The sequence below is a fragment of the Henckelia pumila genome, chromosome 2 (assembly GCF_033568475.1).
Source record: "Henckelia pumila isolate YLH828 chromosome 2, ASM3356847v2, whole genome shotgun sequence".
Classification (NCBI taxonomy): Eukaryota; Viridiplantae; Streptophyta; class Magnoliopsida; order Lamiales; family Gesneriaceae; genus Henckelia; species Henckelia pumila.
Genome location: NC_133121.1, coordinates 148702394 through 148828410, shown reverse-complemented (window position 1 = coordinate 148828410; position 126017 = coordinate 148702394). Strand labels below are relative to the sequence as shown.

The following is a 126017-nucleotide window of genomic DNA, read 5'->3' as shown; positions in this document are numbered from 1 at the left end:
CCAGATCATTCGGGCTAATTGCATCCACACCTCCTGTGAAAAGTCTAAAAAGCATAAAACTCCTTAAGAAATATTAATAGGCTAATGCATCCCTCGATTTTTTAAAATGTAGCACGTTTCACCCCTATATTATACAAATTCGGGCACATTTATACCCTCTCATAGGGGTTTTTATGCTAATTTTTTTAAAACATAAGGTCTAACATGCTATTAATTTTACACAGGGGGTTTTATGTTTTTTAGACTTTTCACAGGGGGTGTGGATGCAATTAGCCCCAGATCATTCAATACTCAGAGAATATTCAGAATGACACTCAGTTTACCTCAGCGGATAGAATTATATGTACACTGACATTCTTGCAACGATCATCGCCATATTAGAGTGTACTTTTTGCATAGAACAAATTGTCTGTGGCAACACAGAAGTTTGATAACATCAGGATGAAGCCTGGTGAATCAATTTCCGAGTTTGATGAACGAGTCAGTAGCATTTTCATTGAACTTAATGCTCTTGAAAAAACCTACCCCAACAGAGAAGTTATATGAAGGTGATCTGAGGTCTTCCCAAGGAATGGGATGTAAAGACTATGGCTATGTGAGAGTCGAAAGACTTGAACAAACTTGAACTTCACGACTTATTTGCTGATCTTAGGGAATATGAGTTTAATTTTAAAGCCAGGGAAAAATATCAGTCGACCTAGGATCTGGCAGTAGTGAAGATAGAACCTCCAGTTCCTATGGAATGAATAGCAGAACAGTTGACCAGTGATGCTATGTCACTGTTTGTAAGGAAGTTTGGGAAATTTTTGAGAAATTATCAAAGTGGGTCCTATCGAAGAAATTATCAAAAAGAAAGACTCAGATGATGAGCCCAGAACATGCTTCAACTGTGAAAAAACAAGACACTTTATAGCTGACTGTCTTAAACCAAAGAAAGATGAACGGAGATCAACTGAGAAAGGGAAGAAGCCCTACCAAAAGATAAAAAGCTCCAGAGATGACAATCGATCATCCAATAAGAAGCACGAAGCCCTAGTTGCTGAAGAAAGCAAATCCAAATGGGCAGACACTGATAGTGACTCATGCGAGTCCGAGTGATCCTCAAGCTCAAGTGATGATGAAGAGAAAGTCACTTGTCTCATGGCAGATGATCACAAGTTAGTATCTACTAGTGAAGAGGTATTTGACTTTAGCTCTGAAGATCTTACACGAGATGATTTAATTATTGTACTTCACGAAATGGCAGATGAGTACCAGAAACTGTCCATATCTTTCAAGTAAGTCAAAGCAAGGAAAAATGATCTGAAAGACACCTTGACTAAGCCCAACTGGGAATAGTCAGTCAAAGAAAATAAGTCTTGACACAGAAATTGCTAAAATTAAGACTGAGAAAGAGAAAATGAAGACAGACTACTTGAAACTTACCGCTGAAAATAAGAGACTAACTGATTTAGTAAGATCATGGAGTAAGTCCTCAAGCATGCTGACAGAAATGCAAGATTTACAAAAACCCTCTGGAGACAAGAGTGGTCTAGGGTTTGGTAAAATTGATTGCATTGGTGAGTCTAGTACTCTCCTAAAACTGAACATGTGCAAAGGTAAATACATACACTTTGTAAGGACCAGTATGGGAAATGAACATGGAGAAATCAATGATAAACCAATCCTTAAAATTGGAAGACCGGTTGAGAAAATGAACAGGAATAAGTTTGGAATTGGGTTCATTCCTGAGGATATTAAAGTTGAGCCAAAAAAAATCACTAATCGGTTCAGTAGAGCTCAAATAAATCCTATGAGAGGAAATCAAAACCAATACTATTACAGATGACTTGTTTAGAAGCGATACATGCAGTTCAATGATGTGTAAAACCGTAAACAACATTTTGTATCAACTATTTGTCACACACCACACCCTCGAGAACATAATTATGCACAAACTTTTAGGAATACTGAGACTGGTAAGTTAGTCAAACTGATCCTGATTTGGGTTCCTAAAGAATTAATCTCTCGTGTACCCAAATAGATATGGGTACCAAAATCATTAAACTTCTTGTATGGAGGTAACAGGAGTTGAAGAATCACATGATGCAGTTTGGACCTGGATAGCGGATGTTCTAGACATGACTGGGAATGCTTAACTACTATCTGAAATGATTATATACTCTGGACCCAAGATCACTTTTGGTGAAAACTCACAGGGAAGAACCATGGGTAAGGGTAAGATTATCCACGATAACATCTTTGTTAAGGATGTATTTATAGTTGAGAATTTGAAATATAATTTGATAAGTATCAGTCAACTGTGTGACTATGAGCATTTAGTTGAATTTAAAAAACACTCATGTCTTTTCAAAGATATTTCTGGTAATTTCATTTTGACAGGAAATAGGTGTGGGAATACTTACAAAGTCTACTGGAATGCTCAGTCTACCAAACCAATTTGTCTCGTAGCTTCCAAACTCAATCGCAACTGGTTGTGGCACAGCGACTGAACCACCTCAATTTTAAGGCTATTGCCTCAGACTGTAAGCTTGAGTTAGTAACATGCCTGCCTAAAATCGATTTTTCTAAAGACAAAGTATGCTCAACTTGTCAGTATGGGAAGCAAGTTATGTCATCTTTTTAAAAACAAAGGGTGTAATTCATCAAACCGACTCTTGAAACTGTTTCATATGAAATTGTTTGGTCCTATACCAGTAACAAGTTTAGGGGGAATGAAGTATACTCTTGTGATTGTTGATGACTACTCTCGATTCACCTGAGTCATTTTTATAAAATCTAAAGTCTAAACTGCTTCACAACTGATAAGATTTTCAAAAGCCTTTTTAATGAAAAATCAAGCAAGATTGAAAAAATCAGGAGTGACGGGGAAACTGAATTTGTCAATCAAACTTTGTCTTCATTTTTAGAGCACTGTGGAATCAGACACGAGTTCTCAGCAGCTAGAACATCACAACAAAATGGTGTTGCAGAAAGGAGAAATCGAACTCTAAACGAAGCTGCTAGAACAATGTTAGCAGATTCTGGGGTTTCTCAAAGGTTTTGGGTAGAAGAAGTGAGCACAACTTGCTATACTCATAAGTCATTAAAAACCAATGATATGTAAGAAGCATTTGAAAACTCCATATGAGATCTGGAATGGCAAGCAACCTATTATTTCTTATTTCAAGGTGTTTGGTTGCAAATTCTATATCCACAACAATGGTAAAAATCGTTTGGCTACATTTGATGCAAATTCAGATGAAGGTATATTTCTTGGATATTCTTCCATTAGCAAATCTTATCGAGTATTTAATAAAAAAATGTTAAATGTTGAAGAAATTATGCATGTTGCCTTTGATGAAACATTTTCCTCATAAAGCCCGCTGATGTTACTCAACAGACCAAACGCTAATAAGAAACCAATCTGGAGGATGATTGATGAGTGTGTTTTATATGCATATTTTCATGGTGTTTCATTATTGGTTTGCACGCATTTATGTGTTAATGTTGATGTTTTTAATGAGTTTAAGTGTTTTTCATGTATTTGTCTGCATAATGTCTCTCCTGGTTTATTTTGTAGGAAAATTCATTAAAAGTGGAAAAATAAAGACAAAAGAAGTCTCGCTCGAGCGCATGTTTGTGCGCCCGAGCGAGCGATGCTCATGAAGAAAATGGCCAGAAGATTTCTCTCTTGCGCGCATGTTTGCGCGCTCGAGCGAGAGAGGGGGGAGAGTTTTTATTTTTTGAAAGTCTTGCTCGAGTTGGACACTATCTTTTGAAGATTCTAGGCCTATAAATAGCTTTATTTTTATCAGATTAAGGGTTACAACCGTGTTCAAGAAGCAAGGAGGCGGCTCGTTCATCACTATCATTCTATTCTTCTTATTTCCTTTTATTTTTGAGTTTTATTTGATGTTGTGGATTGAAAACTTTGATTTCGAGTTATGTTCAATCTAGATTAGTCTTTTTTTTTCGATCAAGGCCACATGATTGGGCCGAACAAGTTCATATAGAAAACTTTATTGATGTTTAGGATTTTTCAGATTTGGTTTTAATATTATTGACTAATAGATTTATATTTGTCTTGTGAATAATCTAATCAATTGTTTGCTTGCATTAATCGATTCCAAGTCGACAGAGGGGAAATTGATTTTGATCACTCTAATAATCAACACGAGGTTAAATTGACTAGAAATATTATTCGATTTCATTGTGCGGTTTTAGGTGCAAACTGAGTTCTCACAATTCTAAATGCATTCGAAGTTTATTTGAATTATGAAAGATTGATCCGTCAACATTTAAATAGATTTAATTATTCTAGAAATAAACCTTTAAACAAATTAGGAGAATTCATCGTAATTTAAGATTTAAATCTGAGTTCCAAATTGGCGTCTTGTTACATGACTTGTTCGGTACTACGTGTGTCCTTGATCGAATTTTTCGCATATTTGAATTCAACCTTAAAATTCTTGCTGTGTTTTATTTCAATTGATTTTATATGCAATTTTATTTATTAGACAAAATCCTAAAATCATTTTTATTGGTTAGTCTAGATTAAGTTAAAATAATTATATTTTGGTAATTACATATATCGGTCTCTGTGGATTTGACACTTGGACTCTTTGTCCATTTTACTATTACTTGAACTAGTACGCTTGTCAATAGATTTATATCACACCGATTTTAGCGGTCAATGATAGTGAGGATGACATGTCAATGTTAAGAATAACACTTTAATCTCCAGAACTAGATTTAGTAGATCCACCAATTGAGGATCATGATCCAGTTGACCATTCAGTTGAAGATCACCCACTGAACCAGCTGAGTTCGAGGAACTTAATCAACCAGAAACACAAGAAGAAAATCTGCATGATACTAATATTGCACGTGATCAAGGGCTAACAGACAATCAAAATCAGTCAGTGCAACCAATCTAGCAGATCCATTTGGACCAAGCTACAAGTGGTCCAAGAGTCATATACCAAATTTGGTGATTGGTAATCCATCTGCACCATTGAGAACCAGGGGTCAGATGATTAATGAATTTTTACATGTTGATTTTATATCTCAATTAAAACCAAAGAAAGTTGATGATGCTCTAACCAATAGTAGCTGGATTGAAGCTATGCAAGATGAGCTCAATCAGTTTACTAGAAACTCAGTCTGGAACTTAGTTCCAAGACCTTATCATCAAACTGTCATTGGTACTCGATTGTTGTACATGAATAAGCTTATTGAAGATGGAACCGTGATTAGAAACAAAGCAAAATTAGTTGATCAATGTAGTGACCCTTATCTGGATCACCTACTAAACAGAACTTAAGCATGCAATTAACTTAATTACCCTCATGATTAGACCATGTCCCTGAGATTTGATGATATCAGTATAAAACTGCGGAAACCATAAACAATATACAATCCTAAGGCAAGGAATCTGTAAATACCCAAATATTATACAACCAAATCGAATAGTTGTATCAATCCAATAACAACAGAATAAAACCTAGGCGAAGCTCCAGCTGGCCAACCACTGCCTAGCTCCTCTTGGATCCACCCGCCTCATCCAATCACAAACCTGTCCCATGGAATAGGGTGTCCAGAAACACAGAGTACGAGACGTGAGCATAAAATGCTCAGTACGGGAGTATGAGTATACATGCATACAAAGTGAACTCCCTATAAACTCGAGGTCAAGGATCAGATACAAAGACAGACCGGTCCCTGGTATGTAGCACGCTGTGCCATCGCTTCAGGAGGTGGCTCCCATACCATAATACCAGTGGATTTACCGGACCCAAAGCCATGGAAGTCCATCCACTAATAGGATATGGTACAACCCTACTAATAGACATCTCGAAGGAGATAGCTCAGTATGCAATGAATGCAGCATAAATCAATGACATATAAACCATGCAGTCACATAATACATGCATACTCAGTCAGGATATCTCGAACAGTACTATCGTACCTCAAATCAGTGCAAGCTCTACTAACTCTAGGTCCACGCCTATAGTCTGCTCTACACTGCCAAATGATACTACTAACATTAAAGTGCTCTAAAAGCCTTAACTAAGCTATTGCATACTTCTAAATATTTATAAGAAGCAAAAGCTATACCTTCGTCCGTCGTTAGCCCTTTGATGTCGATGCCTCCAGAACTTGGGCACAACTCCGCTACGACTATCGAACGCCTCGCCAACCCCCGGGTCAAGCCTATGAAGACTAGAACTACTCAAATATGCCTGAAATAGAGAGGGATTCTCGGAATTGACAATTGAAAGTGAAGCCTCTTTCTTCTATTTATAGACCACGATCAAGACCTCCGATCCTCGATCGGAACGTCCGATCCTGCCATCGGAGCTTCCGAAGATCCTCATCTGCCACGTGTCAAAATATCACTGGTTAACTTCGGATAGGGGCGATCGGAGCTTCCGATCCTGCCACACGTCATGCCTGACGTAATACCATCGGAGCTTCCGATCCTGCATCGAAGCTTCCGATCTCGATCGGAACGTTCGATCCGTCCGGTACCCAATCTTTTAATTAGCATTGATTAATCCCTTAATCACTGATTTTGGGTATGGGCTACTACATTCTCCCCCACTTAAGATGTTTTGTCCTCGAAATCAGATCTTAAGTACTGAATGTAATGCAAAAATTAGAAACATTCTTTATTCAGATCAAACATTTACAGAGTTTGCAACTAAATAAAACTTAAGAATGAAATCAAAATAACTCAGGATGGTCTTCACGCATCCTGTCCTCAAGCTCCCAAGTAGCTTCTTCAGTGCCTCGGCGCTGCCACTGAACTAAAACCAGAGGAATGACTTTGTTTCGCAAAACCTTATCCTTATGATCCAGGATACGAATAGGTTTCTCAACATAGGTCAAATCCTTGCTCACCTGAACCTCAGACCGCTGCAGAATATGGGACTCATCCGCCACATACCGTCGCAACAGAGATACGTGGAAAACGTCGTGAATACTGGAAAGATGCGGTGGAAAAGCTAGTCGATAAGCCAAATCGCCAATGCTTTCCAAGATCTCAAACGGACCGATAAATCTGGGAGACAACTTACCCTTAAGGCCAAATCTGAGAATCCTGCGGAAAGGTGACACTCTAAAAAACACTTTCTCCCCGACATCGAACTGCAAAGGCCTAAGCTTTGTGTTAGCATAGCTGGCCTGACGATCCTGTGCAGTCTTAATCCATTTCTTGATCTGATCAACAATGTCTACCTCCTGCTGGATAAACTCCGGTCCCTCAGCCTGTCTCTCCCCCACTTCTTCCCAAAAGAGTGGAGTATGACAACGTCGCCCGTATAACGCCTCAAAATGTGTCATCCCAATACTAGTATGATAGTTGTTGTTGTACGCGAACTCGGTCAATGGCAAATGATCCTGCCAGGCTGAACCAAAATCCATGACGCACGCTCTAAGCATATCCTCCAAAGTACGGATAGTGCGCTCTGACTGACCATCAGTCTCCGGATGATAGGCAGTACTCAAAGTGAGAGTAGTACCCATCGCACGCTGAACACTCCCCCAGAATCTAGAAGTGAACCTGGGGTCCCGATCGCTGACAATGCTCACAGGCACTCCATGAAGTCGAACGATCTCCTGAATGTACAACCGAGCCATATGATCCACATTGTACTCCCGGCTATAGGCAATAAAATGCGCTGATTTGGTGAGTCGGTCCACCACAACCCAGATAGCATAACAGTTTCTCGGGGATACCGGCAAATGGGTCACAAAGTCCATTGTGATAAACTCCCATTTCCACTCAAGAATAGGCAGACTGTGAAGCAATCCTCCAGGTCGTCGGTGCTCTGCCTTGACCTGTTGACACACCCGAAACAAACTGATAAACACTGCGTTTCATTCCTTTCCACCAGAAACGAGTACGTAGATCCTTGTACATCTTGTTGCTCCCAGGATGAATACTCAACTTAGTGTGATGTGCCTGAGACAAAATCTCCTCTCGCAACTCTATATCCTGCGGAATCACAAGCCTACCAAACAAACACAGAAAGCCATCTGACTGATAATAAAATCCAGACGAGCTACCCTCGTTAGCTAGACGAGCTAAACGCTGGGTCTTCGAATCAGACATCTGAGCATCTCGAATCCGCGAATACAAAGCTGGCTCAGATAATATCGCAAACATCTGGATACTCTGCATACCTTTATTATGCTTGAAAGTATATCCTGAAGTACAACAGTCACTGATCGCACTAGACATCGAACAAGTTTGAAGTGCGGATAGTCGCACCTTGCGACTCAATGCATCAGCAGTGAGATTAGCAGCTCCCGGATGGTACTTAATCTCGCAATCATAGTCCTTAAGCAAGTCCATCCAACGTCTTTGCCTCATGTTCAACTCCGCCTGAGTAAACAAATACTTGAGACTCTTATGGTCGGTGAAGATCTCAAATTTCTCGCCATACAGATAATGACGCCAGATCTTCAAAGCGAACACAATGGCGGCCAATTCCAAATCATGGACTGGGTAGTTGTCCTCGTGAAGCTTCAGTTGTCTAGAAGCGTATGCGATCACATGCCCATTCTGAGTCAGGACACAACCTAACCCCTGAAGAGAAGCATCAGTGTACACCACATACCCTCCAGATCCTGACGGTAATGCCAACACCGGCGCAGAAGTCAACCGTCGTCGAAGCTCACAGAAGTTCTCCTCACACTCGGAGGACTACTCGAAATCCACACCCTTGCGGGTAAGCTGCGTCAAAGGTCAAGCTAGCTGAGAGAAATTCAAAATGAAGCGACGATAATATCCTGCTAGACCCAGAAAGCTACGGATCTCAGCAACCGTCATCGGTCGTGACCAATTAAGTACCGCCTCAATCTTGCTTGGATCAACAGAAATCACCTTCCTGGATATGATATGGCCAAGAAAGACCACTCGATCCATCCAGAACTCACACTTGCTTAGCTTGGCGTATAACTCATCTCGAAGAGTCTGCAGTACCAACCGCAAGTGAGAAACATGCTCTTCCATATTACGCGAATACACCAAAATGTCGTCAATGAAGACCACGACAAACTTGTCCAAATACTCCCTGAAGACACGGTTCATCAGATCCATGAATATAGCCGGCGCATTAGTCAAACCAAATGGCATCACTAGAAACTCGTAATGCCCATAGCGAGTACGAAATGCAGTCTTGGCTACGTCTTGATCTCGGACTCTCAACTGATGATACCCAGATCTCAAGTCAATCTTGGAGTAAACTGAAGTGCCCTGCAGCTGATCAAAAAAGTCATCAATACGAGGCAAAGGATACTTGTTCTTCACAGTAACTCGATTCAGCTGCCGATAGTCAATGCACAGCCGCATCGACCCATCCTTCTTCTTTACAAAAAGAACAGGAGCTCCCCAAGGAGATACACTAGGACGAATGTACCCCTTGTCCAAAAGATCCTGTAGCTGATTCTTCAACTCACGCATCTCTGACGGAGCTAGACGATATGGTGCTCGCGAAATAGGCAAAGTACCCGACATCAACTCTATGCCAAACTCGACTTCCCTAACAGGAGGAAAACCCGAAATCTCATCTGGAAATACATCTTGGAATTCATCCACAACAGGAATACTCTCTATCCCAATACTCTCAGCGGACAAATCAACTGCATAGATAAGGTAGCCTTCCCCGCCAGACTCTAGATCTCGACAGGCTCACAAAGCTAATACCAAAGGCATCGGGGGTCGCGCTCCCTCTCCATAGAAAAACCAGCTATCACTCCCCTCCGGATGAAAGCGTACTAATCTCTGATAGCAGTCCACTGAAGCTCGATAGGTAGTCAACATATCTATTCCCAGAATGCAATTAAAGTCGTCCATCGCAAGAACCATGAGATTTGCTAACAGAATGTTCCCCTCGAACTCTAAAGGGCAACCCATCACTAGATGCTTAGCCAAAGCAGATTGGCCCGTCGGAGTAGAAACAGACATCACTACGTCTAGTGCAATGCATGGTAACTTATGCCTCTTAACAAAACATGCAGAAATGAAGGAATGAGATGCACCAGTGCCAATAAGTACAAGAGCAGGTTTACCATAAAGCAGAAATGTACCTGCGATGACTTTCTCATTCTCCTCTACTGCCTGATCATGTCTCAGGGCAAACACCTGGCCAGAAGCTCGTGGCCTCAAATGAGAACTCCCAGCAGGCTGTCCCTGCGACCTCTGCTGAACGGTGGCCTGAGAACCAGATCCTGAACCAGAACCAGAACCGCCTCCCCCAGATAGTGGACAATCCCTCCGGATATGACCAGTCTCTCCACAATGGAAACAAGCTCCAGAAGCTCTACGACACTTGTCGGATGGATGGTTCTTCCCACAGTGATCACACTTGTCCTTCTTTCCGAAATGGACAACACCAGCAGAGCCAGAGGAAGAAGAAGTAGATCCAGACTTCTTGAAAGATTGGGCACGGGGACCCAAAGAACTAGCAGGTCTCGACTGAGAGAAAGACCTGTTCCGCCGAATGCTGTCCTCCGCCTGGTGACAACGGCTCACCAAACCCTCGTAGGACATGTTGTCACCAACCGCCACACGGTCATGGATCTCAGGGTTAAGGCCCTGAAGGAACATATTATACTTCATCCCAGAGCTATCAACAATCTCGGGGCAATAGGATAGCAGATCAAAGAACTTATGCTGATACTCATCAATAGACATGGCTCCCTGTCGCAGACTCAGTAGCTCGCCCGCCTTCGACTGACGGAGTGCAGGAGGAAAATGCAGCTTCTGAAAAGCTGTGCGGAACTCGGCCCAGGTGGCCATTCCTCTCGCCGCAACAAAAAGTGCAGAAGTAAACCTCCACCACCTACGCGCACATCCATCCAGAAGATAACCAAGGGTCTCCATCTTCTACTCCTCGGTGCATTGGAAAGTCTGAAAAGTCATCTACATGCGGTCTAACCAGTTCTCCGCATCCTCCGGAGACTCACCTCCAACCAAGGGCTTAGGCCTCATCTGCAAGAATCAACGTACACTGAAACGGTCCTCATCTTGATGACGATGGCGGCGTTCCCGACGAGGCTCCCGGTCGGCATCACCCCAACGCCCACCAATGCTGCCATGAGAACTCTGGTCATCACGATCTGCCATCTACAAAATTAACCTAACAATTATCTTATGTAGAATCTAAATCCCAAGAATACTTTGCATGCTCTGATACCATAAATGTAGTGATCCTTACCTGGATCACCTACTAAACAGAACTTAGGCATGCAATTAACTTAATTAATCGGATATCAGAATAAAACTGCGGAAACCATAAACAATATACAATCCCAAGGCAAGGAATCTGCAAATATCCAAATATTATACAACCAAATCGAATAGTTGTATCAATCCAATAACAATATAATAAAACCTAGGCGAAGCTCCAGCTGGCCAACCACTGCCTAGCCCCTCTTGGATCCACACGCATCATCCAATCGCAAACCTGCCCCATGGAATAGGGTGTCCAGAAACACAGAGTATGAGACGTGAGCATAAAACGCTCAGTACGAGAGTATGAGTATACATGCATACAAAGTGAACTCCCTATAAACTCGAGGTCAAGGATCAGATACAAAGACAGACCGGGCCCTGGTATGTAGCACGTTGTGCCGTCACTTCAGGAGGTGGCTCCCATACCATAATACCAGTGGATTTATCGGACCCAAAGCCATGGAAGTCCATCCACTAACAGGATAGGGTACAACCCTACTAATAGACATCTCGAAGGAGATAGCTCAGTATGCAATGAATGCAGCATAAATCAATGACATATAAACCATGCAGTCACATAATACATGCATACTCAGTCAGGATATCTCGAATAGTATTTTCGTACCTGAAATCAGTGCAAGCTCTACCAACTCTAGGTCAACGCCTATAGTCTGCTCTACATTGCCAAATGATACTACTATCATTAAAGTGCTCTAAAAGCCTTAACTAAGCTATTGCATACTCCTAAATATTTATAGGAAGCAAAAGTTATACCTTCGTCCGTCGTTAGCCCTTTGATGTCGATGCCTCCAGAACTTGGGCACAACTCCGCTACGACTATCGAACGCCTCGCCAACCCCCGGGTCAAGCCTATGAAGACTAGAACTACTCAAATATGCCTGAAATAGAGAGGGATTCTCGGAATTGGCAATTGAAAGTGAAGCCTCGGCCTTCTATTTATAGACCACGATCGGAACCTCCTTTCCTCGATCGAAACCTCCAATCCTCGATCGGAACGTCCGATCCTGCCATCGGAGCTTTCAAAGATCCTCATCTACCACGTGTCAAAATATCACTGGTTGACTTTGGATAGGGGCGATCGGAGCTTCCGATCCTGCCACACGTCATGCCTGACGTAATACCATCGGAGCTTCCGATCCGTCCGGTATCCAATATTTTAATTAGCGTTGATTAATCCCTTAATCACTGATTTTGGGTACGGGCTACTACAATCAAAGTTATAAGCAAGAGGAAGAAATTGATTATGACGAAACTTATACTCCAGTAGCTAGACTGGAAGCCATTAGGATGTTCCTTGTCTATGCATCTTTCAAAAACTTCAAGATGTATCAAATGGATGTTAAGAGTGCCTTTATTAATGGAAATCTTGAAGAATAAATCTTCGTTGAGCAACCTTCTGGCTTTGTAAATCATTAGTTTCCTGACCATGTCTATCACCTAAACAAAGCTCTATACGGAATGAAACAAGCTCCGAGAGCTTGGTATAATCCTCTAACCAAATTTTTACTTGAACACGATTTTACCATAGGCACAGTAGATAAAACTTTGTTTAAATTCACAAAGGATGATCATAACCTTCTTGTTCAAATTTATGTTGACGATATTATATTTGGGTCAACTAACCCCAAATTATGCAAGAAGTTTTCTAAGTTAATGCATGACAAATTCGAGATGAGCATGATGAGTGAACTGATGTTCTTTCTCGGTCTGCAAGTCAAACAGTTGGAGAATGAGACATTCATCAATTAAACCAAATACACCAAAGATCTTCTCAAGAAGTTTAATATGGAAAATTTTTAGCTGCTACTACCCCTATGAGTTCATCAGTTAACCTTGACAAAGATGAAGGGGAAATTTCAGTTGAGGTAACCATGTATCGAGGTCTAATAGGATCATTCCTCTATCTCATTGCTAGTAGACCCGATATTGTATTTTCAGTTTGCCTTTGTGCTAGGTTTCAGTTTAACCCAAAGCAATATCATTACTTATCTGCCAAGCGTTTCTTGAAATTCCTTAAAGGAACTCAAAATGTTGGCTTATGGTATGCTAAGGATAATTCTTTCAACTAAATTAGCTATTCAGATGCAAACTATGCAGGGTGTAAATTGGACAGGAAGAGTACAAGTGGATCATGTCAATTTTTGGGAGATCGACTGATCTTTTGGTTTAGCAAAAACAAACGTCCATTGCCACCTCCACCACTAAAGAAAAGTATCTTACCGTAGACAGTTGTTGTGCTAAACTGTTTTGGATGCAGCAACAGTTGAGAGATTATGAGATTGAGGCTAAAGGGTCATCAATCTTCTGTGACAACACCAGCAAAATTACAATTACATATAATCCTATGCTTCACTCAAGAATGAAGCATATCGATGTCAGACATCACTTCATTCGCGATCATGCATTAAAGAAGGACATCCGCTTGGAATACATCTCGACAGAGCAATAGGCAGCGGACATATTCACGAAACCACTTCCAGAGACTAAGTTTTATTACTTTAAAAATATTCTAGGACTTATTGATTTATCCTGAGCATTAAATCAGGGGAAATCCTTGGTTATTAAAGATCAACTGATAAGCAATCCATCAGTTTTTCTCAAACTAGAAGACTCAACTGATGTTTCGACACTGGACGGATCAACTAACTCATTCTAGTTACTAAACTGAAGTTGGTCAACTGAAATTTTTGGGCAAACTAATCTTATCATTTACGTTTGTAATTTAACAACTCAATTAGTCTATACATCAAATCAAATGAACCCTTTATTCTCTATTCTTTATTCACTTAGTTTATCCCACTTAAAATTACTGTACTTTTTTTTTTGAAAATTTTCATCTCCTATGAATGAACTCCACCGACTAATTTTCATAAAATAAAATGCGTGTACAATCTTGGGTCCATATATCTAACTAATATTATCTAAAATAAATATTTTTCTTTATTTCGGAGCAAACACATATTTTTTTCTAGCTAAATTAACATTAACATGACCCAACTAAAAAAATCATAGATTTGCGTCTAATAAAATACTAAATAGTAAATTAATTTAATTAATAATACTACAATAAAATTAAATAATTATAATTCGAAAAGGTAAAATCTTCCATGTTATTATAATAAAATTAATATTTGATATTTAATTTGGGCTTTAGTAAATACCTAAACTTAGATAGCATTTTCATGAATAAAAATTAAACCCAAAACTAATATAATGGACATAAAAAACTAATAAAAACATGACCACAAGTTATTTGCTTATTATTAATTGGGCCCAAAATATATACATTATCGTAGACAAGTGACATACAATTCATATGGCCCTAAATCAAAAGACAAAGTGATGGTCCATACTACTAACCCTAAATTCATGTATACCAACAAAAAAACATACATGTTGTGTGTGAAAACTACATAAAATATAATGATTACGAAAAAATTTGAGTGAAAAAATATAAAAGAACACAAGAGATTTTATGTTTTTTTGATCACATAAATAAATTATTTTTGGGTGAGGAGCACAACCAAATATTATAATAGTGGAGATAAATGTGAGAGAGGTGTTGAGAAAGTGGGATAGTAGGAATAAAATATTATTTTGTTGTTGGAAAACGGTGATCAGATCAATCAGAATTGATACCCGGTGCAGCAGAAGTTTAAATTTTTTATATGGAACGATTCCATAATGGGTATCAAAACTTTATGATTAAATTGTGCGTGTAAAAATTAAATAACAATTATAAATTTTTACCTCCAATCTCGAAACGAGATTATGGACACCAACAAATTACTCTGCTCTTGTTGTATATCCCAGGAACTGATGGACGAACTGTTCTTCAATCAGGTCCACGAACAGAGATTTAATCCCTCTGATAGATTGCACTAGAAAATCTATCAGAAGTTTCTACGAAGAGAATTAACGAATTTGATCCGTTAAACCAGACTGCAAATTCAAAATTCACAGGCTGGATTTTCCCGAGCAGAGAGGGAAGGGGGGCGGCCACTTTTAATAAAAACAACTAGGGTTTTTCGAAAATTGTGAGCCTATGTTCATTAAATTTAACTCTTTAAATGAAAAATTTTTCTGAATCCGAATTCAGTAATTTCCAAAAATGCCCATCCCTATGTCATTTTAGGAAATCTTACTCCTCTACTATTAAATAAGAAGTCCCACTTCTTTGTTCATTAAATTTAACTCTTTAAATTAAACTATCTCAATGGGGATTAAAAATCCATTACTCTGTGTGACCCTCAATGGTTCAGGGATACAGCTAGCCGTGGGCTCACAACTCCTTGTGACTCGGAACAACAATTTCCGACTTGCCCATCGAATCATGGTAAGAGCGCCTAGCAACATCGCCCCATGATTCCCTAGGTATCACTGATAGTGCCTGCAAGAACCAATAGATTTTGGTTAGCGTACAGTACGGTCCCTTCATCCAAATATCCCGATCGAATCAACAACCATTGGTAAATCGAGAGTCGTTCGAGATTCGATAACTATGCAATACATCTTGAAGATCAAATAGTGACATCGCATGTTCTACTAAGAAACCATTTCTTAAAACACATCATGTACTCTGGCCAGAGATTCGTCACACTAATATCTCCTCAGATTGCATAGGATATCCACACTAGCAAGTATGTGGTGAATCCTTGACAACAAAGCATCGACTCCTATATGTGTCGTTACTGTACCCAATCCCGACACCTGATGACCCTAATAGAGTCGGTAAATGAGTCAAAGCACAGTACTAGCATATAGAGTCTCAATGATGTTTCAAGTAGTAAGGACTAATGGTGTACAACCAAAACCACGAACTTTATCCACTCGATAAATGATAATCACTTGGAAAGTCCGGATAGGGTAGTTCGATCATTCATCGTATGAATATCCATTTGCATGCTTTGAACATCTCTATGTTCCATACCAATGAAACGTGGTACTCGGCATCGCAAATGCTAGTCTCAATCTCGAGCGATCCTTATCCTTATTAACGGACGGCTCAATCGACTAGGAACTGTTTAGAATATACAGTGACTATAAGATGTGTTTCATGATAGCCATCCCCATGTGCCACCACATTTTACATACACTATAGTATATTCAAGGTCTTCATCTAAACATCTTATAGTATGTCACAACATAATAATATGATAAAAGATAAAGTAAATGCCATTATTAAAAGTGTAAATTATATTAAACAAAATATTGTTTATACAAAGAGTCATCAAAACCCTTAGCCACAAGTTGGCTCACCGGACACCCACTCTTTCAATCTCCCACTTGCCCTATAGCCAACTAGTCATACTACGTAGTCCCATTGCTTCGCGATGTTTGTCAAATAATGGTCCTGGCAAGGGTTTAGTAAGTGGATCAGCGATATTGTCTGCAGAGGCCACTCTCTCGACAGTAATGTCTCCTCTTTCCACGATCTCCCGGATGATATGGTATTTCCTCAGTACGTGTTTGGATCTTTGATGAGACCTTGGTTCCTTTGCCTGAGCAACGGCACCCGTGTTGTCACAGTACACCGGGACTGGACCAACAACTTCAGGAATAACGCCCAACTCTTGGACGAAATTCCTCATCCAAACGGCCTCTTTAGCAGCAGCTGATGCTGCAATGTATTCTGCCTCAGTGGTGGAATCCGCTGTGGTGTTCTGCTTGGAACTCTTCCAAGAGACAGCACCGCCATTGAGCATGAACACAAATCCAGAGGTTGACTTCGAGTCATCCATGTCACTTTGGAAGCTAGAGTCGGTATAGCCTTCCAATTTTAGTTCTCTTCCTCCATATACCATGAACATATTCTTAGTCCTTCGTAAGTACTTAAGAATGTCCTTCACGGCTTTCCAATGCATTTGACCGGGATTAGCTTGATATCTGCTCGTGACACTCAGAGCAAATGCTACATCCGGTCTGGTAGATATCATCCCATACATGATACCACCTATGACTGACGCATATGGTACATATGTCATTTTCTCTATCTCTTCATCCCAATAGAGAAACTCCATGACACATAGGTAGATGTCCTCTCTTGGACCCATCCATTGAAAACCTTTTCAATATGGTTTCGATGTAAGTAGCTTGAGTAAGTCCTATCATTCTCTTAGATCTATCTCTATAGATCTGTATCCCTAGAATATAGGATGCCTCACCCAAATCCTTCATCGAGAATCTACCTGATAACCATATCTTTGTTGACTGCAACATCCCTACGTCATTCCCAATGAGTAGGATGTCATCAACATAAAGTACTAAGAATGTCACAGCATCCTTAACTACTTTCTTGTACACGCATGGTTCCTCCGAGTTCTTGATGAAACCAAAATCCTTTATTGTTTCATCAAATTTCTGGTTCCAACTTCTTGATGCTTGTTTGAGACCATAGATCGATCTCTGAAGCTTGCATACCTTATGCTCGCTTCCCATGGATGTGTATCCCTCAGGCTGCATCATATAGATCTCTTCCTTAATGTTTCCATTAAGAAATGCAGTCTTTACATCCATTTATCATATCTCATAGTCATACCAAGCAGCTATGGCAATAAGGATTCTTATGGACTTGAACATTGCAACTGGTGAAAAAGTTTCATCATAGTCAACTCCTTGTCTTTGAGTATAACCTTTTGCCACCAATCGTGCCTTGTAGGTCAATACCTTACCATCAGGCCCAAGCTTTCTCTTGTAGATCCATTTACACCCTATTGGAACAATTCCATCGGGAGGATCTACTAAAGACCAAACTTGGTTTGTATGCATCGAATCTATTTCCGACTGCATAACTTCAAGCCATAAATTTGAATCCGCATCAGAAATTGCTTCCTTGAAGTTTCTTGGATCACATCCAACGTCGGGTTCATCTTGATCCCCTTCAAGAAGAAGACCATATCGAATAGGAGGTCTAGAAGTCCTCTCGGATCTTCTAGGTATAGGCGTGTCCATCATTGGTTCCTGAGGTGTAGGATCATTATTTTGTATTTCGGGTTCTTCTCGAATTTTTTCGAGTTCCATCATCTTGCCTTTCTTATCCAATAAGAACTCCTTCTCCAAGAAGGTGGCATTCCTTGAAACAAACACTTTTGTTTCAGTAGGATGATAGAAATAATATCCGATTGAATTCTTCGGATACCCTACAAAATAACATAAGGTGGATCGACTATCCAACTTATCTCCCACTGTCTGCTTCACGTAAGCAGGACATCCCCAAATCCTCAAGTATGAATACTTAGGAGTTTTGCCATTCCATAACTCGTATGGTGTTTTGTCCACTGCTTTGGTGTGGACGTTGTTCAACAACAACACCGCCGTTTCAAGCGTGTAGCCCCAAAACGAAGGTGGAAGCTCAGTGAAACTCATCATGGATCGAACCATGTCCAACAAAGTTTGATTACGACGCTCCGATACACCATTTAGCTGAGGTGTCATAGGAGGAGTCCACTGAGAGAGAATCCCATTCTCTTTCAGATAGTCCAAAAACTCGGTACTTAAGTATTCTCCACCTCGATCCGATCGAAGTGCTTTAATACTTTTACCTAGCTTGTTTTCTACTTCAGCCTTGAATTCTTTGAACTTTTCAAATGCTTCAGACTTATATTTCATTAAATATAAATACCCATACCTAGAATAATCATCAGTAAAATTAATGAAGTAGGTGTGGCCATATTGAGTACCAATTCTAAATGGACCACAAACATCTGTATGGATCAAATCCAACAGATTTTGACTACGCTCAGGTTTTCCCTTAAAAGGAGATTTAGTCATTTTTTCTTTCAGGCAGGACTCACAAGTAGGTAGAGAGTTAATATCAGACATATCAAACATGCCCTCTCCCACTAGCTTGTTCATCCTCCTTGAGGAAATATGACCTAGCCTAGCATGCCAAAGGTTTGCCGGGTTTTGACTATCGATTTTCCTTTTGTTTGTTGTTACCGGTTTATCAACATAATTTATTGGAACGTCTTTTAATTTTAAGTTATATAGATCGTTTTCAAGTTGTCCATTTCCAATTAAACATTCATTCTTGTAAATATTGCAATTCTCATTCACAAAATTGCAAGAATAACCATCTCTATCAAGCATAGAAACAGAAATAATGTTTTTAATCAAATCTGGAACAAATAAAACATCTCTCAAAAGTAACTTAAAATCGTTCTGCAAAATTAAATAAACATCTCCCACAGCTTTAGCTTCAACTCTAGAACCATTTCCGAGCCTCAGCTGGGTCTCACCCATTCTAAGCTTGCGACTTCTTGTCATCACCTGCAAATCATTGCAAATGTGAGATCCACATCCGGTATCCAATACCCAAGAAGTAGTATTAAGTGAAACATTTATTTCAATATAGAACATACCCTTTGCAGTTCGCAACTGCTCTAGATATTCCTTGCAGTTACGTTTCCAATGACCGGGTTTCTTGCAGTGATGGCAAACATCCTTGGACTTTTCCATGTTTGAAGCCTTTGTCTTGTTCTTCTTCTCGGGTCCGGTTTTCTTGGGTGGGGCAGAACGTTTCTTACCCTTTGTACTTGGCCCCTTCTTAGCAGAAGAAGAGGAGCCCACCAAGAAAGCCGGTTTATCCTTCTTTAAAGTGGATTCATATGTTACAAGCATATTGACCATCTCTTCAAGGGAGGCCTCTATCTTGTTCATATTGAAATTCACCACAAATCCGTCAAACGAAGAAGGAAGAGAGAGAAGTAATAAGTCCACGTTGAGTTCATGCTCCAACACCAAATCAAGCATTACCAACTTCTGTATGAGCCAAATCACTCGTACCCCATGATCACGGACCGAAGTCCCTTCACGCATGCGACACGTCATTAGCTCTTTTACAGTAGCGAACCTTTCAGCTCTCGATTGAGCCCCAAAAAGTTCCTTGAGTTGTACGTGAATGTCAGCAGCATTCACGGTATCCTCAAATCGCCTCTGGATTTTATCAGACATCGAGGCTTGCATATAGCATTTGGCCTTGATATCATGGTCCCACCATGTATCAAGTTTGGCCAACTCTTCCGGACTTATATCAGCTGGTGCTTCCTTCGGAGGAGATTTTTCTAACACGTAGAGCATCTTCTCCGAGGTCAAGACAATCTTCAACTTACGGAACCATTCCGTATAGTTTGCGCCAGTCAGTTTATTTTGTTCGAGGATAGAGAATAGTGGATTATGCGAATTCATCTTTATGAAATACTGAAAAGAAACAGACAATTATCAGTGATTGTTTAATTAATTTACTAAGACATAAAATAGGCGAAATTTATTTTATGAATCTCACTCCCACTATTTTAACGATTTCACTACCCTCTAGTGAAAACGGGAAACTGTTTTCCTTAGTGGGAACATGGAGTCCAATTGACAAACTATGGTCTCGAATAATATCAGCCAACCATAATTTTCAAAAGGTAGAGCACAATTGCTTCCAAAGCAACCTTTACGTTTTTACCTCATGTCCAATAAGGGCCCAATAATATGACGCCGTTTATTGTGACATGTCAAGATGACCCATCAATATTAAGTTGTGATGGACGGTCGCCATGTGGATCCCCCAATAATATGAGCCGATCCCATGGGAGTTCCACCCAACTTACAACATTTGTCGATCCAATGTACAGCTTTCCGACGAACGGGCCCCCCCAATAATATGAGCCGGACCGTATCCGCGGGTAGCATCTCATACATTGATCGTTGATGGAAGGTAGGAACATTTAAACAATTTTAAATTTCCTTTATTTATCTTGATATCAATTTTAAATCATATTTAAAATGAGGGATTTTAATTTTGAAAATTTGTCTCATCATTTAAAATTTGTATGCTTGCGGGATTCATACAATTTTGTCTAAAACATGCATACAACGATAATATCATATATTATATAGGATGATCGATTCCATTTCTAATCGACCCGTGGTTGCCAATCACGAGTCTAAGTCCAATCCTAGGTAATATGCAGGTATGCAATGCAATCCTATTACATTGAGCTTCCAATTTATATTTCTTCAGTCTTTATTGTCTGCTGGGCCCACCTCCGTCTTCAAATCTTCATCTCCCACTAAGTCTAATGTATTTACAATAAATAACCATGACAAGTAGGTGATACATTTTAAGGGGTGGGAACGGGCCATAAACCAGGCCCACTTTTATTACATATGACAATTCATATTGGGCCATAAACCAGGCCCATTAATAAATCAACAACAATAAAAACAAATGTAAATTCCTAACATACACCTACAAAATTGGTCATGGCAATCGATCATCCTTATCCAATAATATTTAATTCAAAATTAATTTATTGGATAACATGCAATGACAATTTAAATTAAAAGGATAAAATCATATTCCATATATAAAATCTTATTTTACATACAAAATCATATTTTATCTTTTTATCAAATAAAATCATATTTTACATATAAAATCCAATTTTATACATAAAATCATATTTTACTCAATATTTCCATAAGATCATATCTTATCATCAATTGTACCAAAAATAATTAATTTCATAAAATCTGATTTAACGGATAAAATCTATAAATTTTCCAAAAATTCAAATTTATCCAAAAATCAATTTTAAAATTTTCGGACTCGAACAATTCGATTCGACGCCTCGTGGACCAATCAAAAATAATTTTCGATCGGACCAAAAATATAATTTTAACATATTAAAATTTTAATTAAAAATAAAAAAATTAATTTTTCCCGGGCCGCCCGGGACGTTCCCGGGCTGCCCGCGCCCCAAAGGGGCTCGGGCCGGGCAGCCCGTCGCTGCCCCTAGGGCAGCGCCGAGCGCTGCCCTGTGCAGCGCCCAGCGCTGCGCTGGGCAGCGATCCAATCGCTGCCCGTGTTTTGCCCGAAAAAAAAAAATTTATTTTAAAAAATTTATTTTGTTTCAAAAAACCGAGGCTTAAAAATTTTTGTACAATCGATTAATTTAATCGCTTGATCTGAGCAACCTGGCTCTGATACCACTGTTGGAAAACGGTGATCAGATCAATCAGAATTGATACTCAGTGCAGCGGAAGTTTAAATTTTTTATATGGAACGATTCCATAATGGGTATCAAAACTTTACGATTAAATTGTGCGTGTAAAAATTAAATAACAATTATAAATTTTTACCTCCAATCTCGAAACGAGATTATGGACACCAACAGATTACTCTGCTCTTGTTGTATATCCCAAGAACTGATGGACGAACTGTTCTTCAATCAGGTCCACGAACAGAGATTTAATCCCTCTGATAGATTGCACTAGAAAATCTATCAGAAGTTTCTACGAATAGAATTAACGAATTTGATCCGTTAAACCAGACTGCAAATTCAAAATTCACATGCTGGATTTTCCCGAGCAGAGAGGGAAGGGGGGCGGCCACTTTTAATAAAAACAACTAGGGTTTTTCGAAAATTGTGAGCCTCTGTTGTCTAATTTCTGTACTGCAATAACTTATTTATAATGTGGGCTGCTAACAGCTTAGGGCCCATTAGTCATAAGTTCAAGCCTGACAAGCAAAGCCCGCATGTTCAGAAATTAATATAAAATTCATCGCGACTCAGATTGATAAACCAATTTCACCAATGTTCACAGAAACCATTTCTGCATCTTTTAAAGTCAAGATAAATTTTTCTGAATCCGAATTCAGTGATTTCCAAAAATGCCCATCCCTATGTCATTTTAGGAAATCTTACTCCTCTACTCTTAAATAAGAAGTCTCACTTCTTTGTTCATTAAATTTAACTCTTTAAATTTAAATATCTCAACGGGGATTAAAAATCCATTACTCTGTGTGACCCTCAATGGTTCAGGGATACAGCTAGCCATGGGCTCACAACTCCTTGTGACTCGGAACAACAATTTCCGACTTGCCCATCGAATCATGGTAAGAGCGCCTAGCAACATCGCCCCATGATTCCCTAGGTATCACTGATAGTGCCTGCAAGAACCAATAGATTTTGGTTAGCGTACAGTACGGTCCCTTCATCCAAATATCCCGATCGAATCAACAACCATTGGTAAATTGAGAGTCGTTCGAGATTCGATAACTATGCAATACATCTTGAAGATCAAATAGTGACATCGCATATGCTACTAAGAAACCATTTCTTAAAACACATCATGTACTCTGGCCAGAGATTCGTCACACTAATATCTCCTCAGATTGCATAGGATATCCACACTAGCAAGTATGTGGTGAATCCTTGACAACAAAGCATCGACTCCTATATGTGTCGTTACTGTACCCAATCCCGACACCTGATGACCCTAATAGAGTCGGTAAACGAGTCAAAGCACAGTACTAGCATATAGAGTCTCAATGATGTTTCAAGTAGTAAAGACTAATGGTGTACAACCAAAACCACGGACTTTATCCACTTGATAAATGATAACCACTTGGAAAGTCCGGATAGGGTAGTTCGATCATTCATCGTATAAATATCCATTTGCATGCTTTGAACATCTCTATGTTCCATACCAATGAAACGTGGTACTCGGCATCGCAAATGCTAGTCTCAATCTCGAGCGATCCTTATCCTTATTAACGGACGGCTCAATCGACTAGGAACTGTTTAGAATATACAGTGACTATAAGATGTGTTTCATGATAGCCATCCCCATGTGCCACCACATCTTACATACACTATAGTATATTCAAGGTCTTCATCTAAACATCTTATAGTATGTCACAACATAATAATATGATAAAATATAAAGTAAATGCCATTATTAAAAGTGTAAATTATATTAAACAAAAGAATATTTATACAAAGAGTCATCAAAGCCCTTAGCCACAAGTTGGCTCACCGGGCACCCACTCTTTCATTTATTACCCTTCTTGTATTGGTTTTCTTAAAATTTCAATTAGTAAAATTAGGGCATTTTAGGATGTTCACTTAAAATATCAAAAATAGTTTTTATTAGACTCTCTTCTATAATAATAATAATAATAAATGTTTCACCGCGCAAAAGTTCAACATGAAGACCTTTGTACATTTCACATCTCAATTGTTTTTTTATGCATCCGAACATATGACAACCTTCTAGTTTCGACCATTGTGTATGCATCAACAATAAACTGTTGAAAAAGTCTTCTCGAAGAAAAAATACTTGAAAATTCGATGTTCCTATCATGCAGTCGATAACCAAAAAATTCTCTTATACTCATATTTTTTCTACCTCCAACACTTGACTTGGATTATGAGAATGAAGTATCTTCTCGATAACCATCCTCACCATAGGGGAAAAGTATAGGATACTGCAGAAAGAGATATGCATGATTCAACTCATTGATATGTTTAAGTCGACATGTTTGTGTTTCTACTAAAATATCTATGTCGCCTGAAAACTCATTGAAATCTCCCACAATTAATGCAGCAACCTCGGAAGTAGAAGGAAGATTATATCGTCTTCCGTCCTTATCTCTTCAACCAATCAGCCTTAATTTAATATCGGATCGTACTTCTACCATCATTCTTTCTTTGGTCATCCTAAAAAACTTGACCAAAATATTGTTTTTATCTAATACGACCTTCAAATCAGAAACTATCTCCAGATGCAGATTATTTGTGTTGCTATTTTTTTTTTTTTTTTGAAAAAAATAGGTTGATTCGATATAAATGAATTTTTCTACTAAAATCACAAATATGATAAACTAAAAATAAGACATATATTTTAAGATATACCTGATAGGCGACATCAAAATCCGATTTGTAATTTCATTTTCTGTGTCGTAAATATATAACTGAGCAAACTTCGGGGATGCACCTTCACATGGAAGTAGGCTTCCAATTAAACGATAATTCTGACCATTAAATTTAAAAATTGGAGGGGAGCCACCTTGATCTAAACTCGAATCTATCTTCCCTCTCATCGACGTGAAACAAAACATATTATTGTATGAACTCATATTCTCCAGAAAATGTTTGCTTTCATCATCCACTCCATTTAATATATTTATATCTCAAATATAATATTTTAAAATTAAAAAAAACACGATGTGTAGTTACTAAAAAATTACATTAATGAACAAACATCAGTTTGTCGTCATTATTAACAGTAGAGAGAGGAAAATCATCATCAATCGTTAGATCAATTATTTCTGATGGATTTGTAGTTGAGCTTCTAGGTATTTGGGAAGAATAATCTATGTGACGCCTAAAATTTCTCAATTTAAGTTTCATGCCTAAATCAGTCTTTAATATTTATGATTAACTATTTTAATTTTTTGTGTTAATTGGCTAAATATTATATTTTCCCGTGCATTAGAATTTATTATTTTTAACTTTTGCGAAAATTATCATTTTTATTTTCCGGACTAGTAAAATCAATTTAATATTTTAAATTAGGATTTTTAAGCTTATATTTTTTTTTATTTAGTGCGATTTAATTTGTAGACCTAATTGCTTTATTGGTTTGGCACTTTTTAAAAGTGTGTAGCACTTTTTCCTAAATTTCATAACACTCCCATTTTTTTTTTCTAGGGTTTACCTACATATACACTTGGACTTAGATTTAACCCTAGCCTCCAACACATTACACTCTCAACACACACTCAACTCATGCCTCAAACAAACACACACACACACACACACACACCTCACGACTCAAACTCATTTCTCCTTCCCCAAGCTCAAGGATCGGTTGTTCCCTCTTCTCCTTGGATCGCCGCCGCAGCTCTTCTTCTTCCTTTTTTTTTTCGGCGAGGCGTCTTCGTGGCCAGCTGAACGAGCTGCTTCTTTCCCTTCTAAGCTCGGATTCCAGCTCGAGTAGCCCTTTTCCCCTTCATTTCGGGTTTATCTCATTTGAGCTCTTGCATTTCGGTTTCTAACTAGGCAAGACTATGGCTTCTTTTTCCCGTCACTGTGTGGAATTGTATGTTGTGTGTGAATTGCATCTCACGAACCTTTGAAATGTATATGTGTATATGCCCTGTTCGGCCTTCACTATGTAGCCGAGATTTCCCCCATTTTAAGTTTGATAATTATGTTATTTGTTGAGATTGAAATAAATATTGAATTTGAAATGTTGTATGCTTGAATGACATGTTGTTTTCGAAATTCCAGAAATTTTATGGCATGTGGTTCGAAAACTTGGAGTTTTATTGTGTTGATTTGGATGGTGGATTGGGGGCTACCATGAGTGAAATGTAGTCACATGGTAGTGTTTAGGATGGGTTGGAGATAGATTGTAAATTGGTTTGAGGAAACTTTGAACTAGTCTAGAATAGAGGGGCTCGGTTTTGATGGTGGCTGGGGGGCTGCTTTTGGGCTGAGTATAGGTATATTTGAGGTGAATTGTAGATGCTTGAAATGAGGTTAAATGTTGGTCATGGTCCTAGGTTAGTGTCCTGGAAGTTGGGAGAATTATAGCTAAGTTTTGGGTTGAGTTTGATCATGAGTTTTGAGCAGAATTTTAGGAGCGTTTGGGGCTGTCTGGAAACTTATGGTTAAGGCTGAGTATATCTCATGATTTGGTTAAGGGCTCGAGTCTGAAATTGTTTGAGAATATTAGGAATATGTCGGTGAAAGCGGGAATTAATTCGGTTAAGATTCGGTCGAGTTCTAGACATATTAAGGAAGGTGTGCAGAATTTTGAAGTTATAGGAGGGGGCTGTCCGGAAATGGAATTTTTATAAAATGGTTGTTTAGGAAATAAATTCCAAGGATGATTTCTATACTAGTTCTAAGTGTCATGGATGTTGTATTACTGGCGGTCAGATCAATCACGATTGATACCCGGTGCAGCGGAAGTTTAAAAATTTTATCATGGAACAATTCCATGGTGTGGGTATCAACCATTCAACGATTAAATTATTGTGTGTGTAAAATTCAAATAACAATTAATTAAATTTTACCTTCAATCTCGAATCGAGATTAATGGACACCACACAGATTTCTCTGCGCTTCTTGTATCTCCCAGGAACTGATGAACTCCTTCAATCAGGTCCACGAATGGGGTTTAAATCCCTCTGATAGATTGCACTAGAAAATCTATCAGAAGTTTTTCTGCGAAGAGATTAAACGAATCTGATTCGTTATTCCTGACTGCAATTCAAAATCACAGACCGAAATTTTCTCGGGCAGAGAACAGGGAGGGGACGGCCGAAAACTTTTGAGAGAGAGGAGGGTTTCGATTTTCTGTCTCAAAAATTATGAGCTGTTGTATCTAATTTCTGTACTGCAATAACTTATTTATAATGCAGGCCACTAACACCTTAGGGCCCATTAGTCATAAGTTGAGGCCCGACAAGCAAAGCCCGCTCGTTCAGAAATTAATAAAATTCATCGTGACTCCGATTGATAAACCGATTTTACCAATGTGCACAGAAACCATTTCTGCACATTTTAAAGTCAAAATAAATTTTCCTGAATCCGAATTCAGTGGTTTCCTAAAATGTCCATCCCTATGTCATTTTAGGAAATCCTACTCCCTTACTCTTATTTAAGAAGTCCAACTCCTTAGTTCATTAAATTTAACTCTTTAAATTTAACTATCTCAACGGGGATTAAAACTCCATTACACTGTGTGACCCTCAATGGTTCAGGGATACAGCTAGCCGTGGGCTCACAACTCCTTGTGACTCGGAACAACACTTTCCGACTTGCCCAACGAATCATGGTAAAGCGCCTAGCAACATCGCCCCATGATTCCCTAGGTATCACTGATAGTGCCTACAAGAACCAGTAGATTTTGGTTAGCGTACAGTACGGTCCCTTCATCCAAATATCCCGATCGAATCAACAACCATTGGTATATCGAGAGTCGCTCAAGATTCGATAACTATGCAATACATCTTGAAGATCAAATTAGTGACATCGCATGTGCTACTAAGAAACCATTTCTTAAATCACATCAAGTACTCTGGCCAGAGATTTGTCACACTAATATCTCCTCAGATCGCATAGGATATCCACACTCGCAAGTATGTGGTGAATCCTTGACAACAATGCATTGACTCCTATATGTGTCGTAACTGTACCCAATCTCGACACCTGATGACCCCCATAGAGTCGGTAAACGAGTCAAAGCACAGCACTAGCATATAGAGTCTCCATGATGTTTCAAGTCGTAAGGACTAATGGTGTACAACCAAAACCGCGGACTTTATCCACTCGATAAGTGATAACCACTTGGAAAGTCCGGATAGGGTAGTTCGATTATTCATCCTATGAATATCCATTTGCATGCTTCGAACATCTCCATGTTCCCTACCAATGAAACGTGGTACTCCGCATCGCAAATGCTAGTCTCAAACTCGAGCGATCCTTATCCTTATTATCGGACGGCTCAATCGACTAGGAACGGTTTTTAGAATATACAGTGACTATAAGATGTATTTCATGATAGACATCTCCATGTTCTACCACATCTTACATACACTATAGTATATTCAAGGTCTTTATCAAAACAACAATAGTATATCACAATATAACAATATGAAGTAATATAAAGTCATTGCCATAAAAGTGTAAATAATATTAAACAAAAGATTGTTTATACAAAGAGTCATCAAAGCCCATAGCCACACAGTTGGCTCACTGGGCACCCACTCTTACAATCTCCCACTTGCCCTATAGCCAACTAGTCATACTACGTAGACCCATTGCTTCGCGATGTTTGTCAAACAATGGTCCTGGCAAGGGCTTAGTAAGCGGATCAGCGATATTGTCTGCAGAGGCCACTCGTTCGACAATGATGTCTCCTCTTTCCACAATCTCCCGGATTATGTGGTATTTCCTCAGTACGTGTTTGGATCTTTGATGAGACCTTGGTTCCTTTGCTTGAGCAACGGCACCCGTGTTGTCACAGTACACCGGGACTGGACCAACAAATTCAGGAATAACGCCCAACTCTTGGACGAACTTCCTCATCCAAACGGCCTCTTTAGCAGCAGCTGATGCTGCAATGTATTCAGCCTCAGTGGTGGAATCCGCTGTGGTGTCCTGCTTGGAACTCTTCCAAGAGACAGCACCGCCATTGAGCATGAACACAAATCCAGAGGTTGACTTCGAGTCATCCACATCACTTTGGAAGCTAGAGTCGGTATAGCCTTCCAATTTGAGATCTCGTCCTCCATACACCATGAACATATTCTTAGTCCTTCGCAAGTACTTAAGAATGTCCTTCACGGCTTTCCAATGCATTTGACCAGGATTAGACTGATATCTGCTCGTGACACTCAGAGCAAATGCTACATCCGGTCTGGTAGATATCATCCCATACATGATACTACCTATAGCTGACGCATATGGTACATGTGTCATATTCTCTATCTCTGCATCAGTCTTGGGACACATAGACTTGGATAGAGAAACTCCATGACACATGGGTAGATGTCCTCTTTTGGACCCATCCATTGAAAACCGTTTCAATATGGTATCGATGTAGGTTGATTGAGTGAGTCCTATCATTCTCTTAGACCTATCTCTATAGATCTGTATCCCAAGAATGTAGGATGCCTCTCCCAAATCCTTCATCGAAAATCTACCTGATAACCATATCTTTGTTGACTGCAACATCCCTACATCATTCCCAATGAGTAGGATGTCATCAACATAAAGTACTAAGAATGTCACCGCATCCTTAAGTACTTTCTTGTACACGCATGGTTCCTCCGGGTTCTTGATGAAACCAAAATCTTTTATTGTTTCATCAAATTTCTGGTTCCAACTTCTTGATGCTTGTTTTAGACCATAAATTGATCTCTGAAGCTTGCATACCTTATGCTCGCTTCCCATGGATGTGTACCCCTCAGGCTGCTTCATATAGATTTCTTCCTTAATGTCTCCATTAAGAAAAGCAGTCTTCACATCCATTTGCCATATCTCATAGTCATACCATGCAGCTATGGCAATCAGGATTCTTATGGACTTGAACATTGCAACTGGTGAAAAGGTTTCATCATAGTCAACTCCTTGCCTTTGAGTATAACCTTTCGCCACCAATCGCGCCTTGTAGGTCAATACCTTACCATCAGGCCCAAGCTTTCTCTTGTAGATCCATTTACACCCTATTGGAACAATTCCATCGGGAGGATCTACTAAAGACCAAACTTGGTTTGTATGCATCGAATCCAATTCTGACTGCATAGCTTCAAGCCATAAATTCGAATCCGCATCAGAAATTGCTTCCTTGAAGTTTCTTGGATCACATCCAATGTCGGGTTCATCTTGATCCCCTTCAAGAAGAAGACCATATCGAACTGGAGGTCTAGAAGTCCTTTCGGATCTTCTAGGTGCATGTGTGTCCAGCAATGGTTCCTGAGGTGTAGGATCGTTATTTTGTATTTCGGGTTCTTCTCGAACTTCTTCGAGTTCCATCATCTCGCCTTTCTTATCCAATAAGAACTCCTTCTCCAAGAAGGTGGCATTCCTAGAAACAAACACCTTTGTTTCAGCAGGATAATAGAAATAATATCCGATTGAATTCTTCGGATACCCTACAAAATAACATAAGCTGGATCGACTATCCAACTTATCTCCCACTGTCCGCTTCACGTAAGCAGGACATCCCCAAATCCTCAAGTACGAATACTTAGGAGCTTTGCCATTCCATAACTCGTATGGTGTTTTGTCCACTGCTTTAGTGTGGACGTTGTTCAACAACAATACCGCCGTTTCAAGCGCATAGCCCCAAAACGAAGGTGGAAGCTCAGTGAAGCTCATCATAGATCGAACCATGTCCAACAAAGTTCGATTACGACGCTCCGATACACCATTAAGCTGTGGTGTCATAGGAGGAGTCCACTGAGAGAGAATCCCATTCTCTTTCAGATAGTCCAAAAACTCGGTACTCAAGTATTCTCCACCTCGATCCGATCGAAGTGCTTTAATACTTTTACCTAGCTTGTTTTCTACTTCAGCCCTGAATTCTTTGAACTTTTCAAATGCTTCAGACTTATATTTCATTAAATATAAATACCCATACCTTGAATAATCATCAGTAAAGGTAATGAAGTAGGTGTGGCCATGTTGAGTCCCTACTCTAAATGGACCACAAACATCTGTATGGATCAAATCCAACAGATTCTGACTACGCTCAGGTTTCCCCTTAAAAGGAGATTTAGTCATTTTTCCTTTTAGGCAGGATTCACAAGTAGGTAGAGAGTTAATATCAGACATATCAAACATGCCCTCTCCCACTAGCTTGTTCATTCTCCTTGAGGAAATATGGCCTAGCCTAGCGTGCCAAAGGTTTGCCGGGTTTTGACTATCGATTTTCCTTTTGTTTGTTGTCGCCGGTTTATCAACATAATTCACTGGAACGTCTTTTAGTTTTAAGTTGTATAGATCGTTTTCAAGTTGTCCATTTCCAATTAAACATTCATTCTTGTAAATATTGCAAATCCCATTCACAAAATTGGAAGAATAACCATCTCTATCAAGTATAGAAATAGAAATAATGTTTTTAATTAAATCTGGCACAAATAAAACATCTCTTAACAATAATTTAAAACCGTTCTGCAAAGTCAAACAAACATCTCCAATGGCCGTAGCTTCAACTCTGGAACCATTCCCGAGCCTCAGCTGGGTCTCACCCATTCTAAGCCTGCGACTTCTTGTCATCACCTGCAAATCATTGCAAATGTGAGATCCACATCCGGTATCCAATACCCAAGAAGTTGTATTAAGTGACATGTTTATTTCAATATAGAACATACCCTTTGCAGTTCCCAACTGCTCAAGATATTCCTTGCAGTTGCGTTTCCAATGACCCGGCTTCTTGCAGTAATGGCAAACATCCTTGGATTTTCCATTGTTTGAAGCCTTTGTCTTTTGCTTCTTCTCGGGCTCGACTTTCTTGGGTGGGGTAGAACGTTTCTTGCCCTTCATACTTGGCCCCTTCTTAGCAGAAGATGAGGAGCCCACCAAGAAAGCTGGTTTATCCTTCTTAAGTGTGGATTCATATGTAACGAGCATATTGACCATCTCTTCTAGGGTGGCCTCTATCTTGTTCATATTAAAATTTATCACAAATCCATCAAATGAAGAAGGAAGAGACAGAAGCAATAAATCCACATTGAGTTCATGCTCCAACACCAAATCTAGGGTCGCCAACTTCTGTATGAGCCAAATCACTCGTACCCCATGATCACGGACCGAAGTCCCTTCACGCATGCGGCACGTCATCAACTCCTTAACAGTAGCGAACCTTTCAGCCCTCGACTGAGCCCCAAAAAGTTCCTTGAGTTGCGCATGAATGTCAGCAGCATTCACCGTGTCCTCAAATCGCCTCTGGAGTTCATCAGACATCGAGGCTTGCATATAGCATTTGGTCTTGATGTCATGGTCACACCATGCATCAAGTTTGGCCAATTCCTCCGGACTTATGTCAGCTGGTGCTTCCTTCGGAGGTGCTTTCTCTAACACGTAGAGCATTTTCTCCGAAGTTAAGACAATCTTCAACTTCCGGAACCATTCCGTATAGTTTGCGCCAGTCAACTTGTTTTGTTCGAGGATCGAGAATAATGGATTTCGCGAATTCATTGTATGAAATACTGAAAAGAAAAACAGACATATATCAATGATTGTTTAACAATTTACTAAGACATAAAATAGGCGAATTTAATTTTATGAATCTCACTCCCACTATTTTAACGATTTCACCACCCTCTAGTGAAAACGGGAAACTTTTTCCTTAGTGAGAACATGGAGTCCAATTGACAAACTTATGGTCCCGAATAATATCAGCCAACCATAATTCTCAAAAGGTAGAGCCCAATTGCTTCCAAAGCAACCCCCATGTGTTTACCTCATGTCCAATAAGGGCCCAATAATATGACGCCGTTTAAAGTGACATGTCAAGATGACCCATCAATATTAAGTTGTGATGGACGGTCGCCATGTGGATCCCCCAATAATATGAGCCGATCCCATGGGAGTTCCACCCAACTTACAACATTTGTCGATCCAATGTACAGCTTTCCGACGGACGGGCCCCCCCAATAATATGAGCCGGACCGTATCCGCGGGTAGCATCACATACATTGACCGTTGATGGAAGGTGGGAATATTTAAACAAATTTAAATTTCCTTTATTTATCTTGATATAAATTTTAAATCATATTTAAAATGAGGGATTTTTAATTATAAAAATATTTGTCTCATCATATTCATTTTATTGCATGCTTGCCGGATTCACGCAATTTATGTCTAAACATGCATACAATCATACTATCAAATATTATATAGGATGATCGATTCCATTTCTAATTGACCCGTGGTTGCCAATCACGGGTCTTAGTCCAATCCTAGGTAATATGCAGTATGCAATGCAATCCTATTACATGTGCTTCCAATTTACATTTCTTCAGTCTTTATTGTCTGCTGGGCCCACCGTCTTCAAATCTTGATCTCCCACTAAATCTAATGCATTTACAATAAATAACAATGACAAGTAGGGGATACATTTTTAGGGTGGGAACGGGCTATAAACCAAGTCCACTTTTATTACATATGACATTCATATCGGGCCATAAACCAGGCCCATTAATAAAACCAACAACAATAAAAACAAAATGTAAATTCCTAACATACACCTACAAAATTGGTCATGGCAATCGATCATCCTTATCCAATAACATTTAATTCAAAATTAATTTATTGGATAACATGCAGTGGCAATTCAAATTTAAACAAGATAAAATCATATTTTATATATAAAATCTCATTTCACATATAAAATCATATTTTATCTCTATATCAAATAAAATCATATTTTATCTATAAAATCCAATTTTACAAATAAAATCATATTTTACTCAATATATCATAAGATCATATCTTATCATCAATTGTACCAAAATAATTGATTTCAAAATTCAATTTACGGATAAAATATTAAAATTTTCCAAAAATTCAAATTTATCCAAAATCAATTTTAAAATTTACGGACTCGAACAATTCGATCCGAAATCTCGTGAACCAATCAAAAACAATTTTTGATCGGACCAAAAATAAAATTTTAACATATTAAAACTAATTTTTAATAAAAATAATAATTTTTCCCGCGGGCCGCCCGGGACACTCCCGGGCCGGCCCGCACCCGGGGCGCGGGCCGGGGGCAGCCCGGCTGCCCCCTTAGGGCAGCAACAATTGCTGCCCTGGCGTCGCCTGGCGCCGCCGCTGGGCAGCGCCGAGCGTCGCCCTGGGCGGCGCCGTGCGCCGCCCTGGGCGGCGACGGTCGCCGTCCTGGGCGGCGCCATGCGCCCCCTTTGGGCAGCGCCGTGCGCCGCCCGGGGCAGCAACAATTGCTGCCCCACCGGGCAGCGATCCAATCGCTGCCCGGGTTTTGCCCCGAAAAATTTTTTTTTTTTTTTTTATTTAAAAATATTTATTTTGTTTTCCAAAAACCGAGATTCAAAAATTTTGTACAATCGATTAATTTAATCGTTTGATCTGAGCAACCTGGCTCTGATACCACTGTTGTATTACTGGCGGTCAGATCAATCACGATTTATACCCGGTGCAGTGGAAGTTTAAAAATTTTATCATGGAACAATTCCATGGTGTGGGTATCAACCATTCAACGATTAAATTATTGTGTGTGTAAAATTCAAATAACAATTAATTAAATTTTACCTTCAATCTCGAATCGAGATTAATGGACACCACACAGATTTCTCTGCGCTTCTTGTATCTCCCAGGAACTGATGAACTCCTTCAATCAGGTCCACGAATGGGGTTTAAATCCCTCTGATAGATTGCACTAGAAAATCTATCAGAAGTTTTTCTGCGAAGAGATTAAACGAATCTGATTCGTTATTCCTGACTGCAATTCAAAATCACAGACCGAAATTTTCTCGGGCAGAGAACAGGGAGGGGACGGCCGAAAACTTTTGAGAGAGAGGAGGGTTTCGATTTTCTGTCTCAAAAATTATGAGCTGTTGTATCTAATTTCTGTACTGCAATAACTTATTTATAATGCAGGCCACTAACACCTTAGGGCCCATTAGTCATAAGTTGAGGCCCGACAAGCAAAGCCCGCTCGTTCAGAAATTAATATAAAATTCATCGTGACTCCGATTGATAAACCGATTTTACCAATGTGCACAGAAACCATTTCTGCACATTTTAAAGTCAAAATAAATTTTCCTGAATCCGAATTCAGTGGTTTCCTAAAATGTCCATCCCTATGTCATTTTAGGAAATCCTACTCCCTTACTCTTATTTAAGAAGTCCAACTCCTTAGTTCATTAAATTTAACTCTTTAAATTTAACTATCTCAACGGGGATTAAAACTCCATTACACTGTGTGACCCTCAATGGTTCAGGGATACAGCTAGCCGTGGGCTCACAACTCCTTGTGACTCGGAACAACACTTTCCGACTTGCTCAACGAATCATGGTAAAGCGCCTAGCAACATCGCCCCATGATTCCCTAGGTATCACTGATAGTGCCTACAAGAACCAGTAGATTTTGGTTAGCGTACAGTACGGTCCCTTCATCCAAATATCCCGATCGAATCAACAACCATTGGTATATCGAGAGTCGCTCAAGATTCGATAACTATGCAATACATCTTGAAGATCAAATTAGTGACATCGCATGTGCTACTAAGAAACCATTTCTTAAATCACATCAAGTACTCTGGCCAGAGATTTGTCACACTAATATCTCCTCAGATCGCATAGGATATCCACACTCGCAAGTATGTGGTGAATCCTTGACAACAATGCATTGACTCCTATATGTGTCGTAACTGTACCCAATCTCGACACCTGATGACCCCCATAGAGTCGGTAAACGAGTCAAAGCACAGCACTAGCATATAGAGTCTCCATGATGTTTCAAGTCGTAAGGACTAATGGTGTACAACCAAAACCGCGGACTTTATCCACTCGATAAGTGATAACCACTTGGAAAGTCCGGATAGGGTAGTTCGATTATTCATCCTATGAATATCCATTTGCATGCTTCGAACATCTCCATGTTCCCTACCAATGAAACGTGGTACTCCGCATCGCAAATGCTAGTCTCAAACTCGAGCGATCCTTATCCTTATTATCGGACGGCTCAATCGACTAGGAACGGTTTTTAGAATATACAGTGACTATAAGATGTATTTCATGATAGACATCTCCATGTTCTACCACATCTTACATACACTATAGTATATTCAAGGTCTTTATCAAAACAACAATAGTATATCACAATATAACAATATGAAGTAATATAAAGTCATTGCCATAAAAGTGTAAATAATATTAAACAAAAGATTGTTTATACAAAGAGTCATCAAAGCCCATAGCCACACAGTTGGCTCACTGGGCACCCACTCTTACAATGGAGTCGTGGTTTCAAGCGGAATCCTTTTTAAATAAGAATCGAACAAGTTACAAATTTTATGTGCGAACCGCTCGAATTTGTCTTAAGTACAATTATGGGTTAAATTTTCATCCTTTGGTTTGTCTGCTAAATCACCATACGATCATCCATGTGTGAGTCATTTGCATGATTACCGTTCAAATATTTACATGTACGTCATATTTGAATATGCATGCTAAGTGTCATATTCATCAAGGAAAGAAAGTATTTTGTGAACGAAGTGAGATGATTGTGATTACATTTATCCATGTGTATGCGTGGGGCTGGGAGACATTTTGGCCTCCCTTACCAAATCAGTATTGGTTTCCTTACCTTAGCATGTGTTTGTGTGGGGTTGAGAGATATCTTGGCCTCCCTTACCAAATACAGGGCAAGATTGGGTTGGGTGTTATCCTGACCTCCTTGCGGCATAGTGCACTGCAACCATGATCATGATCAAAATCACAGAGTCACAATCCAAGAATCTCAGTTCAATATTTATGACTATGTTCAGATCAGTTTATTCAGTTATTTATGTTCGACTTAGCCATGCATATATTTCATTCATGTTTACTCCTTTCATTCAGAAATCATTTATTTAAGTTAGGGGCGCAAAAAAATTATTTTATTACAAGTTATTTTTAATCTGCATGTGCTTGTATTTATTTAGTACTCGTTATCCCTCCCCCCATTTTCTTGCTGAGTCTTTTAGGCTCATTACACTTATTTTTTTTCAGGTGATGACTATTACATTGAGGCTGAGGGGCAAGATCCCTAGGGCGAGGTCACTGGTGGGGCAGACCCTTGACCGACGTGCTTTTAGCTTTTCACAAAACTCTGATGTTGCCCTTTTTATTTATGAGTTGAAATATTTTCATACACTGTCAGTCATTTGCAGGATGTGTTTTCCCTGCTTTAGAATTTTTGGCATGTAAACTTAACAGTTTATTATTTCGCAACTGCGTGGGATTAACTCCACTTTCTAGATTCTATGATTATCGTATTTGGATTTTTATCAGGTGTTTATTTCATTTGTTTGAACTGTTGTTTGTGACAGGTTGACTTTTAATAGTTTTAAACGAGCCATGGCAAATTTTTTTGAAAAAATCCGTAATTATTTATTTATTATTTATAGTTAGAGAGTTAGGGTCGTTTTAGTTGGTATCAGAGCACGGTCTTGGTTTGGGCTGTGCCTACTGTCGGTTGCCGAAACTCAAGGGATCTCGCCTCAAAGTCTGTAAGATTTAAGTTTCCTTTATTGCTATTTGTTCATATTAGTAGCATTAGTTTCCTAAATTATTTGAGCATGTTTGAGTTTAGATAAAATCTTTTTCTTGAGGCATGAAATTTGAAAGTGGGAATTTGAACTTGTGTACAGATGGCACCTCGTCGTGACCTTCGCGCACCTCCACCTCCATCGCCTCCTCCACCGCCGCCACCTCCACCTCCACCTGTAGCACCTAAGATTTCACAATTTAAATTTCATGCCTAAAAATTTTCTTATTTATATATATTTATGATTTTAATTACTTAGAATTAATTGCTTAATTTTTTTTTAAAGTTTAAGTGCTCAAATATTTTAAGTTCTTTATTAATGAAATTTCTGAGACAGTGACTTCCGGTACCGCCGCTTGGCAATGGCGGATTTTTGGCAGTAAATTCGAAGATTTGCTATTTTAAAAGTTTAGTAGGGAGGTAGGAGGAAAATTAGATGGGAATTCAAAAGTTAGGAATTTCCGGGTATCAGAAATCTTTTTTTAGTATTGCAATATTGGGTTTATTCTTTAACTTTTTCAAAAGTTAGAATTTTTATAAACTCGCATTAGTAAAACCCAATTTAATATTTTTTTGATTAGGGGTTTTTTTAAACTTAGGAATTTTATTACTGTAAGTTAGTAGGTGAGAGTTGTAATATAGAGTTGTACTATAGAGTTGTACTTTTAAAAGCACACACACAACTATTTTTTCATGTTTACACCTATACTTATACACACTTGTACACCTCACACACACCTTTTAAACACAAATAAAACATTTATCCAAACCCTAGCCCTCTCATTCCAAGATAGCCGACCCCTCTCCCCATTTCCTCTCATCTTCCCCTTTCGGCCGCCCCTCCTTGTTGCAGCTCCAGCCGCCGCCGCCGCCGCCACCTTCCACCACTGCTGCCGCTGCCGGAGCACCTCCCAAGGAAGTGTATCTTGTGTTTGGTCCAAGGCTCCATCCCTCTTTCCCCTTTATTTTTTGTTTTTGAGCAATTGCAAAGGATAGGCAAGTATATGCAATTTTTGGGCTTTCATTCAAGCTATTTATGTTTTTGCTCTTATTCTCTTGTGATTTTTCAAAATGCTTGTTATTATATGCTTGTAGGGTCGAATTTTTAACAAAATTTCAGTAGGGTTCTTGGGGAAATTTCGAAATTTAGTTGCCATAGCTTTTAAAGAAGTTGCATGATGATTTATGATTGAGGGCATGAAGTGTTTTGAATGCAAATGATTAATTTCGAAAATTCAGTAGTTGCATGCTTAAAATTTCGAATTTTACATGATGATTGGGCTGTATTTGAGGGTTGATTAGTGCATTGTGTTGTTTGGCAATTGGTTTCAATGATTGGTCAAGAATCAAGACACATTTGGTGCATGATTTTGACATTTTTGAATTGTGGAGTGGGAGTGGGGTTGAGGTCTGCCTAAGTGCTTGGGATAGGTCCTAAGTGATGTTAATAAAGGTGTTTTGTGGTTTGGAAGAAAGTGGGGCTAAGGAAATAGGTCTTGGTGGTGCTTTCTCAAGGTAGAGGTGTTGTAGAGTGAGTTTGGCTTGGACAGGGCAGTTTGGTTTTGGGGCAAGGGAGGATCTGGACGAGGTCTGGGCATGGCTAGGGCTGGTCCTAGGTCAATTTTATGATGTTTTGGTCGCATCGATATAAAATGGGCTCGTTTCGGGTAAGATTTCATCAAGTTATGGATTTTTGAAGTTAAGGTGTCGGTGCCGAATTTTGAGGGCAAAAGTGGGCTGTCCGGATTGGGTTTTTGTTCAGGTTGTATAGGCTGTCAAATGAGGTTTCAAACAGGTCATATGGTTAGTTTGTAGTCTTTGGAGAGTGTCGGTTCGAGCGGTGTCAAATTTGGCTAAGAGATGATAGAGTTAAGGGTTTTACGGTTTGGTTGCTTGGTTTAAGGCAAGGTTGAGGAAAGTAAAGAATAGTTGGGATTTTAGCTTAGGGGCAGCCACTCACCCACCTTGCACCCATATTTTTTAGTTGAGTTCCATTTCTTAAGTTGCATATTCATGTGCGTGAGTTTCGTCTTTGAGCCAAACAATATTTTCAAAGAAAGTCGTTACAAGTTCTTGCATGCTAAGTATTTTGAGTCGAGTCAAGGAAGGAAAGAAAATATTTTTAAACAAAGTGAGTTGATTGTGACTGGACAGGGCAATGTGGGTTGAGGGATGCCTCACCCACTTGCCATAGACGTGTAGTAAGCGGCCGGGTTCATCTCGACTCCCCTACCAAAAAGGAAAGTAAAGGGGCAAATCGCGTCGGGAGAAATCTTGGCGTCTTGCCGGCATAGTGCACTGCAGCCATGATCATGATCGAAACTTGAGTCATAATTTGAGGATCTAAGTTCTAAAGCAAAAACAAAAGTTAAAGTTTCAAGTACTAGTCGACTCGTCTCAATTTATTCAGTTTTATGTTCTGCATGCGTTTCAGTTAAGTTAAGAAAGTTCAAAAGTTTCATAGCGTGAGTTCATACTTGCATGTTGTCTCATTTCCCTTATTTCACGCATGTTTACAGTTTAAGTTTCAAAGTATATTATGTATAGTAGTTTGAGTATTGCTTGGAGTATTTTAAAACCCTTTTATATCACTGTTTATACTTGCTGGGTCATTAGACTCACTATGCTTGTGTGTTTGCCAGGTGAGGAGGAGTTCGTAGGGACCGAGGGGCAGGGTCCTTGAGGGGAGGTCACCGGCGGAGCGAGGCCCTACGACCGTTGCTATTTCATGTTTCTGCACTAGTTTATGATTGTAATAAAGAGTTTAAACTTATGTACTTTTGGTAATAGTCAGGATGTGTTTTCCCTGTGCTTAAATTTTTAAGCCTTGAAATTGTTATCGCTATCTTTTCCGCAGCCGTGTGGGGTTGCTTTTACTTTCGAAGTTATGTTTACCGCAGTGGTTATCTTTTTGCCGCATTTATTGCTTTTGGTTAGAATTGCTGGCTGTGACAGGGAGGTTTTACATACTTTCAAACAAGTCATGGCAAAATATTTTTTTTAAAATCCGTATTTCTTTTATTATTTATTTAAGCATAGAGTGTAGGGTCGTTTCACCACTTCCTCCTCCGCCACCTCCACCAGCTGCGGATGTTGGGACCCAGGTGCTAGCTGGTTTAGCCCGTATCTTAGAGCGACATGTGGACGCTCCAAGGGCTGGACTTGGGACTGTTTATGAGCAGTTCAGGAAGATGAACCCAAAGGACTTTGCTGGCACCACTGATCCATTGGTAGCGGAAGGATGGATCCGTTCACTCGAGGTGATCTTTCGTTATATGCAGTTGGAAGATCCAGATCGGGTTCGTTGTGCTATCTTTCTTCTCCAAGATGATGTTTCTCTCTGGTGGGAGGGAGTTGAGAAGACAGTGGATCCAACTACCCTGCCTTGGACTGAGTTTAAGAGACTCTTCTTTGAGAAGTATTTTACTGTGGATGTGAGGGCCCATTTGAAGACGAAGTTTATGAGCCTGCATCAGGGAGATCTATCTGTGGCTGAGTTTGTGGAAATTTGAGCGAGGTTGCCACTTTGTGCCTTTGATTGGGGACGACGAGGCGAAGAAGCTCCAGCACTTCATTGTTGGGCTACGACCCACTATCCGACGAGATGTACTCATGGCGGAGCCAGCTGACTATGCTTCGGCGCTCAGATGAGCTTTGAGGTATGAGCAGACTTTGAGAGACATCAGCACTGAGTCACAGAGTAAGAAGCCACTTCCATCTCATGGTCCGCAGCAGCATCACGGGAAGAGGCCGTTCATTGGGCCGCAGTGTCAGCAGGGACCCTTCAGACCTCAGGGACATCTGGCCCATAGACCCTAGGGGCATCATGCCCAGAGATCTCAGGGTCAACAGGCTCAAAGACCCGCTGCTCCCCAGACTAGGGAGAGACCCATATGCCCAAATTGTCATCGTGCTCATCATGGACAGTGTCTGGTAGGTGCCGGTGTCTATTATCGGTGCAAGAAGCCAAGACAGGTGGTTTCAGATTGTCCATTGCGCAAGACGCCGACTTAGGGGAGAGTCTATGTAATGCAGGCCGAGGAGGCCGATCCTGATACCACGCTCATCACAGGTAATATTTAAGGCTTTTAATTAAGGGTGATTTAATTGATTCATAGATGCAAATTTTTTATTATGAGCTTTTCTTTTGGGGAATGTGAACTTATTAGGTTGCATGCTTCGTGTTAATTGGTTGTGTTGACATTAATAATTCTGAATTTGGGAATTTGATGACTTAGAATGAACCTAAGTAGGACTTGTCTTAATTGCTTTCAATCTTTCCGTGGTTGTAATCACCTTTAATGCAAGTAGAATTCTAGTAGCCGGTGTAGCGACTAGAGCCTTATTAGACTCGGGGGCTACACATTCTTTTATTTCGGAGGCTTTTACATGCAAGCGGGGTATTGAGTGTGAAGAGCTATTTGGCGGATTCACAGTGACCATCCCATCAGGAGAAGAACTGTCCACGAGGAATTTAGTGAAGAATCTTGAGCTTCTATTGCAAGGGCAATCAGCGAGTGCAGATCTGATAGTGTTGCCCATGCCTGAGTTCGATTTGATACTTGGGATGGATTGGATGACGAAGAATGTTGTGGTGATTGACTTCCAGCAGCGATCAGTGATGGTCAGACCGGAGGAAGAAGAACCATTTTGGTTTGAGTCTACTAGGAGTTCGAGGAGGACTCAAATTATATCTTTAATGAAAGCTAAGCAGTTGGTGCATGATGGATATGAGACATTCTTAGCCAGCATATCTTTGACTGAGATGCCAGCACGTCCGGGAATTCTTGATGTGGACGTCGTCAGAGATTTTGGGGACGTGTTCCCAGGCGATGTTGCAGGTATCCCACCTGATAGAAAATTCGAGTTCTCTATTGACTTGGTACCGGATACTGTGCCGATCTAAGGAACCGTATAGACTGGCTCCTACGGAAATGAAAAAATTGAAAGAACAGATTCAAGAGTTGGTTGATAAGGGATTCATACGCCCTAGTTTCTCTCCGTGGGGCGCACCAGTCCTCTTTGTGAAAAAGAAGAACGGAAGCCTAAGGTTGTGCATTGATTATCGAGGGCTGAATAGAGTGACGATAAAGAACAAGTACCCACTTTCTAGAATTGAGGATCTCTTTGATCAGTTGCAAGGAGCCTCTGTATTTTCAAAGATCGATCTTCGCTTCGGTTATCACCAGTTGAAGGTGAAGGAGTCAGATGTGTTCAAGACAGCATTTAGGACTCGTTATGGCCACTACGAGTTACTTGTGATGTCGTTCGGAATGACGAACATGCCCGCGGTTTTCATTGATCTTATGAATCGCGTGTTCCAGCCGTACTTGGATCAGTTTGTCATTGTCTTTGTTGATGATATCCTCATTTACTCGAAGGATAGAGAAGAACATTCACATCATTTGAAGACAGTTCTAGAATTACTCCGAGAGCATAAGTTGTATGCTAAGTTTGACAAGTGCGAATTTTGGTTAGAGAGAGGACCATTCTTGGGTCATATTATTTCCAAGAGTGGAGTGAAAGTAGATCCTTCTAAGGTTCAAGCAGTGAATGAGTGGTCTGTGCCAAGAAACGCATCGGATATTTGCAGTTTTCTCGGATTGGCCGGATACCATAGGAAGTTTATCAAGGGTTTTTCATCAATTGTTGTGCCCTTGACAGCATTGACCAAAAAGAATTCCAAGTTTATTTGGAAGCCAGAGTGTCAAGAGACCTTTGATGTGTTGAAGGAAGCTCTTACGACAATACCAGTGTTAGCTATGTCATCTGGAGAGGGAGATTTTGTGGTTTATACAGATGCTTCCAAGTTGGGACTTGGTGCAGTGCTTATGCAGCAAGATAGGGTTATTGCTTATGCTTCTAGAAAGTTGAAGGAGCATGATAAGAACTAACCTACTCATGATTTGGTGTAGTAACCCGTATCCAAAATTAATGATTAATAGGTAATTAATCAAGTGATCATGTTTAAATTTAATAAAACATGATTAAAGAAATTCCAAATGGATTAACGGAGTCCGAAAATATATCCAGGACACTCGAAAATGGTGGGCATGACTCGGGAAGTTCGGACGCTCCGAACTGGTGTTCGGAGGACCCGAACGTGATCGGAGTCAGGATCAGAGGGCCGAGGAGTTCGGACGATCCGAAGAGGGGTTTGGGGGATCCGAAGAGGATCGGAGGCTCCGTCGGTGGAATCGGAGGACCCGAACAGGGTTAGAGCTTACGTCATCAATTACGTCAGCAAGGTTACATCATGGCTGACATCACTGTTGGGACTTCGGAGGACCCGAAGTTAGGATCGGACTATCCGATCGTGTTTGGACGATCCAAAGTCATGATCGGAGGATCCAAACTAGTTCGGAGGGCCCAAAGCCGAGTTCGGATGGCCCGAACTTCATCTATAAATAGAGGATCCGAGGTTCATTTATGACTCGCTCATTTCCTCTCTTCTCTCTCTATTCCTAAGCCTTCTGACTCATATCTAGGGAGATCTAAGCGTCCTACGGGAAATCCGGAAGTGGCTTAGTGATCTAGACGTCGTTGCGGAGCTATGACCTAGTTTTGAGGCTATCGACAGCAAAGGGCTAACGATGGATGCAGGTATAGCTTTGGCATCCTAAAAATATTTAGGAGTATGCATTAGCTTAGTTAAGGCTTTTAGAGCTTTATTGTTGATGCATGGATATTGCATTGTAGTAGCAGTAGACTGGACTAATAGGCTTGGAGTATAGGCCAGTGGAGCTAGGTTTTGACCAGCAGTGTTAGAGGTACGTAAGTACTGACCAAGATAGCTGGCATGATATATTTGCATGTCTGTTGCATGAGTATGTGCTATATGTCTTATCATGTTTTAGCATGTTTTACCGTCTTAGCACATACATGATTTTACGTGTGACTGCATCCGGAGAGATGTGAGTCATTGACAGTCTCCATAGGGAACAGTGATCTCATATTGGACTCGAGTCAGGTATGACAGTTTCCATATGGGACTTGTATCCTATTTTGGATTCGGGTCAGGATGGGGTTGGCTCAGCCCTGATATGGAATATACGAGTACCCCGCGGAGTAGCTCTCTAGCCGGTACTGTATATTTCCGGTGCCATGAGCAAGTGTTTTCACTTGAGTTTTAAATCATATTGTGTGCGCATATTTGTATTTATATCATTGCTTTTGTATTAAGCGTTGTCGCTCACGCCCCTGTGTTTGGGTATCGTGGTGTACCTTGTGGCGGGGCAAGTTTGAGGCTGGACGGTCCAGATGGCTTTCAGCAGGATTGAGCTTTGGAGAGTGCAAGGTTGTAGAGGGTAGGGATTTTTCTACCCTGAACCTTCGATTTGGTTGTATAATATTTATACACGATTGTTATCGTCGGTTGTATTCTGCCGATTGAATTTGTTGTATTTTAATTATCTGCTCTTTACGCTTTAAGTTTTAATTGCATGCACTTTTATCGTAACTCTGATGTAGATAGTGGATCCGGGTTAAGTCACTACATTTGGAGTTAGCAGCAGTGGTGTTCGCTCTCAAGATTTGGAGACACTATCTCTATGGAGATAAGTGTAAAATATTCACCGACCATAAAAGCCTCTTCATCACCGAGAAGGAATTGAATATGAGGCAACGGAGATGGTTAGAGTTGGTGAAAGACAACGACTGCGACATTAGTTACCATCCGGGTAAGGCTAATGTCGTCGCAGATGCATTGAGCAGAAATACAGCAGTGATTGCCTCTTTTACAGTGTCTAGACCGTTGCAGGATGAGATTCAGAGATTCGGACTAGAGTTCTATGTCAAGGGTAGAGCTCCTAGATTGTCAGCCTTGACAGTGCAGACTACGATGTTTGACCATTTCAGAGTTGCTCAAGCAGTTGATGAGCAGTTGAGTAGGTGGAAACAGAGAGCTGACGAGAGAGGCAGTGATTTGTATTCAGTAGTAGATGGGATCGTAAGGTTCAGAGGTCGACTTTGGGTGCCCGCAGGTGATTCTCTGCGAGTTACTATCATTTCAGAGGCGCATACATCATCGTACTCTATCCACCCAGGTAGTACAAAGATGTATCGGGAACTTCAGCAGTTGTATTGGTGGCCGGGCATGAAGCATGATATTGCCCGATTTGTGTCAGAGTGTCTGATATGCTAGCAGGTCAAAGCAGAACATCAGAAACCTGCAGGATTACTTAAGCCACTCCCTATTCCCGAATGGAAATGGGAGAATATTACCATGGATTTTGTGGTTGGATTGCCGAGGACAGTGAGGGGCTCGAATGCTATTTGGGTTATTGTCGACCGTTTCAGTAAGTCGGCGCACTTTTTGCCAGTAAGGACGAATTTCTCTATGACTCAGTATACGGAGTTGTATGTCCGGGAGATAGTCAGACTACATGGTATCCTTGTTTTCATAGTGTCTGATAGAGATCCGCGATTTACGTCGACTTTTTGGAAGAGTCTTCATGCAGCCTTGGGTACGAAGCTTTTGTTTAGTACCGCTTGGTATGGGAGACCGTGTAGATCACCGGTATTATGGACCGAGATTGGTGAAAAGTCAGATTTGGGACCCAAGATTGTTCAGCAGACTGCCGAGGTTGTAGCCAAGATCCGCGATAGGATGAGGACTGCACAGAGTAGGTAGAAGAGTTATGCCGATCATAGAAGAAGAGACTTGGAGTTCTCGGTGGGAGACCATGTGTTTGTCCGAGTAGCTCCTATGAAGGGTGTAATGAGATTCGGGAAAAAAGGAAAATTGGCACCAAGGTTTGTAGGACCCTTTGAGGTAATGGACAAGGTAGGTGCATAGGCTTATAGAGTGCCCTTGCCGCCTAACCTTGATGGAGTCCATAATGTCTTCCATGTATCAATTTGAGGATGTATATCTCAAATCAGTCTCATGTGCTTAACTTGGAACCTCTTCAGTTATCTCCTCACATGACGTATGAGGAGAGGACTATCCGGATTCTGGATAGACAGAAGAGGAGACTCCGTAACAAGTCGATTCAAATGGTCAAAGTGAGATGCCAGAATCATTCGGATGAAGAGGCCACTTGGGAAGCAAATGCAGATATCAGAACTCGTTACCCAGAGCTTTTTAGTAAGTCTTAATTTTGATGACAAAATTCCATATTAGGGAGAGATGAATTGTTACGTCTAGAATTTCTTAATTTAAGTTTCATGTCTAAATCAGTCTTTAATATTTATGATTTTAACTATTTTAATTTTCTGTGTTAATTGGCTAAATATTATATTTTCCCGCGCATTAGAATTTATTATTTTTAACTTTTGCAAAAATTAGCATTTTTATTTTTCGGACTAATAAAATCAATTTAATATTTTAAATTAGGATTTTTAAGCTTGTATTTTTTATTTATTTAGTGCGATTTAATTTGTAGACCTAATTGCTTTATTGGTTTGGCACTTTTTAAAAGTGTGTAGCACTTTTTCCTAAATTTCATAACACTCTCATTTTTTTTTCTAGGGTTTACCTACACATACACTTGGACTTAGATTTAACCCTAGCCTCCAAACACATTACACTCTCAACACACACTCAACTCATGCCTCAAACACACACACACACCTCACGACTCAAACTCATTTCTCCTTCCCCAAGCTCAAGGATCGGTTGTTCCCTCTTCTCCTTGGATCGCCGCTGCAGCTCTTCTCCTTCCTTCTTTTCCGGCGAGGCGTCTTCGTGGCCAGCTGAACGAGCTGCTTATTTCCCTTATAAGCTCGGATTCCAGCTTGAGCAGCCCTTTTCCCCTTTGTTTCGGGTTTAGCACATTTGAGCTCTTTCATTTCGGTTTCTAACTAGGCAAGACTATGGCTTATTTTTCCCGTCACCGTGTGGAATTGTATGTTGTGTGTGAATTGCATCTCACGAACCATTGAAATGTATATATGTATATGCCCTGTTCGGCCTTCACTATGTAGCCGAGATTTCCCCCATTTTAAGTTTGATAATTATGTTATTTGTTGAGATTGAAATAAATATTGAATTTGAAATGTTGTATGCTTGAATGTCATGTTGTTTTCAAAATTCCAGAAATTTTATGGCATGTGGTTCGAAAACTTGGAGTTTTATTGTGTTGATTTGGATGGTGGATTGGGGGCTACCATGAGTGAAATGTAGTCACATGGCAGTGTTTAGGATGGGTTGGAGTTAGATTGTAAATTGGTTAGAGGAAACTTTGAACTAGTCTAGAATAGAGGGGCTCGGTTTTGATGGTGGCTGGGGGGCTGCTTTCGGGCTGAGTATAGGTATATTTGAGGTGAATTGTAGGTGCTTGAAATGTGGTTAAATGTTGGTCATGGTCCTATATTAGTGGCCTGGAATTTGGGAGAATTATAGCTAAGTTTTGGGTTGAGTTTGATCATGAGTCTTGAGCAGAATTTTAGGAGCGTTTGGGGCTGTCCGGAAACTTATGGTTAAGGTTGAGTATATCTCATGATTTGGTTAAAGTCTTGGGTCTGGAATAGGTTTGGAATGTTAGGAATATGTCGGTGAAAGCGGGAATTAATTCAATTAAGATTCGGTCGAGTTCTAGACATATAAAGGAAGGTGTGCAGAATTTTGAAGTTATAGGAGGGGGCTGTCCGGAAATGGAATTTTTATAAAATGGTTGTTTAGGAAATAAATTCCGAGGATGATTTTTCTACTTAGTTCTAAGTGTCATGGAATCGTGGTTTTAAGCGGAATCCTTTTTGAATAAGAATCAAACAAGATACAAATTTTATGGGCGAACCGCTCGAATTTGTCTTAAGTACAAATTATGGGTTAAATTTTCATCCTTTGGTTTGTCTCCTAAATCACCATCTCGATCATCCATGTATGAGTCATTTACATGATTACCGTTCAAATATTTACATGTACGTCATATTTGCATATGCATGCTAAGTCTCATATTCATGAAGGAAAGAAAGTATTTTACGAACGAAGTGAGATGATTGTGACTACATTTATTCATGTGTATGCATGGGGCTGGGAGACGTTTTGGCCTCCCTTACCAAATCATTATGGGTTTTCTTACCTTAGCATGTGTTCGTGTGGGGTTGAGAGATATTTTGGCCTCCCTTACCAAATACAGGGCAAGATTGGGTTGGGTGTTATCCTGACCTCCTTGCGGCATAGTGCACTGCAACCATGATCATGATCGAAATCACAGAGACACAATCCAAGGATCTAAGTTCAATATTTATGACTATGTTCAGATCAGTTTATTCAGTTATTTATGTTCGACTTAGCCATGCATATCTTTCATTCATGTTTACTCCTTTCATTCAGAAATCATTTATTTAAGTTAGGGGCGCAAAAAAATTATTTTATTACAAGTTATTTTTATCTGTCTGTGCTTGTATTTATGTAGTACTCGTTATCCCCCTCCATTTTCTTGCTGAGTCTTTTAGGCTCATTACACTTATTTGTTTTCAGGTGATGACTATTACATTGAGGCTGAGGGGCAGGATCCCCAGGGCGAGGTCACCGGTGGTGCAGGCCCTTGACCGACGTGCTTTTAGCTTTTCACAAAACTCTGATGTTGCCATTTTTATTTATGAGTTGAAATATTTTCATACACTGTCAGTCATTTGCAGGATGTGTTTTCCCTGCTTTAGAATTTTTGGCATGTAAACTTAACAGTTTATTATTCCGCAACTGTGTGGGGTTAACTCTCCTTTCTAGATTCTATGATTATCGTATTTGGATTTTTATCAGGTGTTTATTTCATTTGTTTGAACTATTGTTTGTGACAGGTTGGCTTTTTAATAGTTCTAAACGAGTCATGGCAATTTTTTTTGAAAAATTCCTTAATTCTTTATTTATTATTTATATTTAGAGAGTTAGGGTCGTTTCAATCTATGTCCATTAAGCTTGATGAAGTAGCTGCACGTACCAATGTTAAAAGAAAATAAATATAATCAGTTAGATTAAACAAATACGAAAAAATATTTCATGGAATTAAAAAAAATAATCATGCCATATGTGATATCACTTAACGGAGATTTTGACGTTGGAAACACCATCTTAAATGAACCACGTAAATTACACTTTTCGGATACTATGTCTCCTGAATCCAGATTTTTTGCAATATTTACAATATAAAATTTAAAATATAAATTTAACCAAATATAAATGAAAAAATTATAATAAAAATTCAAAAGATAAATGTTTCCATGTTTGGTAAAATAAAACAATAAATTATCTTCCGCATGAATTTACTTAAATAAATTGGCTAAGGAATTTTTATTATAACTTCCTTAAAAATAAAATGCGTGTACAATCTTGGGTCCATATATTTAACTAATAATATCTAAAATAAATATTTTTCATTATTTCGAAGCGAACATATATTTTTTTTCTAGCTAAATTAACATTAACATGACCCAACTAAAAAAATCATAGATCTGTGTCTAATAAAATACTAAACATTAAATTAATTAAATTAATAATACTACATTAAAATTAAATAATTAGAATTCAAAAAAGTAAAATTTTCCATGTTATTATAATACAATTAATATTTGATATTTAATTTGAGCTTTAATAAATACCTAAACTGAGATAGCATTTTCATGAATAAAAATAAACCCAAAACTAAGATAATGTACACAAAAAACTAATAAAAACATGACCACAAGTTATTTTTCTTACTATTGATCAGGCCTAAAGTATATACATTATAATAGACCAATGACATACAGTTCAATATTCATATGGCCCTAAATCAAAATACAAAGTGATGGCCCATAATACTAATCCTAAACTCATGTATACTAATAAATAAGCACACATGTTGTGTATAAAAACTACATAAAATACAATAATTGAAGGAAAAATTTGTGTAAAAAAAGATAAAAGAACGTGAGAGGTTTTATGTTTTTTTGATTACATAAATAAATTATTTTTGGGTGAGGAGCACAATCAAATATTACAATAGTGGAGATAAACGTGAGAGAGGTGTTGAGAAAGTGAGATAGTGAGAATAAAATATTACTTTATTACCTTTTTGTATTGGTTTTCTTAAAATTTCAATTATTAAAATTAGGGGTATTTTAGGATGTTCCCTATCATGCAGTCGATAAGCGAAAAATTCTCTTATACTTATTTTTTTTTCTACCTCCAACACTTGATTTGGATTCTGAAAATGGAGTATCTTCTCGATAACCATCCTCACCATAGTGGAAAATATAGGATATTGGAGAGAGAGATATGCAGGATTCAACTCATTGATACGTTTAAGTCGACCCGTTTGTAGGCATGATTAACGGGCCGGTTCGGCCCGGAACCGAACCGAACCCGACACAATAAGCCCGGAACCGGACCCGGTATGGAAGAACCGGGCCCGGAACCGAGCCCAATCCATTTACTAATGGATTGAACCGGTTCAGGGTTTTCAGAACCGGTTCATCCGGTTCCGGTTCCTGGACCGAATCTAGATAAATCCGGATCCGACCCGGAACCGAATCCGGAACCGGTAAAAATAATAAAAAAATAATAAAAAAAAAAAAATTGGATTGTATCTGTTGGCAATTGTGTACCATGCAGTAGCCGTTGCCAACGGCTACTGCATGGTTTAATTGCAAATTGGCCCCCAAATTAGGGGGCCAATTTTTAAAAAAAAATTTATAATTTATACCCAAAAAATTTCTATAAATACTAGATAGTTTTCATTATTTTGACACAACCATTTTCTCATAATTATCTACTTTACTTTCTCTATAATTATATCTCAAATATATATTTATTTAAATTCTACTTTCTCTACATTCAATGGCATCATCTTCAAACCGTGGTGGTGGTCGTGGTGGTGAATGTGTGTTCGATCTTGCTCAAGATTTTCCCTATATACCCGACTTTGATGAAGTCGAACCTGGGAACGAGGAGGAAGAAGCAATGCAAATCCCCAATTTAGATGCCGGGACACCATCTTCCGCTCGGAAAAGCAACACGATTTCAACGAGTACGACGACAAGACGAGCAAAACGAAGTAAAGTTTGGGATCACTTTGATATCGAACAACAAGGTACGAACAACTCTTTTGCCGTATGTAAAATTTGTAAAACCAAATATTCTTACAAAACTGGTGGTGGTTCCGGTGGTACTGGTACTTTGAAAAAACATTTAGTCAAGGTACATAAACTTGATCCGGATACTCTACAACCATTTAGTAGAGAACCAACTCAACAACAAATTAATCCTTCAAGTGGTAGAGCTTTTACGATTACTAAAGATATTTCTCGAAAAGCCATTGTTAAATTTGTTACGAAATGTTGTCAACCTTTCCTACTAGCCGAACAAGAAGGTTTTGTTGAATTTACTAGTACTATTCAACCGGGTTTTCATAATATTTCTAGGCATACACTTAAAAAATATTGTTTCGATATGTATAAGGAATATAAGGAAACACTAAAATCGCATCTTTCAAATATTTCGTGTAGAGTTAGTTTGACGATTGATATTTGGACTAATATTAAATTTGAATCTTATCTTGTTGTTACATGTCATTGGATTGATGAAACTTGGTGTATGCAAAAAATAATTTTATCACTCGATTATTTAGAATCGTCACACAATGCATACACTATAGCTAGATATGTTTGTAATGTTGCTAAGACTTATGGAATACAAAATAAAATAATGTCTATTACATTAGATAATGCGAGTGCCAATACTCTTGCAATTAGATACATAAAGAATTCATTAAAACTGATTTTAGATGGAAAGTTGCTTCATGTTAGATGTGCTTGTCATGTTATCAACTTATGTGTTAAATGTGCATTGGATGATCGCTTGTGTACTGTAATAGAAAAATTCAAAACATGTGGAAAATTATTACGTGAAAGAAGATATGGATGTGATTGGAAAAAACTAGTAGAATCAAATGGGATTAGATTTAAAAAATTTCCTGCACCAGTTGACACTCGATGGAATTCTTTATATCATTTGCTTCAAACTTTATTACGTTTTAAAGATTTAGTTACTCCATACTATAATAATATTGCTGCAAATGCTTTAGTCTTGACTGACGATGATTGGAATATTTTGAGTCATGTTGTTTCTTTGTTAGAAATTCTTAAAGAAGCAACCGAAAAATTTTCTGGCATTCACTACCCCACTTCTCCCATGTTTTTGCCTTTGATTTTCAATATGATATTTAAATTTATGGAACATCGTGGTGATTCATTTATGCATGATTTTATTTCTAACATGGAAGATAAATTTTTGAAATATTGGGAGAATATCCCAATTTCGCATGGTTTAGCAACACTACTTGATCCTAGTCAAAGCCAAGGTGGATTAGACATATTTTTTGAATATTACGCTAAATTTCTTGGGAAGAATGTTGACGATCAAAAGAAGTCAATAACACATTCTCTCCAAGAATTGTTTGATTTGTATGCAAGAGAACAGGGTGAACCGAGTGCACAGTCGGATGAGAGACCGATGGAGATAGGCAAAACTGGAGCAATCAACTTCTTTCAAAGTTTGAAAAGACAAAAGTTGAAGGGAAAAGCTACAACAACTAATTACAATGAGATCCAAATTTATCTGAGCCAATATATTGAGACTACTGAAAGTTTTGATGTTCTAAATTGGTGGAAAGTAAATTCTCAACTTTATCCAGTGTTAGCGGCAATTGCACGAGACATCCTAGCCGTTCAAAGTTCTAGTGTTGCTTTCGAATCGGCATTTTCAATATGTGGAAGAATCATTGGTGATCAAAGAACTAATTTAAAGCTAGAAACACTTAGTATGTTGACATGCCTCCAAGACTGATTTGCAGCCGAAAAAAAGAATAGGACCGCTGGAGCATTCGACGAATTTCAAAGTTCAAGCTCCGACGAAGAACCGGAGTATTCGAAGTATATTTTAGTTAATCGTGATGAATTTTAGATTTCAATTGTAAAATTAAACGTTTCAAGTTATGTAAGGACCTCGGTTATAATTATCTAATAAAAAATAAATCATTCAAACATTGATACAACCAAGAACCAAGAATATAATCAACCAAAGTTTCAATTTTTTTTTTGTTATAATGGGCACGGACCCCGTGCATAGGGTCCGTGCCCTTCAAATTTTTTTTTTTTAGAAATCTGCTCAAACCTGATGGCACACGGACCTAGGCACGGAGGTTAGTCCAGGGTCCGTTCTCTGCTTTACTCCAACTTTGAAATCGGTTGGAACCGGACTGGAACCGGTCCGGTTGATGTCGAACCGGACATAGGTTCGAATTGGTTCCAAGGTAAGTAACCTTGGAACCGGAACTGGTCCGGAATCGGTTAGAACCGGTTCCCACCGGTTCCGACCATTATGGACCCGGAACCGGCCGGAACCGGACCGAAACCGGTCCGGTGGAACCCTTAAGCATGCCTACCCGTTTGTATTTCTACTAAAATATCTCTGTCGTCCAAAGACTCATTGAAATCTTCCACAATTAATGCACCAACCTCAGAAGTAGAAGGAAGATTATATCGTCTTCCGTCCTTATCTTTTCTACCAATCAGCCTTAATTTAATATTGGATCGTACTTCTACCATCATTCTTTCTTTGATCATCCTAAAAAACTTGACCAAAACATTGTTTTCATTTAATACGACCTTCAAATCAGAAACTATCTCCAGATGCAGATTATTTTTGTCTCTATTTTTTCTGAAAAATATGTTGATTCGATATAAATGAATTTTTTCTACTAAAATCACAAATACGATAAATTAAAAATAAGACATATTTTAAGATATACATGACAACAGAAATCCGATTAGTAATTTCATTTTCTGTTTTGTAAATATATAGCTGAGCAAACTTCGAGGTTGTACCTTCACATGGAGGTAGGCTTCCAATTAAATTATAATTCTGACCATGAAGTTTAAAGGGTAAATTATAAAAAAATACCTAAACACAACTTTCATTTATGGATCAGTCCTCATGTAAGAGAGTTTTAGACTGCACACCTTAAATAACTATGATTTTAGTTTCCACTCCCTAGTAGCATAAAAAGACACCAGTACCCTTATTTTTTGCGCATGTTGTGCACATGATCTCTCTCTTCATGCAAACCTTTATTTTCCAAATTTCTTAAATAAAAAACTCAATAACAAAAAATTTATTTTTTTGAAATATCAATTAAATCTGAACATCGGTTTTTTCTTATATTTTTTTCTAGTAATCCAAATTCAATTATCCTCTTCTTATTTCATTATTTTCAAATAAATTCACTAAATATTGAGTTATAAGATTTTATTTTTTGACAAAAAAATCGCATAGAGTATTTCGGGAGCCAAATTGTAGTGACCCGCTCCGTGATCACCTACTAATCAGAAACTTTGGCATGCAATTAATCTGTAAAATAAACATAATCAGAGTAACTGCGAAATTAATTCAAAATGATGAATCAGCATAATACAACCGATAAATATACCCAAATAAATACAACACAATCGAATTAACTTAATACAAATAAATTAAAACCTAGCGGCTAACCCTGCAATCCTGCCTTGGTCATTGCCTAATCTCCAAATCCCTAGGAGAACTACCTGCAACTGCCCCATCGAATGGGGTGTCCAAGAAGCACAGAAATATGAACGTGAGCGAATAACGCTCAGTACGAGAGTATGAGTATACAAATATTATATGAGCATGAAATCCTTGGGAAAACTACCTGCAACTGCTCCGTCGAATGAGTTGTCCAAGAAACAAAAAAAAATGGACATGAGCGAACTACACTCAGTACGAGAGTATGAGTATATAAATATTATATGAGCATGAATGCAAGTGTACGAGTACCAAGACACTAGGTCAAGAATCCTGCTCACTGACTCGACCCCAGGTATATAGCACTTTGCACCGTTGCACCAAGAGGTGGCTCATATATCCTATGTGTATATCAGGACCTGAAACAAGTCCACGTCTCCAATCATCCACTACACGTAGGGTGAGCGCCCTACTATCGACTATCTCAAGGGTATAAGCTCAATATGCTAATGCATAAATCATAATATTGTGACAATATGCAGATAAAATCATGTCATATAAACAATGCAACGCATAATACATGCATACTCAGTCTGAATATCTCGAATAGTACTTTCACACCTTAATAATTGTCCTAGATGTCCAAGAATCTACATTCCATCACTACAAATCATGATAATCATAATGCTCTAAAAGTCTTAACTAAGCTATTAAATACTCCCAAACTATTTATAAGATCTCGAGAATATCTCTGTCCGTCGTCATCCCGTTGATGTCGATTGCCCCAGAACTGGGGCACAACTCCGCTACGACTCCGAAAATGTCTCGCCAAGACCCACCCCTTGCAAAAAAAGGCTGGAAGACCCTAAAAACTACTACGAATCGAGAGGGAAAGAAGGTGAATTTGGTGCACAATTCTGAATCTCGGACCCCCTATTTATAGGCGGAGATCGGACGATCCGATCTCGCATGCAACCACGCGTCCGATTGCTTTGATCGGACGGTCCGAACTGGACTTCGGATCGTCCGATCTCACATGCAATCTAGGTGTCAAGATGTAACGCCCCGATTTTATCTTAATTGAGTTTATTTGAGTTAATCAGAAATTACAGAGTTCAAGAGCCGACTTGATTTTGATCAGGGTCTATTTTGCAAATTTTGGAAATTTCAGTGACTAAAATGCAAATTGGGAGTTTAATATATTATCTACACTTGGGAGAAGGTTGACTAGTCTCCATTCCTTCTTCTCTTTCCCTTCCATCACCTCCTCCACCATTGTTACGCCCCAACACCCATTTCAAGCTTTGTGATTTCAGTTCAAGCTTGATCCGTCCGTTAGAATTTATTTCTGAAGGCATATTAGCGATCACTGCAGCGAGAGATTCGTTCTATCGTAAGTTTTTCTTCGATCAGCTAGACTTCTATTTTCGGATGTTGTTAGAATCGATTGAGTTTCGGTTATGTTATTCTTGGCAGAGTTCTGATCGTATATTCTCAGTCAGTTTTGAATTAAAGCGTCGTTCGGAATTGTTATGATTTTTGGAAGTTTATTCAAAAATTTGGAGTTTGAGATTTGATGGGTTTGTAGTATTTTGTTGTATTAGCATTGTTATGAGTTAGTATTGTTGTTATACTGCTGTCTGTGTTTTCGGTTCGATCAGTTATAACCGTTATGCCGCCGGTTTGAGTTTTGGGATTTCGAACCGTTTCGAGTTGTTGAACTTTGGCTAATGAGTTTGATCATTGTTGTTGATCATCTTTTGTCTCCGTACAGATTTGTTTGGAGTTTGTCGAGCCCGGTGTTAGCAGCATTGGATCGTCGAAGAGTTGGACAAAGAACGGTAAAGAGATTACCTTGAGCAGTTGTTGTTGTTAGGTTGTATAGTTTCTGATATAACCTTTTATTGTAACTTATCCATAGTTGGAGCTACTTGCATTGAAAGGTAAAATCAGTCATTGTATAGCGGGATAGCATACTCGAGACAGATTGGTTCCTGAGTTTTCCCTTAAATTACATACTTGCATCAATACTTGTTCTATCATGTGGAACTTGTATTTTGTGTTGTTTTAGCTTTTGTTATATGGATTAATGTTTATGTTTTCTTATGCATTCATCTTGAGTCAATCCTTTGATTTCAGTGGGCAGAACGTCCCTTTTTAATTAGACGTTTTGGGGGCTATGTTGTGAGTGACCTGGGTTGTAGAAGTTCACCTAGTGTCAGCATATTCCTCATAGTCGCACCAAAGTCTAGGGGATTAGGATACGTGGCACCACCTCGATTGGGAGAGTCGATGAGTCGTTACGTGATCTCATCATCGGGATACCAAAAGCATAGCAGCAATCCCTTGTTTATCAGAATTGATATCCCGATTTAAAGACATGCATTTCATTATGTTTATATTGAATATGTTGTTGTCTTGAAAGCATGTTTGTTGTTGTATTACTTGTTATGTTGCTTTTACTAGGAATATCTTTCTCACCGGAGTTATCCGGCTGTTGCTTTGTTTTGTAAATGTACTTGGCAACAGGTGGGGCATGATCGAGTCAGCGAAGACCCGGTTAGCATCAAGAGTGAGAGATAGAAGTGAGACTTGGTTTAGAAGTCGAATTCAGCATGTCAACCTAGTTTATGTTTTGAAGCGAGTTTAGAACTCTAGCTGGGATTGAAGCTGGTTGTTGCATGTGATTCGAACTTGATATGTTTTGTATTCGAACTCGTTTGTATTTCGGAGTTGTATAACTTGGAGCGAAGTATGTTTAGAACTTCTATCGATCGAGACTTTATGTTGATCTTAAATATATTATGAAAGCATGCTTTGGTATTGATATTTGATATTGCGTGTATTCTCTACACCCCCATTTTGTGTATGTATTTGAATTCATGTCAAAAAGCGAGCTCGGGAACTTTTTAAATGCTTGAGCATTTATGCCCAGGCTTCCCCCACGCGCGCGTGATTGTACCTCGCGCGAGTACGAGAAGCAATTCCAGGAGCCCTGGATTGTTAGCCCGCGCGCGAGCGAGATTTGTATCTCGCGCGGGCGCGAGCCTTCAGCAAGGTTGCTGGAGGCGAAGCCTGCGCGCGCGCGAGGCATTTTTTTTAAAAAAATTTAAATTTAAAGCATGTTTTTCTTATGGCTTATTTATTGTTTAATCTGAGATTAGATGTTTAGAACCGAGGCCTCACACAAGATCTAATCCATCTATCTCGCCAGCACTTCGGACGCTCCGATCGTGGAATTCGGATGGTCCGATCTCTGTCACGTGTTGATCTCAAGTTGAAAACACATCGAACACCTAACTGGTTGAGTTAGGACGCGTCGATCTTGGGATTGGATTGTCCGATCTCACCTCCTTCCGAACCCCAACTTAGCTTCCGAACTGTTGAAGTTCAAACCATCCGAACTCATCCGATCCACCCGAATACTTGGACAACTCCACTAACCCATTTGGAATTTTCTTAATCATATTTTATCCATTTTAAACATGTTTAAATCACTTAATCTTGTAAAATGAAACTGGGCTACTACACAAATCAAGTACTGTTATTTGTACTGATTCAAGTCATATTCTTATTTCATGAATGTCAAATAAATTAATTCAATATTGAGTCTCGAATTTATTTATTTTTTTTGACGTAAAATAATCGAATATGAGTATTTCAGGAGCCAAATCAAATACTATTTGAATAATATTTTGTACTTTTTTTTACTAATTCAAGTATCATCTTCTTATTTCATGAGTACTGAGTCTCAAATTTAATTTTTGACAAAAAAAAAAAAAATTGAATGTGAGTATTTTGGGGGCCAAATAAAGTACTATTTGAATAATATTATAGGTACTCTTTGTACCAATTCAGGTATCAACTTCTTATGTCATGAACACAAAATAAATTATTCAATATTGAGTCACGAATTTATTATTTGACAAAAAAATAATCAAATATGAGTATTTCGAAAGTCAAAGCAAGTATTATTTGAATAATATTAGGTACTCTTTGTACCAATTCAAGTATCCTCTTTTTAATTCATGAATGCCAAATAAATTCATTCAATAGAGTCTCGAATTTATTTTTTAACAAAAAATACTCGAATATGAGTATTTTAGATGTCAAATCAAGTACTATTTAAAAGTATTAGGTACTCTTTGTATCAATTCAGATATTTTCTTATTATTTCATAAATTCCAAATAAAGTCATTAAAGATTAAGTCTCAAGTTTATTTTTTGAAAAAAACAAATTGAATATGAATATTTCGGATGCCAAATCAAGTACTATTTCAAAAATATAAATACTATTGTGCCAAATAAAGATACTTAAGTAGTGATTGACAAAAAATAATCAAATGTGAGTATTTGCGGGAACCAATCAAGTAATATTTGAGAAATATCAGATATTATTTGAACCAATTAAGGTGTTTTTCATGAATGTCAAATAAAGTTATTCAAGATTAATTTTCAAGTTTATTTTTTCGACAAAAAGTAATAGAATATGAGTGCTTACAGGGCCAACATATGTACTATTTTAAAAATATTAGGTACTATTTGTGCCAAATAAATTCATTAAAGAATATTAAGTCTTAAGTAATGTGAATATTTACGGGGCCCAACAAATACTATTTGATAAATATTATGCACTATTTGTACCAATTAAGATATTCTTCATGAATGTCAAATAAAATCATTCAAGATTAAGTTCCAAATTTATTTTTCGACATAAAGCAATCGAATATGAGTACTTACAGGGCCGGCACGTACATGTGTACCATTTAAAAAATATTAGGTACTTTTTGTACCAATTCAAGTATGCTCTTCTTAAATCTTGGATGCCAAATAAATCGTTGAAGATTAAGTCACAATAAGTATTATAAATAAATATTATTAAATATAATGAATTATTACCAATAAGTATTATTAATGAATATTAATAATTATAATATCAAATTAACTATCTCTTGTTTTTTTCATTAATACCAAGTGTTATGAATAAATACTATTAACTATAACGGATTACCCATAAGTATTAAGAATGAATAGTATTAAGTACATTACCAAATTAAGTATCCTTTTGTTGTTTCATTGACACCAATAAGTATTATGAATGTATATTATTAACTATAATGGATGATTGCCAATTATAAGTATTATGAATGAATACTATAAGTGTACCATCAAATTAAGTATCGTCTCGTTGTTTTATTAATAACAACAAGTATTATAGTGAATATTATTAACTATAATGGATGATTACAAATAAGTATTCTGAATGAATAATAATAAGTGTACTATCAAAATAAGTATCATCTTGTTTTTCATTAATAACAATAAATATTATGAATGGATACTATTAACTATAATAGATTATTGCCAATAAGTATTGTGAATGAATACTAGTAGATGTAATATCAAATTAAGTATCGTCTTGTTGTTTTATTAATAACAATATGTATTATGAATGAATACTATTAATTATAATGGATGATTATCAATGAGTAATAAGTGTAATATCAAATTAAGTATCGTCTTGTTGTTTAATTTATAACAATAAGTATTATGAATAAATACTATTAACTATAATGGATGATTACCAATACGTATTCTGAATGAATACTAATAAGTGTCATATCAAATTAAGTATTGTTTCATTGTTTCATTTATAACAATAAGTATTATGAATGAATACTGTTAATTATAATGAATGATTACCAATAAGTATTTTGAATGGATACTAATAAATATAATATTAAATTAAGCAACATCTTGTTGTTTCATTTATAACAAAAAGTATTATGAATGAATACTATTAACTATAATAGATTACTACTAATAAGTATTATAAATGAATACAATTAAGTATGATATATCACGTATCCTCTTATTGTTTCATTTATACAACTCAAAAATCTAGTATTTTATTACGTATTCTGAAAATCTAAAAGACCAAATCAAGTATTTAAAAACTCAAATTAGGTAATTTGGAGGTTTCATGATTAGTTGGGAACTTGTTTTTTTAAAACCAAAAAAAGAAAATGACATGAATAAGTCTTCCAAATGCATCTTCTATTAAAAAAACTCCAACACTTGGTGAATTTAAGGTGTCCACTAAAAGATCCAGTATTTTGTTATATATGTTGAGTATCTAAGAGACTAAATCAAGTATTTAGAACCTCAAATCAAGTAGTTTGAAGCTAACACTAATTACTTAAAAAATATTACAAGATTCATTTTGTTTATTTGTTTGTTTGTTTGTTTTTTTTAACTATAAAGATGATTATCAGTAAGTATTTGACCTCTAAAATACTCACATTCAATTTTTTTTAAATCAGGACTCAATATTGAATGAATTTATTTGGCATTCATGAAATAAAAATATGACACTTGAACTGATACAAAGATTACCCAACATTATGCAAATAGTACTTGATTGGGCTCCCAAAATACTCACATTCAATTTGTTTTTTTTGTCAAAAAATATATTCAGAACTCAATAATGAATGAATTTATTTGGAATTTTTGAAATAAGAAGATGATACTTGAATTGATACAAAAAGTACCTAATATTATTCAAACAATACTTTATTTGGCTCCCAAAATACTCACATGATTCGATTATTTTTTGTCATAATGAATGAATTTATTTGGAATTATTGAAATAAGAAGAGGATATTTGAATTGATACAAAAAGTACCTAATATTATTCAAACATTACTTTATTTGGCTCCCAAAATACTCACACGATTCGATTACTTTTTGTAAAAAAAAAATTCGAGATTCAATACAGAATAAATTTATTTTGCATTCATGAAAAAAGAAGAGGATACTTGAATTGGTACAAAGAGAACCTAATATTATTCAAATAGTACTTGATTTGGCTCCCGAAATACTCATATTCGATTATTTTTTGTCAAAAAATAAATTCGAGATTCAATATTGAATGCATTTATTTGATATTAATGAAATAAGAAGATGATTCTTGAATTGGTACAAAGATTATGTAATATTATTCAATTAGTACTCGATTGAACTCTCGAAATACTTATATTCGATTATTTTTCGTCAAACAAAAAATTCGAGACTCAATATTGAAAAAATTTATTTGACATTCATGAAATAAGAAGATGATACTTGAATTGGTACAAAAAGTACCAAATATTATTCAAATAGTACTTGATTTGGCTCCCGAAATACACATATTCGATTATTTTTTTGTCAAACAATAAATTCGATACTCAATATTGAATGTATTTATTTAGAAATAATTAAATAAGAAGAGGATAATTGAATTTGGATTATTTGAAAAAAATATAAGAAAAAATCGATGCTGAGATTTAATTGATATTCAAATTTTTTTTGTTCTTGAGTTTTTTTATTTAAGAAGTTTTGAAAAAAATAAGGTTTATACATGAATAGAAAGAAGATCATGTGCACAACATGTGCAAAAAGTAAGGGTACCAATGCCATTTTATGTGCAAAAAGTAAGAGTATTATGTCATTTAATTTATATCATTAGAGAGTAAAAACTAAAATAAAACTATTTAGGGTGTGCAGTTTACATAGGGACTGATTTCTAAGTTGAAGTAGTCTTTAAGGTAATTTTTTTTTTATAATTTACCCAAATTTGAAAACACAAAAAATTCTTAAAAGAAGAAACTAAGGTGTGCCTTATAAACGGTTTTGTTCATGCCGCCCGCGGGGTAGTACCCCGCGGGCGACGTGTAACCCATGATTGGTTAAAATTAGTGGGTTTCATGTGGGGTCCACTAATTTTAACCAATCAAAATTCGCCACGCTGCCTACAGGGCACTATCCTGTGGATGACATTGACTTAACCCTCGTAAACACACACAATTTTTAAAAGAAAATAAGGTTTGCCTAAGATTTTAGCTTTTTTTGTATCGGGCTTTTTGTTTTTAATTGGGCTTACACTTTACGAAGAAAAGCCTCTCACTCTCATTCCTTTTATGGTTTCATCTGTCTGCATCCATAGACAGACCATCCGCCATTGTTCTTACTTCTCAGTTATCTCTCCTGTGGCCCTAACCCTAACTTTCGAAACTTAACGAGAAGTCTGCATAACGGCGAAAAATCGATACTCGTGAGAGGCAATTCTCTGTTTTTCGCTTCTTTAAGTTATGGTTTTTCGGTGGATTTAAACTTTCTAAGCTCAGTCTATGTTAACTTTCTTTAAGTTATGATTATTCTATGGATTTAAACTACTAAGCTTAGTCTATGTTAACAGTTTCTTTAAAAAATCTTAATTAGTTCGACCATTCTACTTTTCCAAAATATGTATTATTGTGATTCCCCCTCTGTAGCATGTAGCTCTATTGGTGCAATCGAGGCAGCATTAATGGTTAATTTAATCAAGTTTTGTTTATTGTGTGATTACTGAATTGTGAGACAAAACTTTTTCCTTCAAAAGACTATTTTTTTAGTTGGTTATTTCGGTTACTGATTTTTAATCCGGTCGGTTTGTTCGGTTTTAACATGGGAGGGAAAATAGGTTGGTTTATAACCGATTGCGTCTTACTCACTGCTAAATATATCTAAAACTGAATGATTTTTGCTCAAAAAAGTTATTAATAGAATTCTGTTATTATTTTGGCTCCAAAACTAGTGGAATAAATTTGTTAAACAAAACAAGATAACAAAGAGATTTTTAAAACGTGAAAGAAGAAGTCTCTTGCTTGTCATATGATAAGTAAGGGTATTTAAGTGTTTTTAGGCTGACAGAGAGTTAAAACAAAGAAACATTGTCCGTCAGGGAGTGAATCATAATTTTATTTATGTAGGGACTGAATCGTAACTTTTCTTTCGATGGAGAGACTTTAGAGTAACCATCCCTTAAAAAAATGTTAGGGCCTTACCTTAAATGATTTAAGTTTGATCAAAGGAATTTGTTTGTTTTTTTCTGTTCTAGTTAATCGACGAGACTATTAATCATGGGTAGAAAAGGAGGGAAGTACAAGAGGAAGGAAAGCAGCGGTCCAGCGAAGAAAAAAGCGATTCCCTTCCATCAGGACGGCGAAGACATGATGAATGATGAAATTGATGCCTGTACATGTCTATATTTACCTTTTCCATAGAATTTATTGAAACTGTTCCGATAGATTATTGATAACAGTGTTTCTGTTCGCTTAATCCCGTGTTTGGTTGTTATTTGTTTTTGTTTTTATTTTTATCTAGTTCATAAGCAGAGAGATGTCGTGCCAATGCGGTTAGAAGAGGATATGGAAGAATCCGAAGAAGATGAGGAGCAATCTGTGTTAAATATTGAGGTTTGCTTTTATTTGCTTTAGTTTCTATATGCTTGGTGCAAAGATTTGGTCTTTTTGAACATTTTGGAAATTATTTGGTTATTGATAAGGTGTTCAGTAATGATTTTACTTGTGTATGTTTGCACTTGCTCTCTTGGTGTTTTGTCGTGGTTTTCAACTATACTGAGTAAAAAGATATATAATGAGGGTTTCATTAATTTTTTATTTGATCTAGCTTTTCATTGCCTAGTTAAGCAGCAATGGTGTTGGAAATTGTTATTTAGTAGAAATATGAGAGGAGATTTATTTTCATGTATGTGCTTTTTCTGAGATTGTATTCCACATTTATGTCTCTATACTCTTTTTTTTTTCCTGGTTGACTTTTGTTTTGTTTTGTTTTGTTTTGTTTCTTTTCTTATTCTTTTAATACATTGAACTGTTGGCTTTTGTTTTTCTTATTCTTTTAATATACTTTCAATTTAATTTAGATAAGGATGAAAGATTTGAAATTTTTTCCTAATTCTTTTAAATATTTGCTCTTTTTTTTACCATTTTGAGTAGGATGAAGAAGATGAGGATGATGTAGATGAAGATGAAGATGGTGAGATGGATGACCCCCCATCTAAGGGTTTTACAGCAACTTGTAAGAGTGTTAGCTCTTCTTGCTGTAAATACAAATGCTGGATATGGTTTTGATGTTATATCATTTATGTAGTGAAAAGTGTGGTTTGTGTCTCATTCACCTGAACTGTCAGAATCACCAGAGCATAGTTTTTTTGTGTTTGGACCTTATTTGAGAGGCCATAGATATGAAATTTTTTAAAAAAACTGATTCAAATTTTGTAACCCTTTTCGAATTTCTCAAGTGATGGTGTTTATTCTTCTTGGATGGTTTTGAGTTTTGCTCGACATACATTTTGAAATTAGCCTAAACTTGTTACCCCTTTCAAAAATTATTACTAAACGAAAATTTTGGTTAGAGAAGCTTTAATATTTATGAAAACACTGGTTAGAGAAGTTTTAGACTTACTTTTAAAAGCAATAGTGAAGTCAACTGAGTTTATGAGTCATGAGTTGATTTCTGGAGTTGGTTTCATTTTTTGTGCTTTAATTCTATAGTTGACATGTATAGTGCAGAGGACTCGAAAGAATTTGAGGGCTATGTATGGCGAAGGTGAAGATGAAATTTTTAATGATGCCCACGAGGAGCAAGAACGGATTCCTTGGGCTGGAAAAGAGTTCGGATATGGTGCTGATGTGCGCAATGAGGTAGTTTCCAAACAGTTCCGTGTTCTTTAATTTACATTGTACATAACCTACATTCTGACAGATTGTGGGCCATTTCATTATAGGGCCTCGGGTTAATTTTTTTTTAAAAATTTGACCAAACCCTTTTTTCTAAATCATCTTGACATATTGCCATCTATTTCTATATTGAACGTTTAATTATGCTGTTACCTCTGAGGATTAGCAGTGTTCTAAATGGTGGTCGAGGTGGCCGCCCTTTGCCTTAGGCGGTTTTGTAGGCGGTCAAAGGTGATCCAGGGCGGGCGAGGGGGTGAGGCGGTCAAAAGTCAACAAAATTTTTAAAACTGTAATTATTAATACATTAGACATTTTCTATTCAATACATAATAGTCAAGTCAATCACCCACATTTAATTTATGCACATATTACATGATTGTATATAATTATGTATAAAAAATAGTAAAACAATTCAACCGCCTAGGCGGCTGAGGCGGTAGGCAGTCACTGACTGCCCTGCCACCGCCTACCGCCGTTTGCAACACCGAGGATTAGTAATTTAATTAAATTGTTTTAGTTGATGTTTGAGTTATTTGTTATTTTTGAGACACAATGACATTGATGGTTGTGTAAAAGATTTGTTATCAATTTCCTAGTTGCTACTCGAAGTAAGAATAACTATTTATTTTGATACTGTTCGTATAAGCATAATCATGTCAAGGATGCCCTATTATTGTCCTTACATTACAATAAACATTTCTTTTTAGTTTATCTTTTTGTTTCTCATAATCTCGTAAAAAATTTCTGATCTATTGTACATTTTAACAAGTTAAATGCTAAATTAAAAGGTGCATCTATCCCTTAAGACTTTGGACACTCTTTCTTTCTCAAGTAGAGTGCTTATGGTTCATAGATTTGGTGCACATTGTCCATGTTTATGATAGCTAGTTTAAATTCCTTTATAATGGTGCTCCCCAATCATAAATTCTCTTTTCCTTCTTGGCGCTGACACGATGGTAAGTGGCTAGTATGTTGAGAAGCTATATCGGGTGTGCTTGCTTGACAGCAATGCAAAAGTTTTACCTGTCAACTTCCTGAACCTTTACTAATCATTGGAAATTTTGTAGAGATAGATTTGTTTGTATTGTAATTTTGGTGCATGTTGTTTGACATACGTCACATATCTAATACTTTTATGTGATAATCTTAAGCCACTATCAACCGATGATGAGGACGCAGCTGAGGAGGAGGCAGAGGTGTTGAAATTACAGAGTGAGAAAGCAAAAGCTCTGTCGATGGAGGATTATGGTCTTGGAGATACTGGCCAAGATTTGTCTGATGCGGAGCCCACATTGGAGGTGAAATATATGCATTAGATTGCCTCAGTGTATCCATTACTGGTTGTGATCCTTAGGCGATGCCTGGAATGAAAATATCACATTTTTGATTGCATAATCTCCCCCTATTTCAGGAAATTTCGAACCTAGGGAAACCTGCCTTGAGACCTTTTGACCAAGTAACCAAGGATGAAACTGGCTTGGTGTATGAGATTGTGAAGAAAGACATAAATGCTTTGACGAAGGAAGAACAAATGGATGTTGTCTACAGGTTCAATACTTATGTAAATTTAACTAAATTGAATTTAAGTAAAACCAAATAAGTTTATTCACATCAACTCAAGTGTACAAATACAAGTATAGTAAATTCCAAATTATTGCTACTTGTATTTTATAATTTTTATTTCATATTATTTATATTTTATTTGTGCTGAAAAAACTCAATTATTCTCCTTCCAAGTTTGAATAAGAGTACAATTGATTAATTTTAAAATTTAATTATAATAAATTGAATTATTCTGCTTAGAAAGATTAGTTAATTTTTTAAATTTTTTTTAAAAATTATTTAGATTAACTTCTCACCTCCTATCAAACATTAAATAGTAAATTGATTGCCTCTACAACTACAAATTTGCCCTTAAATCTTATGAGATTCATATGCAAATATTATAATGATTGTTAATTTTATGATCTCTGTCAATTATGATAACTAAAAAATTTCATTTTGGCCTCTCCTATGTGCTTTTTCTGGTGTCGTTCCTGATTTATCAGTAGCTAATTGTGTGATGCATTCGATTTTATATTCCAAGAATATTGATAATCTTTTGTGGCAGTCTATGAAAATCTAATAATTTTATTTGCAGCCCGCCTTTGTTTAACTCTGATGCCTTTGTTTAACTCTGATGCGTTGCTTGCCTGGTTACTTGTTTTTCAGCTCTGCTCCTGAATTAGTTGGACTTTTGTCAGAACTTAAAGATGCCCTTGAACAACTTGAAAACAAAATTAATCCACTGGTGAACAAGGTATGCTTGTTTATACCTGGTCAGATTCATTTTTGTTTGGATTAAACTTAACAATCCGATCATACTGATTCTGTTTATCAATTATAGTTGGGACGAACATGACATCGACCATCTAAAGTTGCATTAGCTTACTTTCTGTAGTTGAAAAATCTTTCCAGTTACAGCAAGAAACTTTTTTAATTTGGAGGATATTCTAATCTTGAAATTATCTTTTCTTTGAAACTATTTATGCATCATGAAGTTTCAACTTGCCGTGGATGATGGCAAAGTTACCTCATACAAAGCCTCTGTACTTTATTATTCGAAAAAGAAAATGTTGCATTAAAAACTAGCCGGTTTCAACCAGTAAGTGATCAGAGAAAGTGAAAAGGATAAGATGAGTCGGATTGTAGGGTGAGTGTTAGGATCCTCAATCCTCATATCTCATATAAGAAACCAAAACAACGGAGTGCATACAAATATGAATAGAAAACCCAGAGCTAAGCCTCTGTTGCCCTCTAGCTAAGCTAGTAACTTCTCAAATGACAATATGCTGAATGAATTCTACGTTATCTCGCCCCTTAGAATATATTGGCTTCCAAGTATCTATCCGGGCCAGCTATCTTAAGCCCATAATAATATAGGCCCAATATTGGGCTTCAAGCCCAATTCTCAGGTACGTAACAGCGAGTCACTTAAAATGAATAGAAATATGCTTGGTTACTACAAGAATTTGGAATGATCAGCTCTGTTTACTGTTACATTCTGCCAAACAAATATGTGACTATCAATGGACTCTCACTTAAAATGGTCTTAGAGTTTGTGGGCCAAATTTTCTTAGCTTTTCTCTCCGTTCATCATGATCATTTTGTTTTTTTCCTTTTGTAACATATGCTGGATATTGAATGACACTTTTTTTTTCAAATTTTTTTTTCTCACCCCAAGAAAACCAATATGCATAAAATATTATTGGCTGGTTGATTATTAAAGCTAAAGGTAAATGTTTGTAATAAGTTGTATCCACCATGTTGATTAATTATTTAGATTAGAGAACAAGAGAGTGTAAAGAAGGGCGTGATGCATTATATTGAGGTGAAGCAGCTTCTGTTGCAAGCCTTCTGTCAGGCTATTACCTTTTATCTCCTTCTCAAGACCGAAGGGCAACCAGTCCGTGATCATCCAGTTGTTTCTCGTCTTGTGGAGATAAAGAGTTTATTGGATAAGGTTATTATATCTTCTCAGCTTGGCTATGATTTTGGAGTCTAGGTTATTTATGCAAGTCAGTATGAAGAAGAATTCAACTTTATTGGTTTTAAAATCTTCTTTAAGTCATTTTTGGTGTTAAGTTCTTTCTTTGCTTGTATTTTGCCTTTCTCCTAGGAATGTACCATCATATCACACATGTATGTGGTGATGGTTTTGCTGGCTTTCTAACTACATGTTTCCCTGGTCTAAAAATATATTTAGTTCATTTGGCAAGGATTGCTCATATTTCTATTCAAGTTTTGTTGGCTATTCATTTAAATACTGAAAAAATGCACATTTTGCCATATTGCAATCTCGTTTTAACAAAATAAAAGTTTGGAACAGCTAGCCGAGCTGGGCTTTTGATTTTTCTCTCTGAGGGCATATTGTATTATTGTTTAGCATTAGTGTGAAACTACTTGTACTTTTTTGAAAGATTTTCATTTCATCACCATCATTTTTGAAATGCTTGCATTGTTCCTGGTTGTCTCCTGATAGTACGATTCGAGGGTGTCGGAATTTCGGTTGCATTGGTCATTCTAGTTAGTCAAGTCGTTGATATTTGAAAAAGTATCGTGTTTTTAAACAATTTTTTTATTGGAAAATGTTTACTAAATCATTCCAATTTGTCCAGTCAAAACACATTTTAATTACACTTTATGGTTCTGTTGGCATGTGTGGTATTATACACTTTGCCACTTCTAGAAAAATTTTCTCCATGATAACATCTCTACTATTATATTCGATGTAAGATTGCTCTGAGTGTTATCTAGTTAGATTATATTATATATTTATTTATTTAGCTGGCATTGCATGTGCATACTACGCTCCCGCTCCCTTGGTTTGCACTTACCATTATTATATTTGAAAAAGAAAATCTGAACGGCAATAAGATTTCTTGTATCTGGTTTTGGCTTACAAGACCTCTTTTTAAGTTGTTCACACCCATTTTACTGAATCATGGATGTGTACTAACGAGCCCCTTTTTTTTTTACCTACTGGAGATTTTTATCGTTACTTTTCTTCTTTGGCGGTAGATGAAAGAATTGGATGAGAATCTTCCGTCTGACCTGGAGGACATTGTTGACAAACATGTGAACCATGCAGCTGTAATGAATTTAGCTGAAGAGGCAGGGGCTAAAGAAGTTGATTCTTTCAACAAAGCAGTGATCACCTCCACAATGTCTTCTGTAAAACATGCAATGGCTGACGTAGGTCCTCTGTTACTTAGTTGTCACATATATTGAAATTTATCCCTTGGGCTTGAGGAGTTTGTCAAAATCATCCCTAAAGTTTATTTTGTTGTAGTCTATAGGCCAACTTTTCAGCTTTTTAAAAAATTATTTGGCTAAAGAACCAAATACCCTCTGGCTTGATGAGCATAGGTTGCTTGATAGCTAATATTCTTTCAACATTTTTTTTAGCTTCAATTTTGTCAAAAAAATTAAAATCTCGATGTTATCCCTATTTTAAATATCAGTGTTCGAAAACTCGGGCTAGGCGGCCGCCTAGGCGCTAGGCGCCGGGTGGCCGCACCGAAAACATGCTAATCGGTCGGCCTAGGCGGCCTTGGCGCCTAGGCGGGGCTAGGCGGCCCTAGGCGGGGCTAGGCGGAAATAGGGTAGGATTTTCAGATTTTTTTTTTAAATTTGGGCTTTTAAATTCAAAACCCAAATTACAAAAAAAAAACTGAAATGTAATTTTTTTGTTGGGCTTAAGTTTTATAAGCCCTAAACTGATGTACGACAAGAAAATTGATTCGTTGGCCTGCCCTAGATCAAAATTCATCTTTCAGAGCATCTCGCAAATTATAAGGCTGAAGAATCAAAGCGAATGAAGAAGCCCACATTTTGAGTGCCATATTTGAAGAAAAAATTGGTGTTTGCTCTTTCTTCAAATGCTGAACTCATTTTAAATTTGATATTATTGTCTTGGAGTTATAATATTTCTTTTGTTAAGTTGAAACCGTGGAATCCGCCTAGTGCCGCCTAGTCCCCCCCTAGGCGGCCTAGGCGCTAGGCGCTGGTCTGGCGCCCGACTAGCGCCTAGCGAATTTTAGAACCATGTTAAATATTAAGGAGATGGGAAGGAAAGAGAATTCAGGAAACCCTTATTTTTATTGTTATTATAGTTTCAATACTGTAGATAAGATTAAATAAAGACCCGTGTTATGGTTATAGGAAAGAATTAGACATTAAATAACACATCATCATTTTACTAAAGGCAATGCATTAATTTGTCCTGCAATGTTATTTTAATGCTGGAAAGCTGCTGGTTGAATAAAACTAAAAGCTTCAAAGATTAGCTGAAATGTTGCCGTATAAAGTGTGATTATATTTTGGTTTTCTTTAATCCTTCTGTGAGTTATAGTTGTTCGAAAAATTAAAGCCTACAAGGCATGCACTTTGATCTAAGGCTCAATGTCACTAACCCTTTGAGGCTTGACAAAGAGCCAGGAGTAAGAACTTCGATGGGGCCTGTGCCTCAACCATGAAGCCCATGCGATTTGAAAAGCCCAAGCTTGCTTTTTGATGTGGCTCAAATGCACATATAATGAATCTACGTTGAAATGCAAAATAATATTAGTTTATTTTGCTAATAAACTAATGAGTACTTGTTTTACTGTCATTCAATAATTTCTAAGGTAGACATTGGTTATATTTGTAAATTTGTTACAAATTTAGATTCTACAAAATTCTCTCTTGAGCATCTCATTTTAATAAAATGCCCTGCCTTGCCTTTCATTTTGCGCCTAGGGCCCTAGACTCTACATTACCCATGCACTTTAATACTCCTTGATCTCATAATAACTATGGTGCGAGTGCACAATGTTTGGGGAACTCCTCTCTGAAATCCGTATTCTCATTTTTTCCTTTTATTTGGTTGGTATTAACCTGTAGCCTGATGAAAAACCTGAGCTAACTGAGTTGAATATCACGGGAAGTGCAAAAAATATTGATTCACGACAGAAGCGCCAAGTGAGTTTGTGAATATCTGCTCTATTATCTTCGCTATTCATTCGCCATTGATCACAAAGTTGTTGCACCAGCTTGTTATGATTTTGTTATCGCTTGTATCATATCTGAATTCATTTGCTCGACATTTTTTAAAATTAAGTTGTTGCAGGATGCACATGTTGGAGTGGAGAGCCTGGAAATGTTAAGAGTAAGGGCGGCCCTTGAGGAAAAATTGAAGCAGAAAGGTGTTTTGAGTTCTTCAAAGAATGTTAGGAAAATAGAGCATCTGGAACCGGTGAATGGGTATCTTTCATTATTATCATCAAACAATATATTTCCGCATTTGTTCTATATACTAGCTTATGCCATCTTCAGATACTCTTTTAAAGTGAATATGAACAATATTTTTGTGTATTTAGGAAACTTGAGACAATGAACGATTTTGATGATGAGGCCACTGAGCTAGACCGGCGTGCTTATGGTAAGAGTAACATGGACAAAAATATATCAAGTTCAAGTAAACTTTCCCAGCAGGTGTATCTTCGGCCGACGAAACGCCAGGTATGAAGTTGAACTGATTAATTTCTACTTATAGTGGGAAATATAGTTTTTCGTTTTGAAATATACAGTTGTAACTTGTTTTGGTCCTTACACCATCAGGCATGGCATTTTCTGTCCTTAAGTTTTTGATTTTAAACACATTTAGTCCTTCCGTCAATGCTAGAGTTACAAGAAATGAGAAATGGAGTGAAAATTAGCCCATTCTTTTCGCGTACGACCAACTTTGACTAAACCTTCATTTTTGTATACCTTGCTCTGGTTGAGCACTTTGCCCTAGAAAACAAATTAAAGTTTTAATTAAATGAATCCAACTTCTTTATAAACAATTTATTTTCGTAGTTGTGTTCAATTCATTAGTAATGTTTTAAACAAGTAAATTTAAGTACTTTGGATAAATCCAATTAATATACTAGTATATACTGTGTACATGTATATAGATAATGACCTCTCAAATTTATTCTTTTGTAGCAAAAAAAAAAATATTGAATGACTATTATATGCAATCTATTGATTGCTTTAATTCTTAAGCGAGAGTAATTTCGTAAGAACATATTAGATTTTGATCAAGTGAGTTGTTTGGTATTGTGTGCTTTTGATATTGAAATTTTATGTCATGGTATTAAGTTTTAGGTAGATTCTCTTTTTGGTGTTTTACAAAAACTATCATTCTGCAATGTTGCGTGTATTGGAGCTATAGCTGATAAGCTTCTATTTGCTCCTTTTTTCCCTGCAAAACCTGCAAAATATTTTGTGAACTGATAAGCTTCTATTTGTCCCTTTTTCCCTACAAAATATTTTGTGATCAATTCGAGGATGTATATACGAGAATGGGGAAAAATATGCTGTATAATGATGTCGGTCATGGGATTATTCTGGATTGCACATTTTTGTTAGCCTTAATAGCAAAGTTGACGAAATGACTAAATGTGTATAAATTTTAAAGGATCAGGGACTGAAATTATCAAGTTAAATGGCTCAGGTAAAAATAAGAAATTTTGAGGTATGACGATGAAAAATATCACCCTTAAAAGTGCATACTAAAATCACTCCTATGCTATTTTATTATTGCAAAAAAAGGTTAATTTAACAACATGGAAAGCTTGTTGAAGTAGTAATATTTTGGTAACACCGATGGCAAATTAAAATGTTTTCACCATATGAGTGATGCAATCTATGGAATGAGTAAATGGGAAAAATGCATCTAATAACAACAAACTCAGTTAACTTGTATTCTCTGCCGTAAAAGTGGTGTAAATATTCTCTTCAAAAATTTCTAGAACAATGGACAGACCATGAATGGCTGCAGAATGAACCATGAAGAGTCCAAAAATTATTCCTGCATTTGCTCTATTAAGTTTACTTGTTAAATTTCCATGATCCAAATTTAGGTGGGATTTACTTGGTGCTGGTAATAAGCATTTCAAAATAGTTTTTGCTCGGGTTTTATTTACTGGCTTTCATGAGCAAGTACTCCCCACATAAAATTGGTGCGCATATTCTGTTTAGTTCCCTATTTCTGTGCTGATAGAATTTATGTTTTGATTATTTATTAAATAAAATATTCTGCTTGTTATTTGAAATCAGCATCAAATTTTGTAATTCAACTTTCTCCGAAGAAATTCTCACTCAAAATTTGTTTGAGACATGGTTGTTTTTTTCCCTCTGTCGGGTGTTACTATTAGAGACCATTAGTGTCTCATTTCTTTTTGCTGATCATGCTACTGATATTGTTGTGTTCTTCAGAAAATGAAAGATTAACACGAAGAACACAAGTGTATTACAATGAATAAAACCCAGAGTAAAATCTCTGCCTAGCTAAGTGCTAGTCACTCTTCACGTGTAAAATCTCTCACTCACTTTCCCCCATACACTTCATTTCTGTTATATAACCCCACCCCCTTCACGTGTATTTCCCTTGGATCTCCTAACATATACATTAACAATCTTGGGCTTCCAATTGTCCTTTCCACTTGGTCTTTCTGGGCCTGAAATCTCTGGGCCTGCTGTCTCTCTATTTTCCATCATTGTATTTGGGTTCATAACATCTCTGGCCTCCTCAAAATTCGCCTTGTCCTCCTCAAGGTGAAAATCTGGAAATTGGATGGCAAAATCATTGAAGCTTTCCCATGTAGCGTCCTCCTCCGATCTTCCTTTCCACTTCACCAGTAATTGCTTGGTGGGATCGCCTTTGATCAATTAATTCTCCGTGCTACCACATAATCGGGTTCAAACGTCATAGACAAGTCAGAGTCTAAGTCATGCGGCAAGCTGGCCTCCCGAAAGTCTGTTCCCACTGCCTTCTTCAAGCTAGAAACATGAAAGACAGGGTGAACCTTAGACCCTGCAGGTAACTGCAAGCGATATGCGACCATGCCCACCTTCTTGAGAATCCGAAACGGACCATAAAACCTTGCAGCCAGCTTCTGAAAGACTCTTGTGCAAACTGATGATTGACGATGCGGCCGCAATTTCAAATAAACCATATCACCCACCTGAAAATGAACCTCCTTTCGATGCCGATTTGCATATTTTGACATGTGTTGTTGAGCTCTCTCAAGATTAAATTGAAGTTGCCTTAGGAGTTCATCTCTGTCCCATAACGCCTGTGATACAGCATCTACCACCGTCTCCCCAGGGAGGTAGCGAATTACAGCAGGTGGTTTGCGCCCGTAAACCACTTCGAAAGGACTCAACCCCGCAGAAGTCTGGTAGGATGTATTATACCAGAATTCTGCCCAATGCAGCCACTGTGCCCAGTTCTTTGGTTGCTCCGAACAAAAACAACGCAGATAGGTCTCAACACACTTATTGAACGCTTCACTTTGACCATCTGTTTCAGGGTGGTATGCTGAACTCATTTTCAGTTGAGTTCCTTGTAAGCGAAAAAGTTCTGACCAAAAGAAACTCATGAATACTGGATCTCTGTCACTTACAATCGTTTTTGGCACTCCGTGGAGCTTCACCACATTTTTAGTGAAGATGTCAGCCACCGTACTAGCTGTGTAGGGATGTTTTAGCAACAAAAAATGTCCGTATTTAGACAATCTGTCGATCACTACGAAAATGACATCGTACCCTCTTGACTTTGGAAGACCCATAATAAAATCCATGGACAAATCCTCCCAAATCACTTCTGGGATACCCAGAGGTTGCAACAACCCAGCAGGTGAGGTAGCGTCGTATTTATTTTTCTGGCAAACGTCACATGCTGCGACGAACTTGTTCACATCATGCCTCATGCCCTTCCAGAAAAAATTGTTTGCCACACGCTTGTAAGTTCGGAGAGCCCCCGAATGACCACCTACTGGAGTGGCATGGAATTCTTGCAACAGTTTGGGAACCCACAGTGAGCTCCGAGGAACCACTAATCGGCCTCGATGCAGGAGACAATCATTGATCATGGAATAATGTCTGCTGCCATTGTCGCCCAACTGTACTTTGTCGATAATGTCCCTCAATTCTTGATCCATCCTGACTGCTTTTTTAAGCTCTTCTATTTCCACCCATTCCACTTTTGTGAGTGCAGCAAGTATGCCAAATTCGTCTCGCCGAGACAGCGCATCTGCTGCCCCATTCTCAGTTCCAGCCTTGTGTTTAATCTCAAACTCATACCCAAGTAGTTTGGCCAACCAATATTGTTGATCCGGAGTTGTAATCCTCTGCTGTAATAGGCTCCGTAATGGCTTATGATCAGTAACCACCACAAATTTGCGGCCCAACAGATAGTGACGCCAGTGCTGAATCGCCAATACCAAAGCCATGAGTTCCCTCTCATACGCAGATTTAGTTAAAGCCTTATCTGCCAACGCTTTGCTGTAATAAGCAATAGGCTTGCCTTCCTGAATCAGAACAGCCCCAACTCCCCGACCCGACGCATCGCATTCCACCACAAACTCTTGGCAAAAATCTGGCATGCGTAGAACTGGAGTTGTGCTAAGGGCTAACTTCAATTCCTCAAACGCCCTCTTTGCTTGAGTATTCCAAACAAAACTATTCTTCTTTAATAAATCAGTGAGTGGTCGTGCTATCTTCCCATAATCCCGAATAAATTTTCGGTAATACCCTGTCAATCCAAGGAACCCGCGCAAGGCCTTTAAATTCAGAGGCGTTGGCCAGTTACGTACACTCACTATTTTCTCCGGATCCACCTGAACCCCCTGACCCGAGATGATGTGCCCTAAATATCCCACCTGATCCAGTCCGAAGTGACATTTTTTTTGATTCAAAACCAGTGCATGTGCCTTCAACACTCCCAGTACCACTTCCACATGCACCAAATGCTCATTCCCATCTCTACTATATATTAAAATATCATCAAAAAATACCAGAACAAACTTCTGCAAATAGGGTCGGAATACCTCATTAATCGTCGCTTGGAATGTGGCAGGGGCATTTTTTAGCCCAAAAGGCATGACCAAAAACTCGTAGTGGCTCTCATGTGCTCGAAACGCTGTTTTTGGTACATCTTTCGCTTGAACCCTGATTTGATGATAGCCCGATTTAAGGTCCAGCTTGGAAAAATGCCGCGCCCCATGTTACTCATCAAACAGCTCTTCAATCACAGGAATCGGGTATTTATCGGCAACAGTAATTTCATTCAATGCTCTGTAATCGACACAGAAACGCCAGCTACCATCCTTCTTCTTGACTAGGATAACAGGGCTTGAATACGGACTATTACTTGGCTGAATCACCTCGGACGTCAGCATATTTCCTACCATACGCTCAATTTCATCTTTCTGCCGGTGAGCATATTTATAAGGTCGAACCGACACCGGTCCACAACCTTCCTTGATTACAATTGCATGGTCATGGCTACGCTTGGGAGGTAAGTCCTGGGGTTCATGAAAGACCCCTGCATGTGCCGCAAGAATGCGTTGAAGATCCTTGTTAGCCGTTGGTGTGATGTTCGAGTGTGTTCCATCCGTATCCCCTTGCCATTTCATTACTACTGCCCCACAAAATTCTAGTGCGACGGACTTGACAATAGATTTGAGAGATACCACTGATCGGTTGAGTGTTGGGTCGCCGTGTAGCACCACCGTACGTCCTTCCCAACTAAATTGCATCTGCATTTTTTGCCAATTCAACATGATATCTCCCAAAGTGCATAACCAATCAACCCCTAAAATCAAGTCAATTCCACCCAAATCAAACAAATAACCCTCAATCGTTACATTGCACTGGTCCAACTCCACACACAGTTTCTTGCACATGCCCTGGCAAGTGATTCGACCCCCATCTCCTAGGCAAACAGCGAAACGCACCCCCGTATCCACCTCTAATCCCAACTCCGCAATCAGCTCCCGTGAGACAAAATTATGGCTCGCTCCACTATCCACCATCGCGACCACTTCACGCCCCGATATTCTCGCTCTCATCTTCAGTGTCTGAGGTTGGTCAATGCCAGTGACGGAATACAAAGGCAATTCCAACGTGTTATATTCCACCTTCGGCGTTCCAGCCCACAGCCCATCTTCCCCCAACGGCGGTGACTCCTCCTCTCCCGTTCCAACGCCCGACTCACCATCAGTACCTTCTTCTTCCTCCTCGGCCAGAATAGTGACTCTCAAACTCTTGTTGGCGCAGATATGCATCGGGTGATAAGGCGCGCCACATTTAAAACAAAGGCCCTTTTCACGCCGATGAAGAAACTCCTGGTGAGAAACGATCCTGCCATCACGAGCTTTAAGTGGCGGGCCCCTAGCCACGTTACCGCTCCGATCAGTGCCCCCACTTCCGCCATATGTAGCTCGCGATCCTCCTCCCATCGGTGTTTGGACGAAGGGTTTACGCGTGGCTACGTCTCCTGGACTCGGGGCTTTAGCACTCCCAGAAAATGAACTATAGGGCTTACTGCGTTCTCTGTCATGGGATTGGGCCTGAGAAGCCCAACCCAATCCTGAAAAAGACCTATGCTCCGGGCCCACTCCGAACCCACTTCCGTGTTTTCCCCGATCCAACACCGCCCCATACAGTTCCATCTCCAATCCTCTTGCTAACATCATGGCGCGATCCACCGTCCGAGGATTATGGACAATCATGCGACGCCGTATCTCCTCCCTTAATCCACTCATGAAGTAACCAAGACACTGATCTTCGTGGATATCTCCCACCTGTGCCACCAGCCTTTCGAATTTCTCGATGTAAGTCTCGATCGGCAATTCCCCTTGTTGGAAGGAAGCGATCAACTCATATGGATTCGCCTCAATTCCTCCATATCGTTTGAGGAGCTCTTCCGCCAGCCTATCCCAGGTCATAGTTGGAATCCTTGCTTTCATCCAGCGGTACCAGTGCACCGTGGGTCCTTGCATACATATATAAGCCAACTTGAGCTTACACTCCCGAGGCGTATCATGAACCTCAAAGTATTGCTCCATCTTCCCCAACCAGCCCATGGGATCTTCGCCCTCAAACATCAGTAATTCAATCTTCTTCAGCGCCGCCTTCATCTCTTCCACCATATCATCCTTGCTATTACCACCAACTCCTGTGGCACTCTCCCCTTTCTCCTGCTCGTATGGTGTTGATACGCTCCCCACCCTGCGCTTTAATCATCTGCTCTATCAAAACTCTCAAGTCCCCAAAACCTTCGAGAGTTCGATCAATCTTCTCCAATCTACCCTGTACCTGCAACATATTCTCCTGCAACCCACTCACCGACTTCTCCATAGCTTCGAATTTAGCTTCAGCGCGAGTACTCGTCATCTTTTATCCGGCAGGTCGGACCAATGTTGTGTTCTTCAGAAAATGAAAGATTAACACGAAGAACACAAGTGTATTACAATGAATAAAACCCAGAGTAAAATCTCTGTTACAATACTATCTCCCTAGCTAAGTGCTAGTCACTCTTCACGTGTAAAATCTCTAACTGACTTTCCCCCATACACTTCATTTCTGTTATATAACCCCACCCCCTTCACGTGTATTTCCCTTGGATCTCCTAACATATACATTAACAATCTTGGGCTTCCAATTGTCCTTTCCACTTGGTCTTTCTGGGCTTGAAATCTCTGGGCCTGCTGTCTCTCTATTTTCCATCATTGTATTTGGGTTCATAACAGATATCCCCCTCTGATATATTTTTTACGATGATCATATGAAAATTTCCCTCCATCTAGAAATACTTATTTTCTCATCAATTTAATCTTCGAAGCTGTCAAGAAACTAATAAATTCACTCTCCAATCTCGACTTTTTATAATATATTTTATTTTTCATTTTGCGCACCTTGGTATTTGATCATGGCCTGATTGAGGGTGAGGTATTCGAATATTTAGAAAGTTTGTTAAGCAACACAAGTTAATTAAACTTGATTTTAGTGGTGATTGAAATTTGACTTAAAATAATAGATATCGGAGTTTCAAGTGGAAAAGAATCCACCCAGAAAGCTAGGCAAACACATCTTTGTTCCCTTATAAACTTGATATAGAACTAGATTAATTTTTCTTTTGGCAGGTTATTTCTGGTGATGACGATATACCAAAAAGAGATGATATTGGAGAAAGGAGAAGAAAGCATGAGCTGCGAGTTCTGGCAGGAGCTGGAATTACATCTGTTGATAATCTTGAAGATGCGACCGGTAATTTTTCCAGTGATGGAGTTGCTGAGGTCAATGGGGAAAGTGCTCCAGATTCAGATTTGGAATATTACAAACAAGTAGAACAACAGCATGCTGCAAAGCTCGCTGCTAAATCTAACAAGTATTTCAGGTAATTTATGATGTGGCAAAGTATTCTTCATTCGTCTTGAAAATAAACAGGTAAAAAAGGGATTTTAGCCTGTTTTATTTTCTGATACAGTGCATAGTGAGTGTCATTATATGGAAGAATGTCTTCCGATATTATACTGTCTTCCTAAATTATATATTTTGACCAACCATAACTTCAGCAGAACCCCTGAAGTTTCATCTTTGCCTGATGATGCTGTTGATGGCAAACGGCTTATCACACGTCAGGTGCGGAAAATTTTGTTCCTGCTGAATGAAACTCTTTTCAATGTTTTCCTGGTTTTGAAATTTATTTCCGGCTCCATTTTTGGCCAGATGGAGAAAAATAGGGGATTAACACGTGCTCGTAAGAAGCTGATTAAAAACCCCAGAAAGAAATACAAGGTATCATTTGCTTGAAATCATTGAATCTTGGAGTGTTGGATTAAATATGGTGTATCGCAAGGGTTCCAAGACTAAACCTCTCTTTTCTTATCTTTCAGTTGAAGCACCAGAAGGCAGAAGTACGCAGAAAAGGACAGGTTCGCGAGGTCAGAAAGCCCACAGGTCCTTATGGTGGCGAAGCAACAGGTATCAATGCTGGGATCAGCCGCAGTATCAGATTCAAAAGCTAATTCTGCACTAAGGTTACATGAAACTTGCAAATCGAACTGTGACAGAAGGCTGCTTCCCTTTATATGCAGCTTTTTTGCACAATTTTTCGTCATCGTGTCTTCCGATATTTATATTTTAGCGCATCATCACAATCTAATGTCAGTAGAAGAGAACTTCTTGAATGCAATTTTGACGCCAGTTTTTGCATAAATTGTTTTTTCCTTTGATCTTTATCAATATTATACCTTAGATTAAACTTATTTCAGCCGTCCCAAAAGTGGACAACTTTCTTGACAGCTTATCAATTGTGGTTGATTCGATCCTAGCCTTAGGCCCTTAGGACAAACGTCTGAGATTGATTCAATGGTATATACATGGGTCACATGATTTTTCATATTGGACTTTTCATATTGGCATATGGATTAGACAATCTGAAAAATCAGATGGTATATAAATGGGCCACATGATTTTTCATATTGGACTTTCATATTGGAATATGGTCTGCCACAAGGGTAGCAACTAGCAACTAATAAATCATCAATTGTAAGCCACTTGACAACCATTTGTTCGGTCGATCTCGTTTCTACGATCTATCTACCCTACTGGAGAATAAGAAACTCCATCTCAATTTTATGATAGCAAACCAAAGTTAAAGACGTTAATAATCAATTAATAAGATCATTAAGGGAGTGTTTGTAAAAGATTATGTTTTTGTAAAAGTGATTAATTTATAAATTATAAAAATGTTAAAAAAAAAAATTAAAAGTTGGTAGTGTTTGGAAATAAATATGAAAATCTAAAAATCAAAGTGGATAGTGATTGATAAATAAGTGATTAAAGTGATTTTAACATTGATTATTTTATTAGAATTATTTTTGGAGAATCATAATCATCATATAACTAGCGTTTGGATTTTAATTAAGTTAAGAATTAGATAAAACATAATTTGGGTTTAAGAAACACACAAAAGTGATTTTTTAAAGTCATAATCTAATAATCATTTTTTGTAGTGATAAAGTGTTTGCAAAAAATTATGTTTTTATATAAATGATTAAATTTATAGATTATGAAAAATTGAAGAAAAGTCAGAAGTTGGTAGTGTTTGAAAACAAAAGTGGAAAACTAAATATCAAAGTTGAGTGGTATTTTGATAAATAAGTTATTATAATGATTTTTAGCATTAAACTTTTTACTAGAATCACTTTTGGTTTTGGAGAATCATTATCACAACATGAATAGCTTTTGGAATTCAATTAATTTAAGTAAAATTTAACACATAATCTGGATTTAAGAATCACACAAGAGTCATTTTTTAGGACAAAATCAAACAATTATTTTTTTTAGTGTTTGCAACGAATTATGCTTTTGTAAAAGTGATTAAATTTATATATTATAGAAAAATGAAGAGAAATCAAAAGTTGGTAGTGTTTGAAAACAAAAGTGAAAATCTAAAAATCAAAGTTGGGTAGTGTTTGGTAAATAAGTGATTATAGTGATTTTATAACTAACATTTTTATTAAAATCATTTTTGGATAATCATAATCACCATATGATTAGCTTTTGGATTTCAATTAAGTTGAACATAAGGTAACACATAATCTAGGTATAAGAAACACACAAAAGTGATTTTTTTAAGCCAAAATATAACAATAATTTTTTTTAATGATTACAAACACTTCCTAAGTGAATACTTTAGGGCTATTTTGTTTAAATTGGGTATTCTTAGACAACATTTAGGTAGCGTGGCGTGGGGATTGAGGATGACAAAGTCAAATCCGGGACCCGCTCGGCTCTCTTTAGACTTGTATCGTCGTGAACCCGACGGATCTAATTCAGGTTAGACGTTAGATCTGTCAGAATTTATATAATTTTAAATTTATTAAATAAAAAATTTAAAAATTAACAAAAGTCATGAAGTATATTTTTCTAATTTATATTAATAATATTTAGGAAAAACATATTTTCACAAAGTTAAAATTTATCAATTTTATTTAACGGGAAATTGTGAATAAATCCCCGTTGGCAAACTTAACTTGTTTCTTAGTCCCCATTTCAGAAATTATGTGTTTTCACTACCTGACAAAAGCCTGACATGTGTTTGAACTCCCCAATTGATGCTAAATTACGAAATTGCCCTCAACTTTATATGAAACCAAATAATATCAATTGAAATTATTGAATGATTATGGAGACGTTCGTTTTATTTTTTTAGTCTTATTGTATTGATTGTGATTATTTTTTTTGTCTAAATTTTTTATTTATTTTCTTTTATTAATTGTTTGAAATTCTTGAATGATTATGCAGACGTTCGTTTTACTTGAAATCCTTCAATAATATTTTAAAGTTCATAAATTATTTTTTTAGTTATTTATTTTCATGTATTTATCACTATTTTATGTGTTTGTTCTTGAATTTGTTATGTGGTTTTTGTTTATATTATTGGTCGTTTCAGTTGGATCATTATTAATTGAGTAACACTCTTGTGAGAGGTCTCATTCGTGAGACGGGTCAACCCTATCCATGTTTATAATAATAAGTAATACTTTTGGAAAAAAATATAATACTTTTTAATGGATAACCCATATAAGAGACCCGTATCAAAAAAATGATCCTTGAGACTGTCTCATATGAGTTTTTGTCTTATTCATTTGAAATGATTGAGTGGCGATCATTTATTTTGTTTTTTGAATTGTTTTTGAAGCTGCTTGTTAATTCATTTTGTAATTTCATTGGAGTATCCCGTTACAAATAAAAAGACAGTGAAGATGGACACTAATCGAGCTTGTGTTGCTGCGAGTATATATTCTGAAGAACTGAGTATATCATCTGATGAACAAGAATCGCTGGAAAAACAAGTTTGAATGATTTTTATTGTATGGTTATGCTTTTGAGTTTGTTGTAAGTACATAATTATTAATTATTAGGAAGACATTTTGTAAACTCAATGTAGTTCAATCTGTTATTTACGCTTAAGCGAAACCAATTTTTATGCGTGCTCTGTATTTTGTACAAAAATTTAAGGTAATAGTATATAACTTGTATAATTTAGTATAATTCTTCGTCTTTCCAGATTGTTAAATTGTTTTACTAATATTGAATATATATGTCAACCAGCTAAAATAAATTAGGTACGAATTCTTCTGAATTCAGAATAAATCCAAAATAATTTGAAACAATCTCAGATGAATCGTGATCCAATTCATGAATTTTGGTCATCTTATGTCATGTGTATTATTTGGAAAATATATAAGTGAATACATCGTAATGTGATCAGGTGTAATTGTGGGTGACAAAGATCGGCCTTGACAAACGAAATTAAATTTGATTTGAATTGTCCCTGATTTTGAATAATTCAAAATATATTTGGAATAATATTCGAAATTTATCGCACAAGTATATATGAAATAAGAATGATGGACTCATTCTTTGCACACCGACAAATATGTTATGATTTGGTACATTATACACATCGTGATCTTTATTAGCAAAAATTTTTAACAGAATGGTGCTCTCATTGGATCATTATCAATGTCTTCATCCTATACCTTAGACAAGAGTGGGCCAAGACACATTACTAGACAAACACTTGGGTGATGTTTTTACCAATCTCTAGGGATTGAAAACTCATCTCCACTTGTGTTATGCAGTGAATTATAGGATATTGGTGCATGTTAACATGAACATGCCTTTTTGTTCCGCAAATCAAAAAGATTATTCTGCATAATTTTGAGATTGTTCCTAATACATGACATTTTGATCCAAAGTCACTTTCACTAGTAGATTGTGATCTTTGTGGCCCACAATATTTGTCCTATAATCGGAGCAAATTGTTTTCGATTCAGTAATATTTATCTCGTCTCTACGTACTGGTTGTGCTCGATCTCGCACGCACATGTTCTGAAAGATGAGCGTTATTAGAATAAATGATAGTTATAAAAAATGAGAAAACATCATATTAAACAAGTTACGAGTTTGGATTTTGAAAAATTTACCCCTATTTTCTACATTGAGTGGCAATCAACATCCACAAATGGTGCTCCCATTGGATCATGATCAATGTCTTCTTCCTACACCTTAGACAAGAGTGGGGCAAGACACATTACTAGACAAACACTTGGGTGATGTTTTTACCAATCTCTAGTGATTGAAAACTCATATCCACTTGTGTTATGCAGTGAATTATAGGATATTGGTGCATGTTAACATAGGCATGCCTTCTTGTTCCGCAAATCAAAAAGATTAATTATTCTGTATAATTTTAAGATTGTTCCTAATACATGTCATTTTGATCCAAAGTCACTTTCACTAGTAGAATGTGATTTTTGTGACCCACAATGTTTATCCTACAATCGGAACACATTGTTCTCGATTCAGTAATATTTATCTCGTCTCTACATACTAGTTGTGCTCGATCTTGCACGCACATGTTTTGAAAGATGAACGTTATTAGAATAAATGATAGTTATAAAAAATAAGAAAACATCATATTAAACAAGTTACAAGTTTGGATTTTGAAAAATATACCCCTATTGTCTACATTGAGTGGCAATCAACATGCACAAATGGTGCTCCCATTGGGTCATGATCAATGTCTTCTTCCTACACCTTAGACAAGAGTGGGGCAAGACACATTACTAGACAAACACTTGGGTGATGTTTTTACCAATCTCTAGGGATTAAAAACTCATCTCCAATTGTGTTATGCAGTGAATTATAGGATATTGGTGTATGTTAATATGGGCATGCCTTCTTGTTCCGCAAATCAAAAAGATTATTCTGCATAATTTTGAGATTATTCCTAATACATGCCATTTTGATCCAAAGTCACTTTCACTAGTAGAGTGTGATCTTTGTGACCCAAAATGTTTGTCCTACAATCGGAATACATTGTTCTCGATTCAGTAATATTTATCTCGTCTCTATGTACTAGTTGTGCTCGATCTCGCACGCACATATTCTGAAAGATGAGCGTTATTAGAGTAAATGATAGTTATAAAAATGAGAAAACATCATATTAAACAAGTTACGAGTTTGGATTTTGAAAAATATACCCCTATTGTCTACATTGAGTGACAATCAACATTCACAAATGGTGCTCTCATTGGGTCATGATCAATGTCTTCCTCCTACACCTTAGACAAGAGTGGGGGGTAAGACACACTACTAGACAAATACTTTGGTGATGTTTTTACCAATCTCTAGGGATTGAAAACTCCTCTTCACTTGTATCATGCAGTGTATTATAGGATATTGGTGCATGTTAACATGAGCGTGCCTTTTTGTTCCTCAATTCAAAAAGATTATTCTGCATAATTTTAAGATTGTTCCTAATACATGAAATTTTGATCCAAAGTCACTTTCACTAGTAGAGTGTGATCTTTGTGGCCCACAATGTTTGTCCTACAATCGAAACACATTGTTCTCGATTCAGTAATATTTATCTCTTCTCTACGTACCAGTTGTGCTCAATCTCGCACACACATGTTCTGAAAGATGAGCGTTATTAGAATAAATGATAGTTATAAAAATGAGAAAACATCATATTAAACAAGTTACGAGTTTGGATTTAGAAAAATATACCCCTATTGTCTACATTGAGTGGCAATCAACATCCACAAAAGGTGCTCCCATTGGGTCATGATCAATGTCTTCTTCCTACACCTTAGACAAGAGTGGGGCAAGACACACTACTAGACAAATACTTGGGGTGATGTTTCTACCAATATCTAGGGATTCAAAACTCCTCTCCAGTTGTGTAATGCAGTGTATTATAGGATATTAGTGCATTTTAACATAGGCATGCCTTTTTGTTTCGCAAATCAAAAAGATTGTTCCAAAATCCAAACTCGTAACTTGTTTAATATGATGTTTTCTCATTTTTTAGAAATATCATTTACTCTAATAACGCTCATCTTTCAGAACATGTACGTGCGAGATCGAGCACAACTAGTATGCAGAGACGAGATAAATATTACTGAATCGAGAACAATGTGTTTCGATTGTAGTACAAACATTCTGGGCCACAAAGATCACACTCTACTAGTAAAAGTGATTTTGGATCAAAATGGCATGTATTAGGACCAATCTCAAAATTATGCAGAATATTCTTTTTGATTTGCGGAACAAGAAGGCATGACCATGTTAACATGCACCAATATCCTATAATACACTGCATAACACAAGCGGATATGAGTTTTCAATCCCTAGAGATTGGTAGAAACATCACCCAAGTATTTGTCTAGTAATGTGTCTTGCCCCACTCTTGTCTAAGGTGTAGGATGAAGACATTGATAATGACCCAATGAGAGCAACATTCTGTTAAAAATTTTTTCTAATAAAGATCACGATGTGTATTATGTACCAAATCATAACATATTTGTCGGTGTGCAAAGAATGAGTCCATCATTCCTATTTCATATGTACTTGTGCGATAAATTTCGAATATTATTCCAAATATATTTGGAATTATTCAAAATCAGGGACAATTCAAATCAAATTTAATTTCATTTGTCAAGGCAGATCTTTGTCACCCACAATTACACGTGATCTCATTATGATGTATTCACTTATATATTTTCCAAATAATACACGACATAAGATGACCAAAATTCATGAATTGGATCACGATTCATCTGAGATTGTTCCAAATTATTTTGGATTTATTCTGAATTCAGAAGAATTCGAACCTAATTTATTTTAGCTGGTTGACATATATATTCAATCTTAGTAAAACAATTTATCAATCTGGAAAGACGAAGAATTATACAAGTTATGTACTATTACCTTAAAATTTTGTACAAAATACAGAACACGCATAAAAATTGGTTTCCCTTAAGCGTAAATAACATATTGAATTACATTGAGTTTACAAAATGTCTACCTAATAATTAATAATTCCGTACTTACAACAAACTTAAAAGCATAACCATACAATAAAAATCATTCAAACTTGTTTTTCCAGCGATCCATGTTCATCAGATGATATACTCAGTTTTTCATAATATATACTCGCAACAACACAAGCTTGATTAGTGTCCATCTTCACTGTCTTTTTATTTGTAACGGGATACTCCAATGAAATTACAAAATGAATTAACAAGCAGCTTAAAAAAAAATTTGAAAAACAAAATAAATGATCGTCACTCAATCATTTCAAATGAATAAGACAAAAACTCATATGAGACAGTCTCAAGGGTCATTTTTTTGATACGGGTCTCTTATATGGGTTATCCATTAAAAAGTATTACATTTTTTGCCAAAAGTATTACTTATTATTATAAATATGGGTAGGGTTGACTCGTCTTACGAATGAGACCTCTCACAAGAGTGTTACTCAATGAATAATTATTCAACAGAAACGACCAACAATATAAACAAAAACCACATAACAAATTTAAGAACAAACACATAAAAATAGTGATAAATACATGAAAATAAATAACTAAAAAAAATAATTTATGAACCTTAAAATATTATTGAAGGATTTCAAGTAAAACGAACGTCTGCATAATCATTCAAGAATTTCAAACAATTAATAAAAGAAAATAAATAAAAAATTTAGACAAAAAAATAATCACAATCAATACAATAAGACTAAAAAAATAAAACCAACGTCTGCATAATCATTCAAGAACTTCAATTGGTATTATTTGGTTTCATGTAAAGTTGAGGACAATTTCGTAATTTAGCATCAATTGGGGAGTTCAAACACATGTCAGGCTTTTGTCAGGTAGTGTAAACACATAATTTCTGAAATGGGAACTGAGAAGCAAGTTAAGTTTGCCAACGGGGATTTATTCACAATTTTCCCTTTATTTAATTAACTACTAATAACAAAGTAATAACTAATAACAAAAAGAAAAATTATAACGATATGATTTCATATAAAATATATAATAAAATAAAAAAATTTCAATCTAAAAATATTATAAACATGAATAATGTAATTATTTGATATAAGAAAAAAAATATAATTATGCATTTTTTTTTCTACGAGGAAACTCGTAATCATTTTAAGCATGTAGTGAAAAATGTGAATTGAAAATTTACGATAATGTGAATCCAAAATTTTATTTCAAAAGACACTTGATGTTATTTTATTTAACATAAAAAACAAAATAGCATTAATTTATAATAGCCGAGTACCACAATTGTGGATTTGTGGTACTCACATAATTTTGGCCTTTGGGCATCGAAAATTTATTATCTTTTCCAAATAAATTTAAGAATATACAAGTTGTTAAGATTTGATTTTAAATATTGATGATTAGCAAGGTAATTTTTTTATTAAGATAGATATCTCAATTTTATCTATATACAGACTTATATCTTGTAATTCTACTATATAAATAGGGGTTATGTAGTAACCCGTACCCAATTTTAAAAGATTAAATGATTTAAACATGATTCAGGGATTTTATTTTGATCAAACGGACCAAGAAATCAGATCCAAAATGTCCAAAAATGGTTAGTGGGCTCATTTGAGCTCGAGTAGTTATGATGGTCCGAACTCAAGCCCTTTAGAGATCGGATGGTCCGAAGAGATCGGAGGCAACGAAGCAGTTCGAAAGCTACGGACGAGTTCGGATCGTCCAAACAAGATCAGATCGTCCGATCGTAGTTAGGCCATTCATTTGTCGAGGTGTCATCTGTTTGGACATGTAGGAGTTCGGATCGTCCGAAGATGGGATCGGAACGTCCGAACTGTGCATGGCTGCAATGTGGTCTACAAGTGAGATCGGATCGTCCGAAGTGGGGATCGAATCGTTCGATATCTGCCTATAAATATGAGGTCCGAGAACCAGTTTTCTTGACAATTCACCAAGTTTCCCCTCTCGTTTCTTAGTATTTTTATGGGCTTCTAGCCTTCTTAGGCATAGTCCGGGTGTTAGCGATGCGTCTCCGGAGTCGTAGCGGAGTTGTGCCCAAGTTTTGGGGCAATCGACATGTAGCGACCCGACCCGGATCCACTAACTAATCAGAGTTAAGAGCATAATTAAGCATGCATTAAATAAAATCGCCGCGGAAGACTTAAATACAAATAAATTGGTGGAATACAACCGGCTAAACAAACTCGATTATACAACCAATCGAATCGAATTTAAATAAAACCTACGGCTAATCCTGCTGTCTTCAAGGTCACTGGCTACTCCAGGCTCCTGGTACTCAATCCTGCACCTACACCTGCCCCGTCGAATAGGGTATCCAGATACACAGAAAATACTGGACGTGAGCTCTAAGCTCAATACGAAAGCACGGATAAACATACAAATATGATGCATGCAAATGACAGGGTATCCATATCTGGGATAACTGTATACGAACTGCTCAGACTGGCACCTGGAATATAAGCTCGTCACATTGGGGTAGCTAACCACTGTGCGCGACCACTCATTCCTGAATCACGGACGCGGACCATGGAGTCCTTCAGGTATCAGTACCTAAGGGTACTCGATATCAAACGTCCTAACAAGGCTGAGCAACCCTAACTGGCTCATCTCGAAAGATATACAGATGTACAAGCATAAAATGATATGCACATGCCGCATAAAAATAATAACATGAAAACACATAAATGCAACATATAAGCATGCATATCCGCTGGCAATCTCAGTAGTACTTACGTACCTTTCTAAGGCAGTCCTAATAGTCCTACTCTAGGTTCCAAGCCTATCATCAAGTCTACAATGCAAATACCCATGCATCATTCAATAAGCTCTAAAAGCCTTAACTAAGCTATTGCATACTCCTAAATAATTTAAGGAGACCATAGCTATACCTGCGTCCGTCGTCAGCCCACTGATGGCGACTATCCCGCAACTAGGGGTACACCCCTGCTGCAGCTCCACAGCTTCGAGCACTGCTCCGCTACACGAGCACTGCTCCGCTACTGTGTCAGACACTGTCTGACTATACTACAATATGTTCCCTACTCCAACTCTAAAATAAGAGTACCCAAAGCCCTAAATAGAGCCTTGCAGGCGAAGGAGAGGAACTCGGAATTGGCAAGAAATGAATGCCTCAGACCTTATATTTATCGGCATCGATCGGAACCTCCGATCCTCGATCGAAACTTCCGATCCTTGATCAGAACGTCCGATCCTGCCATCGGAGCTTCCGAACATCCTCATCTGCCACGTGTCAAAATCTCACTGGTTGACTTCGGATAGGGGTGATCGGAGCTTCCGATCAACCACACGTCATGGATGACGTAATTCGATCGGAGCTTCCGATCGTTCATCGGAGCTTCCGATCACCTTCGGAGCATCCGATCCTAACTTCGGAGCTTCCGATCTGTCTGACCCTCCGGACCATTTCTGATCATTTTGGGTCTATTTCCGGGCTCCGTTAATCCATTTAGAAGTTTCCTTAATCACGTTTTACTAAATCTAACATGATCACACGATAATTACTCATTATCGTTAATTCTGGATATGGGCCACTACATTCCCACCACCTTAAAAGGATTTCGTCCTCGAAATCTAAGGTAAACCTCGGGACTATAGTATAAACCATTCGTCCAATTCATTAGTAGTTCCGGTTCAAAACATCTGGTCAAATAACCTTCGACAATACCAAACCTCGCTAAACCTGCAAGGTCTGTTCATTCACTGAACCACATCAGAACATAAACTCGATTTATAATTCGCACTGATTTCAAACTCGCACGCTTTTAACGATCACTCTGGAAATCACTGCCTTCTTATCAGCAATCCTGCGAGAATCGAGTAACACTACTGACTATCGTCAATTATCCATCGATAACCGTAACAACACGGCACCTTCGGTCCAAATTGCCGACTGTATCAGCCACACTACCTACAAATCTTAGCGATGACACTCCTGCTAAGATCGTAACTAGCCATCAGCTATTCTCAAGACATGCACGAACTCCATCGCTGCCCACGATAAAACCAGATACAACACATTGTATTTCACTGGTCTAACGGTAACATCGCATCCCTTGACGTTATCGCAAAGTTCTAAACAAATTGATCTAGATTTGACTTTCGGTCAAATCCTAGATATCCTTCTTCCAAGAACTCATGTGAGTTACTCTTTATCACTAAGGATAAAATATTTCTTCCCAAAACAGTACCTTATGTGAATAGAAATGGCAACTACCGGCCACCAGTTAGCAAAGCAATCGCATCACTGCCACCACTCTAACCATCTGAAATCCTCAGACTGATTGCGATAAACCTTGATCCGAATCCCGCTATCGTAGATAGCATCTACTCAATCGTATTAGTCATACTTCCATGGATAACAACAAAATCCTGACAATTCCTAGCGTCATAGTACGTACTTTCAGTACTCACCCTGCCATTGTCCAACGAATGTTCCCAAAGAACAACAACTAGCAAATAGAGATTTCTAACCCCAATTGTGACAAAATCCTTATACACAATTTCTTGTCTAAATGCATCCTTCGAGGTCGTCGCCTCGAAATTCACTACCATCCTGCTGAAACCCTCAGATGGACCAACACCACTCTCAGCATTAGTAGCCTATATCGAATGCTTACTTCTATCTCGGAACTAGAGATAGTATCGACGAAAACGATTCCGGTTAATCCTATTCCAGATAACCAAATCCTTGGCTCATTAGCGGGATAACCAAACTGATTCACCTTGATCCCGCACAGAATCTATCAATACTAGTGGTAATTACGTTATCTAATCCTTTCAATGACACATCATATCAAAACGCACCGGGATATCAGTGACAACAATCCTGCAAGACTCAGAAACACAAGTCTCAGCTGCTGTCTCATCCCATGAAACAACTAATGCTAACCTGCTAATGTTCATTGAAATCCATGAGCACTTGTCGAATCGCCTCTCAACAACAAATCTTGAGAAATCTGCTGGAAGCCCTCAAGCTAAACATTCTGACTAACAGTCCCCAAAATTTGTCCACTGACAATCCTGGGACAATTATTGAATCCTATTTCCGCAAACTGGATAAATCATTGCTAAAACCAAGCAATGTTCAGATCAAAATCCGTCAATGGTAATCTCAGTAATGCTATTAACTAGAAAATGATCACAAGAGCCAACCTATGACTATTCTCGTGATCTGCAGAATCCAAAATCCCCGATTCTAGCATCCCTGGAGATTCCTTAGCGACTAAAGAATTTCCTAAATGCACTCGAATCGCTATATCAAAGCATACCATACTTAAGTACTATTCCCAGTACTTCTTGATTCACTATATCCCAATCAGTACCGATTGGAATAATCTAATCAATCAAATCGATATACTGTAGCTCTCGCCATGCCTCACGGTACCAATTCTAATCAGACAATCATTGATCGATGAAACTCTCATGGCCGATCAATATCGATGATCTCATTGCCACACGACCGCAGATCCCAACTACTTGGAATCAAAAGAATCACCGCTGATTCAATCACTCATCTTTGACAAAGTCAGACAACAGTTACAAGTAGTCACTAGTGCTAAACCTGCACCAATCTAGACATACTATCCACTGTCTATATTCATTCAAGATGATCATAAGGACTCGTTCAACCCAAGCCGCAATACAAGTCCAAAAGATTTCAACTATCGCTGAACATGCTCCTGATAACTATATCTCTTGCTAAGACTGCAACAAATCGAAACTGAGGTTACTTGCCGCGGTGTCCCACCTGAAATCACCACCAAGTGTACACTGGCATAAATCACGCTATCCTCACGCCTCAAATAGTCATGTACAATCCTTAGCATCGGATATAATCTATCACTGAAGGAAACCATCATTGCTGAAAAATACTCATCCCCGAGTCAATTGTTACAGGAAGTTCACAAACCATCTCCTGGATAGCCCCTATCACAAGAGCATCCAAACACCGACTAAATCCACTAGTCTATCAGTATCCAATAGGCTAAAACTATCTGCTCAGAGTACGCACTTGTCAAGGAAATCCCTCCAAGACTGGTCCTTATGACAAAACTACAAACCAATATCTCTGACGACAGTCAGACGATATCTAAGCCACAGATACATAACCAGTCATCTAATCCAAAGTCATACCCCGTCGTGACTGTTACCAAAACTCTAGACTAGGTAGCCTTCCCACTGCCAATCCTGAAGCACGAAGGCTTCCAGGTATTCTTCGAAGTACGAAAGACTCCCAAAGTAACACTGGCATAGGGTCGCGCTCCATCATGTCTAGTCATGGTCATAGTCCACAACTCTCGGCATGTACTAAACTGGTTCCTGATGAAATCCCATCATCACGAATTCCCAACCTATGAAGGTCAATCAAGCTACTGTTCTACGGAAACAACCTAGAACGAAACTCAAAATTTCAAACAAGATCAAAATTTCCATGCCCCCAGATAAATCACCTCATCACTGGCACTAACTCAGTTGAATGACTAATTAGGTCAATCCTAGGAAAACACCTAGACTAACCCCATGTCAATCCGTTACCGCTGGCTTACTCAAAATCCATGAGCTATCCTAGTTGATTAGTCAACTAATTCCAAGCCAAACTTTATAAAATTACTTGCAATCAATCACGAATTGCTGAGCAAGCAAATCAATAAAACATGTATCATTACTTCAAGTTTGTACAAATTTTTTTATTACAATCCCATGTAATATACAGTATTCAAATACAACGAAATGTAAAACCAATAACTTGAAATGATACAAACGGATTCTGATGATATATTACAACTGAAATACTGTTTACAAATACTTCAATACAGTATTTAAAATCATCGAACTTGTCTTTGCTCCTTGAGCATGAAGCTTCCAATCGACACACGCATCGATACAAGCATACTTTCGTCCAAGTCTCTCTACATGTCCTCCTGCGAAGAACTCCGGAGAAATGGCACGTGTTAGCTAACCAGCTATGCTCTGCGTCAGTGCATGTCAGTCGACTTCTTCTGCTCACGATCTACCATCAGCGTTCTTCTTGTAATCAAATCATGCTTTTGAACATGAAGTTTCCCGTATGCCTACCAAAAGCATCGATACAAGCATACCGGCAAAACCATGTTCTGCACGAGTTTACAGACCTTACGCTCGAAACCTGTCATGCCTTAGACACTCAAGGTATCTCATGTGAAGGTCTATCTGACAATCTCTCCAGCTACGAGTGAAGAATCTCTTTGGACTGAAACCACATGGGTTATTATACACCATTCATTCCAAAAAGTCCTCAGAGATATCTGACGCGATATACCCAATCTTCTCTTCCAGTCTTCCTTGGCTGGAATCCATATGTTCTTCGATCAACATCCCAATGCATCGAATGATGAACTGTCCACAGCAGTCAGTCTATCTATCGATATGCTACTACTGGTGTTCTCATCACTGTTGCATTCCTTATTGTAAAAACTTATGCCGCAAACCTCGGCAATGAAGAACCAAATCTTCTTTCGCTAGGCCTCAATAAATCCTACAAGGATAATCAAGAAGTCTTATTATCAATTTCCTAAGTCCCTTGCATGCAGCTCTGATACCATAAATGTAGCGACCCGACCCGGATCCATTATCTAATCAGAGTTAAGAGCATAATTAAGCATGCATTAAATAAAATCGCTGCGGAAGACTTAAATACAAATAAATCGGCGGAATACAGTCGGCTAAACAAACTCGATTATACAACCCAATCGAATCGAATTTAAATAAAACCTACGGCTAATCCTGCTGTCTTCAAGGTCACTGGATACTCCAGGCTCCTGGCACTCAATCCTGCACCTACACCTGCCCCGTCGAATAGGGTATCCAGATACACAAAAAATACTGGACGTGAGCTCTAAGCTCAATACGAAAGCACGGATAAACATACAAATATGATGCATGCAAATGACAGGGTATCCATATCTGGGATAACTGTATACGAACTGCTCAGACTGGCGCCTGGAATATAAGCTCGTCACATCGGGGTAGCTAACCACTGTGCGCGACCACTCATTCCCGAATCACGGACGCGAACCACGAAGTCCTTCAGGTATCAGTACCTAAGGGTACTCGATATCAAACATCCTAACAGGGCTGAGCAACCCTAATTGGCTCATCTCGAAAGATATACAGATGTACAGGCACAAGATGATATGCACATGCCGCATAACAATAATAACATGCAAACACATAAATGCAACATATAAGCATGCATATCCGCTAAAAATCTCAGTCAGTACTTACATACCTTTCTAAGGCAGTCATAGTAGTCCCACTCTAGGTTCCAAGCCTATCATCGAGTCTACAATGCAAATACCCATGCATCATTCAATAAGCTCTAAAAGCCTTAACTAAGCTATTGCATACTCCTAAATAATTTAAGGAGACCATAGCTATACCTGCGTCTGTCGTCAGCCCACTGATGGCGACTATCCCGCAACTAGGGGTACACCCCTGCTGCAGCTCCACAACTTCGAGCACTGCTCTGCTACACGAGCACTGCTCCGCTACTGTGTCAGACACTGTCTGACTATACTAAAATATGTTCCCTACTCCAACTCTAAAATAAGAGTACCCAAAGCCCTAAATAAAGCCTTGCAGGCGAAGGAGAGGAACTCGGAATTGGCAAGAAATGAATGCCTCGGACCTTATATTTTTAGGCATCGATCAGAACCTCCGATCCTCGATCGGAACGTCCGATCCTGCCATCGGAGCTTCCGAACATCCTCATCTGCCACGCGTCAAAATCTCACTGGTTGACTTCAGATAGGGGTGATCGGAGCTTCCGATCCTGTTCGGAGCTTCGGATCAACCACACGTTATGGATGACGTAATTCGATCGGAGCTTCCGATCGTTCATCGAAGCTTCCGATCACCTTCGGAGCATCCGATCCTAACTTCGGAGCTTTCGATCTGTCTGACCCTTCGGACCATTTCTGATCATTTTGGGTCTATTTTCGGGCTCTGTTAATCCATTTAGAAGTCTCATTAATCACGTTTTACTAAATCTAACATGATCACACGATAATTACTCATTATCGTTAATTCTGGATATGGGCCACTACACGACATCAACGCGCTAACGATGGACAAAAGTAATATCGAGTTCCTATAAATAGTTAGGAAGAATTTATTAGCTTAGTTAAGACTTTCATATCAGTAATAGTAAAACATGGATTTCTTGATTTGTAGTAATAGACTGTAGATGACTGGACATCTAGGACAGTTGTATGAGGTACATAATTATTGACTGAGATTTTCAGCGGGTATGCATGCTTATGTGTTGCATTTATGTGCCATGATTGCATGTTATTGCTTTGATATATTATGTTGCATGTGCATAGATCATATTGAGTATGTGTCTCTTTCGAGATGAGCCAGTGTAGTAGGGCTGCTCAGCCCATGTTTGGATGGATAGACGCTGAGAGTCACAGTGACCGACGGGTCGAGAAAACTCTGGTGTTCTAGGACATTTTAGATCCACTTCCGGTTAGGAGTGAGTGGATGTACCCAGTGGTTTGATTCCCCGACGTTACAGCTTATGTCCTAGGCTCCAGTCTGAGCGGATTATGATTTGCATATCCCAGATATGGATACCCAGTCATTTCATTTGCATGCATCATGTTAGTATGTTTACCCAGGATTACGTTCTGAGAGTAGTCCCTCACGTCCAGTATTTTCTGTTATTGGATACCTAATTCGACGGGGCAGTTGTAGGTGGTTCACTCAGAGATTTGGGATTAGGCGGTGGCCAATGCGGGATTACAGGGTTAGCCGATAGGTTGTATTTCATTTGTATTAAGTTAATTCGATTGAGTTGTATTATTTCAGATATTGACATTATTTACCGGTTGTGTTCTGTTGGTTTAGTATCGTTATTTATTTCCACAGTTACCCTGATTATTGTTATTGCATGCTTATTTAAGTCTCTGATAAGTGATAAATATGTGATCACGGAGCGGGTCACTACATTTATGGTATCAGAGCATGCAATATGATTCTTTGGGACAAAGTGTTGTAATAATGGGATTAACTTGGGTTATCCTTGTAGATTAAAGGTTGGATTCGATGATGATAAGAGCATAAAATTTTGGGATGATGTAGTAACCCGTACCATGTTTTAAGTTAATTAAATGTTAATCATGATTAAGGGTTACTAAATACATGATCAAGGGCTTAAATAAGATTAAAAATAGTTAAATTGTGTGTTAAAAATATGTATTAGTAAATATCGATTTATAGACGATATTAAAATACATATGTGATTTTTATAGCACACATGAGTTGAAATAACTCGAATCGGGTCAAGTTTTAAACCTGAATAAATAAAAGAGTACACACATTTAAACACGTATACATAGATTATATAGATATACGTATATATTAGTCACATCAGTACACATCACCGCCATCATTTATCTCTCCCCGTCCAAATTTCTCTCTTCACCACCACCATCTTTAAATCGTCGTAACTCCACCGCCGGTCGTCGAAACACGAAACCAAATATACGGTTGGAATTCTCACGACGAGAGCTATCTATTGATATCCACTTTCCTAGTTTTTAAGCAAACCCCGTCAAACCCAACTCCAAAATCCGCCCTTTTGTCGCCATAAGTTGCCGAAAACGTGACATTGATTAATGGGGTTTGTTCCTTATGTTGTAAGCTTCGTTTTGATATCAATATTGTGCAAAAAACTCACAACTTCGACGACTGGCCGTGCCGCTGTCGCACCGCCATCGTGCCGTCGCCTGTCGCTGGCCGCCGTTCAACTTAGGGTTGATATTGTTAGTTGTTTGGAATTGTTCGAAACTTTGAGATATAATTTCGAACCTAGGGTTTGAACATCAACGAGCTAACGACAGACGAAAGTATGATCCGAGAATGCTATTAAGAAATATGAGTATATGCTAGCTTAGTTAAGGCTTGTAGATCATGATTAGTAATACAGTAAATATTTGATTGTAGGCTTGAAATCTAGGTCATGATGTAGACTCGAACTGTTACGTAGAGGTACGTAAATATTGACTGAGATAGTTAACGATTATGCATGTTTATATGTTTCATTTTATGTGGCATGATTATGTAGCAAAAGATATATTTTACTGTTTTTATATTCATATGTCATGTGCACATACATGTTGAGTCTATTTCTTTTGAGATAACCATGATAGTAGGGCCGCTCAGCTCTACACAGATATATGGTCTAGCACTGGTAGTACCGCTATGGCGGGGACAAATATGTCTGGCTAATATGGTGTTTTAGACGAGTGTGGTTGTATCCAGAGATTGATCCGTGCGATTACGACACTCATTAGGCGCCTGTTCTGAGCATGATTTGATGGATGGACCGATACCCATTCATCACATATTTGATGGATGACCCGATACCCATTCATCACATTTGCATGCATCATATTTATATGTTTACTTATGTTACGTACTGGACGTTAATCGCTCACGTCCTTGGTATTACCTTGGACATCCCATTCGACGAGGCAGGCCCAGGTTGGACAGAGCAGGAGGTTCAAGGCAGGACTAGAGAGAAGGAGACACCAGAGGGTATATTATACAACAAGATTTGATATAGCTGTATAATAATACATTTCAGTTTTATTGCCTATATTTCTATATGGTTGTATCACTACTGATTTGGGTTTTAGTACCGGTTGTATTTTTCCGGTTTATGTATATTATGGGATATGTTTTCGCAAGTTTTACTCTTTTAATTAAGTATTTTAATTAAGTTGATTGATTTCTTATGACTGCTAGTTAGAAGGTGATTCAGAGCAGGGTCACTACATTTTTTGGTATCAGAGCATGCTTAATCTTTGAGAATTTAGTTGTATTTACTACGCTGGAGCAAGAGATAGTGACTAAGTGTCTAGTGATGGGTTGCCTTTTGAAGTTCGAGGGTCATGTGTTTTTTGCCAATCTGATGATTTTAGCTATGGCGGATTTTTATTGTATCGTAGGGATAGATATGCTAACATTGTACCACGCTACTGTGGATTGTTATCAACTCTTGGTACAGTTTCATCCGGATGAGGGTTATAGTTGGCACTTCTATGGTGAGAGAGCTCGACCTCCGATGCCACTCGTGTCGGCTCTGAAGGCCTGTCGTGCCTTATGGGTCAGGTGGTGAGGGCTAACTCATCTATGCAGTTTATATGCCCACGAGTAGCCATGGTATTGATGAGTTACCAGTGGTCAGCGAGTTCCCTAACGTATTTCCCAACGAGATTCTTGGATTTCCTTCAGTCAAAGAGGTCGAGTTTGGCATTGATATAGTGCCAGGAACAATGCCTATATCCCGAGCACCCTATCATTTGGCTCTGTCAGAGATGAAGAAATTGAAGCAAAATTGTAGGATCTTTTGGATAAGGGATATATTCAACCGAGTGTTTCTCTATGGGGAGCACCTGTATTGTTTGTCAAGAAAAAAGATGGATCGATGAGATTATGTATTGATTACATGCAACTGAATCACGTCACCATCAATAACAAGTACCCGTTACCACACATTGATGATCCTGTTTGATCAGTTGCAGGGTATTCTGTTTATTCAAAGATTGATCTGAGATCGGGATACCACCAAATGCGGGTAAGAGACTCAGATATTTTTAAGACTGCTTTCCGAACCAGGTAGGACCATTATGAATTCCTGGTTATGCTATTTGGATTGACGAATGCACCTGTATTCTTTATGGACTTGATGAATAGAGTATTTCGATATTATCTGGATAAATTTGTTGTTGTTTTTATCGATGATATTCTGGTTTATTCTCATGACAGAGAATAACATGCACAACATCTGAGAGTTGTATTGCAGACGCTACGGGAAAAGCAGTTGAATGCTTAGTTGAGCAAATATGAGTTCTGGATTGATCGGGTCATGTTTCTTGGTCATGTTATATCCAGGGAAGGAATATCTGTGGATCCGAGTAAGGTTGAGGCAATGTTGAACTGATCTCGTCCGACGGTGGTAGCTGAGATCCGTAGTTTCCTGAGTCTAGTTGGTTATTACCGTTGGTTCATCGAGAATTTTTCACAGTTAGCCAGGCCTTTGAAACAGCTTACCCGGAAGGATATTTCTTTTAAGTGGTCCTCAGAGTGTGAGTAATCATTTCGAGAGCTACGTAGACGTCTTACCACTGCACCTATGCTAGCTCTACCAATTGGATAGGGAGGTTATGTTGTGTACATGGATGTCTCTGGTCTGGGGTTGGGATGTGTACTGACACAACATGAACATGTGATAGCTTATGCCTCTCGACAGCTGAAGACACATGAGATGAATTATCCAGTACATGAACTCGAGTTGGCCACCATTATATTTGCTCTCAAGATTTGGAGGCATTATCTGTATGATGAGAAGTTTGAGATATTCAAGGATCACAAGAGTCTGAAATATTTTTTCACTCAGGCGGAGTTGAACATGAGACAGAGACGTCAGATGGACTTATTGAAATATTATGACTGGGAAACTAAATATCATCCAGGTTCTGCAAATCTTACTGCTGATTCCCTGAGTCGGCAGGTAAGACTCTCTGTACTTCAGACTAGTGATTTATCTCATATGATTTAGGAATATTGTTCTCTTGGTTTCACGCTCAAGCATAAGAATGATATAAATGGAATTCGTTTATATACGATTCTATCTGAGCCAACATTGTACTCTAAGATCAGAGATTCTCAGATATCTGATGTTAAGACCCAGCGATTGGCACGTCTAGCCAATGAGGTTAATACATCTGGATTCCATTACCAATACGATGGTTTATTGTGCTTATCTAATCGAGTGGTTGTGCCTGATGATGCAGAGTTAAGGAATGATATACTATCTCAAGCTCACAGAAGTCGACTGACAGTTCATCCTGGAAGCATGAAGATGTATAAGGACTTGCCATCCAGATTCTGGTGGAAGGGGATGAAGCAGAGCGTGTACCAGTTCATTTCTAAATGTCTTGTCTGTCATTAGGTCAAGGATTAGTATCAACGACCAGGTGGTTTATTATAGAGTTTAGAGGTTCTCGAGTGGAAGTGGGAGCATGCGACTATGGACTTTGTCACTGACCGATCGATTCAGTATTAAATAAATTACTAGCAAGAGTACTAGGTCAAATAATAGTAAGTGGACAGAGAGTCCAAGTGTCGAACCCACAGAGACTGATTTTTGTGATTACCAAAATATGATTATTTAAACTTAATATAGACCAAGCAAAATAAAGAGTGATTTGATAAATTCAACTAACAATTAAATTATGAATAAAATGAATTAAAATAAGAACGCAGCAAGAACTTAGGTAACAATTCAATAGAGAAAGATTTGATCAAGACAAACGCAGGTACCGAACAAATCATGCAATCACATGGCTAGAATTAAATTATTATAGATTCGATCATGAAAACTGAATTTTCATAGATTCTAATGCATTTGAAGTTAGCTATGGAGAGCCTAGAATTATACATGTATCCATCATCAGCCCACTGATGTCGAAGGTCATGACCCAAGAACAGCTCTGCTACAAGTCCTGTAGCACGTCGCTATCACCTGGCCCTCGATAAGACGACTAAATCACTAAAAAGTATACACTAAATCACTGAGCCACACCTTCAAACACGCACTAACTTCAGAGCTTCCGATCGCCTGATAGGGGTTTTCGATCACTGTACACCGAAAACGTGTCCCTGATTGGACAAATCACTGCTGCCAACAAAGTTTGAACCTCCAATCTCTGGATTCATAGCTTTCGATATGTCAGCCGTTGAATCACCACCCTGTCTAAGTGAGGGACTTCAAAACATCCGAACGCACCCTCTGCATCCGAATTGTGTCGCCTCTTCCGAAACTTCGGAGCTTCCGAACTTCCTAGCTCTCAAGTTTGGACCTTCTGAACCACTCAAAACCTTGAAACCCTCCGGACCACTTTCGAACATCCTGAATTCGATTTTTTACTTGATAAACCCAAAGTAGGATTTCTTAATCATGTTTTAACCATTATAAACATGCTTACCTATTATAATTACCTAAAAGATTGGGTTACTATATTCTCCGCACCTTAAGAGATTTCGTCCTCGAAATCAGGTCATGGTCATCCCTGAGAAGGTAATCACAAAAATGCTTCCCAAAATTTCCTGATCCATCACTGATCTAAACCCATGATAACCAACCATTCTAAAGTCAGATTATAAAAAACTAGATTCCCTGGACACGAAACTTAGCAATCAACCGAACACTAATCAACTAGAGCCATCACTGGAATTAAACCACGAAAACCCAAATACGATACAATTCTTATTACATTCCCAAAACAAGAAAACAAAATCAAACCGATTACAAAGTTATAACTCTCAAACAAATCAACCGTCGAACTTATACAAAACATCGTCATCCATCCTAGGCTGCACCTGCTCTCTCCGGAGTGCATACACCTGGCCCAAAACCTGAGATTGAAGACTGCCTCCACTACGCCTACTGTGGGCCCTCTATTTCACTGATGACTTTGATGGTCTACTAGCATGAGATCTCATCATCGATCCCTGTCCACCACACATAGGACAATCTCTCTCGAAGTGATTCACAATTCTACAGATAAAGTAAGTTCCTGTTGCTGCCCTACACTTCTCAGTGGGGTGATCTCTCCTACAATGGTCACAGTGCAACTTCATCTTACCAGATTGACGAGTCTCACAAGATCTTGCATATGAAGAAGATCTGAGCTTCTTAAATGACTAACCCCTCGATGCCAACACACTCGGATTCCTACATGCCTATAGAGACTTTTGCCTCAAGGTAATGTTCTCAGCCTGTCTACACCGATTCACCAAGATATCACAAGTATTGGATTATCGAAAAGAGCCACGAATTCATAGATATCCTGATTCAGCCTAAGAATGAACTAATCATGCTTTGCAGCTAAACTCTTACTGACGTGAGGACAAAAAGGCAATAATTCAATGAACTACTGTTGATACTCATCGATTGTCATCTCCCTTTGCTTCAAAATAAAAAATTTCATTCATTTAGCCTGACGGAGTGTTGGAGGCAAACGCAAGTTTGAAAACGCCTTGCGAAAATTTGCCCGAGTGACATGAATTCACTTGGCCAACGCAGATGCGGACGCAGAACTCCACCAGTTGCGAGCTCTGTCCTCCAGAAGAAACTTAGTGGCATCCATCTTCTTCTTTTCCGAGCAATGAAAAGACCTGAAACAATGCTCCATGCTCTTTAACCTGTCCTCTCTAGCCTCCAATGTCTCATTGCCCACCAATGGATCAGGCCCCAATCGGATAAACTTATGCAAATCAAATCTACGGCGATCATTCTCCTGTCGATGACGACGAGATCGAGGATACCTCTAGACATCCTCATCTCACCAACATCCATCACTGTCATGGATACTCTCATCGTCGAATCTAGCCATATCTTCAAATACACAATGAAAATCAACCCCAACAGAAAGTTATATATCCAAAAATATAATGCATGCTCTGATACCATAAATGTAGTGACTCGATTAATAATCACCTACTAATCTAATATATAATCATGCAATCAAATCTTAAGAAGAAACAAAATCAGAGATTCCGTGGAAATTAAAACAATCTAAAAACCCAGAAAATTACAACTGTTAAACCACTGGAACCTATTCAGAAGAAATAATGATACAACCCAATCCAATGAATAAATACCGAATAAAGTCTTAAAATAGATACCTTTGATGAGCCCCGTTAACAAGCCCTGGTCGCATATCAACCACTGAACTCACTCCTGAATCCATCTGCAAACCTATCCATTGATTGGGATGTCCAAGATAAAAGCTGGGTCGTGAGCGCTAATTCCAAAAACGCAAGGTACGAGTACATAAGTCTATATGATGCATGCAACATGAAATAATGAATGTTATGGTGCATTGGGATCAAGATCTGGAAAACATGCTCAGAAGAATAGGCGCCACTAGTATGCGCATGCTGCTCCAAAGATATAGTAGGTGCCGCACATACTAAACCTCGATCTTGGACCATCACCATCCTAGGTAAGATCGCACACGCTTCTTTGTCGATAAAGTGAGTGTCACACAGTATCCGATCGTACAAAGACACCCTAGGGCTGAGTGGCCTTAGAAACAACAGGCTATCTCAAAAGAATACACTTGCTCAACATGGTAGGCCAATGCCGCATATAAATCATGAACAATAATATCATGCATATCATGCCGGATAATAATGCAACACATTAACATGAATATTCAGCAGACTATCTCAGTCAGTACTTACGTACCTCAACTACTGGTCTAGTAGAACATCTGTCTATAATCCAAGCCTACAAGTCAAGACAATACCATATCACCAATATTTATTTAAAAGCCTTAACTAGACTAATAACTACTCCCAATATCTATGAAGAACCTAGAATTATACCTGCGTCCGTCGTCAGCCCGCTGATGATGAAGGTCGTGACCCAAGAACAGCTCTACTACAAGCCCTGTAGCACCTCGCTATCTCCTGGCCCTCGATAAGACGACTAAAACACTAAGAAGTATACACTGAATCACTGAGCCACACCTCCAAACACACAATAACTATAAGGAATTTGGCCCCTATTTAAAGAGCATGATCGGACCTTCCGATCGCCAGTTCGGACATTCCGAATGCTCTTCGGAGCTTCCGATTGCCTGATCGGGGTTTCCGATCACTGTCGACCAAACACGTGTCTCTGATTGGACAAATCACTACTACCAATATATTTCTAACTTTCGATCTTTGGGTACGTAGCTTCCGATATGTCAGCCGTCGAATCACCAATCAAAACACATACCTTGTCTGAGTGAGGGACTTCGGAACTTTTGATCGTGAGTTCGGAACTTCCGAACGCATGCTGCGTATTTTATTGCAACCAAATACACGATGTCAAGTTATAAACATAGAATGAGTAGAGTATCGTTTCCACGAGAAATACTTGTTGAAATTATATTAATGCTTGCAATTAAAATATACTAGACTTCATTTAGAAAATTAATAATGAGATTTTTTTATAACTTAAATAAATCAACAAAGAAACTAATAATCAAATAACAAAATCAAGAGAATATCAATGAGAGAAAATATATAGAGGTTTTTATTTCACTCAGGTTCGACAACAACTACTTCTAATTAATTTATCTTCATGAATTTCAGTTATTTAATAACCAAAAATACTTATTAATTTCTATTACTCTTTTCCAAGTAACAAATAGAATGTATCAATTAAACTTTGATTCAAATATCCCTATTAAAAATCTAGACTTAATGATATGTGAAAATGATGTTCTGATTTAGGCTTAACATTATACGCCTCCCGAACTATATAAACATTCAACAATGTATTTTCCAATGGTCCTATTCTAAATTCTATCTCTAGAGTGCCGGATTTCAAATAAATATAACACTTCAATTAGTGATCAAGTAATTAAAAGTAATCAAATCTAGAAAACACAATCAAACTTGAGGAATTCAATCAAATAAATCAAAAGGTTATAGAAGTTGTCTTAACTAAGCTACATCATTCCTCTAGAATTAAAAAATTAGTTCATGATGCAAACTAAGCAAAGTCTAATCATGTTTAGAAATTTAGACATCAATATTCAGAATTTAATAAGAAAAGGGAAAGAAGAACGAATCCAAAGTAGCGTCTCTGTCCCTAGATTGCTCCATATTCGTCTTCGTGTTTTCTCTTTGATCATTGCTCGAATTCTTCTCCTTGTATGCCGCTTTATCTCTCGATTCTCTCTTGTTGTGTGTGTGTTCTATGCTCTCCAATCTCTCCTCTTTAGAGTCTGATCTTCCCGTTTTTATATGTTCTTGAAACCCATCGAATAAAGCCCGTCAAGTCGAGACTTTAAAAAGTTGAAATTCTGTTGTGTTTCTCGCGCAGGTGCAACGCTGGAGCGTCGGAAAACAGGTGCTGGGGCGCTACCTCTTCCTTCCATCGGGCGCTAGCGCTCTATAAAATTAGCACTGGGGCGCCTTCTTGTTTTGCAAACAGCGCAGGGGCGCTCGTCTAGCAGCGTGGGTGCATTTCTTTTTCTGTCTTCTTGTGTTGAATGGTGTGGGTGCTCCCTTGTTTCGCCCCGGGTTCACCGGTCCTCCTGCCTTCTTCTTTTACTTTTCTTTCTTTTTCCATATTCATGCTGTTTTGAACTCCATATGCGACATACAACCTCATAATTACTTTGTCCCCTACAAATGACAAAAATAAAAACAAAATACACATAATACAACACGATACATCACAAAATACACATAATACAACACGATACAACACGAACACTTCGGAGCTTCCGAACTTCCTAGCTCTAAATTTGGACCTTTTGAACCACTCAAACCCTTGAAACCCTCTGGACCACTTTCAGACATCCTGAATTCGATTTTCTACTTGATAAACCCAAAGTAGGATTTCTTAATCATGTTCTAACTATTTTAAACATGCTTAGCTATTATAATTACCTAAAACAAAATTGATTTACTACATTATCCCCATCTTGAGATATTTTTTCCTCGAAATCAGGTATTGGTCAACCCTGAGAAGGTAATCGCAAAAATTATTCCCAAAATTACCTGATCCATCATTGATCTAAACCCATGAGAACCAACCATTCTGAAGTCAGATGATAAAGCACTAGATTCCCTTGGCATGAAACTTAGCAATCAACCAAACACTAATCAACTATAACCATCATTAGAATTAAACCACAAAAATTCAAATACGATACAATTCTTATTACATTCCCAAAACAAGAAAACAAAATCAAACCTATTACAAAGTTATAACACTCAAACAACTCAACCGTCGAACTGATACGGAACATTGTCATCCAACCTTGGCTGAACCTGCTCTCTCCGAAGTGCATACACCTGGCTTGATACCTGAGATTGATGACTGCCTCCACTACGCCTACCATGGGCCCTCTGTTTCACTGATGACTCTAATGGTCTACTAGCCTGATATCTCATCATCGATCCCTGTCCACCACACTTAGGACAATCTCTCTCGAAGTGATCCACAATTCCACATATAAAGCAAGCTCCTGCTGCTGCCCTACACTTCTCAGTGGGGTGCTCTCTCCTGCAATGGTCACAGTTCAACTTCATCTTACCAGATTGACGAGTCTCACCAGATCCTATAGATGAAGAATATCTAAGCTTCTTAAATGACTGTCCCCTCGGTGCCAACAGACTCAGAGTCCTACATGCCTATAGAGACTTCTGCCTCAAGGTAATGTTCTCAGCCTGTCTACACCGATTCACCAAGATATCACAAGTAGTGGATTATCGAAAAGAGCCACACATTCATAGATATCCTGATTCAGCCTAAGAATGAAGTAATCATGCTTCACAGCTGAACTCTCACTGACGTGAGGACAAAAAGGAAACAATTCGATTAACTTCTGCTGATACTCATCAATTTTCATCTCCCCTTGCTTCAAACTCAAAAATTCCATGGATTTAGCCTGGCGGAGCGTTGTAGGAAAATGAAAGTTTGAAAACGCCTTACGAAAATATGCCCAAGTGACATGCCTTTGCTTGGCCAACACAGATGCGGACGCAGATCTCCACCAGTTGCGAGCCCTGTCCTCCCGAAGAAACTTAGTGGCCTCCATCTTCAGCTTCTCCGAGCAATGAAAAAACCTGAAACAACGCTCTATGCGCTCTAACCAGTCCTCTGCAGTTTCAAGCGTCTCATTTCCCACCAATGGCTCGGGCCCCAAACAAATAAACTTATGCAAATCAAATCTTTGACGATCATTATCCTGTCGATGATGACGAGCTCGAGGATACCTCTGGACATCCTCATCTCCCCAACGTCTGTCACTATCATGGATACTCTCATTGTCAAATCTAGCCATCTCTACATGATACAATGGTCAATCAACCCCAACAGAAATTTCTATATCCCAAAATATAATGCATGCTCTGAAACCATAAAGTAGTGACCCGCTTTGGAGTCACTATTAATCTGATATATAAGAATGCAATCAAATCTTAAGAAGAAAACACAATCAAAGATACCGCAGAAACTTAAAAAAAATCTAAAAACCCGGAAAAATACTACCGTTAAACCACTAGAACCTATTCAGAATAAATAATAATACAACCCATTTGAATGAATAAATACCGAATAAAGTCTTAAACTAGACACATTTGGTGACCCCTATTAACAAGCACTGGTTGCAGATCAACCCCTGAACTCGCTCTTGAATCCACCTGCAAACCTGTACATTAAATGAGATATCCGAGATAAAAGCAGGGACGTGAGCTCTAATACCCAGAACGTAAGGTACGTACGAGTACACAAGTCTATATTATGCATGAAACATGAAATAATGAATTCTCTGGTACACTGAGGTCAAGATATGGAAAACATGCTCAGAAGCATAGGCACCACCAGTATGCATACGTTGCTCCAAAGATACAGTGGGTGCCACACATACTGAACCTCGATCTTAGACTATCACTGTCCTGGGTAAGACCACACACGCTGCTCCATCGATACAGTGGGTGTCACATGGTACCCGATCGTACAAACAAACTCTAGAGCTGTGCGTCCCTAGAAACAACAGGCTATCTCAAAAGAATACACAGGCTCAACATGGTATGTCAATGCCACATATATATACAGTAATATCATGCATCTCATGTCAGATATTAAGGCAACAGATAATAATGCAACACATAAACGTGCATACTCAGCTGGTTATTTTAGTCAGTACTTACGTACATCAATTGCTGGTCTAGCAGAACAACTATCTACAATCCAAATCTATAAGTCAATATTATATCATATCACCAATGCTTATCTAAAAGCCTTAACTAAACTAATAGATACTCCCAATAGCTACTTAGATTTTAGATTTATACCTGCATCCGTCGGCAGCCCGCTGATGTCGAAGGCCTTGAACCAAGCACAGCTCCTCTACAAGCCCCGTAGCACCTCGCTATCGCCCGAACCTTGATTAGACGAATAAAACATTAAGAAGTATACACTGAATTACTCAGCCACACCTCCAAACATGCACTAACTATGAGGAATTCGGCCCCTATTTATAGACCACAATCGGACCTTCCGATTGTTAGTTCGGACCTTCTGATTGTCAGTTCGGACCTTCCGATTGCTCTCCAGAGCTTTCAATCGCCTGATCGGGGTAAGTGTGTAAGGTCCTGAAAATATTAAGTTACTAATTACGGAATTTGAGATTTAAATTCTGGAATTGGGAAAAATATTAATTGGGAATTTATGAAAATTAGAGATTTATTTTTCGAGCCGAAAATATTTAATTTGAGAATTTACGGATATTTGAGAATTAAATTTCGGGATTCTTAAATTAAAAGAATAAAATATTTGAATTGATTATTTATGGGATTTAAGATTTAAATGTTGAGTTTGGATATAAAAAGGATATATTTAGAAGCAAATAATTGAGGAAGAATTGATTTGCAAATAACCAAGCTCTCAGGGACCAAAATGCAATTTATGCATATTAGTGGGATCACACGTGTAGATCCCTATGAAATTGCATGTATTCCATCGGATTTAGAAGCAATATTCAGCAGCAAGTCGAGAGAAAATAAATACAAGTTGATTTCTTCATTTCAAAAATTCATAGAACTCAATCCGGCCAGTAGAATTTCAAATTGATCATATATTTGCGATCACGGCTTTGAGTGCTACACTTTGACGTAATTTTGGCTAAATTATATCGTGTTTTAATTTTAAGATGTTTTTAGAATTAAGAATTGATTGTATAAATGTGTTCTAGTATATACGACGATAGTATATTTAAAACGGTTTGCAAAAAGATCGTCGTTTGGACATGTTTTTCATTTATCGAATGTTTTCTGAATTTATGGAAATTTTATGCTGCTGATTTCGTGTATCTTAGATTGAAATGAGTATGGAAATGAGTTTGAAGTATAGTATTGATGGTGTTTATGCTTTTGGAATTACCGAATTCGAGCCGTTATGCCGTCGGTTTTAGTTTGATGAATTTCTGAAAAATTGGGGTGTTGATTTCGAAATTGTAGTGATGTAATGATAGTGATATGAGTTAGATATCAATGTTTGGTTGATGTTTAAAATATTAGAATCATCGGTTTCGAATTGATTCGTCGTTGATTGGATTTTTGGTTATTGAATAAGTCTTGAAGTTGATTAAACTTTGATGAGTTGAAATGAGTTTGGGAAGATAATGTTGAGTTGTAACATACTTCAATTCAGATTGAATTTGAATGATATCGAAGTCGAGTCGACGAGTCCGGAAGTGACTTGAAATGAGCTTCAAGTTGGACACAACTAAATCGTGGAATAGCAAGAAGGTTTGAGCAGATTTTTGTGGAAGCTTGTGTGATCAGAAGTTACAAGAGTTTTGAGAAGTAAAGATCAAGATCAAGGTATGATTCGACATTAACCTCGACAGGTAGAATAACTCGAGAACGTGGTAGTTTTCGAGTTTATTAAATCACATACATGCATGATTAGTTGTTTTACTTAATCTTATATGATCTATATGAATTACTTGACGTAGTTGATTTGGTTGGTTGATATATGAGTTGTTTGATTCAAACATGATTTTCTTGTTGAGATTGATGATTGATATTTATTTGAGATTAATGAGTATAGATTATTTTGAATTGTTGAGTTGTGGTAGATTGGTTATAGAGTTGAGAGTAAACCTCTTGAGCCACAATTCTTTCGAAACCTTGAAAACAAAATCGAAAAAAAAATATTGGACGTGGTGAACTTGTATATGAGAGGCTAGAGATCTGATTTGATTTTTTTTTTTGCCACGGTTCTCAGTATAGTGTTCACAGTCCAGGGAATATGAGATTGTTACCACCTCGAGCGGGAGTGTAGGTGGAAGGCTTGATTTTGGGCCTTATTATATTCCCGGGATCCCAACGAGATGATTTTTGAAAATATTTATTCTGTGAGATTTGAATCCTTTAACCCTCGACTTGTCTTTGGGTCTTTATGTTATTGAATGAATTTTCTTTGAAGGATATTCAACCGGTAAGGGTATAAGGAAATGATGATTTTGATAGTAGATTACTTGTTTGAGTTATATCTACTTGATTTATATAAATATCTTTCATACTGAGATTTATTCTCACCAGAGTTATCCGGCTGTTGTTTTGCTTGTATGTGTGCATTGCATCAGGTTGAAGAGTAAGCGAGTCAGACTTGACATGGAAGCGAGAGATTGAGAGATTAGAGTGGAGACTCGGGTGATAGAAGAAGTTTATGTTCTTTTGTAATGCCAAGCATGTTAGATTTGGAATCCAATGTTGATATGTTGAATTCATTGTTTTAGTTTATCCTTTCATGTTTTGATGTTTGTATTAAAGGCTTGAGACTAGACTTTAATCTAGATGTTTATGTTGTTGCTACATTTGAAATTTAGTTGAGTCACTTTTGTAGATTCTACATGTAAACTTGAGTTGGTTTATATGAAGAAATGGAACTTATCTTGTTGTAGCATCATGCTCTCTTGGTTATGAAGATGCTTGTATTATTTATGCCATTAGCTTTGATATTATCTTAGAGGAGTTGGCATGAACATGTTCGTATTCTTTTGGATAGGATTATATTAGCATTGGCATAAATTGTTAGATGTTCAAAATGGCTTGCAAAGGCTTGGACAGCAGCAACCAAGTGCTGCATTTATTGTTCTGTACGATTGGCCCGCGCTCGGGCGAGCATGCAGCTCGCGCGCGCGCGGCGCAACCGTTTTTTTTAAAAAAAAATTGTTTTTAGGCCTTTGATTGCTTGATCATAATTCATGTTATTGGATTAAATGTTCTTATTTGATCTTGGATTAACTTCTTATTTGATCTTGGAATAACCGTTATGATTTGAGAGATTAGTACCCGGGTCACCACAATGTGTCCCTTATTGGATAAATCACTGCTGCCGACGGAGTTCGGACCTTCCGATCTCTGGGTTCGGAGCTTCCCACCTGTCACCTGTCGAATCACCAATGAAAACCCATACCCAGTCCGACTGAGGGACTTCAGAACTTTTGGTCGTGAGTTCGGAGATTTTGAACGCACCTTATGCATCTGAACTGCATCGCATCTTTTGAACACTTCGGAGCTTTCAAAATTCCTAGCTCTCAAGTTCGGAACTTCTGAACCACTCAAACCCTTGGAACCCTCCGGACTATTTTCGGACATCCTGAATATGATTTTCTACTTGATAAACCCAAATTATGATTTCTTAATCATGTTTTATGTAAGACCCAAAAATATTAATTTATTAATTATTAAATTTGAGATTTAAATTTTGAATTTGGAAAAATATTAATTGGAGAATTTATGGAATTAGAGATTTAATTTTCGAGTCGAAAATATTTAATTTGATGATTTACGGATATTAAGACTTAAATTCCGAAATTCTTAAATTAAAAGAATAAAATATTTGAATTGATTATGTATGAGATTTAAGATTTAAATATTGAATTTGAAAATAAAAAGGATTGAATTAGAAGTAAAAGATTGATTAAGGACCAAATTGCAAATAGTAAGAAGTTGGGGGACCAAAGTGCAATTTCTTGCACAAGTGGATGACCCATGTGATATATATATGCATAGATATGTGTATATCACCGTCATGATCAGACCAAGAATGTGAGGAATCAGAAACAAGAACTCCATGGCCGATTCTTACACTTCCAATTCCGATTAAAGTTGATCAATCCGGTAGAATTTCAAATTGATCGTATATTTGCGATCACTGCTTGGACGTAAGTTTCATTAAGATTGAATAAGTTTTGAATTAGATGTTTTTAAAAATAATATTTGATTGTATAAACGCGTTCTAATATATACGACGATAACATGTTTAAGACGAATTGAGAAAAGATAGTCGTTTGTACATGTTTATCAATTTTTGAATATTTTCTGAATTTCTAGAATTTGGTGGACTGATATTTCGAGATTTAGCTGCTGAAATGAGTATGATATGAGTTGAAGTAGATAGATATGTTGATGTTTAAGCTTTTGGAATTATCGAGTTCGAACCGTTACACCATCAGTTTGAATTTCGATCAATCGAACAAGATTTGTAGTTGCTGTAACTTGATGAGTTGAAATGAATTGTGAGCTGATGATATTGAATTGTATAACTTCATTTCAGAATTGAAGTTGAAGATTATCGAAGTCGAAGTGACGAGTTCGAGTTCGAATGTTTTGAAATGCTTGAAGTTGAATCAAGACTTGAGCAACTATCATCTTGAAATAGCAAGCTTGAATGAGATGAATTGGATGATGCTTGAGGATCAATGATTAGAAAGGTTTGAATATGTAAGGATCAAGTGAGAATCGAAGAAGTTCAATCCGCTCGACGTTGGTTGAGTTTTGAATCAAGAGTTGCAAGGGCTAGCAAGTAGATGTGAGCAAGATTTAGAAGAGCAGAATTTTGACAGCTTGTGATTGATCAAGAATTGCAAGAGTTCAAATATTTGAATCAAGATCAAAGGTATGATTCGACATTAGCCTCGACAGGTAGAATAACTCGAGAACTTGGTGGTTTTCGAGTTTCTTAAATCACATACGTGCATGATTACTTGCTCTTGGTTAATTCTGCTTGATTTACTTGATCTACTTGACTTAGTTGATCTAGTTGCTTGATAAATGAGTGTGTTTGATTAAACATGTTTTCCTTGTTTGAGATTGATGCTTAGAGAATGTTATGAGTTATTTAAATGTGGTAGATTTCTTATAGAGTTGGAATGCATTCCTCTTGAGCCACAATTATTTCGAAACCTTGGAAGTAGATTTGAAAAGAAGATATTGGATGTGTGGACTTATATATGAGTGGCTAGGAAACATATTAATTCCTATTGCCAGAGTTCTCAGTATAGTGTCCAACGTCCAGTGAATAAGAGCTCATCACCACCCCGATCGGGAGTGTAAGTGGGAGACTTGCTGTGCTCTTTTTCCCGGGATCCCAAAGAATTTTTTTTAGAATTGACTTTGCGAGATTTGAACTCCCTTACCTTTCAACCTGCAATTGTATCTCTATGATATTGATTATACTTGGAAGAAGTTTAACAGGTGAGGGTATATAATTTGTGATTCGAATATGCTTATAGAAGTGGTATGTGTGTCCTTCTAAAGATTTGTTATAGCAAGAAACTTGACTGATATGTTTACATGCTTTATATACATGTCTTTCATACTGAGATTTATTTTCACCGGAGTTATTCGGCTGTTGTTTTGCTTGTATGTGTGCATTGCATCAGGTTGGAGCATGAGTGAGTCAGACTTGGCCTGGATAGCTCGAGATTGAGAGATTATACATGGAGATTTCGGGTTAAGAGCTAAAAATGTATATTTGATGTCAATATCATGTTTATAATGTTTTGAGAGTTGAAATAACTAGACTATAATGAATTGTATTTCATTTTTAAAATCAAGTATGAGGTTAAGATGTAATAAACACTATGTATCACCTTTGAATCATGTGTTAGATCACTCTAGAATGGATATGAGATGTTAGGAAGCTGCAAACACATCAGAAATTACCTTTGACAACAAAAGAGCAGATTTGAACCTTTTGCCCGAGCCCCTCTCGCTCGAGCGCAGCTTTTTGCCGCTCGAGTGAGTCCTTTTAATTTTTTAGGCAGAACTTGGCTCGCTCGAGAAGCAAGAAATTGCGGCTCGAGCGAAGTACAGTTCACGGGATTTTAAAAAAAAATATTCGACACGTTGCCAATTGTAAGGTTTCGCGTCGTCAAATGTCCTGGATTATTTTTTTTTAAATTAAGCGGATTAATATTCAGATTGAATATTTCTAATTACTTATGCTTAAATTGTTCATATTTAATGATTATTATAAATATGATATTAGCACCCGAGGTCCCCACATTTTAACCATTCTAAACATGATTAGATATTATAATTACTTAAAAAAAATTGGATTACTATAGATACTAAGGTATGACACAACACATTAACAATAATAGTAGAGATACGGGCTAATTCATCATATTTTGTTCTACTGTCAGGATAAAAATCTGGTCTCGTAAGATCGATCTTGCCTAGTAAAAGTACTTAGGTTCGAATTATCTCTAATTTAGAATAATACAAAACATAATTAGAACCATCTTTCATTTACGACACAGTTTGACAAGCAATTGGGAACGAGAAGCTTATACTTCTTTATGCATGCACCGAGATATTATCCTTAGGTTCATGACACACATTGTGATGATTATGGTGAGTTTTCAATGTCGTAAAAATTGTTGACCAATTACATTAGTGTTTGTTAGATAATGTCATTCGTACTACTTTGACAAATATAGAAGAAGAATACATTTCTGATTATTCAATTAGATCGCATGTGTTTATATAATTCATTGCACAATTCCTACAATCGAGTACCTAATTTTAACTCTCAAATCTGACGGTTGTTGAATATGATATTTAGTCATTGATTACACCAATTTGTAGGATGAAAAATGAATTTGAACTCCACAATTAGAAGATCATGTATGATACTAAGGTATGACACAACACTTTAACAATAGTAGTACAAATATGTCCTAACTGATCATATGTTATACTTTTCAGAATAAAAATTTGGGTTCTTAAGATCGATATTGCCTAGTGAAAGTAAATTAGGTTCAAATTATCTTTGATTTAGAATAATATCCAAAACATAATTAGAAGAATTATGGACATTTGCGGTACAATCTGACAAGCAATTGAGATCGAGAAACTTATAATTCTTTATGCATGCACCGAGATGTTATTCTTAGGTCCATAACACATGTTGTGATTATTATGGTGAGTTTTCATTGCCTTAAGAATTGTTGATCAATGACATTAGTGTTTGTCATCGAATATCACGTGCAATACTTTGGCGAATGTAGAATATGAATATATTACTCATTATTCCATGAAATCACACATGTTGATATTGTTCATCATCCAATGTTTACTATCGATTAACTGATTTTAACAAGATATGTTTACTTATGCTTAAATTGTTTAGATTTAATGATTATTATAAATATGATATTAGCACCCGAGGTCCCCACATTTTAACCATTTTAAACATGATTAGATATTATAATTACTTAAAACAAAATTGGATTACTATAGATACTAAGGTATGACACAACACATTAACAATAATAGTAGAGATACGGGCTAATTCATCATATTTTGTTCTACTGTCAGGATAAAAATTTGGTCTCGTAAGATCGATCTTGCCTAGTAAAAGTACTTAGGTTCGAATTATCTCTAATTTAGAATAATACAAAACATAATTAGAACCATCTTTCATTTACGACACAGTTTGACAAGCAATTGGGAACGAGAAGCTTATACTTCTTTATGCATGCACCGAGATATTATCCTTAGGTTCATGACACACATTGTGATGATTATGGTGAGTTTTCAATGTCGTAACAATTGTTGACCAATTACATTAGTGTTTGTTAGATAATGTCATTCGTACTACTTTGACAAATATAGAAGAAGAATACATTTCTGATTATTCAATTAGATCACATGTGTTTATATAATTCATTGCACAATTCCTACAATCGAGTACCTAATTTTAACTCTCAAATTTGACAGTTGTTGAATATGATATTTAGTCATTGATTACACCAATTTGTAGGATGAAAAATGAATTTGAACTCCACAATTAGAAGATCATGTTTGATACTAAGGTGTGACACAACACTTTAACAATAGTAGTACATATATGTCCTAACTGATCATATGTTATACTTTTCAGAATAAAAATTTGGGTTCTTAAGATCGATATTGCCTAGTGAAAGTAAATTATTTTCAAATTATCATTGATTTAGAATAATATCCAAAACATAATTAGAACAATTATGGACATTTGCGGTACAATCTGGCAAGCAATTGAGATCGAAAAACTTATAATTCTTTATGCATGCACCGAGATGTTATTCTTAGGTCCATAACACACGTTGTGATTATTATGATGAGTTTTCATTGCCTTAAGAATTGTTGATCAATGACATTAGTGTTTGTCATCTAATACCACGTGCAATACTTTGGCGAATGTAGAATATGAATATATTACTCATTATTCCATGAGATCACACATGTTGATATTGTTCAACATCCAATGTTTACTATCGATTAACTAATTTTAACTCTCAGCTTTTATAATTGTTGAATATAATATTTAGTAAAAGATCATACCAATTTATAGGATGAAACATAATTTGAACTCCACTATTAAAAGAGCATGTGTGATACTAAGGTTTGACATAACACATGAATAATAATAGTACATATGCGACCTAATTGATCATATGTTATACTTTCTAGGATAAATATTTAGGCCCCTGATCGATCTTTTCTAGTGGAAGTAAATTAGATTCGAATTGTCTCTTATTTAGAATAATCCAAAACATAATTATAACAATATTGGATATTTGCGACATAATCTGATAAAAAATTGAGAACGAGAGAGTCATTTTTTGCGCATACACCGAGATGTTATTGTTAGGTGCATAACACACATTATGACGATTATGGTGAGTTTGCATTATCATAAGAATTTTCATCCGTGCTAGTGATTTCTTCAATTTTTGATAAGTAGTTGTACTCACTTTTCGAAAAATTCTACCACAATCATCTATAATAGCACTTTAATTGGAATAAATTACATTTTAGATCATATAAATCACCAAGCCAACAATTTGAAGCGATTCACATTTTAATACAAACATAAATACATTTGATACCAAAATATTTATAGTGACACTGTTTGTTTCATATTATTAAATGTTCAATCTAATATAATTATTTATAAAAGATTTATGAATTATAATGTATTCGATACTATATTATATTAAAAAATGATGCATGATTTTTATAATCAACACCTGTATTAGTTTTTTTTATGACATACATTTATAATTTTTTTTGTTGAAATTATGGACATAACAAATGTGAGTTAAAATTTTCTTAATTCGATCAACAATATTAACATGAAAATACCGCAATGATTATTTTTTTCGAATTCTAGCCACTCATTTTATGAATCGCTTGTCTTGGAATCAAATTCTTCATTTGAAATCTTTGATGGATAAAAATACATCATTTATATCATATTCCACAATTGACTTTTTTTGGCTCAAAATAGCAAATCATCAAGAAAATATTCATGATTGCCATCAAATTTCATTTTTTTCCTGGTAAATTACAATACCAAAATTTATCAGTATATTGAACTTTATGAGTTATATCATTCAAAAAATTTTCTGTTTATGTTACTAAATTGTTTCACATTTATATCAAAAAAATTCTTCTCCATCTTCATATCTCACAAATTATATTTTCATTGATTTCATTCACACATTGAAGCTTGGTTTATTGGCATATATATATATATTTTTTCATGCAAAAATATCAGTTTAATAATGAAATAGAATACATTTCTCTTTCTAAAATTTACAGTAATATTTAAGAGTTTGAGATTTAAATTTCAAGCACCTCTAACTCTGGTTCTTCATCATAATAATCGATAACTCCAAATACGCTATTTTTAAGTGGGGTTTTAAAATGTTCGACCTTTTATATGTGATGTGAGAAGAAAGAGACAAGTAGGAAGAAAGAAAAACAAATAAAGTAAATGACATTTTGGGGTTTCTAAAAATTTTAGATGGCATTTTAGTATTTTAGTTTTTAGTAGGGAGTTGAAATATAATAAGTCTTTGTGTCGGGAGTGAGAAATGAGAAATTCTGACATAGGGACTTAGAGAAAAGTTTTGTTTGTTGTTGGAAATTTTTAGGTAATTTTTCCGTTTGACAACTTTAATTAAGTAAAATAAGAACTTAACATTGTAAATATTATTTTAAAAAATTAACTTTTAAAGCGAAAGTATATTTTTCTGTTTATTAAGTTTAAAGATAATAGAGACGCAATTGGCATTATTATATGTGGTTTTTTTTCCATTTGTAATTTATCGTGTTGAATTATACGTTGAATTATACGTTAGTTTCACTGTCTTTTTTTCCCCTAATTTTATTATTTTAAATACAAGTTTAGTCTTTTATCAATTTTCACAATTATGATATGACTCGATTTAGGTATAATAATTTTAAATTATATTACAAGTCTCAACTATTTTTTACTATCATGATATTATCATTATTTAAATATAAATCGAAATAATTATATATATAAAAAAAACATTGTACGAACAAGTCACTCGGGCGAAGAGTCACTAGTTGTAAAAATTTTGTATAATACATATCCAATTTATTACTCCGCTTTATTCCGGGTTTACTCCGTAAGTGCTTGAATTGAATATATTTGAAATCTATCGAAAACAAATAATAAAAATAATAAGTATTTGAATAGAACAATTTTAAATCCATTGATTTCAAATATATTCAATATATTTTTGTTGTATGAAGAAATAACAACATAAATTTCAAATATAATATTTTCATATTTATATGATATTTCATGTTCGTTAGGACTTAGGATAGATTTCAAGTCACCCAATAATAGATTTATTTGAAATGCATTCTACTTTATATAACTAATGTATAAATAAATAGTATATAAATTTAAAATTTAATCTATTATTTCATTGCTAACTACCAAATAAAATAGAATAAAATAAAAATCCATGATTTGATATCCTTTTATGTCCAATCGCAACCTAATTATAATTTACTTGCATTCGACTGAGAAAAAATGTTATGTAGCATGTAACAAATAGGAGCAAATAGCAACGTCTTTTCACCACCACCGGCAGTCTGGTTAAATTTGAGCTGCTCCATCATACAGTTTATTGGTGAAGAATCCATAGAAATGGAGGTAGAAGGAGTACCGCTGGATGATAAGGCGAAGAGAATGAGGGATCTGCTATCAAGCTTCTACTCCACCGATCCTTCTTCTGCATCGCTGCCGCCGCTCACTTCCTCCAGATTCGCCACCCTCGACACCATCGACACCTCTTCGTTTGACGCCGATCAGTACATGAATCTCCTCGTACGCCATCGTTAACTGATTCCACTTTCACAACTCTATCACGTCATTTATTTTCTTTTCGCTCTCCATTGGACTGCTAATTGATCAATTTTTTTTTTTTAAATTTGATTCTTGATTTGGAAGGTCTTTCCTATATACATAGTTTGTAATTGAAATTTTACGTGAATCCTAGGGTGTTTGTTCTCTAAGATTTTTCCGATTTCTCTCTTTTTTCCCCCCCGGTCAATGTGATATTTTTTTCTTTTTTATTAGATTTGATTTGTCAACTTGAATTCTTGCTCTGGAACTATTTCTCGATCAGATTAACTGATTTTGCTCTTGAGAAGGAATGGCTCAACCACTTAGAGGCTTAAATAAATGTACCTTTTATTTCGATGCGAGGTGTCCATTGGTTCTCGAGTTATGTTATTAGACAAGGTTTTTCACTAGTTGCTTCTATGTCAGTTTCATCCTAAGAAAAGTTTGTATGGATCATCAGAATTATGTGTTAGATGCCTCATCGGATGGATTAAGTTCTCGGGGTTGTATGTATGAACTTGCATAATCCTCCCTCCAGTTCCTTGAGCTAGCTTTTTGTGTGGATTTAGCCCTAAGTCCAATCTTAATATGATATCAGAGCCCAAACTCACACTTATGTGTCGAACTGCTCTTATGGGCCACTCACTAATATCTTGTATAATTCACGCTCCAGTTGTTCATTCCAGAGTGTGAGAGAGATGTGTTAGATGTCCCACATCGGTTAGATTAAGTTATTGAGAGTTGTATATTCAAACTTGGACAATCCTCCATAGTTTGGGATAGAGTCATGCTCAAGTCCATAATCTTAACATTATGTGCATTTTTTTCCTAGTCTATATAATAAAAGAAGTGGAAACGTAATTCTAGATTTATCTGAAAAATTTGTAAAACATATTGTCGGTTGAGAAGAGTTCAACGGTTAGTTCCTTTAACAAGTATATCTATTTATGTCCTTATAGAACCAAAACTATTTTTATATGTTTAATTGTAGTCAAAGGTTAAGACGGACAATTCATAGAATGCATCATGATGTTTAGGAATGAAACTAGTTAGATTATGTATTCAGACGCAATGATGTGCTGACCATGTTCGTTATAAAAGTACCAACCACATTCATACAGTCATTTTGAAGAATATGACTGACCTCAGGTGTTGTTCATTTGCATTCTCACCATAGAGTTAGACATCCAAAATCGAAATGAATTTTAGAGCTTCTGCTTTCCGGACATTATTTGTGTCTGGCTCTAATAAGATGCAAATGTAGGTACACGCCACACGGTGTTTTAGAGATTGCAAATATTTGCACTGCTGTATTAGGCAGCTTGGTTCTTGGTTGGGTGATGAATTATATACCACTTATATCATGATTCTGGCATATTCAGCAGGTCCACCCTATTAGTTTTTTTTAGAAAAGCATAAGAGATGCATTTTCATTTTTACTGTAGTTTGTTGGTAATTTTAGCCTACCTGTCTCCCTAGCTCTGGTTACGATCTTGTTTTATCATGTGCTCAAGTAATTTTTATTTTAGTAGACAAAATATGTTATGTAGCTTTACTATAGATCCATGTTCACCAAGATGGCGTTGAAGTTACCTTCTTTCTACTGGCCACTACGAACTGGAAGAAGTGAAATTAAGTTGGTTTTGTAGGTACAAAAATCAAACCTGGAAGGACTTCTTCAGAAGCATGTCGAAATGGCTGCTGAGATAAAGAATCTTGATACTGACCTGCAAATGTTAGTGTATGAGAATTACAATAAGTTCATTTGTGCAACCGATACAATAAAAAGGTACATCATCTTGTCACGAAACTTGAAAAACTTCAATGTTGTTTACTAAATGTGGAATCAACATCACAGATAAATTTTTTACTTATAAAACATGTATAAAGAGCATTGTCCAGTCATCAACATTTATTTCATTTCTTTGTGCATGTTAATCATGCCCAAACTACTCTCTGTTGACTTGTATTTTGTTATAATATGTTTAAACTTATAGTCTGCATTGTAATCTTTTAATGCCGAGTCTAATATATTAGCTGTATTTAGGATGAAAACTAATATCGTTGGCATGGAAACAAACATGGAGCTGCTTCTTGAAAAGGTGTTTGGTAAAGGATTTTATTTTGTTATGGTGAAATGCAATTACAAAGTTGACCGTAGCTTCAAAAAAGAACCGTATTTACCAAACACTTTGTAAATTTCCAGATAATGTCTGTGCAATCTAGAAGTGATGGGGTCAACACATCTCTCTATGAAAAGAGAGAACATATAGAGAAGCTGCATCGTACGCGCAATCTTCTGCGAAAACTTCAGGTGTTGAAGTGATGCATCAATTTTTTACTGCCTCTTTCTATAACTTTCCTGCTATTTAAGCTTGAAGTACAATATAATTCAGAACTAATTTTCTAACAGAGAGGTTATTAGAGTTCTAGATAAATTAATTATTGTGTTTTTCTCTGGCTCAGATGAATGGAGTCTTTTCTGTTTTCTTAGCATATATTTTTATGTTGTGCACATCCTGAAAATTTGACTTTGAGGGAGTTAAAGGGATTCCAAATTTTTGTAAACAGTTTATCTATGACCTACCTACAAGACTTGAAAAGTGTATCAAAGCAGAAGCATATTCTGATGCCGTGAAGTTCTATACTGGAGCCATGCCAATTTTCAAGGTTGGGATCCATCTCATTAATGGGCCTGGAACAATCTATTTGACGCTATGATTCTATCTATGTCTACCTGTCACTGTGAAAATGATGCACTGATCTCTCTATTCATCAATAGTTGTCCTACTTCTTACCCTTTTGTTCTTTATTTTACAAGGCATATGGAGATTCTTCTTTTCAAGACTGTAAGCAAGCATCAGAAAAGGCGGTGACTACGGTTATTAAAAACTTGCAGGCATGTCCTCGTTGCATTTTATTGTTTGGTCTTTCCACTTGGATTCAAGATGATCCATAGCTGATGCTTATTGAGGGTTAAAATATAAAATGAAAGGTCGACACATAAAAGAGATCAAGTGATTACTCTAATAGCTTCTTGCTTAATATGTAAGCATAGATATTTACCAAATAAAGACCTGTCTACCAATAAAGTAATACCAAACATAGCTTTTCTCTCCCAAAAGCATTTCTCAAAACATTTTCCAGTAGAGCTTAAAAAACACTAAAAAAATTGGGAAATCTTCCTTATTGATTAGCACATCTGATAAAAAGTTTTCTGAAGTTCTGCATTTTACATTAATATTTATTGTTTTCAGGGTAAGGTGTTCTCAGATTCTGAGTCCATACAAGCAAGGGCCGAGGCTGTCATGCTTCTTAAGCAGTTGGACTTCCCTGTATGAATTTATGTGCCTTTTTTCATTAAGAGATATTCTAACTCATCCATCGGCTATGCTAAGATTGTAACATATGGTACACTTTGTTAACTCAGTGTCTGTAGATTCTTTGCTTTTTAGTTAGTGTTGATGTGTTAATTATGTCCTACATCGGTTGGGTAAATATCTGGGAGTTTAATATATAACTTGGACAACTCTCTCCCTTGAGCTAGCTTTCGGGATTGAGTTAGATTCAAATCTCATTTCTTAACATGGTATCAGAGCCCTGACCCACCGTTATGTGTTGGACTACCTATAATTGGGTCACCCGTTAATGTCTCCACGCTCCAGCCGTTTCATTCCTGGGCGTGAGAGGGGTGTGTTGGTGCGTTAATTATGTCCCACAGTTGGGTAAATATCTGGGAGTTTAATATATAGACTTGGACAACCATCTCCCTTGAGCTAGCTTTTGGGGTTGAGTTAGGTGTCTCATTTCTTAAGCAATTACAAGAAACGGTACTTTAGTTATCACTTCTTTTGGTCTATGTTGTCAATACTCCATCCTTTTATCATTGATTATTTTACATTTTTGTTGGATAGGTTGAGACGCTGAAGGTTAAATTGTTTGAAAAGCTGGAACAGTTCCTTGTGGACCTACATTTTGAGACCAAAGAACGAGAAAATGATTCATTGGGTGTTAATTCATCTTCTAATCAGGGGAGTGCGCCCGATTCAAGTTCTGCCACTGCTCATGAGGTGATGAAAGGATGTTAGATCTCCTAATGTGTTCTCATCTCTTTCAAAAAATTTCAATGGGAAAAATGTGTAACTATTTGGATGGATACGGAATTAGAAATTTGTTTGCTGTGTTATGCTAACAGAAAATGAGTTTACTCTGTTTTTGGAAAGAGTAATTTATTCTTCAGCAGCACCGGATGAAATATTCTTCTTGTTTTCTCAGAAACTTAACCCCAGGTTTAGGTCCCAAGTGTGATATTCACTAATCACTAAATATAACTTACTATCAGGCTTCTATTCGCGAATTCACCGAAGCTATTCGTGCTTATAGAGTTATATTCTTGCATTCAGAGCAAGAGTTATCAAAACTCGCACAGGAACTTATTAAAAAGTAAGCCGGCTTGTTATTAACCAGTAACATTTTGTATATCTTTCTATCCATGTGATAAACTGGGGAAAATATTTTATACCTTCTTTTGTACTATATTTGGTGTTTCCTGAATCTTAGGCACTTTGAAGCCTTTCATCAACAAATCAAGAAGCGAGCTCACTCTGTAGATCTTTTGGCAAGCCTACGTAAGTTAACTCTTCCCAGTGCTTGCTTTATTATTAAACTTGACCACTGTAAATTCCATTTCGTGTTTCCGATTTCTGAAGCTTGTAGCTTCTCATCTTTCTGTATTGCTTGGATGAATGAACCTTTTTTCTATCAAATCATGGATGCTGCGGCGGTTAATAATTAGATTGATGCTCCGTAACTTGTA

General features: G+C 37.4%; 3 protein-coding genes across 6 annotated transcripts in view; all 3 read left to right on the top strand.

The window, feature by feature from the left end:
• The first annotated feature begins 41860 nt into the window (after positions 1 to 41860).
• On the top strand, positions 41861 to 42737 carry LOC140878663 (uncharacterized). Its single transcript, XM_073282279.1, has 2 exons — positions 41861 to 41903; positions 42085 to 42737. Exons 1-2 carry the CDS (start codon positions 41861 to 41863, stop codon positions 42735 to 42737), a joined length of 696 nt encoding a protein of 231 aa, XP_073138380.1.
• Positions 42738 to 63234: 20497 nt separating this feature from the next.
• On the top strand, positions 63235 to 81513 carry LOC140884887 (protein THALLO). Of its 3 annotated transcripts, XM_073291768.1 has the most exons (17): positions 63235 to 63394; positions 64213 to 64349; positions 64479 to 64570; positions 65111 to 65192; positions 65682 to 65818; positions 67006 to 67152; positions 67266 to 67402; positions 68066 to 68153; positions 69177 to 69356; positions 70415 to 70588; positions 72278 to 72355; positions 72504 to 72637; positions 72754 to 72895; positions 80353 to 80606; positions 80788 to 80851; positions 80939 to 81007; positions 81106 to 81513. In XM_073291768.1, the coding sequence occupies exons 2-17, from the start codon at positions 64235 to 64237 to the stop codon at positions 81235 to 81237; spliced, it is 2025 nt and encodes a 674-aa protein (XP_073147869.1). In that variant the 5' UTR covers positions 63235 to 63394; positions 64213 to 64234; the 3' UTR covers positions 81238 to 81513. The 3 variants fall into 3 exon arrangements, with proteins under 3 accessions (XP_073147869.1, XP_073147872.1, XP_073147871.1); XM_073291770.1 differs by lacking the exon at positions 63235 to 63394 and having other exon boundaries at positions 64302 to 64349; positions 65687 to 65818; XM_073291771.1 differs by lacking the exons at positions 69177 to 69356; positions 70415 to 70588.
• A 39374-nt stretch (positions 81514 to 120887) lies between these two features.
• Positions 120888 to 126017, top strand: part of LOC140879658 (vacuolar protein sorting-associated protein 51 homolog) — an 11032-nt gene continuing 5902 nt past the window's right edge. The window contains exons 1-10 of one of the 2 annotated variants that reach the window (XM_073283473.1): positions 120888 to 121183; positions 122851 to 122990; positions 123249 to 123303; positions 123408 to 123515; positions 123773 to 123871; positions 124023 to 124100; positions 124459 to 124536; positions 125116 to 125271; positions 125544 to 125644; positions 125762 to 125829. In XM_073283473.1, coding sequence (XP_073139574.1) covers positions 121004 to 121183; positions 122851 to 122990; positions 123249 to 123303; positions 123408 to 123515; positions 123773 to 123871; positions 124023 to 124100; positions 124459 to 124536; positions 125116 to 125271; positions 125544 to 125644; positions 125762 to 125829 — 1063 coding nt within the window. In that variant the 5' untranslated portion in view covers positions 120888 to 121003. Of the gene's footprint in view, positions 121184 to 122850; positions 122991 to 123248; positions 123311 to 123407; positions 123516 to 123772; positions 123872 to 124022; positions 124101 to 124458; positions 124537 to 125115; positions 125272 to 125543; positions 125645 to 125761; positions 125830 to 126017 lie in introns of those variants that run through there. The other variant, XM_073283474.1, reaches the window with a different exon arrangement.

What these genes read in the sequence shown, in the direction of transcription:
- LOC140884887 (XM_073291768.1), top strand. Translation starts at nt 64,235, where the DNA reads ATGGGTAGAAAAGGAGGGAAGTACAAGAGGAAGGAAAGCAGCGGTCCA. An exon ending in TTCGGCCGACGAAACGCCAG is followed by an intron (nt 72,896 to 80,352) that starts GTATGAAGTTGA and finishes TTCTTTTGGCAG; the next exon opens with GTTATTTCTGGTGATGACGA. An exon ending in ACCCCAGAAAGAAATACAAG is followed by an intron (nt 81,008 to 81,105) that starts GTATCATTTGCT and finishes CTTATCTTTCAG; the next exon opens with TTGAAGCACCAGAAGGCAGA.
- LOC140878663 (XM_073282279.1), top strand. Translation starts at nt 41,861, where the DNA reads ATGCAGGCCGAGGAGGCCGATCCTGATACCACGCTCATCACAG. An exon ending in TGATACCACGCTCATCACAG is followed by an intron (nt 41,904 to 42,084) that starts GTAATATTTAAG and finishes GAACCTAAGTAG; the next exon opens with GACTTGTCTTAATTGCTTTC.